At 36.7% G+C, this 120,279-nt stretch overlaps 6 protein-coding genes across 17 annotated transcripts; 3 read left to right on the top strand and 3 right to left on the bottom strand.

Moving 5' to 3' along the window:
- Window positions 1-1,873: 1,873 nt before the first annotated feature.
- On the bottom strand, window positions 1,874-23,218 carry LOC136249481 (ATP-binding cassette sub-family C member 4-like). Of its 5 annotated transcripts, none has more exons than XM_066041494.1 (30): window positions 23,086-23,218; window positions 22,787-23,041; window positions 19,727-19,837; window positions 18,979-19,096; window positions 18,516-18,806; window positions 16,983-17,072; window positions 16,761-16,924; window positions 15,464-15,589; window positions 15,166-15,415; window positions 13,780-13,989; window positions 13,678-13,725; window positions 13,584-13,628; window positions 13,339-13,530; window positions 13,198-13,292; window positions 13,056-13,142; window positions 12,204-12,300; window positions 11,798-12,151; window positions 11,275-11,409; window positions 11,181-11,218; window positions 10,879-11,129; window positions 10,692-10,771; window positions 10,489-10,639; window positions 10,200-10,430; window positions 9,646-9,746; window positions 7,281-7,481; window positions 7,075-7,230; window positions 6,937-7,026; window positions 6,628-6,800; window positions 5,555-5,660; window positions 1,874-2,126 (listed from the first exon to the last, which is right to left on the bottom strand). In XM_066041494.1, the coding sequence occupies exons 2-30, from the start codon at window positions 22,915-22,917 to the stop codon at window positions 1,953-1,955; spliced, it is 4,296 nt and encodes a 1,431-aa protein (XP_065897566.1). In that variant the 5' UTR covers window positions 22,918-23,041; window positions 23,086-23,218; the 3' UTR covers window positions 1,874-1,952. The 5 variants fall into 5 exon arrangements, with proteins under 5 accessions (XP_065897566.1, XP_065897567.1, XP_065897568.1 ...); XM_066041495.1 differs by lacking the exon at window positions 23,086-23,218 and adding an exon at window positions 21,772-21,968 and having other exon boundaries at window positions 22,787-22,926; XM_066041496.1 differs by lacking the exons at window positions 22,787-23,041; window positions 23,086-23,218 and adding an exon at window positions 21,772-22,761.
- A 540-nt stretch (window positions 23,219-23,758) lies between these two features.
- Window positions 23,759-31,898, bottom strand: LOC136249483 (ATP-binding cassette sub-family C member 4-like). Of its 5 annotated transcripts, none has more exons than XM_066041501.1 (7): window positions 31,622-31,759; window positions 29,976-30,171; window positions 27,955-28,065; window positions 27,482-27,599; window positions 27,072-27,359; window positions 24,292-24,469; window positions 23,759-24,248 (listed from the first exon to the last, which is right to left on the bottom strand). In XM_066041501.1, the coding sequence occupies exons 2-6, from the start codon at window positions 30,164-30,166 to the stop codon at window positions 24,404-24,406; spliced, it is 774 nt and encodes a 257-aa protein (XP_065897573.1). In that variant the 5' UTR covers window positions 30,167-30,171; window positions 31,622-31,759; the 3' UTR covers window positions 23,759-24,248; window positions 24,292-24,403. The 5 variants fall into 5 exon arrangements, with proteins under 5 accessions (XP_065897573.1, XP_065897572.1, XP_065897575.1 ...); XM_066041500.1 differs by having other exon boundaries at window positions 23,759-24,231; XM_066041503.1 differs by lacking the exon at window positions 29,976-30,171 and having other exon boundaries at window positions 23,910-24,231; window positions 31,622-31,898.
- Window positions 31,899-32,010: 112 nt separating this feature from the next.
- LOC136249479 (protein NLRC5-like) lies at window positions 32,011-43,061 on the top strand. The gene is made up of 3 exons (XM_066041491.1): window positions 32,011-32,256; window positions 36,908-37,147; window positions 37,716-43,061. The coding sequence occupies exons 1-3, from the start codon at window positions 32,175-32,177 to the stop codon at window positions 42,674-42,676; spliced, it is 5,283 nt and encodes a 1,760-aa protein (XP_065897563.1). The 5' UTR covers window positions 32,011-32,174; the 3' UTR covers window positions 42,677-43,061.
- Window positions 43,062-57,318: 14,257 nt separating this feature from the next.
- LOC136249480 (ATP-binding cassette sub-family C member 4-like) lies at window positions 57,319-78,181 on the bottom strand. 2 transcript variants are annotated; one of them, XM_066041493.1, is made up of 30 exons: window positions 78,100-78,107; window positions 77,929-78,035; window positions 74,948-75,058; window positions 74,488-74,605; window positions 73,972-74,262; window positions 72,408-72,497; window positions 72,186-72,349; window positions 70,889-71,014; window positions 70,591-70,840; window positions 69,223-69,432; window positions 69,121-69,168; window positions 69,027-69,071; window positions 68,776-68,967; window positions 68,635-68,729; window positions 68,493-68,579; window positions 67,630-67,726; window positions 67,224-67,577; window positions 66,701-66,835; window positions 66,608-66,645; window positions 66,307-66,557; window positions 66,120-66,199; window positions 65,920-66,070; window positions 65,631-65,861; window positions 65,081-65,181; window positions 62,719-62,919; window positions 62,511-62,666; window positions 62,373-62,462; window positions 62,064-62,236; window positions 60,988-61,093; window positions 57,319-57,559 (listed from the first exon to the last, which is right to left on the bottom strand). In XM_066041493.1, the coding sequence occupies exons 5-30, from the start codon at window positions 74,146-74,148 to the stop codon at window positions 57,386-57,388; spliced, it is 3,822 nt and encodes a 1,273-aa protein (XP_065897565.1). In that variant the 5' UTR covers window positions 74,149-74,262; window positions 74,488-74,605; window positions 74,948-75,058; window positions 77,929-78,035; window positions 78,100-78,107; the 3' UTR covers window positions 57,319-57,385. The 2 variants fall into 2 exon arrangements, with proteins under 2 accessions (XP_065897565.1, XP_065897564.1); XM_066041492.1 differs by having other exon boundaries at window positions 77,929-78,181.
- A 4,462-nt stretch (window positions 78,182-82,643) lies between these two features.
- On the top strand, window positions 82,644-96,331 carry LOC136249477 (protein NLRC5-like). 3 transcript variants are annotated; one of them, XM_066041490.1, is made up of 4 exons: window positions 82,644-82,878; window positions 90,003-90,095; window positions 90,196-90,435; window positions 91,000-96,331. In XM_066041490.1, exons 3-4 carry the CDS (start codon window positions 90,273-90,275, stop codon window positions 95,958-95,960), a joined length of 5,124 nt encoding a protein of 1,707 aa, XP_065897562.1. In that variant the 5' UTR covers window positions 82,644-82,878; window positions 90,003-90,095; window positions 90,196-90,272; the 3' UTR covers window positions 95,961-96,331. The 3 variants fall into 3 exon arrangements, with proteins under 3 accessions (XP_065897562.1, XP_065897560.1, XP_065897561.1); XM_066041488.1 differs by lacking the exon at window positions 90,003-90,095; XM_066041489.1 differs by lacking the exon at window positions 82,644-82,878 and having other exon boundaries at window positions 89,876-90,095.
- Window positions 96,332-99,662: 3,331 nt separating this feature from the next.
- LOC136251765 (NACHT, LRR and PYD domains-containing protein 3-like) lies at window positions 99,663-113,310 on the top strand. The gene is made up of 3 exons (XM_066044178.1): window positions 99,663-99,726; window positions 101,362-101,601; window positions 109,551-113,310. The coding sequence occupies exons 1-3, from the start codon at window positions 99,699-99,701 to the stop codon at window positions 113,255-113,257; spliced, it is 3,975 nt and encodes a 1,324-aa protein (XP_065900250.1). The 5' UTR covers window positions 99,663-99,698; the 3' UTR covers window positions 113,258-113,310.
- Window positions 113,311-120,279: the final 6,969 nt, after the last annotated feature.

Raw genomic sequence — 120,279 nt, 5'->3', positions numbered from 1 at the left:
TGTTATATTGCAGTACAAAAATATTCTGCCTATTATGGTTGATATTAATTTTATGTCTCATCAGCTGCAGTTGAAATTGTTCAGTTTTTAAATAAATATCGTGGTTATCTAGTCACTGATCTGTTCTATTAGAGCATCACATTCTCTTTTCCTAAGTTTAACCTTTCGTTTCCTACCAATAGTTTTTGACTTTAGATAAGCTTCAATGACCACATACATACATCAGTATGTAAATACCTCTAAGCACACTTTAGAAATAAAAATTTCCTTATAAGATTCCGTTCTAAACAATTGCAAACTGTCCACAAAAAAAAACGTTACATTTTTAGCTGTCATGATATTATTTTCATAGTAAAACTGTCATAATTTATAGTCTTTTTGCCTTGGTTTTTTTCTGCTTAACCTATAAAATTACTACCCAGCAAAATTACTAAAAGTTGCAAATAGAGTGCAACTATTGTAATAAAATTGTGTAATTTGATTTGCCATTTTAATTACATCATAAATCTAAGATTATTCAGTGACCCATCCCATTGATACCACTAGTGCATAATTATGTGTAGAAGTGCTAGAGCTGGGCAGTATGAGATTTGTCAAAGTCAGTACAATATTATAGAAAATATCACAGTACAAATACATGCACGGTATGGATTGTATTTTTAACAATTTAATGAATAAAGTAATATCAAGAGTTAATTAACTCTTGGTAATATCAAATGGACTTTCTTTTGGAAAGGTTGATAAAACATGCGAAAAAGCTAGGCTTCAATGCAATTAGAAGGCTATCTTTTACATTGGTAAAGCATCTTAACATTGATGAGGGCAGGATGATGTTGTGAATCAGCTGCCATCTAACTCTAGACGGTATATTTTTCTAAATTAATCTGGTATGGTAATGGTATCTTACAGTACCTTTTCCTACAATATGTACCGGTATATCTAAGAAGTGCTGCTAATTGTTTGGTTAAAGAAATTTTGTATTATTTGGGAAACTAATTAAGGGATATACAACATTCACTTTTATGGGTCAGGAGTCTCAGGACTTACAGTACAGCATTATATATACTTGATGCTTTGGGTTAATAGGCTAACTGGTGGTGCCTATGGTCACCAATGAGGATTTTTTTTTCCACATCTAGGCACCAGTCTATTATGCTTCTAATTTCACCTACTATGTTATACTGTAGTACTCAATTTGTTTATGATTAACATGCTCTCTCTAATAAAAAGCCGGCCAGTTACTTGACTAGTATTTTAACTTTCCCATGCATAACATACACTTTCACACTCTGCCTATTATGCTAGCAATAGCCTAGCATTGTGCTTAGATGTCCCAAATTATGCCAGCACCTATAGCTATACCATAATACATGCATGGAATTGACTGTTTGATTCCATTTCCCTTTTAATTCATGCTCATGGTCACATTACCCTAGTGGGCTAACTAACTTAATTCAAGAAATAAAAAGGTAAACTTTTTGCTTACACAATTGATGGATCAATTAATTGGCGAAACACACTTTTCTCTAACAAAGAGAAAAAATCAATAGCAGTCAAATACTCTAATAAAACAGTCATTTCATTACCATATCCCAGCATGAATGTCTCAGCTATTGACACAAGCCAGAGGTGAAGCCAATTAAGTGTCAATAATGGTAAACTGGTTTCTATCCAAGTGAAAAACTTTTAATAAAAGGTTATGCTACTCCCGCAATTGTTTTCACCATAATTATTTGGCTATCTAGCAGATGTCCATGTGCTCTTATATGTGCAGTTATCTTTCGTATCTGCAATTCTGCATATGTTTGCAATTGTTTCTTCTTGTGTATGTGTCTGTATATGTGTGTGGTTGTTCTTGTGTACATACATCATGTTTGTTCATCAGTCAGAAATAAACAGCATTACCGACTGGCTTGATGCTAAATTCATAAATAAAATCAATACAGTAATTGTTATAAATATGTACTATACATTGCCAAATTTGAACTTTTCTGTTTTGCAATTTTCTTCAACTTGTCTGATTCTAATGGACCAGTTTTGTCCACCATTGATCTGAATACTGACTGAGGAGACTGTACTAGGTTGAATGGTGTATCAAATTCTATCACTTTACCAGAAGACAACACCTGTACAAAGCAAATGATACACTAGGTAAGTATGCCCCATAATCTACACACTAGGTTGGTATAGTCTGGATTCACTTTAACATGTTAATCATGAAGCATTACAGAAGCAACAAGAATATAACGAATACTTCAAATTAAGGGAGTGATAAAAAAATAATGGACGGAATGCCTACGAAACTGATGGCCACACTTTACGCTACCTATAGGTTTATCAAGTTCATACTATTTTGAGACAGTGGAATGAGTGAGCAAAGTATTCAGATAGTCAGTATGGAGGTTATGTATGTGTAACACACAGAGCTATATAACACCTTTACAAAAAAATATGTATTATAGTGAGGATTTTTCAAAGGGATTTCCAACAGTAGTACTGATGCGGGGGCATGGGGGCATAGCTCCAGCCACTGAGAAGTTTTAAATATTTCAGTGGTTCACAACTTATATTTCGTGTATGAATTAGTACTATAACTCTTGGGCCAGCTAGTGGGAATACACATGCACACATAAATTCACTGAAAAAACTTTAAATGAAAAAAGGATTCATCCTGACTAAAAAAGCTGCAGACTAGCACTATAAATACACACTCAGTTTTGTCGGCTTGTCCTGCATTTATATGTTTACAATATATATTCTTCCCATTGGAAATAAAATTCCTGTACATGTACTTCAGTACTCTAGCTACATCATTCCCAATTGTGCAGGACATCACAAACATCCACGAAGTACTGACTTTTTTCTGAACACCATAACTCCAGAATGCTGTATATCATGCAGTGACCAAGTTGAAATCTTATTTCCAAGCTCTATATTAAATGTACATTCAATCCATTTGAATGGTTGTAATTTTGGTGACTGCATTGCTAGAGTACCAAGTATCATTTACAGATTGTGCTGCAATGGAGCTTTGAAAGATACACTCTAGACCAGAAATCCAAGTGACTGCCACTTCAAAATAGACAATTTTCCATTAAATAATGTAAACAACTATACGGATGGCTTTTGAAGGCTCTGAAACTTGCCCAAAAGACAAAATTCATTATACTTCAAAAAGTTATAATTCATGGCATACCAGGGAAATGACAGTGCACCTGGAGAATGATGATTGGCTGTATAGCTGCTTACAATGCTTCCACAAGCTTTAAAACAATTCATAATATTCTTTAGGACAAGATATTACCTTAGTTTCAAAAATCTATGTGGTGAGTATTCAAATTTGTCCACTACTTGCTGCTCTAAAACGATGTTGCAGTTCTTATTTTCAAAATTGGTCGTTGCACCACTTGAGTGCAGCTAACAAATACAATATCTGACTGCTCCATTAGAGTATCATGATCTTGTAAAAAACTTTCACATTGAACAGGGCTCATATCCCCTCTGTAGATGCTTCCCTGAGTGATGAATGTAGGATTTGCACGTACTACTGCATTATACTGCACAGTGTTACTCATTCACTTAAAATTTGTGCTGCCAAACTCAATAGTTCTGCTGCCATAGAAGTCTATATTTGAATAGATTTCAAAGGGGGGGTTCCTGAAACCCTTGGAAACTATGCCCCTGCTTTGGCAATAGCTTGTACAGAAAAAGCAAATTGGAGCATATATTTTTAGTAAGGAACTACAGGGACTATATATCTGACAATAGGATTTCCACACAATTTATATGTCAAAGATATACTGTATAGCGGGATTTTACCATGTCCATAATTCATCACGAATCTTAAGACTGCTACACAAATTTCTGCAAACAAAACTAGTCTTTCCACAAAAATAAAATCCACTGAATTTAATTATTACATATGTGTTGGAAGGAAGCATTGTTTTAAGCTTTTACATGCATGGCTACCACATTTCTGAAGACATTTTGACAACTGCTATTGGTGAGGAGTTTTCTCGCATCAGAATATGCATGTGGCTGTACTGCACAGCAACTCAACAGTAGCCGGGTAGTGGGACACTTACTGCACATTTTCTCAAGACATTCAGTTTGTTCTCACTTTATGGTGGCACAATTATGCATAGAGTTACTGGAGCAAGAAGACATGAAAACACGTGCATTAAAATAATTGCAAATTTGAATACTGCAACAAACCACTGCTCATGAAAATAAAGTCTTCATGACAAAAAAAAACCTGCTGTATGGCTTTTATCACATAACTGTGGATGTGAATCCAGGCTAACAAAATCGGGCAATTAGAAACAGTGGAAATGGAAACCAGAAACGGAAAATGGAAAACAGAAATGGTCAAATGGGCATATATAAATGCACCCTAGAGTAAAACCCTTGTTTAGTGGCCACCTCTTAAAGACCACCTTCTTATAAAGACCACCTCTGTACAAAGACCACATTGTAATTAGATCTCAAAGATGGTTAAGGCATACTGACCACTTCATGGTCACCTTTTAGAAAGATCACCTCTTTACAAAGACCACCTTTCACATTGCAATAATAGCTAGGTTCCAAACGTCATGACCGCTTTATCTATACAACTAAAAGGACTAGGCTCTTAAGGTCATCATCTTGCATACTAATTGACCGAAGGAGTCATACCATCAATTTACAGTGCTCCCATGAGACCTAATTTTTAGTTGATACAGTAAATTGTAGTGTACTAGCTACATTTCACTTGCATGGAATATACTTTTGCATGGTACCATACCTATGCTAGTGATGGTATATGACTTGAGTGAAGTATGGACAAAGAGATGACATTAATATGAGTCATGAAATACATGTTTGAAGCTTACCAAATATTACCATGTAAAAAAAGAGGTGGTCTTTATCAAAGGTGACCACGAAGTGGTCCTTAGCTATCTTGGAGATTAAATTACAATGTGGTCTTTGTATAGCGGTGGTCTTTATAAGAAGGTGGTCGTTAAGAGGTGGCCATTAAACAAAGGTTTTGCCCAAGGGTACATTTATATGACGATTTGACCATTTCCACTTTCCATTTCCATTTCCACTGTTTCCAATTGCCCAACAAAATCTGCACAAATAGCATAATGTCTGCACATAATTAGTTTTGGGCAGACACACATGTCCTTGTAAAACCAATAGTGGTACAATAAAAGCTGATGTGTACATGTTTGTTTGTAGTGCTAACAATAACTGTCACTTGGTTGCTAGGAGATCTACATTTTCCCAACCCAAGGATTTACCAATGCCACCTCCCCTTTGTGTACTGCTATCACCAGCAGCAGTAATGACCACAGCCTGGTGATATGTTGCAGCTATGTGGTTGTATTTAACCTCAAAGCTTTCAATGAAAATTCCCTATTCCAATTCCAGCAGTGTAAAGTGCTCCTCTAGCTCATGTCTGTACAACTTGACTCTATGTCTGTACATTTGTGAATATGTAAAGACATTTGTCCTCGACACCTTAAAAATTAAATTAAGGCCTGGAATCTAAGTAGTAGCTAATTGCACTTACTAATATCCTATCAGAGTCCATTATTGTCTCTAGTCGGTGAGCAATAGTCAGTATAGTACAATGGTTGAACTTGCTACGGATCATCTCCTGAATAATACCATCAGTTCTGTAAAGAGAAAACTAATTATAGTCAAATACTAGCATTAGCACCATATACAGTTGAATACATACGTAGTTTTAATATCCAAAAGATCTATAACGTTTACAAATGCATAAAGAATAAAAAGTAGTAAAACAAGGGACACCTGCACATATACTAGTGGACATTTAATCTCCACTTCAATCTATAGCCTTAGGATTGAAATTTCACTAGTGTACATAGGCGACCTTATTTCTATGATCCCTAATTGAACTTGTTCACTTTTTGCAACATAACTATGAATGTCTGGTGGAAGTCTGCATCAGAAAAAAGAGGAGCACCAGTAATTAAAAATTAATATTAAATCTGAGCATGCACCCCAACTATTACTAGAAGCAGCAGTTACATATCATTTTCAGCTATGTTCTGTCCATTACACAGTGATAAAAATGAAGAACGATACCAGAAGTGTCCCTGCAATCAACCCAGTCACTATGGAAAATACAGACAATTCCCAATATAAAATGATAACTACAGTACAGGGAAACCATTATGCACTACCGTGAATCACCCTGTCAGCAAAAAGAAAGTTAATGATACACAAAGGAGGACAATGTTAAGTCCATGATGCATGTAATATATGTACTGCGGTATGCTGCTACATGGTGCCTGTCAGATGAAGCAGTGAAAGAAAACCAAGCCCATGGCCTTAGCCGTTATAGAGTTGTGCTTATCTGAAGGTACCAGTTAGTTAGGTTTTTAGTTAGTAAGTCAGTCAGTCATTCATTTAAAAAAAAAATTTCATAGCAACTTGTTGGAAAAATTTTGGTACTGAAGGAAATTTTGGGTTTGGTAATACCTCACCAAGGTGCTGAGAAGGTAACGCTTCTGGTCACTATAGTTTTGGCAAACCTCCGTGATCCCTATAGTATATACACTACATTCAAGAATCATTCTTACAAGTATGGCATTGAGTCAATACCATTACACTTACATTAGGTCAACATTAGCAGTCGCCTCATCAATGACAAGAATCTTATTCTTCCTTAATAATGCTCTTGCCAAACACATCAACTGTCGTTGGCCTACACTAAAGTTAGAACCACCTTCAGACACTTCAGCATCTAATCCTTTATCTAAACTGGACACTACATCCTTTAGTTGTACCTGTGGTATATAAAAAACTAAGTAATTATTTTGTATGCCAGTAATGATATACAGTAGTTGTTGACAAGCTACCGGTGTTGACAATCTAAATTTACTAGTTGATGAATCAGCAAGCACATTACGTGAAAGTATGCACCTCTTCTAAAGCATTCCATAGTTGGTCATCTCGGTGTTCTTTAAATGGATCCAAGTTATACCTCACACTTCCACTGAACAATACTGGGTCCTGTATAATACATCAGTTAGTCTCAGACTTGCTGTACTGTGACATTACCTGTGGAATAATTGACATTTTCTTACGAAGATCATGTAATCCTATCTCAGTTATTTGTATTCCATCAATTTCAAACACTCCTTCTGGTTCTGCTAACCTAAACAATGCTGATAGCAATGAAGACTTGCCAGCTCCAGTCCTGCCCACAACACCAACCTACAGGTGCACTTCTTATCAATGTAAATACCACAGTATGCCTAAAGTACCTTTTCACCAGATTGTATTTTAAGTGATATAGACTTCAATACATAAGGGTAGTGTGGGGCATATTTGAATTTAACATTTTCAAATTGAATTATTCCTTTTATAGGCCACTCCAGAGAAGGTGCCTTCTCTTTTGGTTCAGTTAACAATTCTGCCTCAGACTCCAGTTTACCATATCCCATAACTCTCTCAACTGATACAAGCTAAAGTACAATAACAAACTTCATGTATTCATGTCACCATATGTATACGTACGTTAGTACAGATAACCAAAGTTTGCACTCTAGAAGACTATCATAGACACATTGCTTACATGGCAAGACCACAAAATACTTTACTGTAGCATGAGTACAGCTAGAAAGTAACCCAGCAAAGTTGATTCATTGCCTCCCTTTGCTGACACTTTGTAGGGTCTGCAATCCAAAAAATCAACTTTTACAAATTGATCCCCCCCTACCATTGTGGGATGTTCATGGTAGTATCCCACTGCTAGATCTACCATGAAACTGGGGGCACGATTGTTGTCTTCACAGAAATATTGATTTTAGTATCTCACGAGATGCAAAATTTATTATTAAAATTTCATGCTCCACAAAGGACCGGATAAAACTTACTACCTGGCTTGATATTATCTAGAATTATTGTAGTCAAAAAGTATATATACACAGTTATAAGCAAATGATTCACTGGGTTCCCGGAACAGGGTTGCTTTCTTTTAAAAATCAGAAAACAAAACACAAATTTTCAAATTCAAGCTGCCCTACCAGCCAAGACAAGAAAAACCAATTCTTCTTCACAGTATTGTGATAAGGTTGGATGCATAGCCTATCTATGCTGTTAGTCTGGAAAGGATCTGAGACATCTCACTATCTGGGTGAAGAGCATCAACATTTTCATGTGCGTACTTTTTAATTTTAACAACTCTGGATATGATCTGGCTAAGTAGCAAGTTTCATCCAGTCCTTCCTGTGGAGCTCGAATTAATTTAGCATCTCGTGAGATACTAAAATCAATATTTCTGTGTTGGTCCAATAAATTCCATGTTCAAGCATTTACGAACATTGTGTTTTACTAACAGAAAACAATACCCAATTTTTTTCAAATTTATATATGATATACCTGTGTTCATTAGCTATCAATGACCAAAAAATGGTTTCAATAACTTTAGCAGAGAGGGAGTACAAGCCTTACAATATTTGGCGGTATTTTCAGATTCCTTCTATTTTTTATTTAGTCATGCCCACCAGTAGATTTTATGCTTCTGCAAGAAATGCACCACTATTAAAGCACTGAAACTTGTAAACAAGCACCTTGCATGTGTAGAACTGTACTGTGGGGTTGATTTCAAAGATATTTTCGTTGGTGTATTGCATTTTTAGCTCCTACATGAAGATGCAAAAAAGTGAAGAAAAATAATGAAGTAACGAGAAGCAACCTCCTGACCATCCGTCTAGGTTGCCCACCACAAATACAACCATAAAATTTAAAGGGGATTGCTTTATCTACCTTACATGGGTGCATAAAGTAGCAGAATTTCGACAATAGTATACATATTTGTGCACCCATATAAGGTAGAAAAGAGAGCCCCTCATTTTTATGATGGTGTTTGTGATGGGCCACCTAGACTAACATATACAGTAGGGATTGTCAGGAGGTCGCTTCTCGTTACTTCATTTTTCACTTTTTTGCATCTCCTTCATGTAGAAGCTAAAAATGCAATACACTAACGAAAATATATTTGAAATCAACTCCACGGTACAGTTCTACACATGCAAGGTGCTTGTTTACCAGTTTCAGTGCTTTAATAGTGGTGCATTTCTTGCAGAAGCATAAAATCTACTGGTGGGCATGGCTAAATAAAAAATGGAAGGCATCTGAAAATACCGCCAAATATTGTAAGGCTTGTACTCCCTCTCTGCTAAAGATATTGAAACCATTTTTTGGTTATTGATAGCTAATGAACACAGGTATATTATATATAAATTTGAAAAAAATTGGGCACTGTTTTCTAGTAGTAAAACACAATTTTCGCAAATGGATAGTTTTGTTTGAACATGGAATTTATCGGACCAAGCATACTATTAGCTGCAGCTCTCGCGCTATTAATCCTACATACCTGATTATTAGAGGATAATTGCTGCTTAGTGTAAGCTACTTTGTGGTACAATAACCTAAGCTGTTGGATTTCCATGAAGTGAGTGGCAGCTGTTCGAAAACCATATTGCCCGATAATTGATAGTTGACTCTAGATATACCATACAGTTAATTGCACGTCTCAAGAAGTGCCACAACTATCAACTACTGGCGGTTGCTTCACTTCATTTCAACTGGTCACACAATTAAACATGTCACTAAACTCTTCCTTACCAGATTCTCCACATCAGCACTTGTACGTATCGTGAATTGAAGTAGTCCAGTTAACCTTATAGCATAAAACAGTGACAGGCCCACAAGTGCTGGATCAACATCTATAAACAAATTTTTTAAGCAGGCGGTCATATCAATAATCATGTGTGCATAACATTTAAACCACAGTTAGCTACAATGTGTTAAAACAAATGTTTTGAATTTCCTAGCTTTGTGTTTGTAGTTTGCTTTTACACTAGCAATCCACATATTCAGACTGGCATGCTTGCAAACACTGGGTTCACCTCTAATGAAGATAGAATTATATCGTTTATGGTACTAGGTGCAAAATAATTAGAACTTGCTTTGTACCCAAGGAGCATGGAAATATAAAAGGCATGCATTAGAAATGTTTTGACTGTTATGATATGTTAGATATGTTTTGACTGTTTTGACTATGAAACAATTCGATTAGCAGTGGCAAACTTTGAGCTCAGTTTATGTGAACACATCATTAAGTGTACATAATGAGACTTACGTATAGTATATGCATATATATGAAATACTATACTCACTATCTGCAAGTGGAATAGAAGCAAACATTACAACGACAATAAACAATCCTCCAATAGTGTCAACTCTTAATCCAAACCAACGAGATATAGCAATCTTCACATGCCATCCCTTGCTGTGCTCATTCTGATAAAAATGTAACTTGTTAACAAATCTGTTCTGTTCCTTGTAAGCTCTAATGGTAGTTAGCCCCTGAACTGTGGCTGAGATGTGTGAATAGAGTGGACTACGAGCTACATATATGACAAACACAGACAATATTTCACCATACACTTATAAATTCTCTATTACCTATTGATTCAATCCTTTGTACATCTCTAGAGGCATGTAGGAAGTAATGACGTATGAGCACAAGCAGTGTAACAATAGCAATAGCAGGAATTATGAGCCAATAGTTAGCCGCACATGCAACTAACACAGCAGACAAAACATCTAACAGCAGCTGTAAAATAATACATTTAACAACAACACAAACAGTTACTGGTGATACTAACAGAAAAGACATGTACAAACAGGTTTGGTAGAAGACTATCCATTAGTCCAGTGTCGGCCGAGAATCTGTTTAGAATGCGACCTACATTTTAAAAAGAAAGGGCAAAGTGCAATTGATTTCAAAGCATACAAGAAAACAACACTACTGTATGCATAACTCTTCAAATCAAACAGCAATTTATTTCTTACCTACTGGATTAGTGTCAAAGAACAATATCGGTGCTCGTAGGACTGATTTGAACATTTTATTATGCAAATTGCGAGATGCATTCAGACAAATGATGTAAGCAAATATTGATTTAAACACTGTAATTAACACTGATCCTCCTAGAAGTGCTCCAAATATTCCAATCCACTGGTTAGTGGTCAAGTCAAAATTACTAGTGTCATTAAATGTAACGTTTTTAAGTTGTGGAGAACAAGATCCACCCTCACTCGACCTGAACAAAAAGTTTTTAATGACAGATAAGGAAAAAACATCAATTCCTTACCATCTTGACAACCACCAAGTAGTGGTGACAATACTACCCTATATGGAAACACTACCATGATGGGAGTGATACATTACATGTGGGTAATGAATACCTGGGATGCTAAAAACACTGCAATAAGAAGGAACGCTAATATTGCATTTCCTCCAGCCTTGACATAAGTGAAGTAGGTCATAGTTGAAATTGTTCCATGAGCTCTCTCTTCCTCTGGCACCACGTTATGTGCATTCTAAGTTATGTATATAGAATATTGGTACTAGTGTATGTACATGTTGAGCTGAGTCCTCAAAACCTCATGGATGGAATTACACAAGTTCTTGAAAATTGGCTCATTTGTATACTACTGCTTGACCAGCTGAAAATGTTTTCATTCATATGTCCGACACTTTATTTATGACCAATCAAAGATTTCACCATACATTTCCATTAAAGTGCATAGCCTGTCACTATACTCTCTCCAAACTTATAATGCAGCCAAACTGCACAAGTCCGTTCTTCACACCATTACTGTCATCATCTGGTTGGTTGTACAGCTATCTATTTATCTTGCACAAAATCCACTTTTAATTTTGAGGACGCAGCTCAATGTGTGCATACTATAAACTATTGCTACATACTTCGGGTTTTCTTCTTCTAATAGATTCAATATCATCATGGACTGATATGAGAGAGTATAACGATGGTGTGGTATATAAGGATTGTTCCTCTAATTTCAGGTCAACACTTGTTTCATTACTTTCTGAGTGTCCTAATCTCACACGTCTCTTAGCTCTCTCTACTGGTAAGAGGTGTACATTATCTTGACCTCTACCAGATTCAGATTCTTGGCCTATATCTAGTGTATCTTCAGACTCGTCTACTACAATATCTGGTGGTTTAGTAATATCCTGTTCTATATCATCAAACAGTTCAGTGGGGTCCAGTCCACTTGATGTTAGCTGTGCATAGTTGCCATATCCCTGCACACAACCCTGTAAATACAGACAAATCATTGTATATATGAACAATGAACATGTCACAAACCTCCTTTATTACTAGGATGGAGTTGGCATGTTGAGCATATTGTAACTGATGAGTGACTAAGACAACTAGCTTGTCAGATAATACTCCACAAATACATCTGTAAAATGGTTAAGTCACAACAAGAGTTTATAATGTGTTAGAATTATAAACTCTTGGTCACAAGAAACTAAGAAAAGTACTAAGATGCATAGCACAAGCAATAAAAATGTACAACAGATCACAACTCACAGTAGTGAGTCATCCACTAAGAAAGTAAAAAAACACAAATGGTCGCCAAAATTGACTGAAGTAAATGGTGGCCACTTTGGTCACAGCCTACCAGTATCTCTCACCTCAGCAGAAGTATTTAAAATGTGATGTCATATAAAATTTTTTTTGATGAAATAGCTGTGATAGTGTGGAGAATTTCTTATGGAATAATCAAAAAGTATGTTGTATGTCATTTTTATGACACAGAATGATACTACAAGTATAAGAGGTAGTGAATGTATTACGTCAATGAACTCATCAAGCAAAACCAAGCCTAAACTTGTAAACACATAGACACATATTTGGAAGAGCTACAAATACAGCCAGGTTTAAAAGCTACAACCTAAGCACAAAACTGGCTTTATTTTTCATTGCAACTACCCAATTAGTCACTGTATATGAAATATCACTGCAAAATAAATACGTATCAATTATCCAATAAATGCAGTGCTTTTTACATGAGCCAAAAATTGATAAGTAATCAATTAAATTATTACATATTTGATATGTTACCAGTATATGAAACATCACTACAAATGCGTACGTGTGTGCTGTATGCACTGCATCAACATTACGAAGGTACACACACATGGACCAGCTTACTCATCAAACAAATGCGTACTGACAGCAGCATCTACTGCACTCAGAGGATCATCCAACAGCATGATGTCACTGTCCCTGTACACAGCCCTACATACAACATTTACCATCACCATATTTGACATGTAAAACACCTGTACTCTACCTGGCAAGGTTCACTCTAGCCTTCTGACCACCACTAAGGTTCACTCCTCGTTCTCCAATTAACGTGTCCTCACCAAATGGCATCTCATCAATATCCTATTAACACAACATCATCTATCATTGTAGACATCTCCTTCCTCACTTTGGCAAGTGAACAACACTCTACAACTCTGTTAAACCAACGTTTATCAAAAGGTTCACCAAATAAAATGTTTTCTTTTATAGTTCCAGAAAATATCCATGGTTCCTGGCTTGCATAAGATACACTACCCTCAATGTCTATTGACCCATCCAATGATTCTAGTTCTCTCAGTAGACACTGAAGTATTGATGACTAGTAGCAAAGTATGAGTTTGAGCATTTAGTACATAAGTTGATACTACACACCTTTCCAGCTCCAACTGGGCCAACCACTGCAAGTAACCTGTTTGACTAGATGAACACATTACATTACATCATATAAATGGTACCTCTTACATACCTGGTCAATGGTGAAACTAATATTGTTCAGGACTAGTTTCTCTTTTTCCTATACATACACATAAGTAATGCACACCCTAGTAATATATACACTGCCTCTTACATGAGTCCAAGATGCTGTTAGGTTACTGACTACAATCCTAGGAGGTGATCCATTGGGCAGTGACCCCACTGCACTATCATTTTTGGTCTCTCCATTGACTAACTTAAGAGCAGTCCTCTTATTGTTGATATGAAACGTGTTGGTAGCATCAACTGGATTACAGTTCGGATTACTTATTGCACCTCCAAGCTCTGGTAGCAGTAGCAGGTTCTGTAAAACATGCACAATGTTGCTACTAGTATGTGCTGGATACGCTGAGTAAAGAAGACCAATAAGGCATGTAAATGATTCCAGAATTGAAACAAGCATCCAACTCTGTCATACAGTAAGATAGTACTGTATGGTAGGGTTTGCACTTTCTCACAAAAAATATTGACCAGAAACCAGTTTCATAATATACCTTGGATCAAGCCCAAAAGTGTCTTCAGAGTAGCTAAAAATGCTTCCAATAAATTGCTATGGAATTTAAAATAGATGTTTAATACTGACTGACTAATTTTCACTGATAGACGTCGCTTTAGCCCAACAGGTACCTTTTGGCATACTGTAGTATCTACAATGTACGCATCATAAGTATACCTTTGTCTGTCCCATTTTTCTTGCTGACAGTGCAAGATTTTAATTCACGGTAGTGCATGATGCTTCCCCACATTTGTAACAGAAATTGTCCATATTTTCTGTAGTGAATGAATTTATTGCATCTGGAAATGTTCTTTTTTAATGTTGTGTAATGGGTTGAACATACATAGCTGACAATGTAGTATAATGGCCACTAGTAATTGATATAGTATATTAAAAACTGTTGATTTAAAAATGAAGTAGGGATCCAAGCGATAAAAAGTAGTGAAACAAGAGAAGAGTGATGGTATTACAGTGGGAAAATCCCTATATTGGCATGTTATAACAATCATTAATTTTGTTCAATGCCAAAGTAGGGTTTTTCCCACCAAGCTATGCTGTAATACCATTGTTCTGTTGTTTTTTTTTGTTATAGCATACAGATATAGATGGGTGACTGTTCTATTAGGGTGACTGCTGTATTAGAGTATCTCGAGTCAGAAAAGTGGGTGTGTCACTATTTCATATTTTTGTTGTGCAGTGCTAGGCCAATAATAACAGGGTGTGTCATCATGATAGATTGTCAAGAGATGTGGTCTCTGTGCTTGATCATTATTAATCTACCAAGATCATGCTAACTATTTAGAGTTTTTATTGATGATATGTGTATACTACATGATCAATCGATTACAAATAATAAATCTACTATATTTTTCATCAATTAATCACTTTACCACAAGAGCCCTACACATAAATTAGGCCATTTAACAACAAAAGTCCACAGGGACCTTGTGGCACTTATGGACTCCAGTTAATAGCAGTTAATACCTTTATCCTCTTTAGAGAAACTGACATTTCTGTAGTTCTCAATAAACAGTAGACAAGAAACTGCACAAAGTAACGTCTGGAAAAGCTCAAAAGTATCAAACTAGTGAACACTTTCTTTGGAGTGAGCGTGTTTCCTGATCCAGCATAAGTTGAGAAGATCATAAAACTTAGTACTCCTATTGCATTGTAAAAGAGTGCTAAATTGCAGCCATAGATCATGCTAGCTTGAGTGATGATCCTGCTCTCCTTCCTAACATAACAAGTCAGTAGATAGTACAACATACAATTCATCACTAACCTTCTGATCTTCTTCACATGTTCATGGAATGCCCACTCCCAGGCATACATCTTGATCAGTCTCATACCACTGATGATCTCATTCATCACTCTCACTCTCTTGTCTGTCACTTTAGCTGCCTTTAACCTGTGTAAGTAATGTACATATAAACACAGCATGAAATGCACATATACACTTCATAATATAACAGTACTTTAATCGCAGTTCCTACACAATAATTCTATTAATGACATGTCGACCAAAACAGCAAAACTGCATATGTAACAAAATCCCAACACAATATTGTCACAGACATATTGCGTACTCCTATAAGAAGGCACACTGAATCATACAGTACAACAGTACTGTATATTGGGGATTGTGGAGGTTAGCACTTTTCAAAAAAAAATGTTGAACAGAAATTAGTCTTACAATATAGCTTCATGGCAGTATTGGTTAGGTAGAATCAAGCCCAAAAGTGTCTCCAAGTGTAAGTGTAGTGTAGTGTTTGTGTGTGTGTGCATGCGTGCGTGTGTGTGTGGCCTTTATTCCATGCAAACAGAGTTTAAACATATACACTCATGACAGGAAATAGAAAGAAGACAGATAGACTACATATGAGCATCGATTAACCAAACACCAGGGTGTGTTCCATTAGAAAAAGTGAACAAAGATCTGTACGAATATAAATCATACCAGAATTGTCATTAATGAATTTGTGGTCACTAACAGCAATTACGATTTAATGTAAATGCATATTGGATTTTAAACCTTTTTAAAGACATACTCTTTTTAAATAGGTATGATATTGCTGCTTCTTCCAAAGTAGAAAGTCTACACCAATCTTAATTATGAGTTCAAGAGGATTAAAATAAATGTGAGTTCTCTCAAAACAGCAATCTTGCCTCTGGTTTCACTTCATGGTGGATTGAGTAATGGCTTAGTATATGAACATAAATCTTTATTTGATGATTTTAAAAATAGTGTACCGTACATTTCAATCATGCTAACATTTACAAAATAAAAATGTATATTGTGTTTTTGCACAGAATTAAAATGCCACAGATAAACATCTTGGAGGAAATTTAAATTCTAAACAAACCTGAAAAGAACTTAATAATCAATTATTACACTTATGAGCCCTGCACAGGTTTTATATGTGTAGTTACCATGGGTAAAGTATAGTTAGTACAGGTGTGTGACATACAAACATACACACTAAATGTAGCAGGCCTGTAATATGTATGCACAATTGTACACATGTAGCTATGGAAACATAAGATTGACTGACTGTATTAATTCCCTATGGTATACTCACCTCCACCTGGCATAAAGGCGTGTACTAATATACTGCAGCATTGGCAAGAAAATAAATATTGCCAAAGCAGGTAAACAGCTTGGACCGATCTCCCTCCACAAAAGATAAATAACAACAGGAATGAACACAGGAACAGCCCACACCTCATGAATAAAGTCAAAACCCTGTAGTGGACAACAACACTAACACATACATGTGTACTAATAACAATGATAACTATACCATATCAAATTTTTGAACATCGTTGGAGCAAAGGTTCACAAGACGTCCAATAGACTGTTGACTAATGGTGGACTGTGACAATCTCAAAACCTGAAAAAATATGCAAGTGCATACAAACATCATATCAGCAGCAGAGTACACACATCAAGCTGTATCATAACATCTTTTTCACCTACATTCATATCAATGATTCATTACACCACTGAGTTTAGTTGCACGGGTATACAAGTACACTGATGAACACCTGCAGTGTGCACTGTCAAGGCCACGGCATTTTGACACCGTATAGTATTACAAAATTGTCAATTTCAAAGTGTAAGAAAATAAATCACTTGAGTACCACTTTTGATTCTTTCTGAAGATACAGTAAATTCTCAAATTCTGCGTACAGAATTAATTTGCTTTTAAAAATTTTAGGAAGCACAAAATAGGGCTATAATTTTAATGGAGGAAATGTGGTCAAGTATTTCATGAATCCCCCCACCCCCCCCCCCCCATAATAAAAATGTGGCCATTACTATGCAGAGATTATCTGTACATTACACGACTCAAAATTTTCAATGTATCATACAGTACAGTAGTACTGTGTAGTGGGATCATGGAGGTACGTACGAGCTTTCTTGCCCAAAAATATCATCCAAAAACCTTTTCTTCATGACAGCTGGCAGTATTGGTTAGACATAACCAAGCCTATACAGGGGCAGCTCCAGGAGGTTTCGGAGGTTTCTGGAAACCGGTCACATTCAGATCAAGATACTCTAATAGAGCAATCAATCACTCTAATAAAGCAGTCACAATATTCAGAGCAGCAGTGTAGCAAGCTATGTAGCTATAAATAGGGACTTTTATGTACTTTATCAGTGATATAGTTAGTGGAGGGCAGTTATTCTCAGCAAGCAGTTACATTTAAATTTTTTTTGGTCTTCACCAAAACTCTAGCTATGCTCTTGATCAGAAACCAGTCACCAAAAATCCTGGAGCTGCCTATGCCATAAATATTTTCAGAGTGACCCCAAACTCTTCTTAAAAATTTTTATTAGCTCAATTTTCTGCTGACTAACTGATACCTTCAGCCAAGTATAATTCGACCATGGTTAAGGCTACAGGCTTGATTTATTCACGGTTCAACATCACTTTTCCCTGAGACGTGCCTTTTTGTCAACCACAACTGTGTAAAATATTATACAGTACAGTAGTCTAGTACTGTATATTAGTGATCATGCCCTATCTCACAAAACATATTGACCAGAAACCACAACTTTATGACATTTGGGCAGTATTGTTAGGCCCAAAAGTACAGTGTGACCCAAAATCCTTCCAATAGGTCAATTCTAAAAAAAATCATTAATGACTGGCTGACTGACTGACTGACCAACTGATGCCTTCAGACAAGCTTAATTTACTCAATTGAACTTAAAATTCCTATTACTTGTATTTGTATATGTACTGAATCATTATAAATGTACTGTATACACGTATAAAGCTTGGCAAATTCTATGTCCAATTTCTACTGCATAGACTACACAAATTTACCTTTGAATAAATAGACATGGTCATCACAATCCGGCACATCATCCCGTTCATTTGACTAACATAAAATACCCATATACCCAAAAGAACTGAAAAGAATGTCAACACAGTTATCCCTGCAGCATAGAGGTAAGCATTTCTGGTGGCTGTTTGTATATCTTCTTCTTTTTGATCGACCAGTTCAGAATTATTTGAAGCCCTCAGTAAAGACAGCTCCTCTTCCAGACTATTCTTCTCACAGAAATATTGAGACAGATAACCAACAAGTATGGACTGGCCAATTTGAGGAAGGAGCTGTTGGAAGCACACATAAACTTTCTTTATACATACATACATACATACATACATACATACATACATACATACATACATACATACATACATACATACATACATACATACATACATACATACATACATACATACGTACATACATAAGTGTATGTATGTATGTTACAATACTAACAAATATAAAGAATAGGATTCCATGTATTAGTAGACGCCACTTCAAACACTGCAATATTGCAAACCACAGTCGAGGTGTTAGTCCCCTCTTATGGCGCTGGAGTTCATCATTCCAGTATCTACAATGACAACACACTACTAAGCAGAGCATTGTGTTAAGAGAATACCACATAGCACAAATTTTTGACACAGAAGTATCTTGACAAATTGAACAACTAAGCAGGGATTTTTCTAGGGGGGGGGGGAGCAAAGGGGGAATTTGCCCCCCCCCCCTGAAAATGATTTTGCCCCCCCCCTGAATTCTGCTTCAACCAGCCCAATGATGAAACAATGATAAATTGATTTGAAAACATAAAATTTAGCTCGCTACAATAAAACAAATTTAGCCTAATTTAAGTTCTGCCCCCCTCAATTTCTGAAAAACTTGGATTGCCCCCCCTGAATTTATTTTCTAGAAAAATCCCTGCCAAATATTTATTTTAACAAGTAAGATTTCACAAAATGTTCTTGTGGACTATCAAAAATATAAAATTTTCAAGTGGGGATTTTTTTGACAAACAGCAAACAAATCAACAAATTCCTCAAAAATTTCTCGATAAACTTTTGCACTATACACTACAATAAACTTTAGGTAGCACAACACACACAGCAATAACAAAAAATTGTCATTGATAGAGTTCTTATACCTTATATCACTTGATGCCCTGAAACTTCACTGTCCCTTAACAAGTAACATAGTGATGACTAACTTGTTAAATTTCTTCACTAAAATTTGTGATTGAGCTCCTTTAGGAGTAGCATAGAGATCATCTTGTTTCAACTCTCTTTTGTACCCTATCCAGATGAGTGGGTCTAGCCAACTAGTAGAGAACAGAAAGTCATAAGTCTGTTAATGTATGACAATCATTTCTGGTATCAGATACAAATTACTCAGTACAGACATATAATATAACTGATACATGGAATATTCTGAGACAAACCTGACTTCTAAAGGTGCATGATATTGAACATCGATCAAAGAAATCTTATTTTGATTGCTCACTTTTAGCACAAAAAGACACTTAAGTGATTACTTAATAGTCTAGCACATAAATTTTTTAGTTTTTTAAATTGTATTACTGCCTTTTTTAACCAAAATAAAAGCAAATCACCATAAAAATTTAAGGAATGAATTTTATCTTTATGGAAGGGTCTTTACATATACCGCATTCGACCAGTTAAAAGCCGTGGCTTGTATAATATTCGCTCCCAGATAGTAGCTGCTCCATAGCCTAGAATTATTGTCATAAGAGCCACCCTCGTATAAGAGCTGCGGCTTGTATCTGAACATACTGTTGCAAGTGTTGACTAGACACGTTTGAAGCAGAAACCAGGCAAAGGAGTTGTTTTAAGCCAGGAAATAGCATGTTTGAGAGAAATTAAAATGAATAACAGTATTGACAGATGATTAAACAAGGGTCTCGCGTGGCCAGATCTCCTTTTTTTCTTTTTCATTTGGTCGGGAAAACCAAATGAAAAAAAAAAAAAAGAGGTCTGGCCATGCGAGACTACTCGTGAATCCATATAAATGCTGCGGGCTGCTGCCACATAAGCTCATAGTAGCCGCCCTCGGATAGTAGCCGCTTTCACATAGTAGCCGCCTTCACATAGTAGCTGCAGGGTTTTGCTTGCTGAAAGTTATAGTAGCCGCGGCTATAAACTGGTCAATACGGTATATACTCGCAAATGTATTGATTTTGAATTCAAAAATCAACAAGAAAAAAAAATTGATTTTTGATCTTCAGGGGTGTAGGAAGATATTTAACTTATGGGTGCCCACTGGTAAAGCTGAAGACCAAAAAAAAAAAGAAAAATAGGTCATGACTGCTTTATTAGAGTCATTGACTGCTCTATTAGAGTATCTCGATCTTTTCAGTAATATGTACAGTGTGCTAACACCCATTAGTTACGCAACTGGAAATATTTATGGGTTCCCAAGCACCCATGGCACCCATGCTCCTGATCTTCGTGCCAGAATAGTCAAAAGGTGCTGCACAGCCTCAATATTATGCTATAATAACAAGCTTACTTGTGGCAGGTCGTGTTCTAACAAATCTCCCTTGTAGTTACCTTTCATAGTAAATCATTACTTTCTTTATTTAATAATATAGCTTAATTTTTGCAATGACATGTTTCCTCAGAGACATGTATAAAAGCACCACAAAATTATTTGAAGTGCTTATGCTTTGTTAACAACTGCACCCCTGAACAATTTACCATGCAAGGTGGCTCTATTGGGGGTGCAACTATGCAGAGAGATCGAAGTACCTTAATAGCAATACAACAGCCAATAAAACAGTCACACACTAGAAGATCACTAAGGGGGGTGAGGTGCTGTGTTTGAGTGATTAGATGTGATTTTGTGTTCAATCATTACTATTGTTAAGGGGTGTGGTCGAACCTCTTGTGCATCTACACAGGTGTCCAGTACCTCTTGCAGTAGTGTATTAAGCACTTCAAATGATTTTGTGGCATCTCAACACGTTCCTCAAGTAAAGTGTCAATATACCAAAAATCAATGCCTCAATAATTGAATATGGTTTTTTTGCATAAAGAAGATGACAACCAGCATACTAATAAGAAATTAGGCAAGGGCACACACTTGTCCAAACTCCAAAAAGGCACTCCCAGACATGAGTTAAGTATTATGGCATAAATGATGGTAGCCTTGCGACTATAGTCAGGCAGATAGGCAGACTATTAACTGAACAACTTTTAAAATTCAATATTTGACCTTTTGTAAAGGTTGTCTCACCTTTTTAGCAGCAGATTTTTGGTGATTTCTCTATGATTTTTGGTGACAGCATTATGGGGGGGCACCATTTCGTTTGGGGGATCCCAGGGTGAGTACTGTACCATTCATAACATAAGTTATCCAAGAAGTGGTCACACGACCAAAAATCCCAGATTTCCACTGCAAAATGGATGATGCCTCAGCTCTTTTCATTGTTCCTGAAAATTTTCACACAGATTGACCTCAAGCAAGTGCTAATATATTATTAAACTGTCAACTGTAAAATTAATATTCAAAAAGTGGTCACGTGGCCAATAATCCCATTACAGCTATACAGGATGTACTATAGCACTACAAGATGTAGAAGTCTTCATTAAGGTAAGAAATACAACTTAGATCACGCTATACAATGATTTTGAATAAACTGTCCAATGCAACTAAATTTTTGTTTCTCGGACTGAAACTAGTGTAAAAGTGGGTCGGTAGGTATAAATAAAATAATAATAGGCGGTAATAAATTTTTTTTAAAGTGGTAATAATTTTTTAAAAAAAACTGAAGTTATGGCAACTCCTTTAACTACGGCGTTCAATAACAAACTAGTAGTTATGGTTATAGCTAAATGACCAAACATCCATCCATGGTCTGCTTTTACAACTCTTAACCAAGCTCACCCCACACATAGCAGATATGGATGGCCAACAATACATCGATGCCACAAACTCATGTGATCAGACACGTGATCTTTAAAAATGGACGAAAACATTTCATTTACAAATTTTATGGGTCGGTCGGTCGGGTCTGAGAAACAAGAAATTTAGTTGAAGTGGCCTTATGGTATTTTGGTCACTTGACCACTTTTTGTATGTTTTGTGTGTCAAACGTATGCTGATACCCAATGCTACAAGCACACTTGCTTGCTTTATAGGTCAGCCAGTATGAAAATCTCCACATTGCTTCAGAAACAACAACAAAAGGAAGCACCTTCCTATTTGAGCTGGAAACCCTAACATTTGTTGGTTAAATGACATGCTGTACCTTAAGAATAGTTTAGAAATCAATGTTGCTTTCTTCCATGCATCTTTGGCGGGTGTCTCAAACACGAAGTCTGTATCCAGCGAGGCATCCTGCTCTCCTCTCGTAATCTGACGATCGCCATCAGTTATCATTACACCGACTTGCTTCAATGTATAGACTGACACTCCGTAACACTTTGATTGGGGCGAGCCTGAGCGATCCCCACACTAGCGAGTCGCCCACGTAACTTTCGTCTCAGCGACCATGCCCAAAAAACTACAGAAGAAATCGGAAAGGGACCCTGAAATAAACGGACTTACCGTGAAATAAACGGCGTAAATCACAGCACTTCCATATATGTTCGTCTCATCGACCATGCCACGGAGAAATATACGACGTAGATTACAGCACTTCCATATATGTTCGTCTCATCGACCATGTCACGGAGAAATATACGACGTAGATTACAGCACTTCCATATATGTTCGTCTCATCGACCATGCCACGGAGAAATATACGACATAGATTACAGCACTTCCATATATGTTCGTCTTATCGACCATGTCACGGAGAAATATACGACGTAGATTACAGCACTTCCATATATGTTCGTCTCATCGGCCATGTCACCGAGAAATATAGACTACGACGTAGATTACAGCACTTCCATATATGTTCGTCTCATCGACCATGTCACGGAGAAATATACAAAGTAGATTACAGCACTTCCATATATGTTCGTCTCATCGACCATGCCACGGAGAAATATACGACATAGATTACAGCACTTCCATATATGTTCGTCTTATCGACCATGTCACGGAGAAATATACGACGTAGATTACAGCACTTCCATATATGTTCGTCTCATCGGCCATGTCACCGAGAAATATACGACGTAGATTACAGCACTTCCATATATGTTAGTCTCATCAACCATGTCACGGAGAAATATACAAAGTAGATTACAGCACTTCCATATATGTTCGTCTCATCGACCATGTCACGGAGAAATATACGACGTAGATTACAGCGTATGAAACACGTGTATCAGCGCGTGAATATGAAAATCACCTAAGGTTGGCTAAATTTGATTTATTTATTAATGCTTTACAGCACAAGTGCTGAAGGTCTGTATGAATGCAGAAGAACGGCTTAGAAGAAGGAGACAGCTATACAGATTGAGAAGGGACCGAGAAACACCAGAAGAAGCTGAAGAAAGACGAAGGAGAAACAGAGAATACACGGTACTTCATACTACACCTGGCTATACTAATAGCTAATATCCAAGGTACTATTATACCTTTGTGTAGATGGTGTAGATGATCATTTCTTATAAATTGACCACTGTACAATCATGTCTATAACATTAAAGGGATTTATAGTTCCTCTTATTTATAGCTAACAAAAAATCTGCTGAGTTCACCATCCAGTTGAACACTGCATGACAATCAGTAGCTGGCTACCTAGAGAATTGCAATAGCTATAATGCAGTTAATATAGCATGCATATATTATACCACTTACAAACAGTAGCAAGATCTCATTTGAGCTATCTCTGTTTCATCACATCGTGCTACCACGTTCACTTGAATATACACTCATCATCAACTACCTATTGCTGCTATGCATACTCCCATTAAATAAGGTTCACAAGACGTCCAATAGACTGTTGACTAATGGTGGACTGTGACAATCTCAAAACCTGAAAAAATATGCAAGTGCATACAAACATCATATCAGCAGCAGAGTACACACATCAAGCTGTATCATAACATCTTTTTCACCTACATTCATATCAATGATTCATTACACCACTGAGTTTAGTTGCACGGGTATACAAGTACACTGATGAACACCTGCAGTGTGCACTGTCAAGGCCACGGCATTTTGACACCGTATAGTATTACAAAATTGTCAATTTCAAAGTGTAAGAAAATAAATCACTTGAGTACCACTTTTGATTCTTTCTGAAGATACAGTAAATTCTCAAATTCTGCGTACAGAATTAATTTGCTTTTAAAAATTTTAGGAAGCACAAAATAGGGCTATAATTTTAATGGAGGAAATGTGGTCAAGTATTTCATGAATCCCCCCACCCCCCCCCCCCCATAATAAAAATGTGGCCATTACTATGCAGAGATTATCTGTACATTACACGACTCAAAATTTTCAATGTATCATACAGTACAGTAGTACTGTGTAGTGGGATCATGGAGGTACGTACGAGCTTTCTTGCCCAAAAATATCATCCAAAAACCTTTTCTTCATGACAGCTGGCAGTATTGGTTAGACATAACCAAGCCTATACAGGGGCAGCTCCAGGAGGTTTCGGAGGTTTCTGGAAACCGGTCACATTCAGATCAAGATACTCTAATAGAGCAATCAATCACTCTAATAAAGCAGTCACAATATTCAGAGCAGCAGTGTAGCAAGCTATGTAGCTATAAATAGGGACTTTTATGTACTTTATCAGTGATATAGTTAGTGGAGGGCAGTTATTCTCAGCAAGCAGTTACATTTAATTTTTTTTGGTCTTCACCAAAAATCTAGCTATGCTCTTGATCAGAAACCAGTCACCAAAAATCCTGGAGCTGCCTATGCCATAAATATTTTCAGAGTGACCCCAAACTCTTCTTAAAAATTTTTTTATTAGCTGAATTTTCTGCTGACTACCTGATACCTTCAGCCAAGTATAATTCGACCATGGTTAAGGCTACAGGCTTGATTTATTCACGGTTCAACATCACTTTTCCCTGAGACGTGCCCTTTTGTCAACCACAACTGTGTAAAGCATTATACAGTACAGTAGTCTAGTACTGTATATTAGTGATCATGCCCTATCTCACAAAACATATTGACCAGAAACCACAACTTCATGACATTTGGGCAGTATTGTTAGGCCCAAAAGTACAGTGTGACCCAAAATCCTTCCAATAGGTCAATTCTAAAAAAATTCATTAATAACTGGCTGACTGACTGACTGATGCCTTCAGACAAGCTTAATTGGGGCGAGCCTGAGCGAGTCCCACAATTGCAGTACTCGATTCGACCGTACGATCGTCGCGTTCCCAAACGTTTACCGAAAGAACACGGAAAGTCCCACACCGTTAGTAGTCCATTGGACCGTACGATCGTCGCGTTCCCAAACGTTTACCGAAAGAACACGGAAAGTCCCACACTGTTAGTAGTCCATTGGACCGTACGATCGTCGCGTTCCCAAACGTTTACGCAAAGAACACGGTAATACATATGGCATGGTTAGCAATGTGGAAAGCGAAGAAGCTAGAGCAAAAAGGCTCAGGTGAAGAAGAGAGTGTGATAGAGAGTGTGATAGACTTGAAGAGAGAAGAAGACCGCGGAAGAGACACGCAAGGTTTGTGTTCAGTAGTATGCCAGCTGATCGCCCAATGTGACACTGGAACAGAAAAGAAAACTAAATGATAAAATTAATTAAGATGTTGCCTGTGCTTTAAATAAAATAAAGCAGCAGTATTTTAACAGCTCTCTCCTTGGTGCATCCCATGCTAAAATCCAATTATGCATGCAAAGGCTTCAGTAAATTACCACCTTTAAAAGTAAAGGGGTTGTTGATATGTTTCTGATCAACGATGTAAAGGTGCTTATAATATCTTTGCTGAGAGCTGTGCTATCACCTTATGCCATAGATAATATATACCTCAGGACGCCTTCTTATGCCAAGAGTAAATACTTTGCTCTTGCCCATAGTACACTAAGCAAGATTGCCAAATTTTGGTAATCAGCATGGTTTTATTGTTATCTGAAAAAGAAAATATTACGGTTTGATACACACTTATCAATCATACTCAAAATTAGCTACAATTACTGTATAAAGTGTTTTAATCATGTAGCTCATTTGCTCTCCATCATTGCTACTACCACAGACTCATCAAATCTGAAGGACGAGGAAGCATGTAACTCCACGTACTCTCAATGTGGACAGCACTGAAAAATTCAAACATACGAAACATTTCTTAACATAATATATTCCTTATCTAGGAAAAGTTCTGACATACCATAAAGAATGATGTAATTGTAGCATTGTAGCTCTACAAATAATTATTATGGAGCTTCGGACTCGATGAGCTCCTGATAATACACATAACTCATCGTCTCAGGCTCGCCCCATCATGCTTTTAGCATCTGTCTAGTTTACTCAATTGAACTTAAAATTCCTATTACTTGTATTTGTATATGTACTGAATCATTATAAATGTACTGTATACACGTATAAAGCTTGGCAAATTCTATGTGCAATTTCTACTGCATAGACTACACAAATTTACCTTTGAATAAATAGACATGGTCATCACAATCCGGCACATCATCCCGTTCATTTGACTAACATAAAATACCCATATACCCAAAAGAACTGAAAAGAATGTCAACACAGTTATCCCTGCAGCATAGAGGTAAGCATTTCTGGTGGCTGTTTGTATATCTTCTTTTTGATCGACCAGTTCAGAATTATTTGAAGCCCTCAGTAAAGACAGCTCCTCTTCCAGACTATTCTTCTCACAGAAATATTGAGACAGATAACCAACAAGTATGGACTGGCCAATTTGAGGAAGGAGCTGTTGGAAGCACACATATACACTTTTTTTATACATACATACATACACACATACACACATACATACATACATAAATACATACGTACATACGTAAGTGTATGTATGCATGTTACAATACTAACAAATATAAAGAATAGGATTCCATGTATTAGTAGACGCCACTTCAAACACTGCAATATTGCAAACCACAGTCGAGGTGTTAGTCCCCTCTTATGGCGCTGGAGTTCATCATTCCAGTATCTACAATGACAACACACTACTAAGCAGAGCATTGTGTTAAGAGAATACCACATAGCACAAATTTTTGACACAGAAGTATCTTGACAAATTGAACAATCAAGTATTATTTTAACAAGTAAGATTTCACAAAATGTTCTTGTGGACTATCAAAAATATAAAATTTTCAAGTGGGGATCTTTTTTGACAAACAGCAAACAAATTTCTCAAAAATTTCTTAAACTTTTGCGCTATACACTACAATAAACTTTAGGTAGCACAACTCACACAACAATAAATTGTCATTGATAGAGTTCTTATATCACTCGATTCCCTGAAACTTCACTGTCCCTTAACAAGTAACATAGTGATGACTAACTTGTTAAATTTCTTCACTAAAATTTGTGATTGAGCTCCTTTAGGAGTAGCATAGAGATCATCTTGTTTCAACTCTCTTTTGTACCCTATCCAGATCAGTGGGTCTAGCCAACTAGTAGAAAAGTCATAATTCTGTTAATGTATGAAAATCATTTCTGGTATCAGATACAAATTACTCAGTACGGACATATAACTGATACATGGAATATTCTGAGACAAACCTGACTTCTAAAGGTGAACATCGATCAAAGAAATCTTATTTTTATTGTTCACTTTTAGCACAAAAAGACACTTAAGTGATTACTTAATAGTCTAGCATATAAATTTTTTAGTTTTTTAAATTGTATTACTGCCTTTTTTAACCAAAATAAAAGCAATTCACCATAAAAATTTATGTACAAATCACCATAAAAATTTAAGGAATGAATTTTATCTTTATGGAAGGGTCTTTACATATACGGTATTTGACCAGTTAAAAGCCGTGGCTTGTATAATATCCGCTCCCAGATAGTAGCTGCTCCACAGCCTAGAATTATTGTCATAAGAGCCATCCTCGTATAAGAGCTGCAGCTTGTATCTGAACATACTGTTGTAAGTGTTGACTAGACACGTTTGAAGCAGAAACCAGGCAAAGGAGTTGTTTTAAGCCAGGAAATAGCATTTTTGAGAGAAATTAAAATGAATAACAGTATTGACAGATGATTAAACAAGGGTCTCGCGTGGCCAGATCTTCTTTTTTTCTTTTTCATTTGGTCGAGAAAACCAAATGAAAAAGAGAAAAAAAAGGTCTGGCCATGCGAGACTACTCGTGAATCCATATAAACGCTGCGGGCTGCTGCCACATAAGCTCATAGTAGCCGCCTTCATATAGTAGCTGCAGGGTTTTGCTTGCTGAAAGTTATAGTAGCCGCGGCTATAAACTGGTCAATACGGTATATACTCGCAAATGTATTGATTTTGAATTCAAAAATCAACAAGAAAAAATTGATTTTTGATCTTCAGGGGTGTAGGAAGATATTTAACTTATGGGTGCCCAGTGGTAAAGCTGAAGACCAAAAACAAAAAAAAAAAAAGGTCGTGACAGCTTTATTAGAGTCATTGACTGCTCTATTAGAGTATCTCGATCTTTTCAGTAATATGTACAGTGTGCTGACACCCATTAGTTACGCAACTGGAAATATTTATGGGTTCCCAAGCACCCATGGCACCCATGCTTCCTACGCCCCTGATCTTCGTTCCAGAATAGTCAAAAGGTGCTGCACAGCCTCAATATTATGCTATAATAACAAGCTTACTTGTGGCATGTCGTGTTCTAACAAATCTCCCTTGTAGTTACCTTTTATGGTAAATCATTGCTTTCTTTATTTAAGCAATATAGCTTAATTTTTGCAATGACATGTTTCTTTAGAGACATGTATAAAAGCACCACAAAATTATTTGAAGTACTTATGCTTTGTTAATAACTGCACCCCTGAACAATTTACCTTGTAAGGTGGCTCTATCGGGGGTGCAACTATGCAGAGAGATCGAAGTACCTTAATAGCAATACAACAGCCAATAAAACAGTCACACACTAGAAGATCACTAAGGGGGGTGAGGTGCTGTGTTTGAGTGATCAGATGTGATTTTGTGTTCAATCATTACTATTGTTAAGGGGTGTGGTCGAATCTCTTGTGCATCTACACAGGTGTCCAATACCTCTTGCAGTAGTGTATTAAGCACTTCAAATGATTTTGTAGCATCTCAACACGTTCCTCAAGTAAAGTGTCAATATACCGAAAATCAATGCCTCAATAATTGAATATGGTTTGTTTGCATAAAGAAGATGACAACCAGCATACTAATAAGAAATTAGGCAAGGGCACACACTTGTCCAAACTCCAAAAAGGCACTCCCAGACATGAGTTAAGTATTATGGCATACATGATGGTAGCCTTGCGACTATAGTCAGGCAGATAGGCAGACTATTAACTGAACAACTTTTAAAATTCAATATTCGACCTTTTGTAAAGGTTGTCTCACCTTTTTAGCAGCAGATTTTTGGTGATTTCTCTATGATTTTTGGTGACAGCATTATGGGGGGCACCATTTCGTTTGGGGGATCCCAGGGTGAGTACTGTACCATTCATAACATAAGTTATCCAAAAAGTGGTCACACGACCAAAAATCCCAGATTTCCACTGCAAAATGGATGATGCCTCAGCTCTTTTCATTGTTCCTGAAAATTTTCACACAGATTGACCTCAAGCAAATGCTAATATGTGACCAGATTTTACAGAACCGAACCAAATCACACATCAGGCAAAATCAAACTAACACCACCAGTGGATAGCTACACTATCGTACTACAAGTTTTGACCCTCAGCACTACTCAAACTACACGAGGCTGGTTTTAATAGACGTCTTTTCTGGGTGGTGTGGAGTGCCCAAATGGCGGTTTCAGGCCTTGTGAAGGACCTGGCTTGGCAAGAATCAGTGGTTTACTGGTGGACAGCCTTATAATGTTGGCCAGACGTGTTCTCTGTAGATTTTGCTACATATCAGCCACTAAGGAGCCAGCACAGCCCTGTAATCTCAAGTCTGGACTCAAATCGTGGTCTGCCTCCATTTTGAGGCCTATCTTTTACCCTCCCCGCCACCCCCCAGCCTCCACCCCTTTGTGAGCACTCGTGATACTACTTCGCTCGTCTAATTGCTCAGATTTCTATCTTATTTGGCGGGAAACTGTACAAGCAACTACAAGTACTGGAAGTGGCTTGAAAGATAACAGATTGATGCATCTTTTGTGTAAATTTCATACGCGTGCTTGCTATCCTTGGAGAGTTATGCTGGCTTCAATTCTTTAAAACCATTTATCTCGAAACTTCTAATGTGCGATTTGGATCGTTTTTCCAAAATCCAGTCACATATATTATTAAACTGTCAACTGTAAATATCCAAAAAGTGGTCACGTGGCCAACAATCCCATTACAGCTATACAGGATGTACTATATAGCACTACAAGATGTAGAAGTCTTCATTAAGGTAAGAAATACAACTTAGATCACGCTATACAATGATTTTGAATAAACTGTCCAATGCAACTAAATCTTTTGTTTCTTGGACTGAAACTAGTGTAAAAGTGGGTCGGTAGGTAGGTATAAATAAAATAATAGGTGGTAATAATTTTTTTAAAACTGAAGTTATGGCAACACCTTTAACTACGGCGTTCAATAACAAACTAGTAGTTCTGGTTATAGCTAAATGACCACACATCCATCCATGGTCTACTTTTACAACTCTTCTTGTAATAACCAAGCTCGCCCCACACATAGCAGATATGGATGGCCAACAATACATTGATGCCACAAACTCACATGATCGAACACGTGATCTTTAAAATTGGACAAAAACATTTCATTTACAAATTTTACGGGTGGGTCGGTCAGGTCTGAGAAACAAGAAATTTAGTTGAAGTGGCCTTGTGGTATTTTTGGTCAGTTGACCACTTTTTGTATGTTTTGTGTGTTAAACGTATGCTGATACCCAATGCTACAAGGACACTTGCTTGCTTTATAGGTCAGCCTGTGTGAAAATCTCCACATTGCTTCAGAAACAACAACAAAAGGAAGCACCTTCCTATTTGAGCTGGAAACCCTAACATTTGTTGGTTAAATGACATGCTGTACCTTAAGAACAGTTTAGAAATCAATGTTGCTTTCTTCCATGCATCTTTGGCGGGTGTCTCAAACACGAAGTCTGTATCCAGCGAGGCATCCTGCTCTCCTCTCGTAATCTGACGATCACCATCAGTTATCATTACACCGACTTGCTTCAATGTATAGACTGAGACTATGTACCACTTTGATTAGACCTCTTGTCACGAGCAACCTCTTCGCTCGACCTCTCGTCACCTGTCACGAGGGGGCGCTTATAGACCTGGTACCGGTATTTTTTCGAATAAGCGCATGCGCTACCTGGTCTAGCGTAGCCAGACGACTACTTTTCTTTTGGGTGGGCGTCGGGAAAAGTCCGACGCCTACACAAAAGAAAAAGGGGTTTTCCTTGTAAACAAATACTTGCTGATGACTTCATTGTGAAGACAACCTAGGAGACTGTTAGCTCTCATCTCGTCAGCAAGCTAGACACGAGCGGATAGACAAAACTGTGAACTATATACTGACGTAATCTAGTTCTCTTTGAGACGGGACTGAACGAGGAGAGACTGAGCAACTGGTGAGGATGGCCGTGCCACCAGATCTCGCATGTATAGATGATCAACTATCAAGGGTGCCCACAGATCTAAAGCCATTCGTTTCTAAAAGTAAGCTGAAACACGTTTTAAGTAACCACTTTTAGTTTAGGCCATGCAAAGTTGATTGCTAGTTTCAGAGTCCCGTCACGTCACAGATCAATATCGTACCGGGCGAAAGCCATTATTATTATTAAGTTTAATATGCAAAACCTCCATTAAGGAGTATGACGCATATATCTTATATCTTACAAAATTATTCAAGAGTTTCTGATCAAGTTCATCACAGTACTTACTTGAGACACTGCATCGCTAAAATCTGTTCTGTAGCTACAGATGTATTTTGATCTTGATATTATATGGCTTGATATGATGGAGTTGGTCTAAATTAGGAAGCTTCTCTTAGAACTATTTTACCATTCTTAATCCGATACAATTTATCCTGCTTGTTGAGCTCACTTAGCCTGGCACGTAGTTGTTTGTTCCGTATTTGCTCTTGTGGGGTTAAGTCAGGTGTTATAAATACTTTAGTGACATGAGTCGGGTGCTCCTTCTTACGCAAGTTCAACCTGTTGTGGAGAATTTTAAACTTTTCCTCTCTTGTTGACAAAGTAACTTTCGTGAGTCTGGGCCTTCCAGTCTGTTTACCAATCCGTGTTACATTACTGATGTGAGCATTAACTCTAATGTATTTATTAATCAAGGATGTGACATTCTGAGTATCTTCATTCTTCCGAATACTGGCTTCCGCTGATGTGGATTCTGGAAGGTTGTGCACAATCAAATTCAGTTTCCGTTTCTCCCGTTCCTTTTCTTCAGATATGATTGCTGCAGTCATTGATGCTATTGATTCAACAGTTACCTCCTTGCTATGGATCACTTGTTCAGATGGCTCAGTGTTTTCTACTACCATAGCGGTATCAGGCCCTTGTTCATTGTAACTAACTAAATTATTTACTTTCTCCGTCAAGTCCTCAAATCTGTTTAATAGATCCATTTGCACAGAGTTCAGCTTAGTTTCTATTACATCACAAACTTCCTTAGTGTTGTCATAAGCCATTAGGGCGTTGGGCAATTTGTAAAAACAATGAGAACAGAAAAATACAATATTGTTTGGTAAATCAGAAAGAGCGCCATATTGCCCAACACTTAAATTAATGCAAACTCTGTGCTGCCACTTTCTGCACTAAACGCACTCAAAAGCATCACCAGTTATTAACTTGTTCGAATTCGTAACTTGTTACAGGTGATACACGTGTCACTCTCCTCTTTATCCAATGAGAACGCTGGTGAAGTCGAATTTCCACTAGACGGCTTGACTCCCCTGATTTTTGGCATGGTAAATAGTTTCTCTATATGTTACAATGAACAACAATACTTGTACGCCTGTAGAACCAAGAGAAAGGGTGTTTCAGCGGAGACAAATATTCAGTACTCCAACTCCCGTGTCTCACGTGAGTACACTATTCATTATGGCCAAAACCTTGAAGAAAACACTAAAATAAACCCACTATTACAATAATGAAAATATTGGTGAATATTTGAAAATCCATGCGGTGGAAATAGCCATATAATGAAAATTTTGTGGCACTTCTATAAAGGCATGCGCGGGCAGTGGAAACGGGAAATTAGCAATCAATTTTGCCTGGCCTTCTAGGAGGCTCTATACTGCCTAAAATAATATATGGTACTTACGTGCTGTAAACATTAATAAATAAATGGACAGTTCTCAGACATTCCTATGGTAATCACAAGAGTAATCAAAGCAAAAACAAGTGACATTATTATTACATTTGCGTGATCACATTACTTTGCACTGCCAACTGTGTAGCATCACCAATAATCTACTGTAGCCGGTTAAGTTACGTGTCATAATGACCAAAAAAAACCATTCTACCCATGAGCTACAGTGAAACATTTTTCTATGTAGCAAACTATGAAACTCAACATCTCCCTACATTTTTGATGAATATAGAACTTACATTGGAGTTTTATTATACACCTTTCTGCTGTGATCACAAAAAAAAAAAAAAAAAAAAAACTAGCCTAAAGATGCTTGCTACCTTTACCAAATAAATACTATACTAAAGCTATTTTAAAATTTTAAATTTAAAAGGAAGTAGGGATTGATATAAAATAATTATACATGCTACAACATATCAAAACTAATGTCAAATTTACCGGATTCCGCAAGGTTTTGCCCATTTCCGGTAAAAATTACACCACCTCATAAACAAACCACTATAACTTCCGCATACTTCAGTTTACGTAAACACCGTTTGGTTTATCGAACTTGTTAATGTCAGGCGAGTCCTGTGGTATATTAGATTTTGCTCTGAGACGAACAGGAAGGGCAGAAAGAGCCTTGTTCTTGTGAATTACGCATCATCAGGTACATAAAATAATGCTGGAAAAACAAGGTTTTTCGAGTACTTCTTTGTAAAATTACCAGTTAAACACTCAGTACGGGTGGATTCTTAATCAGTACGCTTCAACACATACAATGATACCAAGTTTTGGGGATTTGGTGGAGGTTAACAGCCTGTACTTTTGGGATTTGTCCACCCACATAATCAATTTCTCCAATAGGCTTTTGTATGGAATGCGCATTATGCCATAATCAACAATGTATAAGTGACACTGTGGTAACGTTACAATCCCAAGCATTGTATAGGGCAATTCATGGGCTTTCTTTCATTGTATAATGTGCTGTAGAAATTATGGGTGCTAATGCCTGTACTTTTGTGTTTTCTGAATATATTACAAAACGCATGTATTTTGTATTGGACAAGGAATGACAAGGTTTTTTTAATCAGCTTGTTTGACAAACCTGAGGTAGTGAAAGGGTTATAAAGTAGATATTACATCTTTTTAATGTTTAATTCTTTAGAATTAAGGGTAAAACTTAGATTTCTGTGAAAAAAAAATTGACCATTGAGGTTTTGGCTGTGATTTGACAAAATGTACAGAGTAGTTTTGATATGAAATGTAAGGAAACAAGCTCAAAAAGGATGCAACTGAAATGAGAAACGATCCTTGCAATAAAAAGTAAGGAAACAAGATTAGATATGACTACTTGCTAAAATGAGACACACTTTAATCTCTACTTTTGACTAATCTGATGGTCTCATTTCAAGATACTATAGCCAAAAGTAGACATTAAGTCTAATTTTAGCAAGTAGTCATCTAATCTTGTTTCCTTACTTTTTATTGCATGGATCGTTTCTCATTTCAGCTGTATCATTTTTGAGCTTGTTTCCTTACTTTTTGTAGCATGTATAATTGTTATATATCAATCCCTACTTCCTTTTAAATTTTTAATAGCTAGTTTGTTTACTTTTTTATGTCTAGCTAGCTAGCTATATTATATATACTCCTTGTTTTCCACATAGTATAAATATCACTTGAAGTAGCTATCTTTTATCTTCGTATGCAATAAGTACCTCTGCATTTCTAATGGCCTAAATTTTGATGATTTAACAGTAAAACATTGCTGGAGAGTCCACGTAGAAGCCTCGCTTTTAGAAGTCTGGATCCCAATTAAGGTGAATCCGCCCCTCAAAGGCATTATTAGCTAGCTACCTTGCAACAAACTAAACTGGTAAGACTATAAAATGACTACCCAGCATTAATAAATGCTAGAGACACTTGGTTACTATACCGTTCACCCTCGTGTTATGCAAACGTACAATCATGAGTTTGGGTTGTGGCACATACCACAACTATTAATTATCCTTCAAGAAGAACAAAGAAGCGAATGATTGATGAAAGCAAACAGCATGGTGCAGTGGACAGAATGTAATCGTAACAACAGATTCGTGAATCCGCTGTCATTGCCTTAGCTGCAATTTCTGGAGCCATACTAATTAACATTACATTACTAATTGTTTTAATGTAATGTTAATCTCAGGTGGTGACCTGAAGGTGCTACTACAGGGCTTGAAGGTTACGTGACCCCGGTGACCTGAAGTCTAGTTTATTTAGACCCTATATTGAAGGTTACCCTGTTAACTAATTAACATTACATTACTCATTGTTTTCTCTATTACAAACAGCTGTCAAAGTGCAACAATATAGGGTCTAAATAAACTAGACTTCAGGTCACCGGGGTCAGGTAACTTTCAAGCCCTGTAGTAGCACCTTCAGGTGACATGCACAACACAGGGCCTTATATTACAGTACATAGACCCCTGCCATAGCATAGTCTGAAAGTCAACTATTATATGGGCATTCAGTTTCTTATCTATATAATAGTTAGACATCGAAACACAGAATTTAGAAACCCGAAAGGCCCTGTGTTGTGGCGCATGAGCAAAGCAAGGGCACTACTACAGGACCTGAGGGTTTTTAAATTCCATAGAACCCTGTGTTTCAATGTCTATAACTAATTTAGACCACAGCTCGTTCATGTACCTTCACTGCTGCTTGTTGTACCTTGTAACACGAGAAATGTAACATTTGTGAGTAGAACAAACCCCCTGTAACTTGTAATGGCACTTACTATCCAGTTAAATGCCACCAATGTTACAGGCACATAATTGCCATGTTTTGTATCATCCCAGACGGCCCAGAGACAGGGATCAATTGAGACATAAACAAGGGATCTACAGGATTTAGATACCTGAGCATAGCCAATGAAATTTGAGTATTTCAACTTGCTGTGGCCTAATTATAATTATATCAAGTGTACTATATATCATTGCACATGTATACACTGATACAGAAAAAGAAAGACCAGCACTTGCAGACATCAGCAATCATGTAGTACCACAGTGGTCACCACAGTGGAGACAGCTGGGTATGGAGTTAGGAGTTGACCATCACGTGATGAACATCATTGAACATGATCAGCCCAACGATTGTAGAAAGTGTTGTCATGATATATTAGATGATTGGCTTAATAGGAATCCTGCTGCTTCTTGGGAAGCTTTGATTCTAGCTATTGTTAGATTGCCAACTTGTGGTATGAGAATATTCTGTGGTGTATGTTGTATGCATTTAGATGCTAAAACTGGACTATTAAACTTAATTTCATGTTTCTTTACTGACATACTGCATGCTGTTTAAATACTATGTACAAAGCACCTACATAAAATATTTCTGTACAATTTAAACTACTAAAACTAGTGTATAAGCTTAGGAATCTCTAACACCATAGTCTGCTGTTTATGATTGCCAGTCCCAACCATGTTTGATTTGGTTTACCTGATACCCACCATAACATTAAGTGGCTGGGTTGCCAATTGACATGCTACTGCATCACTTTTAGTATAGCTTGATTCTCAGCATTACATAACAGTCATTATTACCTGCAGGTTAAAAAACATCATTTTAAACACTAAAAGTATGCTGTTACAAATGTATCACAGTTCTTATAGCAGCAATACATGATAAGAGGAGATGTATACATGACTTGAAGTCTCTATGCTAAATATAAACGCCCTGGTTATGTGTCATTTATATATGTATTCACATGTAAGAATTTACTTAATTTTTGTTGATGTACATCATTATTAACTATTTTTCTCTAGTCAATGTGGATGTTGCCAATATACAAACAGTAGTCAAGAACAGATACATACAAAACAGGCACACCCCACACGATGACTGGCCTCCATACTATCCTAAACATTACACTCCATTAACTGTCATCCATCATGAAGGAAGGTGTACTGAATCTGAGGTCATTTCTGGTGCAAAAAGGTTATTTACTAAAGGGTACAGTATGAATGACCTAGCTGTTAAGAACATCAATGATCTATTTATACCATTTGAAGGAGCCACACCTTATCCTTACCGGATTCTCATTGAAGGAGCACCTGGAATAGGCAAAACTATTTTAAGCAAAGAAATTGCTTCGCAGTGGGCAAATCACAGTATACTAACCAGCAAACAGTTACTGTTCTTACTATTTATGCGTGCTCCTCAGATAAGACGTATAACCAATGTTAAATCACTTGTGAGTTATTTTTGTGAGACTGCATCCAGTAAAGTCACTGATTGGCTTGTTCAAACTGATGGTCAGCACCTTGTTATTATACTTGACGGATATGATGAAGTTTCTGAAGATAACCACGACTCATTTATAAATGATATTATTGATCGTAAGAGGTTAACAAAATGTGGTGTGGTCATCACATCTCGTCCTGCTGCCTCATCACACCTCCATACTATTGTAGACTGCAGAGCAGAGGTGTTGGGGTTTGCTGAGGAAAATCGGCAACAATTTATTCAAGAAGCTTTACAAGGCCAGCAGGACAAAATTGAAGAGCTCAGAAGTTTTCTGCAATTCAATCAATATCTTAATACATTATGTTATATTCCACTAAACATGAGTATACTACTTTCCCTTGCTGAAGACGGTATCAACGCATTGCCAAACACACAAACAAAACTTTTTGAAAAGTTCATTATCATGACGATCGTTCATTTTCTCAAAAAAGACAGAATGGTGTGTACTACTGGTGTAGCTAGCCTCAATGACATTCCCCATCCTTATGATCAAATAGTCAAGGAATTGTCACAATTTGCATTTCTTGCTTTACAAAAGGATCAACTGGTGTTCACACTAGCTGAGGTTAAAGCAGCATGTCCTAACTTTAATCCGTCTAATTGGTATGGACTTGGACTGTTGAAACCTGCTCGGTATTTCAAACCACAAGATGGCTGTGATCATGAATCATTTCATTTCCTTCATTTTTCCATCCAAGAATACATGGCTGCTTACCATATTGCCTCACTACCACGACACAAAGTAATTGCTTTACTCACTAACACATTTTGGAGAACACGTTATTTCAACACTTGGATTATGTATGTTGGCATAACGGGAGGTAAAAAGTTTGCCTTCAAGCATTTTCTCTCTGGTAGCCGTTTCATGTTATCTAGTCAAATAATGAAAGCTTCCATCATATCTAGCAAAATCTTGAGCAATAAAATTAAATGTCTTCATCTGCTACACTGCTTAGCTGAAGTCAATCATAAGATGTTGCCATCTATTGAAAACATTTTCCACAATGGGATAATTGACCTCAGTCACCAAGTTTTATCACCTAATGATGTAAATACTCTTGCAATTTTACTATTAAGATCCCCCGGTAAAACATGGGAGAAGCTTGATGTATCACACTGCAATATTGATGACAAGACCTGCAATGCTTTTTGTACAGTATTTTATTCTCAAAATGTGGCCTTGCAAGTCAAAAGTTTCAACATTTCATGTAACAACTTGCACTGGGAATCTGTCAATAGACTTTGTAAAGTATTGAGATTCTGGCACACTGAAGAGTTAGCTCTTTCTGTCAACAGTTTGTATGATAGTGTGTTAATGAAAACAATTAACACTTTTAGCTGTAAGATGAAGCAACATTTACAAGCGCATGTAGTAAAAACTGTAACTGATGGATTACTCTTGGTTACATATATCGAAGAGCAAAACAGAATAATTGCTATGTATGCTAAAGAAGACTTTATTAAATGCAGTCAGTTTAGCAACTGCAAGTTGAATGAAAATGATGAATATATCATCAACAAGCTAACAGAATTTGTGAAAAAAGTGACTCAGTATGAACTAGCTAGCATTGTCTTTACGTATATAATTCCTCATGCTAAAAACAAGTTTTCATCTATGCTGTCTCGATTTCAACTAATTAAACTTTATGGATCTAATATGCACTCAATGGGTGCTTATTTACTAAGCAGCATTTCATCAGTCGATTACCATTATAATATTACTTTGCCACATAAGTATGTAGCAGATTTTTTAGCTTCTGTGATATGCCATGATCTCCGGTTTAGGGCTTCATATTTAGAGGCATTGCCAGCAGTACAGAGTGAGGTGACAAGGAAGACTATTGGAAGTCTTACAACACTGATGGGATTAAGTATTTCAAAAATTGGTATTAGTGATAAAGCTGCAGGTGATATTGCAGTTATTATATCTTGTAATGTTGGTATACGAACCCTTTATTTGCAGTCAAATAAGTTAGGGACAGCAGGTGCTATCAAGATTGCAAGAGCTTTAAAAGATTCTTTATCACTAACAGAATTTGATATTTCCAATAACAGTATTGGAATTGAAGCAGCAAGTGATATCGCAACTGCTTTATCTCATAATGTTAAACTAAGAAAACTTTATATTCAGGGCAACAATTTTCAGACCACAGGCATTATACAAATTGCAAGACCTTTACAGAGCATCTCTTCATTAACAGAACTTAACATTTCAAATAACGATGTCAGTTGTGAGGCGGCTGATGATATTGCTACTGTTTTGTCCCATAATACTGCATTACAGAAACTTTATCTGGGTGGAAATCATTTAGGAACAGCTGGTACCATTAAGATTGCAAGGGCCTTACAATGCACATTTTCTCTGACAGACTTTAGTGTTTCAAATAATAATATCAATTGTGAAGCAGCAGATGATATTGCAGTTATCCTATCAAATAGTGCTAAATTGCAAAAACTTTATCTAGAAAATAATAAATTGGAAACAACAGGTACTATTACAGTAATGAGAGCCTTAGAAGGTGCCTCTTCACTGACAGAATGTGATTTGTCAAGCAATGGTATTAGTGGTGAAGCAGTGTATTACATAGCAACCGTCTTGTCTCAAAATGTCAAGTTACAAAAGCTTTACCTTCACGGAAATAATTTTGGTCCAAATGGTCCCACTAAGATTGTTAATGCTTTAGGTAGTAGGTTATCATTAACAGAATTTGCTCTTTCAAATAATGATATCAGTGTTGAAACAGCAGATGATATAGCAGTTTTTCTGTCTCATAATACTCAACTTCAGAAACTTTTTCTACACCAGAATAATTTAGGAACAATAAGTGCAATTAAAATTGGAAAAGCCTTACAAAATGCCTCATCACTGATAGAATTTGTAATTTCAGACAACAACATTACCAGTGAAGCAGCTTACGATATTGCATGCATTATAGCCAAAAATACTGATCTACAAAAGTTGTACATAAATGGAAACAATTTTGGAACAGCTGGTGTGATTCAGATTGTTAGGGCTTTACAAAATAATTATTCTCTAACAGATTTAAATATTTCAAATAACAACATTGGTGAAGAAGCGGCAGATGATATTGCAGCTGTTTTACAACACAGCACCAATTTGCAAAAGCTATATCTAGGTGGAAATAGATTGGAAACAATTGGTATTATGAAGATTACAACAGGTTTGCAGAACACCGTATCTCTTACAGAGTTCAACTTTTCATGTAACAATGTCTGTGATGCAGCAGCAGACAAAATTGCAGCTGTTATACATCATAATAACAATTTACGTAAACTTTATGCTAATGGAAATAATTTAAGAACATTAGGTGCAATAAAGGTTGCAAGAGCTTTATGCAATGCTTCACTGATAGAATTTAATATTTCAAGTAACAGTATTGGTAACAAAGCAGCAGATGACATTGCAGTTACTTTGTCACACAGTACTAAATTACGTACGTTCTATATGCAAAGTAACGATTTAGGTACAGTGGGTGCAATGAAAATTGTGCAAGCCTTAAAAGAAACTTCTTCCCTAATTGAACTCAGTATGTCAAACAACAACATTGGTAGTGCAGCTGCAGATGATATAGCAACAGTATTGTCTTATAATAAAAAACTGCAGAAGTTTTATATACGTTCAAACAACATAGGAACAATTGGTGCCATCAAAATTGCAAGGGCATTAAAGGATGCAATGTTCTTGAAAGAATTTGACATTTTGGGTAACAACATTGACAGTGAAGCAGCAGATGAAATTGCTGCTGTATTAGATCATAATATTTATTTGCGAAAGCTACATCTAGGTAGAAACAGTTTAGGAAGTGAAGGTACTAGTAAGATTGCAAGAGCACTGCTGAGCACTTCATTACTGACAGACTTGAGCATTGAAAATAGCAAAATTTGTAGTGAAGCAGCAGATGATATTTCAGCTGTTTTGGCTCACAGCACCAATCTACAAAATCTTTATCTACAAATGAACAACTTGGGAACAATAGGTATTGTTAAGATCATGACCGCTTTAAAAATCATCTACAATCTATCTGTGCTAGATATTTCAAACAACAATATTTGTGTCAAAGCTGCAGATGGCATTGCCGCTGTTTTATCTTGCAACACAAGGTTACAGAAGATTTGTCTTGGTGGAAATAATTTAGAAACAGCAGGTATCATTAAGATAATGCAGAGTTTGCATAATACTGTGAATCTGATGGAATTTGATGTTTCAAGTAATAATCTTAATTCTGAAGCAGCTGATTTTATTGCAAAAGTTTTGCGTCATAACACAAAACTAGAGAAGCTTTGCCTGCAAGACAATAATTTCAAAACAGAAGATGCTATTAAAGTTGCAAGAGCTTTACAATATACTGTATCCTTGACAGAACTTGATATTTCCAGCAACAATATTAGTGGCGAAGCAGCAAGTGATATCACAGCTGTTTTGGTTCATAATATTAAACTGGAAAAACTCTATCTCTAATGGAAATACTAAGATTGTATCAGCCTTAATGGTGTTATCACTGACATTAAATAATACAGCTGCATGATGCTTTACCCGAGTATATGTACATGAATATTATTCATCAAAGAAGTAGTACTTAACAGCAAGGTGAATGGAACAAGTGCAATAAACACATACTATTCCCAAGCAAACAAATACACATACACTTTATCATTATCGTTTATACTACCTGCAGCACAGTGAAACTACAGTATACACTATAGCTATCATTGTATAAAATTGCATGGTTTTTTGCTAAGCATCAGTGTATATAGTTGTTGCTTGTAATATGTATAGTAGTAAACATATAATTATCTGCAGCCTTTGTGCTGGTGTAAAAAAAAGTATTATAATATCAATTGTGGCAGCCTTAATATCAATAGAAAATTTATTACCGTTATAGGTTAACATCACTGCAGCCATTTCTTGGTGGCCTTGTATATCTGTGATCATATCTTTTGTATACTTTCAAATTATGTATATAGCTATATACCTCAGAATCCCATTTAAACAATACAACTGTTTTTGAATTTATAATGGTATGCAGAGTTCGCTTTGATGTCTGCAACCTCTTATTGGTAAAGAAGCTTCGATCGAAGCAGTATTGAGAGCTCAAAACTTGTGACTATTATACACCAATCAACAAATCACACCCATCTCTAAAAATAATATTAGGCAACTAGCATCTTTGAAGTACAAACTACTTCAGAATTAGTAACCTATAGCTACCTCAGCTCCGCCTTGGTTTCTGTTGCATCATTCTATTACATAGCTCCTATACAGCTGTTTACAGTATACTCTAGTTTCTACAGTATAACATTATTATGATAATATAATCCAACAAGTGAGTGAATGTGTTACAATATAATATATACTCTCAATAGGAGTTTGCAATTGACATATATTGTTTTGAAATACCTTAGTTAAGCGATTAGCCAATAGAATTAGTATTACACTTGTTTGTCAAAGTCCCTTGACAAAAATCTGTGATACTAATCTGATTGGTTAAAATAGTGTGGTGTGTTTCTATTGGAAGTAAATGTCCGACTTGGCAACCAGTGTTACCATAATAATAGATGGCCCATAGCATAACAACAATATAGTTGCTTAGCAATGGTTGCTAAGGTAAACATCACTTTGGGACCATAGCAATGGTTGCTAAGCGTGATTGGGCTTTTGCAGTAGTTATTTTTTGAATTTCTGTTGCTTAGTAACAGTTGCTATGGTTGTAGGATCAATTTGTAATAGGCAGAGTTGGGGAAGTTACTTCAGAAAAGTAACTAGTTACTCCTTACTTTTATTTCATGTAACTCAGTTACTTTTGAAAGGTAACTTACTTAGTTACTAGTTACTTTCATAGAATAAATTAAGCTTTTTTGTAATATAATTTCATATTATTTTACTCAGATATCCATCAACAATGAAAGAAGAGAACATGCAATACATATGTGCAATGAAAATAATTCTGTGTAGCATATATGGCCCAAAAATTGAAGTGCTCAAAGTACTAATGTAACTATTGTAACAAATCACTATTGTAACTTAGTTACTTTTCAGACACTTGTAAGTTACTAGTTATATTACTAGTTACTTGTAAAGTAACTAGTTACGTAACTTAGTTACAAAGTAACTAGTTACCCCCAACTCTGGGATGGTAATAGGATGGATGGCTGTGGTGTTTGAGATTAATAGTTAAACAGGGAGGAAATAGCGTGAGGTGAACTCCTTCTGTTTACAATGCTTGCACTGTTAATCTCAAATCCGTCCTATTATACTAATATCCTACAAAACTTAGCCAGTTTACTACTTGCAGTTATATTAATCCCAGTATGTATGTGTGCTGATGTGCTAGAGGTCATATAATCAGTAGCTTTATGCTTTTAAATACAATTCTAGCATAAGTACCTGAAGTGGGCAGTTAATGCCAGTTATATATATATCTAATCAAAAACAGCCAAGCTGTAAAAAAAGGTGCGGCCCCCATAAAGGCCATGGTGAAAAAAGATGTGAAATCCAAGGTGGCGGCCAAGAAATGGCTGTGATGGTAGGTTAATGGTTACATTTTAATAACAACAATTCAGGTGAATTTGGTGCCAAGACCAAGCGGCACAAAATTCACCTGAATTGCCGTTATTAAAATGTAACCATTAACCTACCATCACAGCCATTTCTTGGCCGCCACCTTGGATTTCACATCTTTTTTCACCATGGCCTTTATGGGGGCCGCACCTTTTTTTACAGCTTGGCTGTTTTTGATTAGATATCACTTCTTTTTGTATTTGTATACTGCAAAGCCAGCCTATGGCTGGCTTTGGGGCTTTTTTAACCCATGTGTTTTTTTCTTTACCACAGGAAGAAGAAAAGAACTTAAAGAAGAATTTTAGTACTTCAATTATTTTTGATTTTATTAGTAATTATACAAATTATATACATATATTTATTACATGCTCATTATTCCCCACAGGATTTTTTTGCAGCTGATCTCTCTACTGGGTGACTTGAAATGTAGCTGAACTATATACAGGATGGTTTCTTTGTAGCTGAACTCTCTGTAACAGGTGATTTGTTTGCAGCTAAACTCCCTACATGGTGGTGTCTTTATAGCCGAACTCTCTACATGATGGTTTCTTTGTAGCTGAACTCTCTATAAGGTGACTTCGTCTAGCTGAACTCTCTACAGGGTGATTTTTTTGTAGCTGAACTCTCTGCAGGGTGATTTGTTTGCAGCTGAACTCTCTACATGATGGTTTCTTTGTAGCTGAACTCTCTACAAGGTGACTTCATTCAGTTGATCTCTCTACGGGGTGATTTGTTTCTAGCTGAACTCTCTACAGGTGAATTGTTTGCAGCTAAACTCTCTACATGGTGGTTTCTTTGTAGCTGAACTCTCTACAAGGTAACTTCTTCTCTACAGGGTGATTTGTTGTAGTTGAATTCTCTACTAGGTGGTTTGTATGAGGCTGAACTCTCTACATGGCGGTTTCTTTGTAGCTGAACTCTCTACAGAGTGATTTGTTTGCAGCTGAACTCTCTACATGATGGTTTCTTTGTAACTGAACACTCTACAAGGTGACTTCTTCTAGCATGATCTTTCTACAGGGTGAATTGTTGTAGCTGAACTATCTACAAGGTAACTTCTTCTAGCTGATCTCTATACAGGGTGATTTGTTTGTAGTTGAATTCTGTACAGGTGGTTTCTTTGTAGCTGAACTCTGTACATGATGGTTTCTTTGTAGCTAAACTCTTTACAAGGTGACTTCTTCAAGCTGAACTCTCTACGGGGTAATTTCTTTGTAGCTGAACTCTCTATATGATGGTTTCTTTGTAAATGAACTCTCTACAAGGTGAATTCTTCTACCTGATCTCTCTACAGGGTGATTTGTTTGTAACTGAACTCTGTACAAGTGCGTTTTTGTGGGTGATCTCACTGCAGGTTGATTTGTTTGTAGCTGAACTCACTAAAGGGTGATTTTGCTTGTAGCTGAACTCCTTGCATTGTATCTAGTTTCTAGCTGATCTCTCTACAGGGTGATTTGTTTGTAGCTGATCTCTCTACAAGTTGATTTGTGTGTAGCTGATCTCTCTGCACGTTGATTAATTTGCAGCCGATCTCTCTTCAAGGTAATTTGTTTGTAGCTGAACTGTCTATAAAGTGATTTATTTGTAGCTGATCTCTCTGCAGGTTGATTTGTTTTAGCTGAACTCTCTACAGGGTGATTTACTTGTAGCTGAACTCCTTACATTGTGAGTAGTTTCTAGCTGATCTCTCTACAGGGTGATTTGTTTGTAGCTGATCTCTCTACAAGTTGATTTGTGTGTAGCTGATCTTTCTACTGGTTGATTTGTTTGTAGCCGATCTCTCTACAGGGTAATTTGTTTGTAGCTGAACTCTGTACAAGGTGCTTTTTTGTAGGTGATCTCACTGCAGGTTGATTTGTTTGTAGCTTAACTCACTAAAGGGTGATTTGCTTGTAGCTGAACTCCTTACATTGTGTCCAGTTTCTAGCTGATCTCTCTACAGAGTGATTTGTTTGTAGCTGAACTCTCTATAAGGTGATTTATTTGTAGCTGAACTCCTTACATTGTGTGTAGTTTCTAGCTGATCTCTCCACAGGGTGATTTGTTTGTAATTGATCTCTCTACAAGTTGATTTATGTGTAGCTGATCTCTCTGCAGGTTGATTTGTTTGTAGCCGATCTCTCTATAGGGTAATTTGTTTGTAGCTGAACTCTCTATAAGGTGATTTGTTTGTAGTTGATCTCTCTGCAGGTTGATTTGTTTTAGCTGAACTCTCTACAGGCTGATTTGTTTGTAGCCGATCTCTCTACAGGGTAATTTGTTTGTAGCTGAACTCTCTACAAGTTGATTTGTGTGTAGCTGATCTCTCTACAGGTTGATTTGTTTGTAGCCGATTTCTCTACAGGGCAATTTGTTTGTAGCTGATCTCTCTACAGGGTGATTTTTTTTGTAGCTGACCTCTCTTCAGGGTGATTTGTTTCTAGCTGATCTCTCTACAGGATGATTTTTTGTAGCTGACCTCTCTTCAGGGTGATTTGTTTCTAGCTGATTGCTCTACAGGTTGATTTGTTTGTAGATGAACTCTCTACAGGGTAATTTGCTTGTAGCTGAACTCTTTACTTTGTGTCTAGTTTGTAGCTGATCTCTCTACAGGGTGATTTGTTTGTAGCTGAACTCCTTACATTGTGTGTAGTTTCTAGCTGATCTCTCTACAGGGTAATTCGTTTGTAGCTGAACTGTCTATAAGGTGATTTGTTTTTAGCTGATCTCTCTGCAGGTTGATTTGTTTTAGCTGAACTCTCTACAGGGTGATTGCTTGTAGCTAAACTCCTTACTTTGTGTCTAGTTTGTAGCTGATCTCTCTACAGGGTGATTTGTTTGTAGCTGAACTCCTTACATTGTGTGTAGTTTCTAGCTGATCTCTCTACAGGGTGATTTGTTTGTAGCTGATCTCTCTACAAGTTGATTTGTGTGTATATAGCTGATCTCTCTGCAGGTTGATTTGTTTGTAGCCAATCTCTCTACAGGTAATCTGTTTGTAGCTGAACCCTCTATAAGGTGATTTGTTTGTAGCTGATCTCTCTGCAGGTTGATTTGTTTTAGCTGAACTCTCTACAGGGTGATTGCTTGTAGCTGAACTCCTTACATTGTGTCTAGTTTCTAGCTGATGTCTCTACAGGGTGATTTTTTGTAGCTGAACTCTCTTCAGGGTGGTTTGTTTCTAGCTGATCTCTCCACAGGTAGATTTGTGTTGATTTGTTCATTGCTGAACGCTCTAAAGGTAATTGATTTGTTGCAGTTGAACACCCTGCAAAGTGATTTGTTTGTAGCTGATCACTCTAAAGGGTAATTTGTTTGTAGCTGAACTCTCTCCACAGTGACTTGTGTGTAGCAGAATTCTGTGTAACTGAATTCTCTAGAGAGTGACTTAATTGTAGCTGAATTCTCTACACAGTGCATGACTTGTTTATAGCTGAACTTTCTTCAGCGTGACTTGTAATGTTCTGAATCTCTATAGTGGTATATTTGCTTAACTCTCCACATGGTGACTGTCTTCTTGCTGAACTGTCTATAAGATTAACTGTTTGCAGCTGAACTCCCTACAGAATAACTTGTGATGTAATAAAATTCTATAATGGAGTAAATAAATTAGCCGAATGCTCTATTAGGGTGACTGTTCTATTAGAGTATCTCGATCTCGCATTTGCTACACGGAGTTGGCTTTCGAATCATAACTCAGTGGTTTGTAATCCGATTCTTCTGTACTACTGCAAGGACTTTCTATGAAGATTATTCCAGCTATACACCGATTTTCAGCTCATTGTTCTAAGCGGTTTGCCTAGTAGGCGTGAAAACTAATACTTTTTTATTCATAAAAATCGATCGCGTAATTGTGACACAGGTTGGGTTTTGTGTCATATCTCCGTAGTCTTTATCTCGATTCCTTTCAAACCACCAAAAGGCACTCCTACGATGGTTACTCCATCTACATAGCAATTTTCAACTCATTCCATGAAGCGGTTTACCCTGTAGGCGTGACAACAAATCGATCTTGTTTTGCGCGAATAATCGATCATAACTCCTGAACCATTCATCGGATTTGTACCAGATTTGAAGTTAGGATTCGCCTTTGGACTCCCTTTCTGTGTGCCAAATTTCAAGGCGATCGGAGTACGCGTTTGCTTGTTATAGCAATTTTTGCAAGTGTGCGAAAAGACGAAGAAGAAAAAAAAAACGAAGAAAAAAAAACGAAACTTTGGCAGCTCGTATCTCGGAAATGGCTGGAGCGATTTCCTTCAAATTTGGAATGTAGACTCCCTTGGCTGGCGGACAACTGTGTAGCAAATTTGGTTCCAATCAGATAAGTGATCACTGAGATACAAAGGTGTGAAAACGACGTTTTCGTTCTTCCTATCAATATACTCACGGTGTGGCGCGCCGGCTTCTTGGGCCGCACGACACACTACCGTGTGTCTTGATATATCTAATCCAAAACAGCCAAGCTGTAAAAAAAGTGTGCGGCCCTCAGAAAGGCTATGGTGAAAAAAGATGTGAAATCCAAGGTGGCGGCCAAGAAATGGCTGTGATGGTAGGTTAATGGTAAAAATTTTAATAATGACAATTCAGATAAAATTTGTGAAGCGGCACAAAAATTCACCTGAATTGTCGTTATTAAAATTTTTACCATTAACCTACCATCACAGCCATTTCTTGGCCACCACCTTGGATTTCACATCTTTTTTCACCATAGCCTTTCTGAGGGCCGCACACTTTTTTTACAGCTTGGCTGTTTTGGATTAGATTTCATTTCCTTTTGTATTTGTATACCCCAAAGCCGGCCTATGGCCAGCTTTGGGACTTTTTTAACCTATGTTTTTTTTTCTTTACTACAGGAAGAAGAAAAGATGAAGTAGATGTACTTTAAATATTTTATCAGTAAATGTACAAATTATATATATAATACATATATGACCGGATTTGCGAAAAGGGGCCTTCCACACACATCCAATTTGCCAACTTTGACAATTGATAACTTCAGATTGGAAAGAGCTATTGCCTTGAAATTTGGGCAGTGGTGATTACTTTGCAGCTGAACTCTCCACATGATGGTTTCTTTGTAGCTGAACTCTCTACAAGGTAATTTCTTCTAGCTGATCTCTCTACAGGGAGATTTGTTTGTAGCTGAACTATCTACAAGGTAACTTCTTCTAGCTGATCTCTCTACAGGGTGATTTGTTCGTAGCTGAATTCTGTACAGGTGATTTGTTTGCAGCTGAGCTCTTTACAAAATGGTTTCTTTGTAGCTTAACTCTCTACAAAGTAACTTCTTCTAACTGATCTTTCTACAGGGTGATTTGTTTGTAGCTGAACTATCTACAAGGTAATTTCTTCTAGCTGATCTCTCTACAGGGTGATTTGTTTGTAGCTGAATTCTGTACAGGTGATTTGTTTGCAGCTGAGCTCTTTACAGAATGGTTTCTTTGTAGCTCAACTCTCTAAAAGGTAACTTCTTCTAACTGATCTTTCTACAGGTCAATTTGTTTGTGGCAGAATTTTATACAGGGTGATTTCTTTGCAGCTGAACTCTCTACATGGTGGTTTCTTTGTAGCTGAACTCTCTACAAAGTAATTTCTTCTAGCTGATCTCTCTACAGGGTGATTTGTTTGTAGCTGAATTCTGTACAGGTGATTTGTTTGCAGCTGAGCTCTTTACAGAATGGTTTCTTTCTAGCTGAACTCTCTACAAGGTAACTTCTTCTAACTGATCTTTCTACAGGGCAATTTGTTCGTGGCAGAATTTTATGCAGGTTGATTTCTTTGCAGCTGAACTCTCTACATGGTGGTTTCTTTGTAGCTGAACTCTCTACAAGGTAACTTCTTCTAGCTGATCTCTCTACAGGGTGATTTGTTTGTAGCCAGGGCCGCCCACAGGGGGGGGGGGGAACTGGGGCATTTTTCCCCGGGCCCCAGCCTGAAAGGGGCCCCGGAGGCCCCATGAATACCTGTTTAAAAGATCGATATACTCTAATAGAGCAGTCAGATCTAAATACTCTAATAGAGCAGTCACAGTATTCTTCAGAGGAGCAGTGTAGCAAGCTTATAGATAAGGAGATATGGTTGGTGATGGGTAGTTATTGTCATTGCCAGCAGGTTGTGACCTTTTTTTTGTTTTTTTTTTTTGGTCTTCACCTTCAACTTGGGTGAAGGGCCCCACTTTAACTCTTTGCCCTGGGCCCCTTAATTTCTCTGGGCGGCCCTGTTTGTAGCTGACCGATCTACAAGGTAACTTCTTCTAGCTTATCTCTACAGGGAGATTTGTTTGTAGCTGAACTCTCTACAGGTGATTTGTTTGAAGCTGAACTCTCTAAATGATGGTTTCTCTGTAGCTGAACTCTCTACAAGTTAACTTCTTCTAGCTGATCTCTCTACATGGTGATTTGTTTGTAGCTGAATTCTGTATAGGTGATTTGTTTGCAGCTGAGCTCTTTAAATAATGGTTTTTTGTAGCTGAACTCTCTCAAGGTAACTTCTTCTAGCTGATGTCTTTACAGGGTCACTAGTTTGTAGCTGAATTCTCTACATGGCGGTTTCTTTGTAACTGTACTCTCTACAAGGTAACTTTTTCTAGCTCATCTTTCTACAGGGTGATTTATTTGTAGCTGAATTCTTTACAGGTGATTTGTTTGCAGCTGAGCTCTTTAAAGAATGGTTTCTTTGTAGCTGAAGTCTCTACAAGGTAACTTCTTCTAGCTGATGTCTCTACAAGGTCACTAGTTTGTAGCTAAGCTCTCTACATGGTGGTTTTTTTTGTAACTGAACTCTCTACAAGGTGACCTCTTCTAGCTGATCTTTCTACAGGGTGATTCGTTTGAAGCTGAACTCTCTACAAGGTAACTTCTTCTAGCTGATCTCTCTACATGGTGATTTGTTTGTAGCTGAATTCTGTATAGGTGATTTGTTTGCAGCTGAGCTCTTTAAATAATGGTTTCTTTGTAGCTGAACTCTCTCAAGGTAACTTCTTCTAGCTGATGTCTTTACAGGGTCACTAGTTTGTAGCTGAATTCTTTACATGGCGGTTTTTTTGTAACTGAACTCTCTACAAGGTAACTTTTTCTAGCTCATCTTTCTACAGGGTGATTTATTTGTAGCCGAATTCTTTACAGGTGATTTGTTTGCAGCCGAGCTCTTTAAAGAATGGTTTCTTTGTAGCTGAAGTCTCTACAAGGTAACTTCTTCTAGCTGATGTCTCTACAAGGTCACTAGTTTGTAGCTGAGCTCTCTACATGGTGGTTTTTTTGTAACTGAACTCTCTACAAGGTGACCTCTTCTAGCTGATCTTTCTACAGGGTGATTTGTTTGAAGCTGAACTCTCTACAAGGTAACTTCTAGCTGATCTCTCTACAGGGAGATTTGTTTGTAGCTGAACTCTCTACATGATGGTTTCTTTGTAGCTGAACTCTCTACAAGGTAACTTCTTCTAGCTGATGTCTCTACAAGGTCACTAGTTTGTAGCTGAGCTCTCTACATGGTGGTTTTTTTGTAACTGAACTCTCTACAAGGTGACCTCTTCTAGCTGATCTTTCTACAGGGTGATTTGTTTGAAGCTGAACTCTCTACAAGGTAACTTCTTCTAGCTGATCTCTCCACAGGGCGATTTGTTTGTAGCTGAACTCTCTACATGGTGGTTTCTTTGTACAAGGTGATTTTTTCTAGCTGAACTATCTCTTTCCATAGTTGCATGAACTCCCTACAAAGCAACTTCTTCTAGCTGATCTCTCTACAGGGTGACTTGTGTGTAGCTGATCTCTATACAGGTTTCTTATTTCTAGCTGATCTCTTGAATTCTCTTCAGGGTGACTGCTCTATTAGGATGACTACTCTATTAGAGTATCTCGATCTCGCACTTGCTGCACCAAGTTGGATTTCGTGTTATAACTCCGTGGCTTTAAGTCTGATTCTTCTACACCATTGATGAGCCTTTCTAAGATGATTACTCCATCTGTACAACGATTTTCAAAGCATTACCCCAAACGGTTTATCTGGTAGGCGTGGCAAGCAGTCGTTTTTTTATTAGCTGATCTCGATTGCGTAATTGTTACACACTGTTGGTGTTTTCGTTGTATCTTCCTGGATTGTAGCTCGATTTCTTTCAAACCACAAAAGGTTTGAGGTTCAATAGTTAACCTATTCACCCACCGATTTTCAGCTTCTTCCCATACGCGGTTTACCCTGTAAGCGTGACAACATATTGGTGTTATTGTTCGTGAATAATCGCTCATAACTCTTTGCCTGTTTATCGTAATCCAGCCAAAGTAGGTACCGAGATGCGCCTTTATATTCCCCTTCTGTGTGCCAAATTTCAAGGCAATCGGATATGGCGTTCGAGTTTTATAGCAGTTTGTGTAAGTGTGCGACAAGAAAAAGAAAAATAAGAAGAAAAAAACGAAGAAACTGAGCCAATTTTTGAAGTCGCATATCTCGGGAACGCGCGAAGCGATTTCGCTCAAATTTGGAATGTGGAGTGCTGCAGTTGGAGGGCATGTCCACAGCAAAAATCGTCTTGTTTCATCAAGGAAGCACAGAGCTACGGAGGTGCGAAAATTGCGTTTTCTTTCTTCCTGTCAATATACTCAGGGGTGTTACGCGCCGGCTTCTTGGGCCGCACGACACACTACCGTGTGTCTTGATATATACATATATATATATATATACAGGGAAGCTATTCCAACCTAGGATTAGATCACCAATTGAACAATCAGAGAAAGTTGACTCATTTGTTATAATAGATTTTGATAAATCTTTCCTCTGTATTCCTAGCAAAAATTCTGTATACAGCACTAGTACATAAATAAAGCAACATGCTAACAATACGGTGACTGCATGTTCAATTAGAGGATGAGTATTTTACCTTCACATTGGATATAATATGTGATTACGATCACCAAAGGTTCTCATCAACAATTGCAAACATGGCACTTAATGCTCAGGAAGGGTCTGCAGATCTCCTGCATTTACATGTGATACTGACATGCATTCATTCAATATATCACAGTAATTCTATTCCAATATTCAAAGTCTGTAGTGCTGCACCCTTATACCACACCCACACATGACTTGCTACTACTACTTTGGGTAACGTCTTTGGGTTGTTGTATTGTTTTACAATGTGCAGGCTTGTAGTAATTAAAACTGATGAAGCACACTCAGTTTGCATTGTATAAACGTATAGGCCCTTGACGTATACACATTTCAATGTAGTTTTGAATGCTTGCATGACTTCCTTAATTGTATAAGGTGGTCTTGAAGTGCAGACATCATGCAGTGTGGGTAATTCTAAAGATATTTATAGATTCTGAATGCAAACATATCTGTTGTGCCACGTATTCTCAGTAAGAAAAGCCATATGCAGGAAACAAAAGCAGTGAGGATCTTTTGCAAATTAAAATGTATACATGCAAATATAAAATTTGGACAGTTCTGAATCGGTATGCTTATTACAGGGGCAGGTACAGGGTTTGGCAAGGAGGATGCACCAGTGTAGTAGGTGTGAAGTAGGGGGTCTGGGCCTCCTCGAAGTTTTATTATGTAATTTTAACACAGAGTAGCTCTATGCACAAATGTCTAAATTATTATACATGCTTTCTGAATGGTCTGCATTAAAACATGATCATGCATGAGTTGTAGGGATCAGTGACAGTCATGAGTATAGCCCAATGAATATACAAAGGACTAAGTGAGTTATATACTTAGGAAGCTGACACTCATCCAACAAATCACAGCTGGTCTGCAGTTCTGCTGTCACTATATAAACATTAAAAATAGCAGCTAGCTGAAAGCAGAACAAACTGAAAAGGATAAGGTAGAAAACAACTGCACTGCATGCTCGAAAGAATAATATCAATCAAATTAGCAGACTATTAGAGGTGTACTAGTGATCTTATAAGGCTTAAACATGCACACAACATAAAAGAGATGAGCAGACATCCAACAACAAAGAATATGATAAAATGGCAAGAAAGAAAACATACACATTTTTCAGCTAATTCAGTGTCCTTTTGTTTTACACATGCATGTACGTACATGCACATGCAGATGGCAATTACATTAATAATTAGTTACTTCCTAATTTAAGAGTATTATAGTTCTGTTTCTTCAAATTAGAAAGTTTTATTCTTACCACAGTGAATGTCAATTTACTCTAACTTACACTGTAAAAACTACCTAGTGATCGTCACTCATTTTGTGGTAATTCCCTGTGACCATCACTAGCTACTTTGTCAGTGACCTTCACTGGGATTTGCCACAAAAAGTAGTGATGGTCACTAGGTCGTTTTTACTGTGTAATTTAAGAAAGTTGTAATGTTTGTGGTCCCACCACTAAAGCACTAATCACTTCAATCACGGCCTAAGCAAGTCTGGAGGGAAACTGTCAAAACTCCGAACTGCATGCGCATGCATACATACTAACATGCTCATTGACCTTAACATTCCCAGCTTAGAACACCGCAGACAAGTATCTAGTATCACCCTCCTCTACAAAATTGTTCATAATCTCATTGATATATCTCCAGTTGATTTAATCCCTGTCACTTCTAACACCAGAGGACATGATCAAAGATTTCATCATATCTATGCAAGGACCAATCAGTACAGTAATTCATTCTTCCCTAGATCAATTAGACTGTGAAATTCACTCCCACCTGACCTAATCCAACAACAATCATTACAAATTTTTAAGTACCAACTGAAATTATTATTACTTTCTCCTACCAATCAGTAATCCCATAATCAATCATATTGTAAAACATTTTGTATGCATGTTTCATATGTGCGTTAATCCTCAAACTGAGGCTGCACATTTTTGGAAAATAAAAAAATAAACATTCCATACATTAATTGGTACAATCAATAATTAATACATTAAAATATTGAGTCCATCATTACAAAAATTATACATAAATCTGGTACTTCTTTGCTGTGTAAAGCTGCATGACTGCTCTATTAGAATATCTCAATCTGTATAAGTTATAATAACCCATAGGTCCACCCCTGAGACTCATTGTATGAGTAAAAAAAAGTAGCTAAGTTTCATGCTATAGCTAACTACGAGAGAAGACCATCATGATTATGATGAATGTGTACAACAAAAAAGAGACAAGTATGTGAATCCTCGGACTAACATGCGACCACAGATCTGATCTACACCGTAGCTAGTCAGTTGTGGGCTCGGTTGTGGGCATGGCAAGGAAATACTATTGTCAATGCTATTGTGTAGAAGCGGACGCCGCCAGACTATAGGTACGTACTATATCGATATAGGTGTGGCATTTATTAATAGGCTTTATATATAGTGCAATAGTCCAACAAACATTATTCTGCCCGCCGTACAATTTATATAAGTTAAAGGTAACTTGATACGGCATAGCCGCGGCGCGCATTCTCTACTGAAACTTGACCGGCTCTGCAAAATGGCTAGTCTGGCGGCGCCCGCCCCTTCGCATGGAGTAAGGGTCTGGTATGCTTAGTATAGTGGAGTTGTACCGGATTACCAAAAACTGGTGCAACCAATCAGAACGCTCCACGTTTAATCAGCGCATTTTTGTTTATGTTACGTCAGAAGAATGAATCAAATGCCCTAATAGTACTGAAAGAAACAAAAGGAGTTAGCTAATAAAGAACAAAGAGAAGAAAGTGTTATTTCGGGAAGGGCTTTTCGCCTTGTTTGATACGCGAAAAACCCGGGTTACGCTCTGATTTCCTAGGTAGGGAGACATGTCTATTCTATAAAAGTAGACCAATCCACTTTCGCCTGTGTAAAGGCGAAGGAAGTTCAATATCACTGCCACAATTTTGAGTGAGGCACTTCCGTTAAGACCATTTTTGTTACGTCATTACATTCAAATTAAATTCCTCCAGAACAACTCGGTGATACTAAGCAAACCAGACCCTTACTCTATGCGAAGGGGCGGGCGCCGCCAGACTACAAAATGGCAGGTCCAGTAAGCGAAAATGGAAGTAAGGATAATAATATATATAATAGATATCATTCTGTAGAGTGTATAGTTTGTGATTGAGGAAGCAAAATAGAAAACGTTGACCCAGCGGTAAAGAATTTGAAGAGAACGTACGCCAAAAAGCTCGCTTTCAGCTACACTGTGTGCCTATTTTGAGAATGATTTGAGTCAGTTAGCCGTGTTTTTTAGGTGAAACGGACTCCCTTTTTTGCTAAAGCGTGCGTGCACGAATCATAGCTTTTGTCACCCTTGTTGCCGGCCACCATGGACTTTAGTGTAGTGCCGATTCAATTATTTACATCAGTGAAGGCAGAGATGCCAACCTCTGAACAATTTTAGGAGTGAGACCTCAAACACTACCAGCAATGTGGACCAGACTCATGCAAGAGTGCAGCTCCAGGATTTTTGGTAGTACATGAAGACAAAAAAAAAGGTCGTTAGCTACATGCTCATGTCCATGTGCTCTTATATGTGCAGTTATCTTTCGTATCTGCAATTCTGCATATGTTTGCAATTGTTTCTTCTTGTGAATGTGTCTGTATATGTGTGTGGTTGTTCTTGTGTACATACATCATGTTTGTTCATCAGTCAGAAATAAACAGCATTGCCGACTGGCTTGATGCTAAATTCATAAATAAAATCAATACAGTAATTGTTATAAATATGTACTATACATTGCCAAATTTGAACTTTTCTGTTTTGCAATTTTCTTCAACTTGTCTGATTCTAATGGACCAGTTTTGTCCACCATTGATCTGAATACTGACTGAGGAGACTGTACTAGGTTGAATGGTGTATCAAATTCTATCACTTTACCAGAAGACAACACCTGTACAAAGCAAATGATACACTAGGTAAGTATGCCCCTTAATCTACACACTAGGTTGGTATAGTCTGGATTCACTTTAACATGTTAATCATGAAGCATTACAGAAGCAACAAGAATATAACGAATACTTCAAATTAAGGGAGTGATAAAAAAATAATGGACGGAATGCCTACGAAACTGATGGCCACACTTTACGCTACCTATAGGTTTATCAAGTTCATACTATTTTGAGACAGTGGAATGAGTGAGCAAAGTATTCAGATAGTCAGTATGGAGGTTATGTATGTGTAACACACAGAGCTATATAACACCTTTACAAAAAAATATGTATTATAGTGAGGATTTTTCAAAGGGATTTCCAACAGTAGTACTGATGCGGGGGCCTGGGGGCATAGCTCCAGCCACTGAGAAGTTTTAAATATTTCAGTGGTTCACAACTTATATTTCGTGTATGAATTAGTACTATAACTCTTGGGCCAGCTAGTGGGAATACACATGCACACATAAATTCACTGAAAAAACTTTAAATGAAAAAAGGATTCATCCTGACTAAAAAAGCTGCAGACTAGCACTATAAATACACACTCAGTTTTGTCGGCTTGTCCTGCATTTATATGTTTACAATATATATTCTTCCCATTGGAAATAAAATTCCTGTACATGTACTTCAGTACTCTAGCTACATCATTCCCAATTGTGCAGGACATCACAAACATCCACGAAGTACTGACTTTTTTCTGAACACCATAACTCCAGAATGCTGTATATCATGCAGTGACCAAGTTGAAATCTTATTTCCAAGCTCTATATTAAATGTACATTCAATCCATTTGAATGGTTGTAATTTTGGTGACTGCATTGCTAGAGTACCAAGTATCATTTACAGATTGTGCTGCAATGGAGCTTTGAAAGATACACTCTAGACCAGAAATCCAAGTGACTGCCACTTCAAAATAGACAATTTTCCATTAAATAATGTAAACAACTATACGGATGGCTTTTGAAGGCTCTGAAACTTGCCCAAAAGACAAAATTCATTATACTTCAAAAAGTTATAATTCATGGCATACCAGGGAAATGACAGTGCACCTGGAGAATGATGATTGGCTGTATAGCTGCTTACAATGCTTCCACAAGCTTTAAAACAATTCATAATATTCTTTAGGACAAGATATTACCTTAGTTTCAAAAATCTATGTGGTGAGTATTCAAATTTGTCCACTACTTGCTGCTCTAAAACGATGTTGCAGTTCTTATTTTCAAAATTGGTCGTTGCACCACTTGAGTGCAGCTAACAAATACAATATCTGACTGCTCCATTAGAGTATCATGATCTTGTAAAAAACTTTCACATTGAACAGGGCTCATATCCCCTCTGTAGATGCTTCCCTGAGTGATGAATGTAGGATTTGCACGTACTACTGCATTATACTGCACAGTGTTACTCACTCACTTAAAATTTGTGCTGCCAAACTCAATAGTTCTGCTGCCATAGAAGTCTATATTTGAATAGATTTCAAAGGGGGGGTTCCTGAAACCCTTGGAAACTATGCCCCTGCTTTGGCAATAGCTTGTACAGAAAAAGCAAATTGGAGCATATATTTTTGGTAAGGAACTACAGGGACTATATATCTGACAATAGGATTTCCACACAATTTATATGTCAAAGATATACTGTATAGCGGGATTTTACCATGTCCATAATTCATCACGAATCTTAAGACTGCTACACAAATTTCTGCAAACAAAACTAGTCTTTCCACAAAAATAAAATCCACTGAATTTAATTATTACATATGTGTTGGAAGGAAGCATTGTTTTAAGCTTTTACATGCATGGCTACCACATTTCTGAAGACATTTTGACAACTGCTATTGGTGAGGAGTTTTCTCGCATCAGAATATGCATGTGGCTGTACTGCACAGCAACTCAACAGTAGCCGGGTAGTGGGACACTTACTGCACATTTTCTCAAGACATTCAGTTTGTTCTCACTTTATGGTGGCACAATTATGCATAGAGTTACTGGAGCAAGAAGACATGAAAACACGTGCATTAAAATAATTGCAAATTTGAATACTGCAACAAACCACTGCTCATGAAAATAAAGTCTTCATGACAAAAAAAAACCTGCTGTATGGCTTTTATCACATAACTGTGGATGTGAATCCAGGCTAACAAAATCGGGCAATTAGAAACAGTGGAAATGGAAACCAGAAACGGAAAATGGAAAACAGAAATGGTCAAATGGGCATCTATAAATGCACCCTAGAGTAAAACCCTTGTTTAGTGGCCACCTCTTAAAGACCACCTTCTTATAAAGACCACCTCTGTACAAAGACCACATTGTAATTAGATCTCAAAGATGGTTAAGGCATACTGACCACTTCATGGTCACCTTTTAGAAAGATCACCTCTTTACAAAGACCACCTTTCACATTGCAATAATAGCTAGGTTCCAAACGTCATGACCGCTTTATCTATACAACTAAAAGGACTAGGCTCTTAAGGTCATCATCTTGCATACTAATTGACCGAAGGAGTCATACCATCAATTTACAGTGCTCCCATGAGACCTAATTTTTAGTTGATACAGTAAATTGTAGTGTACTAGCTACATTTCACTTGCATGGAATATACTTTTGCATGGTACCATACCTATGCTAGTGATGGTATATGACTTGAGTGAAGTATGGACAAAGAGATGACATTAATATGAGTCATGAAATACATGTTTGAAGCTTACCAAATATTACCATGTAAAAAAAGAGGTGGTCTTTATCAAAGGTGACCACGAAGTGGTCCTTAGCTATCTTGGAGATTAAATTACAATGTGGTCTTTGTATAGCGGTGGTCTTTATAAGAAGGTGGTCGTTAAGAGGTGGCCATTAAACAAAGGTTTTGCCCAAGGGTACATTTATATGACGATTTGACCATTTCCACTTTCCATTTCCATTTCCACTGTTTCCAATTGCCCAACAAAATCTGCACAAATAGCATAATGTCTGCACATAATTAGTTTTGGGCAGACACACATGTCCTTGTAAAACCAATAGTGGTACAATAAAAGCTGATGTGTACATGTTTGTTTGTAGTGCTAACAATAACTGTCACTTGGTTGCTAGGAGATCTACATTTTCCCAACCCAAGGATTTACCAATGCCACCTCCCCTTTGTGTACTGCTATCACCAGCAGCAGTAATGACCACAGCCTGGTGATATGTTGCAGCTATGTGGTTGTATTTAACCTCAAAGCTTTCAATGAAAATTCCCTATTCCAATTCCAGCAGTGTAAAGTGCTCCTCTAGCTCATGTCTGTACAACTTGACTCTATGTCTGTACATTTGTGACTATGTAAGGACATTTGTCCTCGACACCTTAAAAATTAAATTAAGGCCTGGAATCTAAGTAGTAGCTAATTGCACTTACTAATATCCTATCAGAGTCCATTATTGTCTCTAGTCGGTGAGCAATAGTCAGTATAGTACAATGGTTGAACTTGCTACGGATCATCTCCTGAATAATACCATCAGTTCTGTAAAGAGAAAACTAATTATAGTCAAATACTAGCATTAGCACCATATACAGTTGAATACATACGTAGTTTAATATCCAAAAGATCTATAACATTTACAAATGCATAAGGAATAAAAAGTAGTAAAACAAGGGACACCTGCACATATACTAGTGGACATTTAATCTCCACTTCAATCTATAGCCTTAGGATTGAAATTTCACTAGTGTACATAGGCAACCTTATTTCTATGATCCCTAATTGAACTTGTTCACTTTTTGCAACATAACTATACATGTCTGGTGGAAGTCTGCATCAGAAAAAAGAAGAGCACCAGTAATTAAAAATTAATATTAAATCTGAGCATGCGCCCCAACTATTAATAGAAGCAGCAGTTACATATCATTTTCAGCTATGTTCTGTCCATTACACAGTGATAAAAATGAAGAACGATACCAGAAGTGTCCCTGCAATCACTATGGAAAATACAGACAATTTCCATTATAAAATGATAACTACAGTACAGGGAAACCATTATGCACTACCGTGAATCACCCTGTCAGCAAAAAGAAAGTTAATGATACACAAAGGAGGACAATGTTAAGTCCATGATACATGTAATATATGTACTGCGGTATGCTGCTACATGGTGCCTGTCAGATGAAGCAGTGAAAGAAAACCAAGCCCATGGCCTTAGCCGTTATAGAGTTGTGCTTATCTGAAGGTATCAGTTAGTTAGGTTTTTAGTTAGTAAGTCAGTCAGTCAGTCATTCATTTAAAAAAAAAAATTCATAGCAACTTGTTGGAAAAATTTTGGTACTGAAGGAAATTTTGGGTTTGGTAATACCTCACCAAGGTGCTGAGAAGGTAACGTTTCTGGTCACTATATTTTTGTCAGAATGAGCAAACCTCCGTGATCCCTATAGTATATACACTACATTCAAGAATCATTCTTACAAGTATGGCATTGAGTCAGTACCATTACACTTACATTAGGTCAACATTAGCAGTCGCCTCATCAATGACAAGAATCTTATTCTTCCTTAATAATGCTCTTGCCAAACACATCAACTGTCGTTGGCCTACACTAAAGTTAGAACCACCTTCAGACACTTCAGCATCTAATCCTTTATCTAAACTGGACACTACATCCTTTAGTTGTACCTGTGGTATATAAAAAACTAAGTAATTATTTTGTATGCCAGTAATGATATACAGTAGTTGTTGACAAGCTACCGGTGTTGACGATTTAAATTTACTAGTTGATGAATCAGCAAGCACATTACGTGAAAGTATGCACCTCTTCTAAAGCATTCCATAGTTGGTCATCTCGGTGTTCTTTAAATGGATCCAAGTTATACCTCACACTTCCACTGAACAACACTGGGTCCTGTATAATACATCAGCTAGTCTCAGACTTGCTGTACTGTGACATTACCTGTGGAATAATTGACATTTTCTTACGAAGATCATGTAATCCTATCTCAGTTATTTGTATTCCATCAATTTCAAACACTCCTTCTGGTTCTGCTAACCTAAACAATGCTGATAGCAATGAAGACTTGCCAGCTCCAGTCCTACCCACAACACCAACCTACAGGTGCATTTACATGTTATCTATTTACAAATCATTCCATAACTCTAACCTTTTCACCAGATTGTATTTTAAGTGATATAGACTTCAATACATAAGGGTAGTGTGGGGCATATTTGAATTTAACATTTTCAAATTGAATTATTCCTTTTATAGGCCACTCCAGAGAAGGTGCCTTCTCTTTTGGTTCAGTTAACAATTCTGCCTCAGACTCCAGTTTACCATATCCCATAACTCTCTCAACTGATACAAGCTAAAGTACAATAACAAACTTCATGTATTCATGTCACCATATGTATACGTACGTTAGTACAGATAACCAAAGTTTGCACTCTAGAAGACTATCATAGACACATTGCTTAGATGGCAAGACCACAAAATACTTTACTGTAGAGTGAGTACAGCTAGAAAGTAACCCAGTAAAGTTGATTCATTGCCTCCCTTTGCTGACACTTTGTAGGGTCTGCAATCCAAAAAATCAACTTTTACAAATTGATCCCTCCCTACCACTGTGGGATGTTCATGGTAGTATCCCACTGCTAGATCTACCATGAAACTGGGGGCACGATTGTTGTCTTCACAGAAATATTGATTTTAGTATCTCACGAGATGCAAAATTTATTATTAAAATTTCATGCTCCACACAAAGGACCGGATAAAACTTACTACTTGGCTTGATATTATCTAGAATTATTGTAGTCAAAAAGTATATATACACAGTTATAAGCAAATGATTCACTGGGTTCCCGGAACAGGGTTGCTTTCTTTTAAAAATCAGAAAACAAAACACAAATTTTCAAATTAAAGCTGCCCTACCAGCCAAGACAAGAAAAACCAATTCTTCTTCACAGTATTGTGATAAGGTTGGATGCATAGACTATCTATGCTGTTAGTCTGGAAAGGATCTGAGACATCTCACTATCTGGGTGAAGAGCATCAACATTTTCATGTGCGTACTTTTTAACTTTAACAACTCTGGATATGATCTGGCTAAGTAGCAAGTTTCATCCAGTCCTTCCTGTGGAGCTCGAATTAATTTAGCATCTCGTGAGATACTAAAATCAATATTTCTGTGTTGGTCCAATAAATTCCATGTTCAAGCATTTACGAACATTGTGTTTTACTAACAGAAAACAATGCCCAATTTTTTTCAAATTTATATATGATATACCTGTGTTCATTAGCTATCAATGACCAAAAAATGGTTTCAATATCTTTAGCAGAGAGGGAGTACAAGCCTTACACTATTTGGGGGTATTTTCAGATTCCTTCCATTTTTTATTTAGTCATGCCCACCAGTAGATTTTATGCTTCTGCAAGAAATGCACCACTATTAAAGCACTGAAACTTGTAAACAAGCACCTTGCATGTGTAGAACTGTACTGTGGAGTTGATTTCAAAGATATTTTCGTTAGTGTATTGCATTTTTAGCTCCTACATGATGATGCAAAAAAGTGAAGAAAAATAATGAAGTAACGAGAAGCAACCTCCTGACCATCCGTCTAGGTTGCCCACCACAAATACAACCATAAAATTTAAAGGGGATTGCTTTATCTACCTTACATGGGAGCATAAAGTAGCAGAATTTCGACAATAGTATACATATTTGTGCACCCATATAAGGTAGAAAAGAGAGCCCCTCGTTTTTATGATGGTATTTGTGATGGGCCACCTAGACTAACATATACAGTAGGGATTGTCAGGAGGTTGCTTCTCGTTACTTCATTTTTCACTTTTTTGCATCTCCTTCATGTAGAAGCTAAAAATGCAATACACCAACGAAAATATCTTTGAAATCAACTCCACAGTACAGTTCTACACATGCAAGGTGCTTGTTTACAAGTTTCTATGCTTTAATGGTGGTGCATTTCTTGCAGAAGCATAAAATCTACTGGTGGGCATGGCTAAATAAAAAATGGAAGACATCTGAAAATACCGCCAAATATTGTAAGGCTTGTACTCCCTCTCTGCTAAAGATATTGAAACCATTTTTTGGTCATTGATAGCTAATGAAAACAGGTATATTATATATAAATTTGAAAAAAATTGGGCACTGTTTTCTGGTAGTAAAACACAATTTTCGCAAATGGATAGTTTTGTTTGAACATGGAATTTATCGGACCAAGCATACTATTAGCTGCAGCTCCCGCGCTATTAATCCTACATACCTGATTATTAGAGGATAATTGCTGCTTAGTGTACTTTGTGGTACAATAACCTAAGCTGTTGGATTTCCATGAAGTGAGTGGCAGCTGTTCGAAAACCATATTGCCCGATAATTGATAGTTGACTCTAGATATACCATACAGTTAATTGCACGTCTCAAGAAGTGCCACAACTATCAACTACTGGCGGTTGCTTCACTTCATTTCAACTGGTCACACAATTAAACATGCCACTAAACTCTTCCTTACCAGATTCTCCACATCAGCACTTGTACGTATCGTGAATTGAAGTAGTCCAGTTAACCTTATAGCATAAAACAGTGACAGGCCCACAAGTGCTGGATCAATATCTATAAGCAAATTTTTTAAGCAGGCGGTCATATTAATAATCATGTGTGCATAACATTTAAACCACAGTTAGCTACAATGTGTTAAAACAAATGTTTTGGATTTCCTAGCTTTGTGTTTGTAGTTTGCTTTTACACTAGCAATCCACATATTCAGACTGGCATGCTTGCAAACACTGGGTTCACCTCTAATGAAGATAGAATTATATCGTTTATGGTACTAGGTGCAAAATAATTAGAACTTGCTTTGTACCCAAGGAGCATGGAAATATAAAAGACATTAGAAATGTTTTGACTGTTATGATATGTTAGATATGTTTTGACTGTTTTGACTATGAAATAATTCGATTAGCAGTGGCAAACTTTGAGCTCAGTTTATGTGAACACATCATTAAGTGTACATAATGAGACTTACGTATAGTATACACACATATATGAAATACTATACTTACTATCTGCAAGTGGAATAGAAACAAACATTACAACGACAATAAACAATCCTCCAATAGTGTCAACTCTTAATCCAAACCAACGAGATATAGCAATCTTCACATGCCATCCCTTGCTGTGCTCATTCTGATAAAAATGTAACTTGTTAACAAATCTGTTCTGTTCCTTGTAAGCTCTAATGGTAGTTAACCCCTGAACTGTGGCTGAGATGTGTGAATAGAGTGGACTACGAGCTGCATATATGACAAACACAGACAATATTTCACCATACACTTATAAATTTTCTATTACCTATTGATTCAATCCTTTGTACATCTCTAGAGGCATGTAGGAAGTAATGACGTAAGAGCACAAGTAGTGTAACAATAGCAATAGCAGGAATTATGAGCCAATAGTTGGCCACACATGCAACTAACACAGCAGACAAAACATCTAACAGCAGCTGTAAAATAATACATTTAACAACACAAACAGTTACTGGTGATACTAACAGAAAAGAAATGTACAAACAGGTTTGGTAGAAGACTATCCATTAGTCCAGTGTCGGCCGAGAATCTGTTTAGAATGCGACCTACATTTTAAAAAGAAAGAGCGAAGTGCAATTAATTTCAAAGCATACAAGAAAACAACACTACTGTATGCATAAATCTTCAAATCAAACAGCAATTTATTCCTTACCTACTGGATTAGTGTCAAAGAACAATATCGGTGCTCGTAGGACTGATTTGAACATTTTATTGTGTAAGTTGCGAGATGCATTCAAACAAATGATGTAAGCAAATATTGATTTAAACACTGTAATTAACACTGATCCTCCTAGAAGTGCTCCAAATATTCCAATCCACTGGTTAGTGGTCAAGTCAAAATTACTAGTGTCATTAAATGTAACATTCTCAAGTTGTGGAGAACAAGATCCACCCTCACTCGACCTGAACAAAAAGCTTTAATAACAGATAAGGAAAAAAAATCAATTCCTTACCATCTTGACACCCACCAAGTAGTGGTGACAATACTACCCTATATGGAAACACTACATGATGGGAGTGATACATTACATGTGGGTAATAAATACCTGGGATGCTAGAAACACTGCAATAAGAAGGAACACTAGTATTGCATTTCCTCCAGCCTTGACATAAGTGAAGTAGGTCGTAGTTGAAATTGTTCCATGAGCTCTCTCTTCCTCTGGCACCACGTTATGTGCATTCTAAGTTACGTATATAGAGTATTGGTACTAGTGTATGTAGACGTTGAGCTGAGTCCTCAAAAACCTCATGGATGGAATGACACAAGTTCTTGAAAATTGGCTCATTTTGTATAGTACTGCTTGACAGGCTAAAAATATTTCAAAACCTTTCAAATGTAGTGGCCACTTTATTTATGACCAATCAATTTGAAAGTTTTCACCCTACATTACCATAAAGTGGTACTAACCTGTCCAAGCTTATAACGCAGCCAAACCACACATGTCTATTCTTCATACCATACTGTCATCATCTGGTTGGCTGTATACAGCTATTTCTCTTGCATAAAATGTACTTTTAAGTTTCAGGACTCAGCTCAATGTGTGCATACTATAAACTATTGCTACATACTTCAGGTTTTCTTCTTCTTATAGATTCAATATCATCATGGACTGATATGAGAGAGTATAACGATGGTGTGGTATACAAGGATTGTTCCTCTAATTTCAGGTCAACACTTGTTTCATCACTTTCTGAGTGTCCTAATCTCACACGTCTCTTAGCTCTCTCTACTGGTAAGAGGTGTACGTTATCTTGACCTCTACCAGATTCAGACTCTTGGCCTATATCTAGTATATCTTCAGATTCATCTACTACAATATCTGGTGGTTTAGTAATATCCTGTTCTATATCATCAAACAGTTCAGTGGGATCCAGTCCACTTGATGTTAGCTGTGCATAGTTGCCGTATCCCTGCACACAACCCTGTAAATACAGACAAATCATTGTATATATGAACAATGAACATGTCACAAACCTCCTTTATTACTAGGATGGAGTTGGCATGTTGAGCATATTGTAACTGATGAGTTACTAAGACAACTAGCTTGTCAGATAATACTCCACAAATACATCTGTAAAATGGTTAAGTCACAACAAGAGTTCATAATGTGTTAGGATTATAAACTCTTGGTCACAAGAAACTAAGAAAAGTACTAAGATGCATAGCACAAGCAATAAAAATGTACAACAGATCACAACTCACAGCAGTGAGTCATCCACTAAGAAAGTAAAAAAACACAAATGGTCGCCAAAATTGACTGAAGTAAATGGTGGCCACTTTGGTCACTGCCTACCAGTATGGGCAGAAACCTAATTCTCTCACCTCAGCGGAAGTATTTAAAATGTGATGTCATATAAAAATTTTTTTTTGATGAAATAGCTGTAATAGTGTGGAGAATTTCTTATGCAATAATCAAAAAGTATGTTGTATGTCGTTTTTATGACACAGAATGATAGTACAAGTATAAGAGGTAGTGAATGTATTATGTCAATGAGCTCATCAAGCAAAACCAGGTTGTAAACACATAGATACATATTTCGAAGAGCTACAAATACAGCCAGGTTTAAAAGCTGCAACCTAAGCACAAAACTGGCTTTATTTTTCATTGCAACTATCCAATTAGTCACTATATATGAAATATCACTGCAAAATAAATACATATCAATTATCCAATAAATGCAGTGCGTTTTACATGAGCCAAAAATCGATAAGTAATCAATTAAATTACTACATATTTGATATGTTACCAGTATATGAAACATCACTACAAATGCGTACATGTGTGCTGCATGCACTGCATCAACATTACGAAGGTACACACACATGGACCAGCTTACTCATCAAACAAATGCCTACTGACAGCAGCATCTACTGCACTCAGAGGATCATCCAACAACATGATGTCACTGTCCCTATACACAGCCCTACATACAACATTTACCATCACTATATTTGACATGTAAAACACCTGTACTCTACCTGGCAAGGTTCACTCTAGCCTTCTGACCACCACTAAGGTTCACTCCTCGTTCTCCAATTAACGTGTCCTCACCAAATGGCATCTCATCAATATCCTATTAACACAACATCATCTACCATTGTAGACATCTCCTTCCTCACTTTGGCAAGTGAACAACACTCTACAACTCTATTAAACCAACGTTTATCAAAAGGTTCACCAAATAAAATGTTTTCTTTTATAGTTCCAGAAAATATCCATGGTTCCTGGCTTGCATAAGATACACTACCCTCAATGTCTATTGACCCGTCCAATGATTCTAGTTCTCTCAGTAGACACTGAAGTATTGATGACTAGTAGTAAAGTATGATGGATAGTTTGAGCATTTAGTACATAAGTTGATACTACACACTTTTCCAGCTCCAACTGGGCCAACCACTGCAAGTAACCTGTTTGACTAGATGAACGCATTACATTACATCATATAAATGGTACCTCTTACATACCTGGTCAATGGTGAAACTAATATTGTTCAGGACTAGTTTCTCTTTTTCCTATACATACACATAAGCAATGCACACCCTAGCAATATATACACTGCCCCTTACATGAGTCCAGGATGCTGTTAGGTTACTGACTACAATCCTAGGAGGTGATCCATTAGGCAGTGACCCCACTGCACTATCATTTTTGGTCTCTCCATTGACTAACTTAAGAGCAGTCCTCTTATTGTTGATATGCAACGTGTTGGTAGCATCAACTGGATTACAGTTCGGATTACTTATTGCACCTCCAAGCTCTGGTAGCAGTAGCAGGTTCTGTAAAACATGCACAATGTTGCTACTAGTATGTGCTGGATATGCTGAGTAAAGAAGATCAATAAGGCATGTAAATGATTCCAGAATTGAAACAAGCATCCAACTCTGTCATACAGTAAGATAGCACTGTATGGTAGGGTTTTGCACTTTCTCACAAAAAATATTGACCAGAAACCAGTTTCATAATATACCTTGGATCAAGTCCAAAAGTGTCTTCAGAGTACCTAAAAATGCTTCCAATAAATTGTTATGGAATTTAAAAGAGATGTTTAATACTGACTGACTAATTTTCACTGATAGACGTCGCTTTAGCCCAACAGGTACCTTTTGGCATACTGTAGTATCTACAATGTACGCATCATAGGTATACCTTTGTCCGTCCCATTTTTCTTGCTGACAGTGCAAGGTTTTAATTCACGGTAGTGCATGATGCTTCCCCACATTTGTAACAGAAATTGTCCATATTTTCTGTAGTGAATGAATTTATTGCATCTGGAAATGTTCTTTTTTAATGTTGTGTAATGGGTTGAACATATATAGCTGACAATGTAGTATAATGGCCACTAGTAATTGATATAGTACATTAAAAACTGTTGATTTAAAAATGAAGTAGGGATCCAAGCGATAAAAAGTAGTGAAACAAGAGAAGAGTGATGGTATTACAGTGGGAAAATCCCTATATTGGCATGTTATAACAATCATTAATTTTGTTCAATGCCAAAGTAGGGATTTTCCCACCAAGCTATGCTGTAATACCATTGTTCAGTTTTTTTTTGTTGTAGCATACAGATATAGATGGGTGACTGTTCTATTAGGGTGACTGCTGTATTAGAGTATCTTGAGTCAGAAAGTGGGTGTGTCACTATTTCATATTTTTGTTGTGCAGTGCTAGGCCAATAATAACAGGGTGTGTCATCATGATAGATTGTCAAGAGACGTGGTCTCTGTGCTTGATCATTATTAATCTACCAAGATCATGCTAACTATTTAGAGTTTTTATTGATGACGTGTGTACACTACATGATCAATCGATTACAAATAATATCATCAATTAATCACTTTACCACAAGAGCCCTACACATAAATTAGGCCATTTAACAACAAAAGTCCACAGGGACCTTGTGGCACTTATGGACTCCAGTTAATAGCAGTTAATACCTTTATCCTCTTTAGAGAAACTGACATTTCTGTAGTTCTCAATAAACAGTAGACAAGAAACTGCACAAAGTAACGTCTGGAAAAGCTCAAAAGTATCAAACTAGTGAACACTTTCTTTGGAGTGAGCGTGTTTCCTGATCCAGCATAAGTTGAGAAGATCATAAAACTTAGTACTCCTATTGCATTGTAAAAGAGTGCTAAATTGCAGCCATAGATCATGCTAGCTTGAGTGATGATCCTGCTCTCCTTCCTAACATAACAAGTCAGTAGATAGTACAACATACAACTCATCACTAACCTTCTGATCTTCTTCACATGTTCATGGAACGCCCACTCCCAGGCATACATCTTGATCAGTCTCATACCACTGATGATCTCATTCATCACTCTCACTCTCTTGTCTGTCACTTTAGCTGCCTTTAACCTGTGTAAGTAATGTACATATCAACACAGTATGAAATGCACATATACACTTCATAATATAACAGTACTTTAATCGCAGTTCCTACACAATAATTCTATTAATGACATGTCGACCAAAACAGCAAAACTGCATATGTAACAAAATCCCAACACAATATTGTCACAGACATATTGCGTACTCCTATAAGAAGGCACACTGAATCATACAGTACAACAGTACTGTATATTGGGGATTGTGGAGGTTAGCACTTTTCAAAAAAAAATGTTGAACAGAAATTAGTCTTACAATATAGCTTCATGGCAGTATTGGTTAGGTAGAATCAAGCCCAAAAGTGTCTCCAAGTGTAAGTGTAGTGTAGTGTTTGTGTGTGTGTGCATGCGTGCGTGTGTGTGTGGCCTTTATTCCATGCAAACAGAGTTTAAACATATACACTCATGACAGGAAATAGAAAGAAGACAGATAGACTACATATGAGCATCGATTAACCAAACACCAGGGTGTGTTCCATTAGAAAAAGTGAACAAAGATCTGTACGAATATAAATCATACCAGAATTGTCATTAATGAATTTGTGGTCACTAACAGCAATTACGATTTAATGTAAATGCATATTGGATTTTAAACCTTTTTAAAGACATACTCTTTTTAAATAGGTATGATATTGCTGCTTCTTCCAAAGTAGAAAGTCTACACCAGTCTTAATCATGAGTTCAAGAGGATTAAAATAAATGTGAGTTCTCTCAAAACAGCAATCTTGCCTCTGGTTTTACTTCATGGTGGATTGAGTAATGGCTTAGTATATGAACATAAATCTTTATTTGATGATTTTAAAAATAGTGTACCCTACATTTCAATCATGCTAACATTTACAAAATAAAAATGTATATTGTGTTTTTGCACAGAATTAAAATGCCACAGATAAACATCTTGGAGGAAATTTAAATTCTAAACAAACCTGAAAAGAACTTAATAATCAATTATTACACTTATGAGCCCTGCACAGGTTTTATATGTGTAGTTACCATGGGTAAAGTATAGTTAGTACAGGTGTGTGACATACAAACATACACACTAAATGTAGCAGGCCTGTAATATGTATGCACAATTGTACACATGTAGCTATGGAAACATAAGATTGACTGACTGTATTAATTCCCCATGGTACACTCACCTCCACCTGGCATAAAGGCGTGTACTAATATACTGCAGCATTGGCAAGAAAATAAATATTGCCAAAGCAGGTAAACAGCTTGGACCGATCTCCCTCCACAAAAGATAAATAACAACAGGAATGAACACAGGAACAGCCCACACCTCATGAATAAAGTCAAAACCCTGTAGTGGACAACAACACTAACACATACATGTGTACTAATAACAATGATAACTATACCATATCAAATTTTTGAACATCGTTGGAGCAAAGGTTCACAAGACGTCCAATAGACTGTTGACTAATGGTGGACTGTGACAATCTCAAAACCTGAAAAAATATGCAAGTGCATACAAACATCATATCAGCAGCAGAGTACACACATCAAGCTGTATCATAACATCTTTTTCACCTACATTCATATCAATGATTCATTACACCACTGAGTTTAGTTGCACGGGTATACAAGTACACTGATGAACACCTGCAGTGTGCACTGTCAAGGCCACGGCATTTTGACACCGTATAGTATTACAAAATTGTCAATTTCAAAGTGTAAGAAAATAAATCACTTGAGTACCACTTTTGATTCTTTCTGAAGATACAGTAAATTCTCAAATTCTGCGTACAGAATTAATTTGCTTTTAAAAATTTTAGGAAGCACAAAATAGGGCTATAATTTTAATGGAGGAAATGTGGTCAAGTATTTCATGAATCCCCCCCCCCCCCCCCCCATAATAAAAATGTGGCCATTACTATGCAGAGATTATCCGTACATTAAACGACTCAAAATTTTCAATGTATCATACAGTACAGTAGTATCACAGTATAGTAGTACTCTGTAGTGGGAATCATGGAGGTACGTACGAGCTTTCTTGCCCAAAAATATCATCCAAAAACCTTTTCTTCATGACAGCTGGCAGTATTGGTTAGACATAACCAAGCCTATACAGGGACAGCTCCAGGAGGTTTCGGAGGTTTCGGAGGTTTCCGGAAACCGGTCACATTCAGATCAAGATACTCTAATAGAGCAATCAATCATTCTAACACAGCAGTCACAATATTCAGAGCAGCAGTGTAGCAAGCTATGTAGCTATAAATAGGGACTTTTATGTACTATCAGTGATATAGTTAGTGGAGGGCAGTTATTCTCAGCAAGCAGTTACATTTAATTTTTTTTGGTCTTCACCAAAAATCTAGCTATGCTCTTGATCAGAAACCAGTCACCAAAAATCCTGGAGCTGCCTATGCCATAAATATTTTCAGAGTGACCCCAAACTCTTCTTAAAAATTTTTTTATTGGCTGAATTTTCTGCTGACTAACTGATACCTACAGCCAAGTATAATTTGACCATGGTTAAGGCTACAGGCTTGATTTATTCACGGTTCAACATCACTTTTCCCTGAGACGTGACCTTTTGTCAACCACAACTGTGTAAAATATTATACAGTACAGTAGTCTAGTACTGTATATTAGTGATCATGCCCTATCTCACAAAACATATTGACCAGAAACCACAACTTCATGACATTTGGGCAGTATTGTTAGGCCCAAAAGTACAGTGTGACCCAAAATCCTTCCAATAGGTCAATTCTAAAAAAAATTCATTAATGACTGGCTGACTGACTGATGACTGACTGACCAACTGATGCCTTCAGACAAGCTTAATTTACTCAATTGAACTTAAAATTCCTATTACTTGTACTTGTATATGTACTGAATCATTATAAATGTACTGTATACACGTATAAAGCTTGGCAAATTCTATGTCCAACTTCTACTGCATAGACTATACAAATTTACCTTTGAATAAATAGACATGGTCATCACAATTCGGCACATCATCCCATTCATTTGACCAAAATAAAATACCCATGTACCCAAAAGAACTGAAAAGAATGTCAACACAGTTATCCCTGCAGCATAGAGGTAAGCATTTCTGGTGACTGTTTGTATATCTTCTTCTTTTTGATCGACCATTTCAGAATTATTTGAAGCCCTCAGTAAAGACAGCTCCTCTTCCAGACTATTCTTCTCACAGAAATATTGAGACAGATAACCAACAAGTATGGACTGGCCAATTTGAGGAAGGAGCTGTTGGAAGCACACATACACTTTCTTTATACATACATACATACATGCATACACACATACACATAGATACATACATACATACATACATACATACATACATACATACATACATACAACATACATACATACATACATACATACATACATGCATGCATACATACATACATACATACATACATACATACGTACATACGTAAGTGTATGTATGCATGTTACAATACTAACAAATATAAAGAATAGGATTCCATGTAGTAGTAGACGCCACTTCAAACACTGCAATATTGCAAACCACAGTCGAGGTGTTAGTCCCCTCTTATGGCGCTGGAGTTCATCATTCCAGTATCTACAATGACAACACACTACTAAGCAGAGCATTGTGTTAAGAGAATACTACATAGCACAAATTTTTGACACAGAAGTATCTTGACAAATTGAACAATCAAGTATTATTTCACAAAATGTTCTTGTGGACTATCAAAAATATAAAATTTTCAAGTGGGGATCTTTTTTGACAAACAGCAAACAAATTCCTCAAAAATTTCTTAATAAGCTTTTGCGCTATACACTACAATAAACTTTAGGTAGCACAACACACACAACAATAACAAAAAATTGTCGAGTTCTTATATCACTCGATGCCCTGAAACTTCACTGTCCCTTAACAAGTAACATTGTGATGACTAACTTGTTAAATTTCTTCACTAAAATTTGTGATTGAGCTCCTTTAGGAGTAGCATAGAGATCATCTTGTTTCAACTCTCTTTTGTACCCTATCCAGATGAGTGGGTCTAGCCAACTAGTAGAGAACAGAAAGTCATAAGTCTGTTAATGTATGACAATCATTTCTGGTATCAGATACAAATTACTCAGTACGGACACATAACTTATACATGGAATATTCTGAGACAAACCTGACTTCTAAAGGTGAACATCGATCAAAGAAATTTTATTTTGATTGCTCACTTTCAGCACAAAAAGACACTTAAGTGATTACTTAATAGTCCAGCATAAAGAGTCTTATAAATTTTTTAGTTTTTTAAATTGCATTACTGCCTTTTTTTAACCAAAAAAAACAACAACAATTCACCATAAAAATTTATGTACAAATCACCATAAAAATCTAAGTAATGAATTTTATCTTTTAAGGAAGGGTTTTTACATATACGGTATTTGACCAGTTAATACCCATGGCTTGTATAATATCCGCTCCCAGATAGTAGCTGCTCCACAGCCTAGAATTATTGTCATAAGAGCCACCCTCGGATAAGAGCTGTGGCTTGTATCTGAACATACTGTTGCATGTGTTGACTAGACACGTTTGAAGCAGAAACCAGGCAAAGGTGTTGTTTTAAGCCAGGAAATAGCATTTTTGAGAGAAATTAAAATGAATAACAGTATTGACAGTTGATTAAACAAGGGTCTTGCGTGGCCAGATCTCCTTTTTCATTTGGTTGGGAAAACCAAATGAAAAAGAAAAAAAAGAGGTCTGGCCATTTGAGACTACTCGTGAATCCATATAAACACTGCAGACTGCTGCCACACAAGCTCATAGTAGCCACCCTTGGATAGTAGCCACCTTCACATAGTAGCCGCAGGGTTTTGCTTGCTGAAAGTTATAGTAGCCACGGCTATAAACTGGTCAATACGGTATATACTCGTAAATGTATCGATTTTGAATTCAAAAATCAACAAAAATAATTGATTTTTGATCTTCAGGGGCGTAGGAAGATATTTAACTTATGGGTGCCCAGTAGTAAAGCTGAAGAAAAAAAAAAGGTCACGACCACTTTATTAGAGTCATTGACTGCTCTATTAGAGTATCTCCATCTATTCAGTAATATATAGTACAGTGTGCTGACACCCATTAGCTACGCAACTATGGGTGCTCAAGCACCCATGCTTCCTACGCCACTGATATTCGTGCCAGAATAGTCAAAAGGTGCTGTACAGCCTCAATATTATGCTATAATAACAAGCTTATTTGTGGCATGTCGTGTTCTAACAAATCTCCCTTGTAGTTACCTTTTATGGTAAATCATTGCTTTCTTTATTTAATAATATAGCTTAATTTTTGCAATGAGATGTTTTCCTTAGAGACATGTATAAAAGCACCACAAAATTATTTGAAGTATTTGAAGTACTTATGCTTTGCTAACAACTGCACCCTTGAACAATTTACCTTGCAAGGTGGCTCTATCGGGGGTGCAACTATGCAGAGAGATCGAAGTACCTTAATAGCAATACAACAGCCAATAAAACAGTCACACACTAGAAGATCATTAAGGGGGGTGAGGCGCTGTGTTTGAGTGATTAGATGCATCTACACAGGTTTCCAATACCTCTTGCAGTAGTGTATTAAGCACTTTAAATGAGTGGCATCTCAACACGTTCCTCAAGTAAAGTGTCAATATACAGAAAATTAATGCCTCAATAATTGAATATGGTTTTTTTGCATAAAGAAGATGACAACCAGCATACTAATAAGAAATTAGGCAAGGGCACACACTTGTCCAAACTCCAAAAAGGCACTCCCAGACATGAGTTAAGTATTATGGCATAAATGATGGTAGCCTTGCGACTATAGTCAGGCAGATAGGCAGACTATTAACTGAACAACTTTTAAAATTCAATATTCGACCTTTTGTAAAGGTTGTCTCACCTTTTTAGCAGCAGATATTCGGTGATTTCTCTATGATTTTTGGTGGCAACATTATGGGGGACACCATTTCGTTTGGGGATTCCCACTACACAAAATGAGTACTGTACCATTCATAACATAAGTTATCCAAAAAGTGGTCACACAACCAAAAATCCCAGATTTCCACTGCAAAATGGATGATGCCTCAGCTCTTTTCATTGTTCCTGAAAATTTTCACACAGATTGACCTCAAGCAAATGCTAATATATTATTAAACTGTCAACTGTAAATATCCAAAAAGTGGTCACGTGGCCAACAATCCCATTACAGCTATACAGGATGTACTATATAGCACTACAAGATGTAGAAGTCTTCATTAAGGTAAGAAATACAACTTAGATCACGCTATACAATGATTTTGAATAAACTGTCCAATGCAACTAAATCTTCTGTTTCTCGGACTGAAACTAGTGTAAAAGAGGGTCGGTAGGTAGGTATAAATAAAATAATAATAGGTGGTAATAATTTTTTTTAAACTGAAGTTATGGCAACACCTTTAACTACAGTGTTCAATAACAAACTAGTAGTTCTGGTTATAGCTAAATGACCACAAATCCATCCATGGTCTGCTTTTACAACTCTTCTTGTAATAACCAAGCTCGCCCCACACATAGCAGATATGGATGGCCAACAATACATTGATGTCACAAACTCACATGATCGAACACGTGATCTTTAAAATTGGACGAAAACATTTCATTTACAAATTTTACGGGTGGGTCGGTCAGGTCCGAGAAACAAGAAATTTAGTTGAAGTGGCCTTGTGGTATTTTTGGTCAGTTGACCACTTTTTGTATGTTTTGTGTGTTAAACGTATACTGATACCCAATGCTACAAGGACACTTGCTTGCTTTATAGGTCAGCCTGTGTGAAAATCTCCACATTGCTTCAGAAACAACAACAAAAGGAAGCACCTTCCTATTTGAGCTGGAAACCCTAACATTTGTTGGTTAAATGACATGCTGTACCTTAAGAACAGTTTAGAAATCAATGTTGCTTTCTTCCATGCATCTTTGGCGGGTGTCTCAAACACGAAGTCTGTATCCAGCGAGGCATCCTGCTCTCCTCTCGTAATCTGACGATCACCATCAGTTATCATTACACCGACTTGCTTCAATGTATAGACTGAGACTCCGTACCACTTTGATTAGACCTCTTGTCACGAGCAACCTCTTCGCTCGACCTCTCGTCACCTGTCACGAGGGGGCGCTTATAGACCTGGTACCGGTATTTTTTCGAATAAGCGCATCATGGGGTAAAACCGGGACGGGGACAGGGACGGGGACGGGGACAGGGACGGGGACGGGGACAATAGGGGTAAAACCGGGACGGGGACGGGGAAAATAAGGGTAAAACCGGGACGGGGACGGCCAACAGGGGGACGAGGACAGCCGAGGTATTATTATTTTTATTATTATTAGCACTTTACAGTGACCAGCACTGAAGGTCTGACAGCAACATGTGCTGCAGCCTTAGGATTACCTAAGGCCACACCAAGTCAAACCTTAGTTTCTGGTCACCCGCCCGCATGGAAAACTGGAATCCCAGTTTATGAGGACTATTATTAATATTACAGGCGCTTAAGTGTACGTGACCAAGGACAGTGATTTTTAAACACTGCCAAAGATCGAGATACTCTAATAGAGCAGTCACACTACCCTTAACTTTAATACTAGAATAGACAGATACTACTATAACGTTTTTGACTTGTCCTTGATTAGCTATATAGCTATTAGTAATGCTTCTGTTGCCAGTAAGTAACTTCAGTACAGTATGTATGTAGCATTGATCGCTAGCCTAATGATCAGATATACCATAGCTTAAACTTTCCTAACAATTCAGATGTGGTCCTCTAATGATTAATCTAGTAACTCTTCTAGTGGATCTAAACTTGGACTTCCTTATCACTGATCACTGATATACTGACTTGAAATCCGGTAACATTTGGTGAGCTCAAACTTCAACTTTTCCATGATTAAATAATTGCAAGTATGGTCCTAAATTAACAAGTGCATGGCATCCCTTAGTTAAAACATTAACTTAGCTTTCCCACATGATCACTGAAAAACACTAGCCTGGAGCACTCAACAACTCAACTCAAAACTTTGACAGCTACTTTACTGAAGGTTTACTGTATAGAAGGCTGGAAACACATGCATATATAGTTGACTAAGACTTCACATTTGAAAGAGTTTCTGATGTGTTAATATAGTTTTGGATTATTATTAGCTAGCTAATAAATAATAATTTCCTGACATAGCTAATGAAACATTTCATTTGTAAAGCAAAAGTAGCTACATGAGCAGACCTTTCCTTAGTGTTAGCTACACATTGTTGTGCTCAGCAGTGTAGCTAGCCGTCAACAATTTTCCTGGTGCACTTTGCAGAAGCATAATTAACTACTTATGCTATAAGAATGTTGGTTAAGCTTGGTTGTAAACTCAATAAATTATGAAATGGGTAAATTGAGCAAAATTAATAACATTACAGTATTACTGGTGTATATGTAAGAGTTTATGATAGTCCTGAAATCCTGATCATCCGCCCGCCCGCATCCTTTTGTTGGCTAGGGAGTGACCAGAAACTAAGGTATGACTTGGAGTGGCCTAACCTAATTTCAAGGACTTAGACCTAATGACTTGACTTACTGACTGATAAGGTGACCACTGTTAGAGTAAGCTATTTTCTCTGAAGGGATTGAATCTTGGATTGCCGGATATAAGTTATGTATGGCTAAGCAAAAATATCAAGTAGCTTTGAGGTAATTTAAAGCACAGTGGGAAGTCAAGAAAAAGAAGCTAAGGCAAGTGGAATTATTTAGCTCAAGCTAATCAAATGTTCTCTATCACCAGTGGAGGTAGTTTTCTGTTTATATCCACAAGTATTTTCAGCATACAATGAGCCTGCCAGAATGGAGCTTTACTATCATGCTGGAATTTCTGTCCACACATTAGTTCAGTTAGCTCTTGCTTATCACACATCAGTCCAGTGCTTTAACACTGATTATGCAGATATCATTACAGCAGTGCTGCTAATTGTAGCTTGTATGGATGAACACCTAGACCTGGCCAATATTGAATTGGACAACGAAGCTGCTACAAAAATGCCGCATACAATTTCCTTTCTTTGAAAGAAGCCAATGATAAAATGTTTGATCTTTCTTCCTCCTCAGAGGATCTTTATCAGTCTGAGATGGATGAAGTTAAACTTCATTGTTTTTGCTTGACTCCTTGGATTGATGGATCATATTTCCCATCCCAGGCCATGTCATGGCTTATTGTGGAACTGAATTTCCCAGCACGCCACCTTGAAAGGCAAAATATATCATTGCTGATTGAATTGCTGCTACTGCCTGTACAGCAAACAGTATAAGAAATCAGTTTTATTAATGCAAAGGTAAATCAAAAGTTTTGTCATGCCTGTTTACCAATAAAAGTCCATGGGTAATTCTGATCAGCATAGAATCAACCGGCCTCAAAGAAATCAATAACTTAATTGTCATTGTTACTCATCATTATTCTATCAAGATATTGTGGCATGGACGTCCCTAATATTATGATGGTATGAAGTTAACAAAACAACAGTCATTTGTAAAATATTCCTCTAACATGACCACAAAGTTGAAAATTTCAACTGGTTCACATGCTAATCAGTTACCTTTCGTAGATAATAACTCTATGTTTTGCATGCCACACATTGTTATGTCTATGATATTTCTTAGCATTTGTTTTATTATACTGTAGGTACTGAGCTTCATTTTTAATTCATGATTTTAGTGTCTTAAATAGCTAATCCTATAATTATTTTCAGTGTTTATCATGTCATCATTTGTCCTATCAGTATAGCTAGCTAGTGGCAATCTTATACATAGGCGGATCTAGGAGGCAGCCAAGGAGGGGCAAGGAGTTTTAGTGTACAACAGTGTTTATTCCACTAAGAGGAATTCTAGTATACAAGTTATATTTAGTTGCATAACTTTATTCAGTATGGCTGGATGAATGATAGACATATACAGTTGTAAGACTGTATAGTTAGAGAAAATTTTTAAAAATTAGACCTCCTATAGGTTTGCTAACAACGTGTATGCTTGCAATGCATATAAAGATTAGTTAGCCTATTTGAGATAAACCTGTTTGATGGTAAAGTGTACTAAATCTAAAATAAGGTACAGCTATAGTATTGTTATGACATTAGAATTGTGACTGTTCTATTAGAGTAGTGACTGCTCTATTAGAGTATCTCGATCTTAGCACAAAAATCAAACTTATTTGTCTCACTTTCTTTACAATGTACAGTATAAACTGTAAAGTGTACTTATAACTGTTGTTTTTCTATTTGTCCATTAGTTTTCTATACTTTTGAACAGTATGAATGCATGATTCCAGTTTCTGGTATCAATATAGTGCCGTAGGTCCAAGGGGGGCCAGGGGGGGCACAGCACCCCTTGCACCACCCTCAGATCCGCCTATGACCTTATATATTACTAAGTATAGCTATATTATCCTGCATGAAAATACCTGTGGATATAAACAGAAAACTACCTCCACTGGTGATAGAGAATGTTTGATTAGCATTAATTGGTGCTGCTAAGGGCAAGTCTTTATTCTTTGATCAGACTCAGGTGTAACTCAACACAGTGTGTTCCATGGAAGTATTTCAGTTAGACACTCTCCCCCACTACTATATTATGAATTCTTGCCTAGCATATGAGTAAACTAATTTTCAGCATGCACAGCAGCTTGAGCTAAATAATTCCACTTGCCTTAGCTTCTTTTTCTTGACTTACCACTGTGCTTCATCTATAGACCTAAGGAATACTGTCCCTCCTTTAGGTTGGATGGAAGAATTAGCATCCAAAGTGTTGATGTACTCCTTATACGTTGTGTCAGAATTCTCCAAGTGATCTACAACTTGGTTATAGTCCAGAGCTACATTCAAATCGCTAGAAAGTAATTTTTAATACTGTGCAGGCTTCCCGGGGATCTTGTATGCACAAAGACAATAATTACAATCTGGGCACGAAATGATTTGATCTTCCACTTCACGATCCATTTGAAAAACCACTGAAGAGTGTCTTAGTGTGAGGTCTGGGTTTATATAGCTAGCTGAGGATGTCAAAATCTCTCTAACCTTATACGGTAGTTCAAAGGTTACTCGAGAAAGCTACTTGATTTTTTCTTAGCTAAGCCATGCACTAGCTTATAAGGACGTCAAAATCTCTCAAACCTTAAGTGACAGTTTAAAGCTCGGTTTAAAGATTAAATTACCTCAAAGCTACTTGATATTTTTGCTTAGCCATACATAACTTAAGTCTTATATCCAATCCAAGATTCAATCCCTTCAGAGAAAATAGCTTACTCTAACAGTGGTCCCTATACCTCGGCTGTCCTCGTCCCGGTTTTACTCCTGTTGGCCGTCCCCGTCCCCGTCCCGGTTTTACCCTTATTTTCCCCGTCCCGGTTTTACCCCATCCCATCATTCCCCATGCACTACCTAGTCTAGCGTAGCCAGACCACTACTTTTCTTTTGGGTGGGCGTCGGGAAAAGTCCGACGCCTACACAAAAGAAAAGTAGTGGTCTGGCTACGAGACTATGCACTACCGAGTTAATGAAGCAATTAAGGCAAGGTGCGGCTTCCGGCATTCCAAAGGGGTTTTCCTTGTAAACAAATACTTGCTGATGACTTCATTGTGAAGACAACCTAGGAGACTGTTAGCTCTCATCTCGTCAGCAAGCTAGACACGAGCGGATAGACAAAACTGTGAACTATATACTGACGTAATCTAGTTCTCTTTGAGACGGGACTGAACGAGGAGAGACTGAGCAACTGGTGAGGATGGCCGTGCCACCAGATCTCGCATGTATAGATGATCAACTATCAAGGGTGCCCACAGATCTAAAGCCATTTGTTTCTAAAAGTAAGCTGAAACACGTTTTAAGTAACCACTTTTAGTTTAGGCCAGGCAAAGTTGATTGCTAGTTTCAGAGTCCCGTCACGTCACAGATCAATATCGTACCGGGCGAAAGCCATTATTATTATTATTAAGTTTAATATGCAAAACCTCCATTAAGGAGTATGACGCTTATATCTTACAAAATTATTCAAGAGTTTCTGATCAAGTTCATCACAGTACTTACTTGAGACACTGCATCGCTAAAATCTGTTCTGTAGCTACAGATGTATTTTGATCTTGATATTATATGGCTTGATATGATGGAGTTGGTCTAAATTAGGAAGCTTCTCTTAGAACTATTTTAATCCGATACAATTTATCCTGCTTGTTGAGCTCACTTAGCCTGGCACGTAGTTGTTTGTTCCGTATTTGCTCTTGTGGGGTTAAGTCAGGTGTTATAAATACTTTAGTGACATGAGTCGGGTGCTCCTTCTTACGCAAGTTCAACCTGTTGTGGAGAATTTTAAACTTTTCCTCTCTTGTTGACAAAGTAATTTTCGTGAGTCTGGGCCTTCCAGTCTGTTTACCAATCCGTGTTACATTACTGATGTGAGCAATAACTCCAATGTATTTATTAATCAAGGATGTGACATTCTGAGTATCTTCGTTCTTCCGAATACTGGCTTCCGCTGATGTGGATTCTGGAAGGTTGTGCACAATCAAATTCAGTTTCCGTTTCTCCCGTTCCTTTTCTTCAGATATGATTGCTGCAGTCATTGATGCTATTGATTCAACAGTTACCTCCTTGCTATGGATCACTTGTTCAGATGGCTCAGTGTTTTCTACTACCATAGCGGTATCAGGCCCTTGTTCACTGTAACTAACTAAATTATTTACTTTCTCTGTCAAGTCCTCAAATCTGTTTAATAGATCCATTTGCACAGAGTTCAACTTAGTTTCTATTACATCACAAACTTCCTTAGTGTTGTCATAAGCCATTAGGGCGTTGGGCAATTTGTAAAAACAATGAGAACAGAAAAATGCAATATTGTTTGGTAAATCAGAAAGAGCGCCATATTGCCCAACACTTAAATTAATGCAAACTCTGTGCTGCCACTTTCTGCACTAAATGCACTCAAAAGCATCACCAGTTATTAACTTGTTACAGGTGATACACGTGTCGCTCTCCTCTTTATCCAATGAGAACGCTGGTGAAGTCGAATTTCCACTAGACGGCTCGACTCCCCTGATTTTTGGCATGGTAAATAGTTTCTCTATATGTTACAATGAACAACAATACTTGTACGCCTGTAGAACCAAGAGAAAGGGCGTTTCAGCGGAGACAAATATTCAGTACTCCAACTCCCGTGTCTCTCGTGAGTACACTATTCATTATGGCCAAAACCTTGAAGAAAACACTAAAATAAACCCACTATTACAATAATGAAAATATTGGTGAATATTTGAAAATCCATGTGGTGGAAATAGCCATATAATGAAAATTTTGTGGCACTTCTATAAAGGCATGCGCGGGCGGCGGAAATGGGAAACTAGCAATCATCTTTGCCTGGCCTTCTAGGAGGCTCTATACTGCCTAAAATAATATATGGTACTTACGTGCTGTAAACATTAATAAATAAATGGACAGTTCTCAGACATTCCTATGGTAATCACAAGAGTAATCAAAGCAAAAACAAGTGACATTATTATTACATTTGCGTGATCACGTTACTTTGCACTGTCAACTGTGTAGCATCACCAATAGTCTACTGTAGCCGGTTAAGTTACGTGTCATAATGACCAAAAAAAACCATTCTACCCATGAGCTACAGTGAAACATTTTTCTATGTAGCAAACTATGAAACTCAGCATCTCCCTACATTTTTGATGAATATAGAACTTACATTGGAGTTTTATTATACGCCTTTCTGCTGTGATCACAAAAAAAAAAAAAAAACTAGCCTAAAGATGCTTGCTACCTTTACCAAATAAATACTATACTAAAGCTATTTTAAAATTTTAAATTTAAAAGGAAGTAGGGATTGATATAAAATAATTATACATGCTACAACATATCAAAACTAATGTCAAATTTACCAGGTTTTGCCCATTTCCGGTAAAAATTACACCACCTCGTAAACAAACCACTATAACTTCAGTTTACGTAAGCACCGTTTGGTTTATCGAACTTGTTAATGTCAGGCGAGTCCTGTGGTATATTAGATTTTGCTCTGAGACGAACAGGAAGGGCAGAAAGAGCCTTGTTCTTGTGAATTACGCACCATCAGGTACATAAAATAATGCTGGAAAAACAAGGTTTTTCGAGTACTTCTCTGTAAAATTACCAGTTAAACACTCAGTACGGGTGGATTCTTAATCAGTACGCTTCAACACATACAATGATACCAAGTTTTGGGGATTTGGTGGAGGTTAACAGCCTGTACTTTTGGGATTTGTCCACCCACGTAATCAATTTCTCCAATAGGCTTTTGTATGGAGTGCGCATTATGCCGTAATCAACAATGAATAAGTGACACTGTGGTAACGTTACAATTCCAGGCATTGTATAGGGCAATTCATGGGCTTTCTTTCATTGTATAATGTGAAATTATGGGTGCTAATGCCTGTACTTTTGTGTTTTCTGAATGTATTACAAGACGCATGTATTTTGTATTGGACAAGGAATGACAAGGTTTTTTTAATCAGCTTGTTTGACAAACCTGAGGTAGTGAAAGGGTTATAAAGTAGATATTACATCTTTTTAATGTTTAATTCTTTAGAATTAAGGGTGAAACTTAGATTTCTGTGAAAAAAAAATTTGACCATTGAGGTTTTGGCTGTGATTTAACAAAATGTACAGAGTAGTTTTGATATGAAATGTAAGGAAACAAGCTCAAAAATGATACAACTGAAATGAGAAACGATCCTTGCAATAAAAAGTAAGGAAACAAGATTAGATATGACTACTTGATAAAATGAGACACACTTTAATCTCTACTTTTGACTAATCTGATGGTCTCATTTCAAGATACTATAGCCAAAAGTAGGCATTAAGTCTAATTTTAGCACGTAGTCATCTAATCTTGTTTCCTTACTTTTTATTGCATGGATTGTTTCTCATTTCAGCTGTATCATTTTTGAGCTTGTTTCCTTACTTTTTGTAGCATGTATAATTGTTATATATCAATCCCTACTTCCTTTTAAATATTTTAATAGCTAGTTTGTTTACTTTTTTATGTCTAGCTAGCTAGCTATATTATACATACTCCTTGTTTTCCACATAGTATAAATATCACTTGAAGCAGCTATCTTTTACCTTCGTATGCAATAAGTACCTCTGCATTTCTAATGGCCTAAATTTTGATGATTTAACAGTAAAACATTGTTGGAGAGTCCACGTAGAAGCCTCGCTTTTAGAAGTCTGGATCCCAATTAAGGTGGATCCGCCCCTCAAAGGCATTATTAGCTAGCTACCTTGCAACAAACTAAACTGGTAAGACTATAAAATGACTACCCAGCATTAATAAATGCTAGAGACACTTGGTTACTATACTGTTCACCCTCGTGTTATGCACACGTACAATCATGAGTTTGGGTTGTGGCACATACCACAACTATTAATTATCCTTCAAGAAGAACAAAGAAGCGAATGATTGATGAAAGCAAACAGCATGGTGCAGTGGACAGAATGTAATCGCAACAACAGACTCGTGAATCCGCTGTCATTGCCTTGGCTGCAATTTCTGGAGCCATACACCTAGCGCAACCGGATCTTACAGCAGGCAGTCGGGCAGATGAAATTCAGGTGAATTTTGAAATTTTTAAAAATCACTGTACATTGAAACATTCGACTTTTTGTTTTGTTTAATCAAAGTACTGACCCACGATCAAAGTATTATCCTTTCGTCATTTGGTATTCCTGTAAAAGTACAGCATCATTACAGGAATACCAAATGCATTCCAGGTGGCTTTTGGGTAAAACTTAATGCAAGGCTGCTTTTTTAAAGTGAAAAAATGAAGCCATATGATTTCTTACCAATCCCTACTTATTAAGTACTATCGTACTTAATGATATAAAACCAATGAATTTATCATCAAAGCTGTCTACAGAATACGCAACCCATTATGCATGTACTTTACTGGAGAAAGTTGGGAGGTTTGACCTAGCACTATTCCTAGTATATTAGACCTATATGGTCATGCACTATAATATATTTCATTATGATTCCATAGGCTTTTAAATCATATTAGAGACCATAGTTATCATGCACTTCTATAGGTATAGAATTACTACCCTAAGGTAAACTGATTAATATTAATAATGATGTCTGTAATACTTAAACTTACAATAACTGGCACCTTACACAATAAATCAAGCGTAGATGAATAGCCTATAGTCAAACTTCTAAATATAGTAATTATATTGTTCACAGCGAAGTGTTCATAGCCCATGTTCAGGCTTCACAAGTAAGTGATGCAGGTACCGTATGCACTATTGAGCTGTTTACATAGCATAACTAGCACTGTGGTCACTGTTTCTGACTATGCAGTATGATGAAACAGGTTTCCCTCCTGCACTTAGCATCAGACCTTAGACGTTTATGTAAACAATGCATGGTTTGATGAATAGTTAGCTTTGCATGCTATATGTTTACTTAAAGCATATCATGAATGGTAGCTAAGTATGTGACATAGCACAACTTTCACTCTTTTTTATAACTGCAGTGGACTGTTTTTGTGCAGATTTTGTTTTTCATAGTATTGCACCACCATAGTGTAAAATCAAATGTAGGCTGCAATGATAATAAATGCTAATAAAGTACAGCCATTAAAATGTACACTATTCCCTAGTTGGCGTATTTGATTTCACAACTTTTTACCCAGGCTATTCAAGGAGGTTGTGCAACACAAGCATTTCATTGAGCAGTGAAATTTTTATTCCATATAATCTATTACCATATCATTCTTCACTATCCTGTCTGTGGCTATTAAAGGGTCACAAGGAAAGATGTGGTTACATTTATGCTGAACTAGACATAGTTTAGGGCATAATTATGTTGTGGACCCTGCACTGTGTGTATATTGACAGGAAGAAAGAAAACATGATTTTCAGACATGCATAGTTAAGTTTTGTTCCTTTTCCAAAACATACCGTTTTTGTATTATTGCTGTCTGCCAGGTATAGGGCAAGCTACACAACAGATTCAATTTTGAATACATTCCAGCCATTCCCAAACTCAAAGTTTTGATTTTTCTTTGTTTCTTTCCACTGGTTAAACAAACCCACCCATATAGGGATATTGTTTCTAGATGACTGGATCTTTCCCAGGTGTGTGTATCAGCTTACAAAATGACCTTGTTGTTTATTTAAAATCCTACCAAAACTATGTTTCTATTACCTAGATATCTTAGCAGCCTTGGAGACAGTCAATCTGAGTTAATAATAGTACATGGCACGGTGAATGCTATACATTACTGAAAATGGGACAGATACACCTGATAAATCATCAAACAGTCTTGTATGTTGACATTTCAAGTTTCAACACTTAAATAATGACAAAATTACTGAACAACTTCACCATAACCTAGCTATGTACATGACATGTAACTCCGAATATTACAAGCTATATATTTATGCATTTTCCAATACAATTAAAACACTAGCTTTAACAGACTTGGTTACATATTGTTATGTAGTTGAGTGCAAAAAAATACTGCTACACTATGACATTTGGTTAATTAATCAACAACCTGTCTAAAGTGACTGTATAATATGCAGATATTATACAGGTTTTATACCTTCCTATGTGTGTATTGGAAATGTTGAATGTAGTGTTTAAAGGGATCGTGTTTAATTCTGTAATGTGTTAAGCACATACTGTACAGCAAGTTTTTCTGAAGGGGAAATTTTTTGCAATTTTCACAGATTGGCTACCATCCGTGAAAATTTTCCCCATCAAAATTTGCAGCTTGATCAAAATGGCATTGTTTTAAGTATTATAAATGCATAAAAATTCTGAAGAAGTGAAAATTCCCCCCTCAAAACTTTGGATGGATGGTGGCAATCTGCAAACATTTTATCCTCAAATAGCCTGTAGTAATTCAATTCTCAGCATTTCTTGCGTTACGCATCATGTGTGTTAATGGATTTTTTGTTTATCTGTGTTCTTTTAGCATCTAACTTAATTTAGACCTCTTGTGGTAGGCCTAGGTGTCTAAATTACTTGTACACTTTTCATGATTATTTCCTGCACTTACAGTGATAGTTATCAGGGACGGTTTTAGGGGGGCTTCTGGGGGTTTCCAGAAACCCCCTCTGCAATAGCGCGTGCCCCTACAATTTGTCTGGGTGATAAAAATTACAGAGAGTTATACATACTGTATTATATTCTGGCTCCTTTTCTAATGGCAAAACTTCATACTTTTATCTCTGAAATCACTTTGCGACCTTTTTTGGGGGGGGGGGGGGGGTCTTCAACTGTCAACTAGGCTGAAGTTGCAATTCCAGAGAACCAGAAACCCCCTCTGAAAATTTCTAGAGCCACCCCTGGTTATGTCAGTCAATCACCACCTGAGAATTGTATGTACAGGGTCGTGATCACTGGTGGTGCAATGGGCACTAATTAACATTACATTACTCATTGTTTTCTCTATTACAAACAGCTGTCAAAGTGCAACAATATAGGGTTTAAATAAACTAGACTTCAGGTCACCGGGGTCAGGTAACCTTCAAGCCCTGTAGTAGCACCTTCAGGTGACATGCACAACACAGGGCCTTATATTACAGTACATAGACCCCTGCCATAGCATAGTCTGAAAGTCAACTATTATATGGGCATTCAGTTTCTTATCTATATAATAGTTAGACATCGAAACACAGAGTTCTACAGAATTTAGAAACCCGAAAGGCCCTGTGTTGTGGTGCATGAGCAAAGCAAGGGCACTACTACAGGACCTGAGGGTTTCTAAATTCCGTAGAACCCTGTGTTTCAATGTCTATAACTAATTTAGACCACAGCTCGTTCATGTACCTTCACTGCTGCTTGTTGTACCTTGTAACACGGGAAATGTAACATTTGTGAGTAGAACAAACCCCCTGTAACTTGTAATGGCACTTACTATCCAGTTAAACGCCGCCAATGTTACAGGCACATGATTGCCATGTTTTGTATCATCCCAGACGGCCCAGAGACAGGAATCAATTGAGACATAAACAAGGGATCTACAGGATTTAGATACCTGTAAGTAGCCAATGAAATTTGAGTATTTCAACTAGCTGTGGCCTAATTATAATTATATCAAGTGTACTATATATCATTGCACATGTATACACTGATACAGAAAAAGAAAGACCAGCACTTGCAGACATCAGCAATCATGTAGTACCACAGTGGTCACCACAGTGGAGACAGCTGGGTATGGAGTTAGGAGTTGACCATCATGTGATGAACATCATTGAACATGATCAGCCCAACGATTGTAGAAAGTGTTGTCATGATATATTAGATGATTGGCTTAATAGGAATCCTGCTGCTTCTTGGGAAGCTTTGATTCTAGCTATTGTTAGATTGCCAACTTGTGGTATGAGAATATTCTGTGGTGTATGTTGTATGCATTTAGATGCTAAAACTGGACTATTAAACTTAATTTCATGTTTCTTTACTGACATGCTGCATGCTGTTTAAATACTATGTACAAAGCACCTACATAAAATATTTCTGTACATTTTAAACTACTAAAACTAGTGTATAAGCTTAGGAATTTCTAACACCATAGTCTGCTGTTTATGATTGCCAGTCCCAACCATGTTTGATTTGGTTTACCTGATACCCAGCATAACATTAAGTGGCTGGGTTGCCAATTAACATGCTACTGCATCACTTTTAGTATAGCTTGATTCTCAGCATTACATAACAGTCATTATTACCTGCAGGTTAAAAACATCATTTTAAACACTAAAAGTATGCTGTTACAAATGTATCACAGTTCCTATAGCAATACATGATAAGAGGAGATGTATGCATGACTTGAAGTCTCTATGCTAAATATAAACGCCCTGGTTATGTGTCATTTATATATGTATTCACATGTAAGAATTTACTTAATTTTTGTTGATGTACATCATTATTAACTATTTTTCTCTAGTCAATGTGGATGTAGCCAATATACAAACAGTAGTCAAGAACAGATACATACAAAACAGGCACACCCCACACGATGACTGGCCTCCATACTATCCTAAACATTACACTCCATTAACTGTCATCCATCATGAAGGAAGGTGTACCGAATCTGAGGTCATTTCTGGTGCAAAAAGGTTATTTACTAAAGGGTACAGTATGAATGACCTAGCTGTTAAGAACATCAATGATCTATTTATACCATTTGAAGGAGCCACACCTTATCCTTACCGGATTCTCATTGAAGGAGCACCTGGAATAGGCAAAACTATTTTAAGCAAAGAAATTGCTTCGCAGTGGGCAAACCACAGTATACTAACCAGCAAACAGTTACTGTTCTTACTATTTATGCGTGCTCCTCAGATAAGACGTATAACCAATGTTAAATCACTTGTGAGTTATTTTTGTGAGACTGCATCCAGTAAAGTCACTGATTGGCTTGTTCAAACTGATGGTCAGCATCTTGTTATTATACTTGACGGATATGATGAAGTTTCTGAAGATAACCACGACTCATTTATAAATGATATTATTGATCGTAAGAGGTTAACAAAATGTGGTGTGGTCATCACATCTCGTCCTGCTGCCTCATCACACCTCCATACTATTGTAGACTGCAGAGCAGAGGTGTTGGGGTTTGCTGAGGAAAATCGGCAACAATTTATTCAAGAAGCTTTACAAGGCCAGCAGGACAAAATTGAAGAGCTCAGAAGTTTTCTGCAATTCAATCAATATCTTAATACATTATGTTATATTCCACTAAACATGAGTATACTACTTTCCCTTGCTGAAGACGGTATCAACGCATTGCCAAACACACAAACAAAACTTTTTGAAAAGTTCATTATCATGACGATCATTCATTTTCTCAAAAAAGACAGAATGGTGTGTACTACTGGTGTAGCTAGCCTCAATGACATTCCCCATCCTTATGATCAAATAGTCAAGGAATTGTCACAATTTGCATTTCTTGCTTTACAAAAGGATCAACTGGTGTTCACACTAGCTGAGGTTAAAGCAGCATGTCCTAACTTTAATCCGTCTAATTGGTATGGACTTGGACTGTTGAAACCTGCTCGGTATTTCAAACCACAAGATGGCTGTGATCATGAATCATTTCATTTCCTTCATTTTTCCATCCAAGAATACATGGCTGCTTACCATATTGCCTCACTACCACGACACAAAGTAATTGCTTTACTCACTAACACATTTTGGAGAACACGTTATTTCAACACTTGGATTATGTATGTTGGCATAACGGGAGGTAAAAAGTTTGCCTTCAAGCATTTTCTCTCTGGTAGCCGTTTCATGTTATCTAGTCAAATAATGAAAGCTTCCATCATATCTAGCAAAATCTTGAGCAATAAAATTAAATGTCTTCATCTGCTACACTGCTTAGCTGAAGTCAATCATAAGATGTTGCCATCTATTGAAAACATTTTCCACAATGGGATAATTGACCTCAGTCACCAAGTTTTATCACCTAATGATGTAAATACTCTTGCAATTTTACTATTAAGATCCCCCGGTAAAACATGGGAGAAGCTTGATGTATCACACTGCAATATTGATGACAAGACCTGCAATGCTTTTTGTACAGTATTTTATTCTCAAAATGTGGCCTTGCAAGTCAAAAGTTTCAACATTTCATGTAACAACTTGCACTGGGAATCTGTCAATAGACTTTGTAAAGTATTGAGATTCTGGCACACTGAAGAATTAACTCTTTCTGTCAACAGTTTGTATGATAGTGTGCTAATGAAAACAATTAACACTTTTAGCTGTAAGATGAAGCAACATTTACAAGCGCATGTAGTAAAAACTGTAACTGATGGATTACTCTTGGTTACATATATCGAAGAGCAAAACAGAATAATTGCTATGTATGCTAAAGAAGACTTTATTAAATGCAGTCAGTTTAGCAACTGCAAGTTGAATGAAAATGATGAATATATCATCAACAAGCTAACAGAATTTGTGAAAAAAGTGACTCAGTATGAACTAGCTAGCATTGTCTTTACGTATATAATTCCTCATGCTAAAAACAAGTTTTCATCTATGCTGTCTCGATTTCAACTAATTAAACTTTATGGATCTAATATGCACTCAATGGGTGCTTATTTACTAAGCAGCATTTCATCAGTCGATTACCATTATAATATTACTTTGCCACATAAGTATGTAGCAGATTTTTTAGCTTCTGTGATATGCCATGATCTCCGGTTTAGGGCTTCATATTTAGAGGCATTGCCAGCAGTACAGAGTGAGGTGACAAGGAAGACTATTGGAAGTCTTACAACACTGATGGGATTAAGTATTTCAAAAATTGGTATTAGTGATAAAGCTGCAGGTGATATTGCAGTTATTATATCTTGTAATGTTGGTATACGAACCCTTTATTTGCAGTCAAATAAGTTAGGGACAGCAGGTGCTATCAAGATTGCAAGAGCTTTAAAAGATTCTTTATCACTAACAGAATTTGATATTTCCAATAACAGTATTGGAATTGAAGCAGCAAGTGATATCGCAACTGCTTTATCTCATAATGTTAAACTAAGAAAACTTTACATTCAGGGCAACAATTTTCAGACCACAGGCATTATACAAATTGCAAGACCTTTACAGAGCATCTCTTCATTAACAGAACTTAACATTTCAAATAACGATATCAGTTGTGAGGCAGCTGATAATATTGCTACTGTTTTGTCCCATAATACTGCATTACAGAAACTTTATCTGGGTGGAAATCATTTAGGAACAGCTGGTATCATTAAGATTGCAAGGGCCTTACAATGCACATTTTCTCTGACAGACTTTAGTGTTTCAAATAATAATATCAATTGTGAAGCAGCAGATGATATTGCAGTTATCCTATCAAATAGTGCTAAACTGCAAAAACTTTATCTAGAAAATAATAAATTGGAAACAACAGGTACTATTACAGTAATGAGAGCCTTAGAAGGTGCCTCTTCACTGACAGAATGTGATTTGTCAAGCAATGGTATTAGTGGTGAAGCAGTGTATTACATAGCAACCGTCTTGTCTCAAAATGTCAAGTTACAAAAGCTTTACCTTCACGGAAATAATTTTGGTCCAAATGGTCCCACTAAGATTGTTAATGCTTTAGGTAGTAGGTTATCATTAACAGAATTTGCTCTTTCAAATAATGATATCAGTGTTGAAACAGCAGATGATATAGCAGTTTTTCTGTCTCATAATACTCAACTTCAGAAACTTTTTCTACACCAGAATAATTTAGGAACAATAAGTGCAATTAAAATTGGAAAAGCCTTACAAAATGCCTCATCACTGATAGAATTTGTAATTTCAGACAACAACATTGCCAGTGAAGCAGCTTACGATATTGCATGCATTATATCCAAAAATACTGATCTACAAAAGTTGTACATAAATGGAAACAATTTTGGAACAACTGGTGTGATTCAGATTGTTAGGGCTTTGCAAAATAATTATTCTCTAACAGATTTAAATATTTCAAATAACAACATTGGTGAAGAAGCGGCAGATGATATTGCAGCTGTTTTACAACACAGCACCAATTTGCAAAAGCTATATCTAGGTGGAAATAGATTGGAAACAATTGGTATTATGAAGATTACAACAGGTTTGCAGAACACCATATCTCTTACAGAGTTCAACTTTTCATGTAACAATGTCTGTGATGCAGCAGCAGACAAAATTGCAGCTGTTATACATCATAATAACAATTTACGTAAACTTTATGCTAATGGAAATAAGTTAAGAACATTAGGTGCAATAAAGGTTACAAGAGCTTTATGCAATGCTTCACTTATAGAATTTAATATTTCAAGTAACAATATTGGTAACAAAGCAGCAGATGACATTGCAGTTACTTTGTCACACAGTACTAAATTACGTACGTTCTATATGCAAAATAACGATTTAGGTACAGTGGGTGCAATGAAAATTGTGCAAGCCTTAAAAGAAACTTCTTCCCTAACTGAACTCAGTATGTCAAACAACAACATTGGTAGTGCAGCTGCAGATGATATAGCAACAGTATTGTCTTATAATAAAAAAGTGCAGAAGTTTTATATACGTTCAAACAACATAGGAACAATTGGTGCCATCAAAATTGCAAGGGCATTAAAGGATGCAATGTTCTTGAAAGAATTTGACATTTTGGGTAACAACATTGACAGTGAAGCAGCAGATGAAATTGCTGCTGTATTAGATCATAATATTTATTTGCGAAAGCTACATCTAGGTAGAAACAGTTTAGGAAGTGAAGGTACTAGTAAGATTGCAAGAGCACTGCTGAGCACTTCATTACTGACAGACTTGAGCATTGAAAATAGCAAAATTTGTAGTGAAGCAGCAGATGATATTTCAGCTGTTTTGGCTCACAGCACCAATCTACAAAATCTTTATCTACAAATGAACAACTTGGGAACAATAGGTATTGTTAAGATCATGACCGCTTTAAAAATCATCTACAATCTATCTGTGTTAGATATTTCAAACAACAATATTTGTGTCAAAGCTGCAGATGGCATTGCCGCTGTTTTATCTTGCAACACAAGGTTACAGAAGATTTGTCTTGGTGGAAATAATTTAGAAACAGCAGGTATCATTAAGATAATGCAGAGTTTGCATAATACTGTGAATCTGATGGAATTTGATGTTTCAAGTAATAATCTTAATTCTGAAGCAGCCGATTTTATTGCAAAAGTTTTGCGTCATAACACAAAACTAGAGAAGCTTTGCCTGCAAGACAATAATTTCAAAACAGAAGATGCTATTAAAGTTGCAAGAGCTTTACAATATACTGTATCCTTGACAGAACTTGATATTTCCAGCAACAATATTAGTGGCGAAGCAGCAAGTGACATCACAGCTGTTTTGGTTCATAATATGAAACTGGAAAAACTCTATCTCTAATGGAAACAATACAGGTGCTGTATCAGCCTTAATAATGTTATTACTGACATTAAATAATACAGCTGCATGATGTTTTACCTGAGTATACATGAATATTATTTATCAAAGAAGCATAGTACTTAACAGCAAGGTGAATGGAACAAGTGCAATAAACACACACTATTCCCAAGCAAACAATTACACACATACACTTCATTATTGTTGTTTACTGCCTGCAGCACAGTGTAACTAAAAGTATATACACTATAGCTATCATTGTATAAATTGCAAGTTTTTTGCTAAGCATCAGTGTATATAGTTGTTGCTTGTGATATGTACATATAATTATCTGCAGCCATTGTGCTGGTGTAAAAATATCATAATATCAATTGTGGCAGCCTTAATATCAATAGAAAATTTATTACTGTTATAGGTTAATTAACATCACTGCAGCCATTTCTTGGTGGCCTTGTATATCTGTGATCATATCTTTTGTATGCAAAAAATACTTTCAAATTATGTATATAGCTATATACCTCAGTATCCCATTTAAACAATACAACTGTTTGTTTAAAATGGTATGCAGAGTTCACTTTGATGTGTGCAGCCTATAATTGGTAAAGAAGCTTTGATTGAAGCGGTATTGAGAGCTCAAAACTTGTGACTATTATGCACCAATCAACAAACCACACCAATCTCTAAAAATAGCTGATATTAGTCAGGCAACTAGCATCTTTGAAGTATAAACTACTTCAGTGTCAGTAACCTATAGCTCTGCCTCAGTTTCTGTTACATCATTCTATTACACAGTTCCTAACCAGCTGTTTACAGTATACTTCAAAGATGCTAGTTTCTACAGTATAACATTATTATAATATAATCAAACAAGTGAATGTGTTACAATATATAATACTCTCAATAGGAGCTTGCAATTGACATTATATTGTTTTGAAATACCTTAAGCAATTAGCCAATAGAATTAGTATATATTACACTTGTTTGCCAAAGTCCCTCGACAAAAATCTGTAATATTAAACTGATTTGCTACAATAGTGTGGTGTTTTTCTATTGGAAGTAAATGTCTGACTTGACAACTGGTGTTGCCATAATGATAGATGGCCCATAGCAGAACAACAATTATAGTTGCTTAGTGATGGTTGTTAAGGTAAACATCACTTTGGGACCATTATAGCAATGGTTGCTAAACGTGATTGGGTTTTTGCAGTGATTATTTTTTAATTTCTGTTGCTTGGTAACAGTTGTTATGGTTGTCAGATTTGTAATAGGCAGAGTTGGGGAAGTTACTTCAGAAAAGTAAGTAGTTACTCATTATTTTTATTCCATGTAACTCGGTTACAGTTACTTTATGAAAGGTAACTAAGTACTTAGTTATATTAGTTACTTTCATAGCATAAATTAAGCTTTTTTGTAACATAATTATAATTTCGTATTATTTTGCTCAGATATGCATCAAGGAAAGAAGAGAACATGCAATACATATATATGTACACTGAAAATAATTCTGTGTAGCATATATGGCTCAAAAATTGAAGTGTTCAAAGCATAATTATTAATGTAACTAATTACTATGTTAATTTAGTTACTTTTCATACACTTGTATGTTACTAGTTACAAAGCATGTACTGTAACTATTATTTACTTGTAAAGTAACTATATAGTTACATAACTTATTTACAAAGTAACTATAGTTACGTAATTTAGTTAAATAGTTACTAGTTACCCTCAACTCTGGTAATAGGATGAATGGCTGTGGTATTCAGGATCAATAGTTAAATAGGGAGGAAATAGTGCAAGGCGAACTCCTTCTGTTTGCAATGCTTGCACTGTTAATCACAAATCTATCCTATTCTACGAATATTCTACAAAACTTGGCCAGTTAACTACTTGCAGTTATATTAATCCCAATATGTATGTATACAGATGTGCTAGAGGTCATATATAGCTCTACGCTTATAAATACACCGACTTTCTCATTCTAGCATAAGTACCTGAAGTGGGCAGTTATATATACAGGGAAGCTATTCCAACCTAGCATTAGATCACCAGTTGAACAATCAGAGAAAGTTGTTATTACAGAAAGGGTCTGCAGATCTCCTGCATTTCCACGTGATACTGACATTCATTCAATATATCACAGCAATTCTATTTCAATATTAGTGCTGCACCCTTATACCACACCCGCACGTGACTTGCTACTAATACTTTGGGTGACGTCTTTGGGTTGTAGTATTGTTTTACAGTGTGCAGGCTTGTGGTAATTAAAACTGATAATGCACACTCAGTTTGCATTGTAAAAATGTATAGGCCCTTGACGTATACACATTTCAATGTAGTTTTGAATGCTTGCATGACTTCCTTAATTATATAAGGTGGTCATGAAGTGCAGTGCAGGTAATTCTAAAGATATTGATAGATTCTGAATGCAAACATATCTAGATGTTGTGCCACGTATTCTCAGTAAGAAAAGCCATATGCAGGAAACAAACACAGTGAGGAACTTTTGCAAATTAAAATGTATATAGATGCAAATTTAAAATTTGGACAGTTCTGAATCGGTATGCTTATTACAGGGGCAGGTACAGGGTTTGGCAAGGGGGAAGCACCAGTGTAGTAGGTCTGAAGTAGGGGGTCTGGGCTTCCTTGAAGTTTTATTATGTAATTTTAACACAGAGTAATTCTATGCACAAATGTCTAAAATAATTACTATATTATATGCTTTCTGCATTAAAACATGATCATGAGTTGTAGGATCAGTGACAGTCATGAGTATAGTCCAATGTGTACAAAGGACTAAGTGAGTTATATACTTAGGAAGCTGACACTCATCCAACAAATCACAGCTGGTCTGCAGTTCTGCTGTCACTATATAAACATTAAAAATAGCAGCTAGCTGAAAGCAGAACAAAGTGAAAAAGATAACGTAGAAAACACATGCATGCATGCACTGCTTGAGAGAATAATACCAATCAAATTAGCAGACTATTAGAGGTGTACAGTGACCTTATAAGGCTTAAACATACACAACATAAAAGAGCAGACATCCACAACAAGGAATGTGATAAAATGGCAAGAAAGAAAAAAAGAAAACAGAAAACATAATACACATTTTTAACACTAATTCAGTGTCCCTTTGTTTTACACAGGTATGTACATGTATATGCTGATGGAAATTACATTAATAATTAATTGCATTCTTAGAATGCCACAATATAAGAGTATAATATACTGCAGGACTAATTTAGGTTACTTAATCTAAGAAGGTCTTGGCTTAAATCAAGTAAGGTGAATGTCCAGGCTATATACCTTGCATTGTATGCAGTCACTCTAATTGAGACTTTTCTCTAAATTTAAACTATTTCTTATAGCTAAATTTAAGAAGATTCTTCTAAAAATTAGACACATTCACCACAGTGATCCTTGGTTACTTTTAAATTTTATAGTTCTGTTTCTTCAAATTAAAAAGTTTCATTCTTACCACAGTGAATGTCAATTTACTCTAGCTAACTTAATTATACATAAATCTAGTACTTCTTTGCTGTGTAAAGCTGCATGACTGCTCTATTAGAATATATCAATTAAATTACCCACTGCATGAGACCCAATGTAAGTTTCATGTTATACTACTACTATTGTCATTGCTTTGGTCAATGCTATTGTCACTGTAGAAGCGGGCGCCGCCAGTCTATATAATATAGGTGTGATTTGATACATAGCGCGCATTCTCTAAAACTCTGCAAAATGGCAGGTCCAGGAAGCGAAAATGGAAGTAAGGATATATAAATATCATTCTGTATACTGTAGAGTGTAGTTTGTGATTGAGATAATGAGAGGAAGCAAAATAGAAAACATTGACCTGAGCACTAGCTGACCTTAGTAGCGGTAAAGAATTTGAAGAGAACGCCCTAGAAAACTTTCAGCTACACTGTGTGCGTATTTTAAGAATGATTTGAGTCTGTTACTCGGTCTGTTAGTCGTGTTTTTTAGGTGAAACGGGCTGCCTTATTTGCTAAAGCGTGTGTGCACGAGCTTTTGTCACCCTTGGCCTTGTTGCAGGCCACCATGCAGTGCCGATTCAAGTCAGGTCGTGGGGTGTGGCTTTTTGGGCTGCATGTGATGTTTTGCAGTTGCGTAGCAGTGCAATAGCTTTCATAAGATGAAATAACTAGCTAGCTAGTAGAAAGGCCATGCATGCACAATGGTCTTATATGAGCACACTGAATTTGTAGCGGAGGATTACGATGATGCCTGTATTTCCTCCCATCAGTATAGTAGTACGCTTCCAGTGGTGTTAGTTATAATATTGCCACAAAGTAATACATTATAGAAGGCACAAGAATAAAAACCAGAATCGCTGATGGTTGACACAAAACACTCCATAGTTAGCTATATACATGCAGTTTTGTGCTGATTATAGCTATACTTGCTCAAGTCCAGAGCCATCAAGCTGAAATGCGCCGATCATTTATTGGTAAACTGGACCTGTCTAATATAATGCATTGTTTTGTTTATATGTAATGATTTGTTTATATCTGATATGATGTCATTAACAATGGTTTGATGTCATGAATAAGTGATGAAGGGAAAGTTAAAGAAAAACACAATAGGGTCAGTTGGGGAAATTTATGGTTAGTGGCTTGTTGACCACGGAACTATATGTGTATACAATTCAATTACCATTGGTATTGGAACTATACAGTATACCACACATAAGTGCATGATTGCACATGGACTTCACAGTGATTTCTTATAGCTATATGTATTTAGCATATTAACATATTATATATGTACATTCACATATGCACACATGTGGCACACACATAAATGATTCAGCTCTGCTTTGTATCTTCACTGGGATTCCACAGGCATGCAGAAGGAGGCTAAAGTCAGCGAATGCAGGAAGGGAGGGATTGAATCAGAGGCTTGACACTGAAACACTACCGAGTGTAGTGGTGATGTGATCCTCCAGCAACATGTAGTTTATTTGACACCTTCTTTTAGCTTGTATCAACAAGCACCATAATTATGGTTTTCCTTTGATCTCTGCCTCTCTGAGACACAAACATGCATAAACACACATACGTACATATGTCACAGTCATATGTATACGTATATCCATCCATACGTACATACAGTAAAGAAGTGTTGCTTTTGATTACATACATTTGTAAGAATATTGTTTAAAATATATATATCATTTAATTTGATGGATTACTGGTGGACCAAACAGCGAAAATGTATGCTTGAAAAATTAAGCGTATATATATATAAATAGCTGAGATGAGCCATGATATACTTTATTATACATAAATCTGTGTCTATTGGTAATTTCCAATATTTAAAATAATAATGCTGGCTGACCAATTATATTGGATATAATTATTTGATTACACTTGTTATATAGAAAAAGAAAAACCAACAATACAGTACATCAACGAAAACATTGTGCCACGATGGGCACCATGGTGGAGACAGTTGGGGAAGTTGTTAGGAGTTGATGATTACTTGATGGAAATCATTGAAAATGATCATCCTAATGATTGTCAAAGATGTTGCCTTCAGATGCTAGAGGAATGGCTTCACAGAATTCCTAGTGCTTCTCTTAAGGACTTGATTGCTGCCACAGATAAATTATTATCTCAAGGTATGGTGCATATTATGAGAATTAGGTAACTATGTTCTTTATGCTAACTGTACCAACTTGTCATGCATTGTATCTCACTGTATTCTCAAGCATATAATTATTATATAGCAGAACTCTATAGCTACTTAGCTTCTAGCCAGTGTTTATTCTAGGACTGTTAGGGGGGGAAACTTTCCCCCCTAAAATCTCAGACTCACACCCTAAAATTGCGAGTGACTACTATGCTATACTTAGGTTTACCAATGACACACTAGACTTACCAAAAATGCTCTGAGATTCAATCTAAGAGTGGTTAATATGTAAAATTTTCCCAGGTTAAATTGTAAACGCAAACCTTAAGATGTTCTCAGTATGTATTATAGTGATGGCTATTCGATATCTGAGAGCCCAAGTATAGAAAAAAAGGCATGCTTAACTCTCAACATTGTCCTTAAATTCCATCTCAAAAAGTGTATATAATTTTGTAAAATCTCTACTTTTAAAATGGCATGCAGCCGTGCACAGCCATCTCAACTACCCCCCAGATATAATATCAGAAAGCCTGATATTAAAGTCTTGTTTTGCCATAACCATGAAAATGCCCTAGTATTTAATTCCAAACACACTAAGTATTAAATTATTTCTTGGAAGACATCTACATCATTATGTCATCACTACCATGCACTCATGCATCAAGCTCTACCCCTAAAATCAACACTCATGAACCTTAAATGCCTAACCAGATTGGCAACTATTTCAACTGCTTTATATAATTGTGAACTTGGACAACTATATAACAGACTTTCACCTGGTCACCCCCTGAATTCCTGATCCCCCCCCCAAAGGAGAAATCCTAGAATAAACACTGCTTCTAGCTAGTACAATTAGTATAAAGTACATTGAAAGCAAGAAATGACAGTATATAGCTATAATTATAGCGATGGTGGGGCTTGTCACACATATAACTTTTGTATCACCATGTCTCATGATTCGTTACTTTTTAGCACATTAATCTATACTTTACTTCATTTAAAATCAATAAATTGTGACTCTTCTATTGGAACAAATCAATTGACTGTTGTATTCTGGTGATTGTTTTATTGTGGTATATCAATTTTACTGTTTACAACAGCTGAGTTTTTCGGGTGAGAAAATTTCACATGGCTACTAATGGGTGTTGCTACAATGCTTGGGTTTAATCGTTATAAGTGCAGCTACCAAGTCCTGTATATGGCCACCTAAACGCATCAAATAACTTTGTATACACCACAAAATATCACCTCAGTGTGGTTTTCTAGCATCATTGCAGCAATTTCTTGGCTGCCACCTTTCTTTTTTCACCCAGGCTTTTTAAGGTTTTTACAACTTGGCTGTTTTTGTGTGGTTTTGTATACACCACATCAGTGTGGTTTTCTTACACCAAGAAAATGTACAAGAATTGTTGAAGTTTATAAGGTGCAGAAGATAGATAACCATCATAACCCCAAAATGCACATTTCCACACTGTATTGTTTACACCCCATTCACACTACCTTCTAACCTGAGTAGAGCATGGCATGGCTTGAAATAAATTGTGGTGTGAATCAGTCGAGCTGTACCAAACTGGGTCCAGCATAGCACAACAAGGAGAGGTGGGATAGGATACAATGTGAACACATTCTGAGCTGGCCAACTCGGCTAAACAAATATAACTTGTTCTGTTAACCGCACAGCGAGTATATTCTATGCTCTAAAACTGTTCTTTAAAATGGCTACGAGATGCCATAACTATGTGACAGTTACACTCAAACAATGTGTTAATATTCCTGGTGAAAGGAGCACCCACTAGCTTAAACATGGTGGTTATGAGATTGTACGGCTTATTTCAGCTGGTTCTATGTTTCCTCGCTACAATTCTAAGTGTCTAAATAGTCAAAAGCTTGTGTGCTTGTTTTAGCTAAGTATTATTCAATGCTCACACTATCAAGCTCATGTCAAATGCAGTAGCGTAGATGAGTATCAACCCAAGTTCAATAACCTGAGTTGAAAACACTGGCTAACCTGGGATAGTGTGAATGTGGTGTTAGCACTCTAGTCTTTGACTTTGGCCAGACAGACAGATAAGCCACCGGCAAACAGACAGACCAAAAGTTGCAACCTGCCATTAATTTTTTTTTTAATTCAACATAGTAGTTTCTGTCAGTGTTTACTTGTTTTTAAACCAGGTGCATGCTGGGCACACACCTGGTTTACTAATATAATTGTTTCTATAAAAAATCTCTATCTATCTGTCTACCTATGTTTGTCCATATGCACTCACATGAGCAAATCCTTTTATCTGTCATCATTTTATGATTTATTATGTGCCCTTCATAATAGATTATGGCTGGCTTCCTTTATAAGTTGGTACATAATGCACACAGGGGCATATTCAGGATTTTTCTAAGGGGGTTTCCAGACTTGGTCGGGGGTTTGGTTGGGAGTTAGTAGTGAAATATTGATGCAGGGGTCTTGGGCACAGCCCCCAGCCACTGACAGATTTTGAACAATGCTGTATGGATAATACAACTTCAATATTATAATGGTTGCTTAGCTTGTTTTAAGTCCTATCAATTATGGCTTTAGTATGGCTGCATGGTCAGGAGTATTGTAGTGATCCAAAATAGCTATGTCCAAATTCTCCAGTTTAAAAAATAATGTTTCTAGTTTTGTAAAATAACCACTATGAATATTCTATTAGAGTACTTTTAACTGCTCTATTAGAATACATCTGACTGCTCTATTAGAGTATCTCAATCTTTATTAACATTTTCCTTGTTTAGTTAAATTCATACTCTTGTTCTCCCTAAAATCCTTTTGAGAAAATTTTCTATTACATGCACATGTAGCTCTTGCTCTATTCCTATCTTTCTGCATATTTGTGCAAACAAACTATGATGGTTTGGTTTTCTTGCTGCAACTGAGCCCACAAGTTCAAATTTCAAAGGAGGTTTCTGGAACCCCAGGAGATTAACTGACACTTTTGCACTACAAGAAAAAAGCAAAGAGGATCCATGATGCACACATAGGTGCTGCGGTATAATTGTACATGAAAAAGCAAAGCAACATCAAAAACAAGCCTGTATCGTAGCAATAGCCATTTTCAAGTTAAACTTGTTTAGTTGTTTGTAGGTAGTTAATCAATTAGTCAGTTAGTATAGAAATTGAAGAAAGTATTTTGGGTTACCTTGTAGGGGTGCTTTTGGCTTGCCTGTATGCAATCATTACTGCATGAGAGCCATACGACGGCAAGGCTGGTTTCTGGTCAATATTTTGACAAGAAATGCAAACTTTTATGTTCCCTACTGCTACCTTAATAACTAAATTGTAATGGTTATGCATACTGTATAGTGGGATTTTTCTGGGGGGGGGGGGGGGGGGGGGATTTTCACCATTTAATTTGCAAAATAGTATTGTTTGAATATTACAAATGCATAAAAGAGGTGAAAATTTTTTCCCTTGAAATTTTGGATGGTGGCAATCTGCAAAATACTTTCCTGTTGAAAGAATCCTGCTATGCAGTGCTACATATAGTGCTTTATACTTTAGTAACATGGTATTCCCAACTCCATCCACATAGGAAAATCACAGTCCATCATTGTTACTATCATATATACGTAAATCAGTTTATATTAGAATTATAAAAATTGTATGATCACTTCATCACTGCCAGAGCCATAATACAAACAAGATAAAAGTCCTCTTGTACCACTTTAATACGTATACAACAGAACTACTCCACTACCACAATTATTGTTATTGATTCATGACAACTTGATCAATAATTATATAATGTTAAGTTATTAAGTGGTTAAACCCCATAATGGGTTGAAAAATAGCTTAGATTTTATTATCATGTGGTACAATAGTACTGTATAGTAGGGACCACAAAGGTTTGGGCATGTCCCATGAGAAAACATCATTCAAAAACCAGCCTCACTTTTTCCCTGACGACAATGAGGCAGTATTAGTCAGGTAAAACTAAGCCCAAACAAGCCTTCAGATCAACTCAAAATGCTTTCAACTAATTGCTTCGGAATTTTTATAAAAGATTATTAAAAGGAATTTTCCAGTGACTGACTGACTGACTTGATGCCTTCAGACAAGTGTAACTTGATAACAGCTAAGGCTCCAGGCTTGATTTTTTTGCTGTTCGTTGTCGCTTCAGTTGGACACGTGCCTTTTGGTATACTGCAGTGCGTACAATGCATTCTACATGGACTTACCATTGTCCTCCTTTGTATCTTTGCTGACAGCGAAAGGTGTCAATTTGACAGTAGCACATGATGGCTTCCCGTCGTACTGGAAATCATCCATATTTTTCATAGTGGCTACCTTGATTGCAGAGGTGCTTTCGAACAGTATTTGATTCATAAAGCTGTGTAACGGGTTGAACATAGCTGATAACAAAGCACAATGGATGCTTCACTTTTCAGACATAATTGATAGCTGGGGCATGCAGCGCCATTTCTTTCTTTTGGTGTGGTATGTGTTAGTTCACCAGTCATAATAATTTTATTTTACAAAAAACGTTAGCAAACAAGTACACAAAAAAATAGAATTTTCAACTAGAGTAGGGACCATAGCACATCAATAAAAAGTACTGAAACAAGCTGGAGTAATGCGTGTACGATATTAAATCACAGTAAAACAATGAGAAGTGTTATATCCCTACTGTGCATTTCCATTATGGTATCTTGAGCACAGTACACATTAGGGATATAACACTTCTTATTGTTTTACTGTGGTTTAATATCGCACACTACTCCAGCTTGTTTCAATACTTTTTATCGATGTGCTATGGTCCCTACTCTAGTTGAAAATTCCAATTTTTTTGTGTATTTGTATAATGTATGAAATCATAAGACATGCACTTTTTGTATTGCCATTGCTATAGGAATAGTGATGAAGTTCAGGTTTAGTTCATGTGACCATATAATGCAGCATATCAATTGGTCAGTAATATGCCCATTCTGACCATTAGAAAATTTTCACCTAATGTTATGCAGTGGCACATTACATCATAATCATACAGTACGGTAGTACTGTACATTAGGGATCATGGAGATTTGGGTTTTTCTGGCCAAAAACCACCCAAAAACCAGCTTCACGATACCATCCTGGCACCTTGGCAGTATTGATTAGGTATAACCAAACCCAAAGTACCTTCAGTATGATCCTAAAGCTTCCAATAAATTGTTACAAATATTTTTTTAATTTATTCATTGGAATTTTCTACTGACTAACTGCCTGCCATCAGGCAGGCAAGCGTAACTTGATAATGGCTAAGGCTATGGACTTGATTTTTTCACTTTTCGACATTGATTCATCCTGAGACGTGCCTTTTGGCATACCGCAGTACGTACAATGCATGCATCATGGACTTACCTTTATGTCCCATTTCTTTTTGCTGACAGCTTAAGGTGTAGATTCGCAGTAGCACAATCCATGGTTTCCCTACAGTACGTTTATAAACGGGAATTGTCCATATTTTCCGTGGTGACTGGATTGATTGCAGAGGTGATTCTAGCACTGTTCTTCGTTTGTAATGCCATTATATTGCTGTGTAATGGGCTGAACATGGCTGAAAGCAAAGCATAATGACCGCTGCACTTTCGATAATTGGACGCGCGAATCGTCATATTTTCGTGGTGACCGGATCAGACTAGATTGATTGCAGAAGCACTTCTTCTACTGTTTGTAATGTGTAATGGGCTAAACATAATTGAAAGCGAAGCGTAATGGCCACTGCACTTTCGAAGCAATATTTGATAACTGAGGTGCACGTTCAGACGAAAACATTAATAATTATTTTGGCGCAGTCATTTCTGTTGATGAGGTATGCTTGGGTTCACCAGTCATAATAATGTTACACAAAAAGTAAACAAACAAGATTAAGGAAAAATTAGGAATTTTAAGTTCGATTAGGGATCATAAAAAAAAGTAGGGAAACAAGGGAGGTCGCCTACACCTGCAGGTATACTAGTGGCCATTTAATTCCTAATTCAATATTGGTCTTGGGTATAGACTGAAATAAGGATTAAATGGTCACTAGTATATCTGCAGATGTAGGCGACCTCCCTTGTTTCCCTACTTTTTTTTTTCTATGATCCCTAATCGAACTTAAAATTCCTAATTTTTCCTTAAATAAATGTTTCCAGAGCTATGTGTTATTTGGTTGAATTTTCAATGACTTAGCACACCAGGTATATATACTAAATATAATGATAATCCATATACTCCACTGCTGAAAACAACGTGTAGCTCACAACACTGTAAATTCTTGCTGATATCCTTGCCTGTTTAAAATTTCTTATTGTATATTGCATTTGCCAACTTCTAATCACAAGATGCAATATTTCATGTAACAACCCACCTATACAACAGAACCAGTATACCTCCATTAAATTTACATATCTTAATAACGACCTTTATTTGGTTTGTCCATTATGGATACAAGTGATAAAACTAAAGCTGGTGACACCAATGCCTGGTAGCAGTCTTACTAGCTCAGTAGCTATATATGTATGTTATTGCTGTGTTGACAATTTATTATCATACAGTACAATAGTACTGTATATTATGGATCATGGCTTTTCTTGCCAAAAATATCACCCTACAACCAGGCACATAACGTGCCTTGGCAGTATTAATTAAATTCAAAAGTGCCTTCAGTGCAACCCAAAACACTTCCGAAAATTGCTACAAAATTTTTAAAAAGAATTTTCTACTGACTGACTGTCTGACTGATTCCTTCAGCCAAGCATCAGTCAGGCATGATTTTTTCACTCTTCAACATTGCTTTAGCCTGAAAGTGAAAAGTGCCTTTTGGCATACCATGGTATGTACAGTGCATGCCTGCTTGTGTTCTCCTTTGTGTTCCATTTATCTTTGTTGACTGTGCAAGGTGTCAATTCGTGGTAGCACCGTGTGATAGCTTCCCTAAATTTTGTGGGTAATTGTCCGAATTTTGTATTGTGACTGAATTGATTACAGAAGTCCTTCTTGTGGTGTTCTTCATTTATAATGCTGAATGGTCCACTTTGCTATTTCAGTAATGGAATAGTTGGAGTACACGTGACAAATACAATAAATCCGGTGCCATTACTGCGGTATGCATGGATTCATCAGTCATAATAATGTTACAAAAAGTAAACAGAGAACAAGTACAAGGAAAATCAGAATTTTAAGTATGATTAGGGAAGAAATAAACAAAGGAGGCTGCCTACACCTGAAGATATACTAACTAGACATTTTATAGGTGTAAACTGAAATAGGGATTAGATGTCTGCTAGTATGTCTTCAGATGTAGGCGACTTCCTTTGTTTCACTACTTTTTATTTCTTTGATCTTTTATTTCAAAAATAAGGAACTTATTAAGGAACTTCTTTTATTAAGCTACAACTTTTGCATAGTCAGTTTAAAGCATCAGACTGGATTTACTGTGATTATAAACTAAAGATAGCCTAAAATTCCAATCTGAAAGTTTCTAAAATCTCAAAAATAAGGAACTTCTTTTATTTCAAAAATAAGGAACTTAAAAATTCCTTATTTTTCCTTGTACTTGTTGCAACAAACCCTATATACGTATCTATATATTATGCCACTGTATTTCAGCAATATGCATGCGATAGTATATTAAACCCTCAGTGACACTTTACTTTTCACCTCCCATTTCATTAAAAACAAACAGTCCAGTAATTCTACTAGAGCAACCAAAGCTACAACTTTTGCATAGTCAGTTTAAAGCATCAGACTGGATTTACTGTGATTATAAACTAAAGATAGCCTAAAATTCCAATCTGAAAGTTTCTAAAATCTCAAAATCTTCTTCTCCAAACCCCTTATTTTTATTCCTTACCTGTAATATATTCTTATTGTAACAATGTGTATTCAGAAATCCCCTTTTTAATCTGTCACCGATTAACAGTATGACAAACATTGTTTTCTAGAGAATGAAGTTGTACAAGCAGCTAATCAACTTTTGTGCAGCCATTATACGCAAAGCAGATACACACCAGATGAAGATGACTGGCCACCATACCATCCCAAACACTACACTCCATTAACCATTATCCATCACAAGGGAAAGCGGACTGAGTCTGAAGTCACTCGCATAGCACGAAAATTAAGTGGTGATCAAATCTCAGAAACCAAGCAGCATTACAGTAAGAATATCTGTGATCTGTTTGCTCCATTTGACAATTCCACACTTAATCCATACCTCATTCTTATTGAAGGAGCACCTGGAATAGGAAAAACTGTTTTAAGCAAGGAAATTGCTTACCAATGGTCAAATAATACTATATTAACAACGGTAAAGTTGCTATTCCTATTATTTATGCGTGATCCTCAAATAAACAATGTTACTAATGTAGAATCCCTTGTAAGGTACTTTTGTGAAAGCTCTACACTAACTACTAAGATAACTGATTGGCTTGTGGAAACTGAGGGTAAAAATCTAACAATTGTACTTGATGGATATGATGAAGTTTCAGAAAATAACCAAAGTCATTTTATTAATGATATTGTGAGTCGTAGAAAGTTGGTAAGGTGTGGATTAGTAATCACATCTCGTCCCACTGTTTTGTTACATCTCCATGACATTGTTGACTGTAGGGTGGAGGTGGTAGGTTTTACTGAAGAGAATCGACAAGGATTCATTGAAAATGCCTTGTCAGATCAAAGTGACAAACTCAGCACTCTTGAAAGTTTTTTGAAGTCAAACCCATTCATTAGTACACTTTGTTATATTCCACTAAACATGAGCATACTACTTTCCCTCACTGAAGATGGTGTCAATGCACTACCAAAGACTCAAACAAAATTATTTGAAAAGTTTGTTGTTATGACAGTTGTTCATTTCCTTAAGAAAGGCAAAAAGGTATCTACCACAAGTGTAGCCAGTCTCAATGACATACCTGATCCTTATGATCAAATAGTAAGGGAATTGTCACAATTTGCTTTCCTTGCTTTACAAAAAGATCAACTGGTGTTTACACTGGCTGAAATCAAAGCAACATGTCCTAATCTCAAGCCCTCTAACTGGTATGGGCTTGGTCTATTAAAATCCGCTCACTACTTTAAGCCACAAGATGGCTGTGACCACGAGTCATTTCATTTTCTTCATATGGCCATTCAAGAATACATGGCTGCCTATTACATCATTTCACTACCTGAAGAAAGAACACTTGCAATACTTAACAATACATTTTGGAATGACCACTATTTCAACACTTGGATGATGTATGTAAGCATGACGGGTGGAAAAAGATTTGCTTTTGCACATTTTCTCTCTGGCAACCATTTTAAAATTTCCAGCAAGTTATTTTCAAAGTCAGTATCAGTCAAAATTTTGAACAACAAAATAAAGTGTCTCCGCCTGTTACACTGCTTAGCAGAAACTGATCACAAAATGCTATCATCTTTAGAGAGAATATTTCAAGGCAGAATAATTGACCTTAGTCATGAATCACTATCACTTGTTGACATCCATGCACTTGCAGTTCTGTTGTTAAGATCACCTAATAAGAACTGGGATATGCTTAATTTGTCATATTGTAATTTTGACAATGACAACTGCAATGCGTTTTGCAAAATGTTTGAATCTCAATCTGTTACTTTGAGAATAGATTGTGTTGACATTTCTTACAATGGTAATTTGCAGTGGCAGTGTCTCAATAATCTCTGCATGCTTTTTAATAAATGGCACATCAAGAGATTGATTTTATCTATCAACAATTTGTATAGCAGTTTAACAATAAAGAGAATTGATATTATCACTAAAGCATTAAGGAATATTGTACACATCAATAGTGAAAGTGATGGAGTTCTACAAGTCACACAAGTAGAGGAGCAAAATAGATTAATTGCGGTGTATTCTAACCCAGACACCATCGAATGTTTTCAGTGTTCTATTGTTAATGCCACTACTAAAGATGTAAAACGATTTGTTCAGACCATTCCTGAAAGAGAAGTAGCTCATGTCTTCTTTAACTTTGCTATCACTAATCCAAGAGAAAAATGTGTCTCACTTTCAAATTTTCAACTCACATTTGTTGGAGCTAACATGCATTCAAAAGGAGTGTACTTCTTAAGCAAATCAAAAATCCAATGTCGACACAGATGCAGCTCAAAACATCATTACATATCAGATTATTTCACAGCTGTAATAAGTCATGACTTTCAGTCAAGTACATCATATTTAGATGCTCTCACAGCACAGCATGCTAAAGGTATCAAAAGAGTGGTTAGTAGTCTTTCAAACTTACGAGTATTAAATATTTCTTATTCTACTATAAGTCATCATGGAGCAAATGACATTGCAGTTGCTTTATCAGCTAGCAAAAAATTACAATTTTTATACCTTCAAAACAACAACTTAGAAGAAGTAGGTTTGATCAAGGTATTAAAAGTAATAAATACATCCTCTCTGAGACAACTTAACATTTCAAACAATAATATTGGTAGCAAAGCATCATACTTTCTTGCAACTTTTTTATCTCATAACCCCAAATTACAGAGCTTGTATGTGCATGGTAACAAATTGGGATCCAATGGTGTAATTAAAATTGCAAAGGTTTTACAAGGTATCTCATGTCTGAGAGAACTGAGCATTTCAAGTAACAATATTGGTGGAGAAGCAGCACATTATATCGGAACAGTTCTGCGCTGCAATCACATCCAGAAGCTTTATGCATGGGGAAATAACTTTAAAACAGACGGAATAGTTGAAATGTTTCAAAGATTTAACCCATCATCTCTCACAGAACTAGATATTTCAAATAATAGTATAGATAGTGAATCAGCAAACAGCATTGCAACAATGTTATCTCACTGCCATAACCTGCAAAAGTTTTATATAGGAGGAAACAATTTGGGGACTGTTGGTACAATTGAGATTGCAAAAAGATTACAAGATATTTTATCCCTTACAGAGCTTAGCATTTCTAGCAACTATATTGATAGTGAAGCAGCAGCCGAAATTGCTGCTGTTTTACTTAGTGTTAACTTGCAAAAGTTCTACATTAGGGGTAATAATTTAGGAACAACAGGTATAAAACCAATTGCACAAGCTTTGCAAAAAGCTTCGTCTATAATTGAACTTAGTTTTTCCAATAACAATATTGGTAGTGAAGCAGCAGATGAAATTGCAAGAGTACTATCCTGTAGCACTAAATTACAGAAGTTCTACATATGGGGAAATAATTTAGGAACGAAAGGCATAATAAAGATAGCACAAGCTTTTTGCAACATTTCAGGTCTTAGAGAGTTGAGCTTATCTACCAACAACATAGGTAGTGAAGCAGCATATGACATTGCAAATGGCATAAGATGTCATACTCATTTACAGAAGTTCTCCATAAAGAATAACAACTTGGAAACAAATGGTGCAAAAGAAATTGCAAAAGCGTTACAGAATATTTCATCACTGACACACTTAAACATGTCAGGAAACAATATTGGTGGCAATGCAGCAGATGACATTGCAGCTGTAGTTTGCAATAATAAACTGCAAAGGTTCTACATGCAAGACAACAATTTAGGAATACAAGGGGCAGCCATAGTCATAAATGCCATTCAAAAGTCTTCCTCCATAACCCACTATGACTTAGGAAATGATGACAATACTGGAGCTTTGTTTAGTACTGAATTGTAAGATTTGTATACTTTAAGTGTATTATATATAATGCATTTATTTATTTATTTATTATATGTGTATTAGAAACAGCATGTAAAGTAGTTGTTTGAACTATATTAAAATGCTGGTCTTTATGTATTCTTATTCTTGTTGATAGCATGAGGAGTAATATATTCATAGGCACATACATGTACACCCCATAGAACAAAACTAAATCAGTTGCCTATATGTAATAATTATAGTGGTGATATGATGTCAAGTCTGATTGTGAATTTTCTGACCACATTAATATATAGGTTTATTTCTAGAGAAATTCTATATGCAACACTTGCTTTTTCTGTTGCTGGCTGCTACCTTGTTTTTGCATGCACAAACATCTATATACAATTATTGTATTAGTCTTCTGTCTTGCAACCATCATGTGTACTAGTGGCACTTTTAAGGCCATCTCTCCAAATGCATGGTTGTTGACTTGCACTGCTGATATTTCATGTTCACAGTACAAGATGGAGAGCACAACTGTCTAATTCACATTTCTCCTGGTGGACACAGAATGCCATGGTGATCTGTGAGTCTTCCATAAAGATTCACTATAAGATTTGTGATCTGACAAGCCTCTTTGATGATGTTAGTATAGATTGGCACTGAATTTTCGATTTACTTATAAAGTAAACTAATTTTGAGTGCATGTTAGAGTTGACATTCCATTACCTTTCATATAGTTTTTATGGATTTACTTTCTTAATAGTTTAGTAGCAGAGAGTTAATTGATCTTTTTCATGGTTCTTATGGGAATGATGTAATCATATTTGGTGTACCATATCGTGCCATATGCATTTAATTAAAAGCTTACAAAACAGAGAAGTGTACTGATAATATAATATCCTTGTAAAACTCTGCTTAGTGCTTTAAATATCTTAGTCCTCTAAGTTGGGCTTTGTGAATACAGAGTCTTTGCAGTCCTGTGTTAATAGTATACTGAGCTACTAAGCTGGTCATCTGATCTCAGTGCCAACATAAATGATTGTTAAGCTCTTATAAAATTTGACAAGTTGCTTTTAATAGCTTTATACTTTCTGTAGTCCATTGACTAACTCTAACATAACTTGAAAACAGCCGATACATTGCTGCTGTATATAGTATCTTGCAAGAGAAATTACAATATTATATTAATTATATCATCACTAATTCATGGTGCAGTGCAGAGGTTATAGATTGCAGTACTATGCTACAATACTCCCTCAGTCTAAGCCACCCACATCTAACTTGGATCACTTTTAACTAACATATGTATATAAATAAATTTTGTTGTACTTATGTCCTGAGTCCAGTATCACTTAAATGTGTATATGTAAGTAAGTATAGTTAAGTGTAGTGTAGTTGTAAGTTATTAAGTAAACACTGTGATGTACATATAGTCTGTACTTTTGGCTCTTGGTACCAAGGACAGAGGAGACACCGTTATTTAAGGGGAGGGGGTGTAGCTAGGATTATTCAGGGAAATGAGGGGACGACATGTCTCAGTGTATAAAGCATACTAGCATGCAAATCTAGGTAGTCTGGAGACATGCCCCCATGCACCCCTCAGAAAATTTTAAAATTAGACCCTCTGATATTGAATCTGAAAGTGATTTTTTAGCAGTTTATCAATCAGAATACTATTTATATTAGCTTGACTGTTGGTGACTGCATGCTTTATTAGAGTATCTCAATCTTGAGACATTTATATTAGTATCCAGTGGACTTATGTAGGGGTGACAGGAGTCTGGGGGCATGCCTCTCTCCCTCCAGGAAACTATATAGACTCTCAAAATCAAATCTGAGAGTGATTTCAATAGTAACCATTAAATTTGTTGACTGTTGTATTAGGACGACTGCTCTAAATATTGATCTTGATGCATATAGAGTCCAGTTGATTCACCGGAATTGCAAGTAGCTAAGCATTTGTATAGTTAGCTAATTTGGTGTAATACAATCAGCACAATTGTTCAATTACAGCTAGAGGTAATTTTAGAGAGGCTAGGCCCCTCCATAACCTTTTTGACAGGGGCTACAGTGCCGCCCCTACTTGGCACATGTTGTCAACAGACCATTGGAGTTTTTCTCAGACATCACATACTGGCACACAGAATGTGATTGAATTACTTTATTGAATTGAACTGATAATACTTTCCACTTTGTGGTTATAAGTTTTAAGAAGCACAAATCAATATACAACTACAGGGTCTATAAACACTGCAAGGCACCTTTAGAATGATAATGGGCTCCTGATATAGTAATCTGCCTTTTTAAAAAATCATTATGCATTCATATTATTAACCTAGCCTGTACAAGTAAGTGCAATGCCTCAATTTACACATACATGTGGCAGTACAGCACACAAATAAACTTATATGTAAAGTACAAACATGCTGTCAGCAGAAAGAAATGATACACAAAGGAGGACAATGTTAAGTCCATGATGCATGCAATGTATGTACTGCGGTATGCTACATGGCACCAGTCATATGAAGCAATATCTAGCAGTGAAAAAATCAAGCCCTAGAAATATGAAATAGTTACAGTACGCAAGACTTAAAATCAGCAAGAAAGCTGCAGTCATGTAAAGTACTTGTAAGCTGACCATCATTCTCTTTGGGAATTATTGAAGAAGCTAACCAAGTAAGCAACTGATTTATCAGAATGAGAGGTAAGAGCTTCAGTGATCATCTATCAACAGGACTCAAAATAAGTATGTCCTCTGCAGCTTTTGAATGTTACATAGTATACACAGTATTATATTGTGGTAGTATAATTGATAAACAACCCTTAATTGTAATGTTGCTGTTTAAGTATTTAGCTATAAGTTAGCTAAATGTATAGGTCAAGTTGCTGACTTGCTTTACAGGCCTGCAGATCCCTAGTGGAATAGTAGGTAATGAATCATAGAAACAATTATTTCAAGTTTGTGGGGACCCAAAGTATTAGTATTAGGTGTACAGGTAAGGAGGTTCAAGGAGCCTGTAAAGCCTGATCTTTACAACATAAAAACTGTACAGGTTATACAACAAGAATTAACTAATTAGTAATCATACAAAAAAGTAGACCAGGTACAGTCAAGTAAATTTTTAAAGTTGTTCAACGAGAGTGCGTTAACTACGTAATGAGGTAAGTTATTCCAATCATTAATGGCTCTCACAGTAAAAAATGACAATCTCACTCTAGTAGATGATTGTGACTTAAATACTTTGTAATTATGACCCCTAATTATTGATGAACTATTGCTGGTTAGTAATTCTGATGGATCTACGTTAAGATTATCTAATCAAAAACAGCCAAGCTGTAAAAAAAGGAGTGCGGCCCTTGAAAAGGCTATGGTGAAAAAAGATGTGAAATCCAAGGTGGTGGCCAAGAAATGGCTGTGATGGTAGGTTAATGGTAAAATTTTTAATAACGACAATTCAGGTGAATTTGGTGCCGCTTGGTCGCCGCACTCCTTTTTTTACAGCTTGGCTGTTTTTGATTAGATTTCACTTCTTTTTGTATTTGTATACCCCAAAGCCGGCCTATGGCCAGCTTTGGGGCTTTTTAACCTATAATTTTTTCTTTACCACAGGAAAAAGAAAAAGATGAAGCAGATTTTATAAATACTTTAACTCGTTCTTATTTTATCAGTAAATGTACAAATTATATATATAATGCATATATTTATTACATGTCAATTTATCCCCACAGGATAATTTGCAGCTGATGGGTGACTTGAAATGTAGCTGAACTCTCTACAGGGTGATTTGCTTGTATATAGATCAGCGTTGAAACCGGATCGGGTCATCCGGGTCACATTTTCTCCGGGTCTGACCCGGTTTACAATTTATCCGGGTCTGACCCGGACTGGATCACGTGAGAAACGAAATTGTTCGTTTGACGACGTGGAACTTATAAACGCTATCGCGTAGCTCTTTCGTGAGCCACGCCCACTTATCGCATTACCAACATATGCTCAGCCACGCCTATTTGTTAGTAAGTGCAGTATGTAGCACGAAACTGAGGGTATCTATGGTGGGGGGTAGCTATTGTCAGTAGGTGAAGACCTTTTTTTTTTTTTTTTTTGGTCTTCAACCTACAGCTAGGCTGAAGTTGCAATATTTACTCAACACGAATCGAACGCTCAAAATGTAGACTCGTTCGCTCACCCGAGACTGGCCGAAACACGTCTCGGCTTTAATTAATCCGGGTCACATCCGGGTCAGTGGGTCATCCGGGTCAGTGGGTCATCCGGGTCAGCAGTAGTGACCCGGTTTCAACGTTGATATAGATGAACTCTTTACAGGATTCTCTCTACAGGGTGACTTGACTCTAACTGAACTCTCTGCAGGGTTATCTGTTTGTAGTTGAATTCTCTACAGGGTGATTTGTTTGCAGCTGAACTCTCTACAAGGTAACTTCTTCTAGCTGATCTGTCTACAGGGTGACTTGTTTCTAGCTGGTCTCTCTACAGGGCGATTTGTTTGTAGCTGAATTCTCTACAGGGTGATTCGTTTGTAGCTGAACTCTCTACATGGTGGTTGCTTTGTAGCTGAACTCTCTAAAAGGTGACTTCTTCTAGCTGAATTCTCTACAGGGTGATCTTTTCATAGCTGAACTTTCTACAGGATGATTTGTTTGCAGCTGAACTCTCTACATGATGATTTCTTTGTAGCTGAACTCTCTACAATGTGACTTCTTCTAGCTGAACTCTCTACAGGGTGACTTGTTTCTAGCTGATCTCTCTACAGGGTGACTTGTTTCTAGCTGAACTCTCTACAGGTGATTTGTTTGCAGCTGAACTCTCTACATGGTGGTTTCTTTGTAGCTGAACTCTCTACAAGGTAACTTCTTCCAGCTGATCTTTCTACAGGGTGATTTGTTTGTAGCTGAATTCTCTACAGGGTGATTTATTTGCAGCTGAACTCTCTACAAGGTGACTTCTTCTAGCTGAACTCTCTACAGAGTGATTGATATTTTTGCAGCTGAACTCTCTACATGGTGGTTTCTTTGTAACTGAACTCTCTACAGGGTGATTTATTTGTAGCTGAACTCCCTACAAGGTAACTTCTTCTAGCTGATCTTTCTACAGGGCGATTTGTTTATAGCTGAGTTCTCTACAGTGTGATTTGTTTGCAGCTGAACTCTCTACATGGTAGTTTCTTTATAGCTGAACTCTCTACAATGTGACTTCTTCTAGCTGAACTCTCTACAGGGTGACTTATTTCTAGCTGATCTCTCTACAGGGTGACTTGTTTCTAGCTGAACTCTCTACAGGTGATTCGTTTGCAGCTGAACTCTCTACATGGTGGTTTCTTTGTAGCTGAACTCTCTACAAGGTAACTTCTTCTAGCTGATCTTTCTACAGGGTGATTTGTTTGTAGCTGAATTCTCTACAGGGTGATTTATAGACGCCTCCGGTATTTTAGTGATGGAAAGTTTAATTTAACAAGATGGTCATCATATGCATAATCCTGAAGGTTGTGGATCAACTTGGTTGCTCTTCTCTGCACTTTCTCTATATTTTACTGATCAAGGATATACTGTGGTCCCCAGACAATATTACCATATTATTCCAACACGGGCCGAATATAAGATTTATAGAGGTTAATAACTGTGTTTTTGTCGAAATGTTGGAAGGTTTTTTGAATAATTGCTAAAAGACGATTGGCCTTCTTAGTAATTGTGGTGGTGTGATCATGGAACTTAAGTTGACTACCTATTTGTACTCCCAAATCTTTAACAACATTACAAGATGTGATAGTAGTGCTGTCAATCGTATATTCACCAAATCTATGTGGTTGTCCCAAGTGTAACCAGTCACATTTACTAATGTTAAACTTCAACTGCCATTTCTTAGCTCACTCAGAAAGGACATTTATGTCTAGCTAAAGTTGATGGAAATCATCAATTGACTTAATAGTTCTAAACATTTTAACATCATCAGCAAATTGAACAATGGAGCTGTTAACAATTAAAGGCATGTCACTAACATAGATATTGAACAGTGTAGCGACTAAGACTGAGCTTTGAGGCACTCTGCTAGGTACATCTGACCATGCTGATTCATGGTTGTTCAGAACAACTTTCTGCTTCCTTCCCACAAGAAAGTTCTTAACCCATCTGAGAAGTTTACTGGATGTACCACAGCTTTGCAACTTTGAGATTAAACACTTGTGTGGAACAGAATCGAAAGCTTTAGCAAAGTCAAAATACAGGATATCAACAGACTGTTTAATATCTAATGCTTTTGTCCAATTATTCATAGCCAGTAGTAGTTGAGTTAAGCAGGATCTTCCAGAAGTAATGCCATGTTGTTGGAGTGGTATTACATTATTAGCCTGCAAGTGTTCCTGGATGTATCATGTATCTAATTAAATAGTTTTCTCACAGGAGCCCATAGAGGAATATTATGCATGTTTTGTTATTTTTATTTCAACGAAAAATAATCAATCTATATTGATTAGCAGCAATCATGCTAAACCTTTGCAGTCCCTTCTGTTACCTCAGATTGGTAGTACCTTTTCAAGTGCTATTAATTTTGAGATGAACAATCTCCGTTGGCTGAAATACATGTTTTTGTGCCAAGACATTCTTGTGTAACACAGAGTCAAACACTTTACTAAAGTCTAAGTAGACTACATCAACAGGGGTAGACTACATCAACAGGGGTAAACTTCTCTAGAGATTCTGCCCAATATTGTAGAGCTGTGAGAAGTTGTCTGTGCCTCATGAAAGACTACTTCTAAAACTTAGTGCATATGGTATAAGGGCAATATCCTAGAATGGACAAGATCGTTTCTCTCTGGAATGAAAGCAAGCTGTACATAGTAGTAGTTAATGGTGTTAAGTTGGTTACTAACAATGTTCTCAGTGCACTCAAGGATCAGTGATGGGCCCTCTCTTGTTTTTACTTTATATTAATGACCTCCCAACATATCCAGCATTACTGTTTGCAGACAATGTCAAGATATGTCGTCCAATTGTTAACCAACTAAGTTTTACACAACTGCAACAAGATCTTTTAATATTAAAGG

The sequence above is a fragment of the Dysidea avara genome, chromosome 3 (genome assembly GCF_963678975.1).
Source record: "Dysidea avara chromosome 3, odDysAvar1.4, whole genome shotgun sequence".
Taxonomy (NCBI): Eukaryota; Metazoa; Porifera; class Demospongiae; order Dictyoceratida; family Dysideidae; genus Dysidea; species Dysidea avara.
This window is presented reverse-complemented; position numbering and strand designations above follow the sequence as displayed.

Coding starts and splice junctions, on each gene's coding strand:
- LOC136251765 (XM_066044178.1), top strand. CDS start 99,699: ATGGCAGGTCCAGGAAGCGAAAATGGAA. Junction 99,727..101,361: donor TCCAGGAAGCGAAAATGGAA/GTAAGGATATAT, acceptor CTTGTTATATAG/AAAAAGAAAAACCAACAATA. Junction 101,602..109,550: donor AGATAAATTATTATCTCAAG/GTATGGTGCATA, acceptor ATTGTTTTCTAG/AGAATGAAGTTGTACAAGCA.
- LOC136249481 (XM_066041494.1), bottom strand. CDS start 22,917: ATGATAACTGATGGCGATCGTCAGATTACGAGAGGAGAGCAGGATGCC. Junction 13,293..13,338: donor AGTGTTGTTCACTTGCCAAA/GTGAGGAAGGAG, acceptor TTGTGTTAATAG/GATATTGATGAGATGCCATT. Junction 10,640..10,691: donor TGTTTGTACATGTCTTTTCT/GTTAGTATCACC, acceptor ATTATTTTACAG/CTGCTGTTAGATGTTTTGTC.
- LOC136249477 (XM_066041488.1), top strand. CDS start 82,797: ATGGCCGTGCCACCAGATCTCGCATGTATAGATGATCAACTATCAAGG. Junction 82,879..90,195: donor AAAGCCATTTGTTTCTAAAA/GTAAGCTGAAAC, acceptor ACACTGATACAG/AAAAAGAAAGACCAGCACTT. Junction 90,436..90,999: donor TGTTAGATTGCCAACTTGTG/GTATGAGAATAT, acceptor ATTTTTCTCTAG/TCAATGTGGATGTAGCCAAT.
- LOC136249480 (XM_066041492.1), bottom strand. CDS start 78,059: ATGATAACTGATGGTGATCGTCAGATTACGAGAGGAGAGCAGGATGCC. Junction 68,730..68,775: donor AGTGTTGTTCACTTGCCAAA/GTGAGGAAGGAG, acceptor TTGTGTTAATAG/GATATTGATGAGATGCCATT. Junction 66,071..66,119: donor TGTTTGTACATTTCTTTTCT/GTTAGTATCACC, acceptor ATTATTTTACAG/CTGCTGTTAGATGTTTTGTC.
- LOC136249483 (XM_066041501.1), bottom strand. CDS start 30,166: ATGAAAAGAGCTGAGGCATCATCCATTTTGCAGTGGAAATCTGGGATT. Junction 28,066..29,975: donor AAAAATCTGCTGCTAAAAAG/GTGAGACAACCT, acceptor CTTTTCTACTAG/TTGGCTAGACCCACTGATCT. Junction 27,600..27,954: donor TTAGTGAAGAAATTTAACAA/GTTAGTCATCAC, acceptor TTGTCATTGTAG/ATACTGGAATGATGAACTCC.
- LOC136249479 (XM_066041491.1), top strand. CDS start 32,175: ATGGCCGTGCCACCAGATCTCGCATGTATAGATGATCAACTATCAAGG. Junction 32,257..36,907: donor AAAGCCATTCGTTTCTAAAA/GTAAGCTGAAAC, acceptor ACACTGATACAG/AAAAAGAAAGACCAGCACTT. Junction 37,148..37,715: donor TGTTAGATTGCCAACTTGTG/GTATGAGAATAT, acceptor ATTTTTCTCTAG/TCAATGTGGATGTTGCCAAT.